General features: G+C 35.5%; 1 protein-coding gene and 1 long non-coding RNA gene across 5 annotated transcripts; one reads left to right on the forward strand and one right to left on the reverse strand.

Moving 5' to 3' along the window:
- Positions 1-8,651: 8,651 nt before the first annotated feature.
- On the reverse strand, positions 8,652-77,732 carry BCHE (butyrylcholinesterase). 4 transcript variants are annotated; one of them, XM_081532299.1, is made up of 6 exons: positions 77,590-77,700; positions 71,787-71,947; positions 70,884-71,363; positions 69,839-70,193; positions 17,986-18,152; positions 8,652-9,257 (listed from the first exon to the last, which is right to left on the reverse strand). In XM_081532299.1, exons 3-6 carry the CDS (start codon positions 71,353-71,355, stop codon positions 9,133-9,135), a joined length of 1,119 nt encoding a protein of 372 aa, XP_081388425.1. In that variant the 5' UTR covers positions 71,356-71,363; positions 71,787-71,947; positions 77,590-77,700; the 3' UTR covers positions 8,652-9,132. The 4 variants fall into 4 exon arrangements, with proteins under 4 accessions (XP_081388425.1, XP_081388403.1, XP_081388393.1 ...); XM_081532277.1 differs by having other exon boundaries at positions 69,839-71,363; XM_081532267.1 differs by lacking the exon at positions 71,787-71,947 and having other exon boundaries at positions 69,839-71,363; positions 77,590-77,732.
- Positions 77,733-120,881: 43,149 nt separating this feature from the next.
- On the forward strand, positions 120,882-126,690 carry LOC145539265 (uncharacterized). Its single transcript, XR_014077679.1, has 3 exons — positions 120,882-121,011; positions 124,206-124,269; positions 124,850-126,690. It is a non-coding gene; the product is annotated as an uncharacterized LOC145539265 (long non-coding RNA).
- The last annotated feature ends 17,489 nt before the right edge of the window (positions 126,691-144,179 follow it).

Below are 144,179 nucleotides of genomic sequence, written 5' to 3' on the forward strand. Positions count from 1 at the left end.
CCTTCCTTCCAAGGAGTAAGTGTCTTTTAATTTCATGGCTGCAATCACCATCTGCAGTGATTTTGGAGCCCAAAAAAATAAAGTCTGACACTGTTTTCACTGTTTCCCCATCTACTTCCCATGAAGTGATGCGACCAGATGCCATGATCTTAGTTTTCTGAACGTTGAGCTTTAAGCCAACTTTTTCACTCTCCTCTTTCACTTTCGTCAAGAGGCTCTTTAGTTCTTCTTCACTTTCTGCCATAAGGGTGATGTCATCTGCATATCTGAGGTTATTGATATTTCTCCCGGCAATCTTGATTCCAGCTTATGTTTCTTCCAGCCCACCGTTTCTCACGATGTACTCTGCATATAAGTTGAATAAGCAGGGTGACAATATACAGCCTTGACATACTCCTTTTCCTATTTGGAACCAGTCTGTTGTTCCATGTCCAGTTCTAACTGTTGCTTCCTGATCTGCATACAGGTTTCTCAAGAGACAGGTCAGATGGTCTGGTATTCCTGTCTCTTTCAGAATTTTGCCATATTATACTAACACAATCTTGATGGTTTAAACTATGGAAATTAACTTTATCACAGTCCTGGAGGTTAGAAATTTTAGATTGGTTTCATTGTGTCAAAACCAAGTAGATGGCAGAGCCACACTTCCCTCCATAGGTGCCATAGAAGAATTTTCCCTTTGTCTCTTCTGCTTCTGGTGGCTGCTGGCATTCATTGGCTTGTGGCTGTGGCACTCAGCACTCTGCCTCTGTGGTCACATTACCTTCTCTTCTGTGTGTCAAGTCTCCCTCTACATCTCTCCTGTAGGAATATGTATACTTGCATTTATTGCTCACCTAGATAATACAATATTATCTGGCTCTCTCAAGGTCTTCAACTTAATCACTTCTACAAAATTATTTTGTGAAATATAAGGCAACCTTTACAAATTCCAGGAATTAGGAAATGGCTGTCATTTGGGGCATCCATTATTTAGCCTATGAATTAGATGTATGTTTGCATGTGCATACAAGTCTTACAAAATAAACAAACAGAAGATACAGATTATAAGCATTAAAATAAGAATCTAGTTGCTCATAGACTTTCATTTTGTAGAGAATTCTATGGGGTTGAGGAAAATATATTTAAATGGTGATATTATACATTCAACCATATATTCATTTATTTTTGAGGACACCAAAAGATTTTCTCATCTATAAAAAGGCTTGGTTTACTTCTCCTGAAGAAAAAAATTTGTTGAACTACAGATGAATGAGAGATGAATCAAGGTTAGAAACTTAAGGGTAGGGAAAGTTCTGGTAATAAGCAGAGAACTTTATAAAATTGACAGGTTTGAACATCAAATTAAGTCTCAGTGCTGGAGTGCTGACCTGACTCAGTTCATATTTGCACTCAATTTCTAGGTAATCTTGAGTTCCATGGCTTTATATACCATCTTTATGCTGGAAACAACTTTATTCATATCTCTAACCTAGACATCTCCCCTCTACTCTCATTCAACCAAGTGTTTTCTCTGTTTTTTTTCTTAGATACCTCATAAGCATCTGAAAGCAGCATGTCCTGAAATGAACTGTTGTTTCTCTATTTAGACCTGCAGGACCTACAGCTTTCCCTGTCTCAAATATGATAAATTCATTCTACCAGTTACTTAAGCAGAAAATCTTATATTTATTGTTTAACTCCTCTCTGTCTTTTGGTGAATCCCGTTGGCTATTGCTTACAAATATTATAAATATAATACCTCTTACTTGTCAGTAGCTACTAACTAACTACAGGCCATTCATTTCTCTTACCTGGATAATTAAACAGCTTCCTTTATGCCTACTCTTGCCTTTTTATAGTTTAACCTGCAAAGAGTTAGAGTGCTCCTTCTAAAAAACAAAGCATAATCATGATTGTGTTACTCAATCTGCTCAGTGCCCTGCGATGACTTGCCATCTGTCTTTCTCATCAGTTCCCACCTCATTTCCTATCACCCCCGCTTATTTCTTCCAGCAGCTTAGACCTCTTACCTGCTCCCTGAACACAGTATAAGTGAGGAGATCTTCATAGGACCTTCTCATTTGCTCCCTCTGCCTGAACTTCAATGGGACGATGCTCCCAAACATTCTATTACTCTATTTCTTTAGATGGGATCCAAGACAGACTTAGTTTACTGAAATTGACATGCTTTGGAGTGATAATGTAATATGATAAATAAAATATTTTTCATTAATATATTAGCATATAATAATTGGAATATTTGTCCTTCCAGGGGATAGTGACATTCAAAAAGAGGTTAAAAAGATGATTGAAAGACATCCTAGAAAAAGTTGTTTCAGGCATTGAAAAATATGCATTAAAGGGTAGAATTCTGTACGGCAGTCTCAACCATTGATCAAGAACCATAGGTGCTCTGGAATTTAAGGCATTTTTTGTGGACTTCAATCTACTCTAAATAAATTATTGCCTCTCAGAACTGACTGTAACTCCAGGTAAGCTGAGAGGAAGGACATGGTATTCATTCTCTGTCTTTGAAAACTTCGATAATCTTATAAGAAAGAACTAGTGTTCTGTTCTTCTTCTCACTTAATATTTTGCACATGACTTCAAAGAGAAAACTCCAAGGGAGATTATTAAAATTTTATCTTTCATGGTTATGTGAAAATGTTAATTCACTTACCAAAGAGAATATTATACACACATTTGGCTTAAAATTGAAATGCCACAGCAGATGTTAGCATTTGAGTTTTTACTCACTTATTACCTTGCACAAAGATAGTAACTTCAAAATTAGCATATTACAATGTTGTAAAACAATGATAGCACATTTCAACTAAAGGAAATTGGTGGAATGTCTTTAAAGGCAGTGGAGGGAGGCAGAGTCCTCTTGGACTAAAAATGTTGTTTTGTGCCTCAGGCTATAGACTAAAGACTCATTTCCATTGATGCACTGAAAAACAGAAACTAAACTAACTTTGCTCTTCCTGAAACTCCTGTCTTTCTGGAAACTGTCTTTAGCAAAAATAAAATTACACATAGTGCCTTCAAAGGGGTCCTTGCAAGTATGATTCTTGAAGTTTGTTATGCTTCATGATAACTTTTTTCTTGGAAAATATTATTTTTCATCCCAAAGGCTTAACAGTATAATAAAAATTTGCATTAAAAATATATACACAGTCCTTTATATCACCTGTTATTCCTAGACCACAACATAAGAACCTGTATCTATTTTCTGCATTCATGACAAAGAAAAAAAAAAAGATGAGAAGAAAGAAGAAAAAAGAAAGCCCACATGCAAAATGAGTGAATCCATTTGTCCTCAGCCATTCTATGAGGAGAAGAATATAACCAAGAAAACTTAAATTTGATGTCAAGGAGAAAAAAAGAATCTATCATGGAACATTAAGAAATGCTAAAAAAAAAAAAAAGCCAAAATATCAAGATCAACATGAGAATGAAAATTATCATATGTGACTAAGGTCTAAAAGATACCAGAAAAAATTTACTAAAAAGTAGATAGTCAAAACCTCATAAATTCAAATTTTACTCCCCTCATCATTAAGGAATCACCCTTTCTGTAGAATACCTGCTGCAAGAAAATACTTGTATTTTCTAATATGGAAGTAGAATATTAATATAGATGTGAATGTGCCCTAGGCACTTTAAGTGTTGAATTTTGGTTTAGGCTGTGAAAGTAAATACTGCACTGAACAAAGTTCAACAGTCAATAAAGACTTCATTTAAGTTTATTGCAGTTGGGGAATTAAGATTGCTGGGAGAAATATCAATAACCTCAGATATGCAGATAACACCACCCATATGGCAGAAAGCAAAGAGGAACTAAAGAGCCTCTTGATGAAGGTGAAAGAGGAGAGTGGCAAAGCTGGCCTAAAACTCAACATTCAAAAAACAAAGATCATGACATCTTGTCCCATCACTTCATGACAAGCAGATGGGTAAAGAATGGATACAGTGACAGATTTTATTTTCTTCGGCTTCAAAATCACTGTAGACGACGATTGCAGCATTAGAATTAAAAGATGATTGTTCCTTGGAAGAAAAGCTATGACTAACCTAGACAGCATATTAAAAAGCAGAGACATCACTTTGTCAACAAACATCTGTATAAGCAAAGTTATGGTTTTTCCAGTATTCATGTATGGATGTGAGAGTTGGACTATACAGAAATCTGAGCACTGAAGAATTGATGCTTTTGAACTGTGGTGTTGGAGAAGACTCTTGAGAGTCCCTTGGACTGCAAGGAGATCCAACCAGTCCATCCTAAAGGAAATCAGTCCTGAATGTTCATTGGAAGGACTGATGCTGAAGCTGAAGCTTCAACACTTTGACTACCTGATGAGAAGAGACGAACCATTGGAAAATACCCTGATGCTGGGAATGATTGAAGGTAGGAAAAGGGGGCAACACACAATGAGATGGTTGGATGGAATCATCAATTCAATGGGCATGAGCTTGAGCAAACTTCGTGAGATGGTGACGGACAGGGAAGTCTGGCATGCTGCAGTCCATGGTGTTGCAAAGACTCAGACATGACTGAGCAACTAAACAGCAATAACAACAGTTGCAAATGGGGAGAGAGACTGAACTCAACTTCTCTGAAATAAAAGATGTGACGGTTTTTACATGTTGAGGTGAGCTAGTAGAAAGTACTAGCAGACTTTGGGTCAGGGTTGACCAATGGGATATGTTGAGCACATAGAGTTATTCTTGAGTTTGCAATGTTTTCTTCTGGGATTAAGTGATCAGTGTTTGGTAATTGGCTCCCAAAGAAGTTAGGCTCCTATCTTCCCATTGAGACTGAGTGATGGAGGCACTATCTCTTTTAATGTTTAAGTTCAAAGTACTAGTTCCCAGGTCCTTGAGAAAGACATTTCATGGGTAGTAAAACTGACAAGAGGCTGAGAGATTTATATACATTTCAAAGGGGCAGAGAAAGAATTTACAATGGCAAGATTTCTGAAGCAAATTCTCTAAGAAACTGGAAGTCAGAGGCCCACAGCCAGGAGGAAATCTGTCTAAAGCTTAGTCAAGCTGAGGGGAACAGTAAGGCTATCTTGGTCAAGACAATGACTTTGAATTTATATTCCAGGTTGTATTGGGTATACTAGTAACATTCCTCTGGCTTTTAACCCTGCCTTTGACTAAAATTGGGAGCAGTTATCCTTAATAGATGATAGATAGATAATAGATAGATTGATAGATCATTCTATCTCTCTTATTTTTAGAGCATTCCACTGATATATTTACTTCAAGGATTTTAGAATGGTGTTTAACACTGTTAACTACATTTTTATAGTTTATTATCCAGAGATTTCTTTGATAAATCCCCCATGCTCCTGCTTTTTCTCCCCTAACCATCGAAGGAAATAAAAAATAATTAGAACAGAATGTCTAACTCAGAAAAACAAGGTAATATAGTAATTGCCTCAAGCAAAAGGCTTCTGAAAATGCTTCTGAGGAGAAAAGCAAGTCTTTGTATTCACCTACCTAGTTTAATAATCATTATGTAATTAATCATAGTTGCATCTCTTTCTGAGCCTGGCAAGAATGAATGCTTGTCCATATTTTTGAGAGTTCACAAAACAGTTGATACTTTTAAAATGAAAAGTGTGATGGGAAACAGAAATTAAAAGTCTGATTAGTCATCTTGAATCTGAATTATTATTATTACTTAATGTCAAGTAAGCAAATTCTGCTTGCCGTGTTAGTCACTCAGTCATGTTCGACTTTGTGATGCTACAGACTGTATCCTGCCAAACTCCTCTGTCTATGGAATTCTCCGGGTAAGAATACTAGAATGGTCACCATTCCCTTCTCCAGGGGATCTTCCCGACCCAGGAATTGAACCTGGGTCTCCTGCATTGCAGGCAGATTCTTTTCCCATTTGAGCCACCAGGGAAACTGAAGCAAATTTTGGGTTAGCTCAAACCAAAAGATGATCTTCAGTAATAACTGCAGTTAATGAATAACTGTAAAATACTGTATGTATTTCATGTACTCTTTCTTATTTTTCAAACATCCTGTCAGAGTATATATTTATGATAAGGCCGACATTCTGAAAGGATACCTTTCTGGTGTGGAGGTCATTGAAAAAACTGTGTGTGCCAAATTTATTTTACGCATTCAGCAATATCTGCTACAGATCCTTGTTCAGAGAAAAACAATTAGGTCCTCAGATATCAATAATAAGTACATTTCTTTCTCATGTTAAATTGCAAGTTTTATAGTTATCTGCTTGTGAGTACTAAAACAGTACCTGTATCCCCTCCCCACTTGCTGAAATCAGAATCACCTGAGAAACTTAAAAATACTGATGCCTAGATTCCACTCCAAAATTCTAACGTGTAGTCAAGGTTGAAAGTTGAGAATCACTGAATTAAATACCCAAATATCAATGTGAAATTACCTACTATATATATCTACAATTCTATCTCATCACCTCTTCTGCCCTGAAACTCTCAAGTACATAGGATAGTCTATTTGGATAAATTCAGTGAAGACTCTCCTCCTCCACACACCTCCCTCAATCTTTTTCTTCTACTTTTCTCGTGTTTCTTCCTGGCTCTCAAAGGACTCACAATGTAATGTTTCTGCTACACAATGGAACTGAGCTCGGCTGTATCTCATCCTCCCATCCATTCACTCAGTCAGCAAGCATCTACCCAATGTAATGGTACTTGGCAAACAGCTCCCAGCTGGGAATCTAGAGATGAATCTGACAATATCAAGGCACTGGCAGTTAATTGCCATGGACGTGTGGATTTTTTCACCTTTCAGAGTAACCTAACCATAAAGAGTTAAACTAAGCTAAGACAATGAGTAACATCTGGAAAATAAACCAGTCTTTTTTTTGGGGGGGGCGAGATAAGTGAGTTTTGTGTGGTGTGTACATGGTTATTTGTGATAACATTCACTACTCAAATCATTCTTTCACTCCTGCTGCTTTATTATCTCATCAGTTGGTGACTCTAATGATGAGATTTTGCATCAGGTATAAGACAGAGCAAGGCAAACTAAATCATGGATAAAAGCTTCAGAATAAGTCAAGTGGTATTCTAAGTAAAATTCAAGAATGAAGCAGTTGGTTGTCCAAGGTAGGTAAAAGTGGACCATGGTATCTTTTCTTATGACTGGGACTAGTCATATAAGGAAAGTTACAGGTATTCTACAAACATCAGTTATGTTTTATTTATTATTACTCTCATCAAGAGAACTTTTAAAGGGTCCTCAATGCTGTTGAACAGGCATCATTTAGTTATTTCATGAATAAGAGGGTTCTACATCAAAATGACACTCAAGTGATTCAGAAAAACATAATAGATTCTAGGAGAATGGCACCTGAAACCCAGATGGTGGTTATATAGTGGAAAACCAGGATATTTGACTATCTTATGTGTGGCTTTTTTATTCATCTCAAGATGAGGGAAGAAATATAAAATAAAATGTCCATTTACAGCACCACCGAAATGAATTAACTTGGCATGTATAACAACTCTCTTTGATCAGCTGAAGTTGATAAAATACCATGATCTTTGAGTGACAAACTGAGTGAGGATTGCAGATCTACATTTATTGGATCTAACCATAGGGATACTTATGACCAATGAATAATGAGATTTGCTTCTGCCTACAGTCTGCAGACTGATAGACTCACTTTAATCTATACTGAGTACCAGTTTTCAGTGTTTAATTAGCATAATCAACAATACTGCCCTGTGCTTCCCTGGTAGTTCAGTGGTAAAGAATCTACCTGCCAATGGAGGAGACACGGTCCTGATCTGGGAATATCTCACATACCTAAGAGCAACTAAGACTGTGCACCACGACTACAGAGCCTGTGCTCCAGAGCCTGGGAACCACAACTACTGAGCCCATGTGCCATAACTATTGAAGTGCATGTGCCCTAGAGCCTGTGTTCCACAGGAGAAGCCGCCACAATGAGAAGCCTGTGCGCTGCAAAGAAGAGTAGCCCCCACTTGCCACAACTAGAGAAAAGCCCGCACAACAACGAAGACCCAGCACAGCCTGAAAAATAAATAAAATTGTAAAAAAAGAAAAAAAAGAAAAAAAGAGATGATGGCCATTTAAGACAAAACAAAACAAAAACAGTGCTGTTCTTTCCTGGGATTTAAAATCCCCTGACTTCTTCCCTTTAATGAAAGACAGTGAATTTATTCATGGGATGTGTTCTCTTGTCATAAAAGTTAGTAAATGTAAATTTGTAATTTTTAAAATTATTAAAACAATATAATTTATCTGAAGAAAATACAATCATTTCTTTTTTGAAATTCAACAATTTCGTTACTAAAATCCTATTATATCTGGGTCCAGTCAAGGGATATTTCAGATAGTACATAATTTTTGAATTACAGAAAGAGTAATTTACATATGGACATGTTTGGGGAGAGCTGAGGAGTGAGGATGTGAGAAAGAAAAAAGTTGAAAGAACAGGAATATGATTTGAGTACTATAAGCATACACATTTTTAAAAACTTCAAAATATAAGTAATTATATTCTGTTACATTTGTCTTTGGGTTGTGACATTTTGTTTCTATCATTAGGTGAGTCCAAGTGACCAAGCTTCTTTTTAAGATTCTCTTAAATAAATTCTCTTGCCTTCATATAAAAGAAAAACCAAAACAGCCAATTACTTTGTTTGTTTTAATATATCATATTAATATTAAATGCATAAATTAGTTAACAGGAAATAATATTGTAAATCACAGTATGTAATGTTTCAGGACATCCCATCTATTTTTAAAAATATCTTTTATCAGTGGTAATAAAATATATATTGGAGACTGGAAACAGAACTCAGAAAGGTTTTAGGGAAAAAGTTTCTTAAAGTTATTCAGGAAAGAGAGAGTTTGAAGCTGCAAATTGTTTTAATATGCATATAATTAATTGTCATACTTTACAATGTGAAATTTAATTAAACTAGTTCTAGCCATTTAGGCTTTGAAATGCTAGGTACAATACTAAGTGAAAGAAGAGAGGAATCAATTTTATCCTTTTGGCATTTTTGTTTGATACATAATAGCTTTCTTACCAGGAGTGTAAGAGAGCCAATGATAGTTTTTCCTTGATCTACAGGAAAATGAACGCTCCATAAAGGGTAAATCTATTAATTAGAGACCTGCACAGCTTTCTTTCTTGCTAGTGTAATCATTAAATTGATTTTTCCAATCCATCATGTAATTGCTCCAGCGATGGAATCCTGCTTTCCATTCTCGTTCTGCTTCATCAATATTTCCTGTAAAACATGGAATGAGTTGTATTAATCTACATTTCAATCTCTATTTATGTTAATTAAAAAATAATTTTGATTGCAGATGCCATTTTCTCCTAGCACACTGCACAGTGATCTAATAATTCATTATTTATTATCAGCTTCCTTCACTACATGAAAAAACTGTAATAAATTTTTAAATATACTATATGAAAATGAAAGTAATATATACACACAAGATGTATTTAACATAAAATGCAACACACATGAGTTTGTATATTATGTCAAATTATATTGCATATTTTTGCTTTAGTTTCTGAGAAGATATATAAATATTATTTTCTAGACTCCCCTAAACATAGCAAAAATCTCATTTAATGCATCTATTTTACATATATAATTATATAGCAGAGTATTATTTCTGATGAAAATGCTCATATAGAAATATTTATTATTAATGCATTAGGAGAACTTTGTAATTGGCATTCTACATAGATTTTACATTCATTCTATATCAATATATTTCATTCCACACAAAGCGATCATTGAAAAGAGTTTATTAAAAATAGTATAAGATAGAAGTTTATTAACTGCTCTGAAAATTAGAAAGATGATGAAGAAAATCCCTGTTTTCTAGCAGTTTGCAAAGTGTATGTATGTGTCAGGGGAGAGGAGTGTTTCTGCCAGAAATAATATGAGACGATGAACCAAAAAGGGTTTATGTACTACAAAAACCTTGAAATCTTGATTTATTTGAAAAGTGTATTATATTAAAGAATAAAGATTGTAAACAATAGAAGCTCTTAAATTAAAAGCTTTTAAAATCATATGTTTAAGCTCCTAATATAAATAGATGTAATAAAGCAAGAAGATGGTTTATTCAAATCTATAGATGTTTAATATATTTGTAGTACTCTCATGTTTTAAGTTTTTAGGAGGTTTTGCCAAGAGATAGCACTGGTCATAGCAAACAACACTTTCTACAACACAAGAGAACACTCTACAAATGGACATCACCAGATGGTCAATACCAAAATCAGATTGATTATTTTCTTTGCAGCCATAAATAGAGAAGCTCCATACAATCAGCAAAAATAAGACTGTGAGCTGACTGGGGCTTAGACCATGAACTCTGTATTACCAAGTTCAGACTTAAATTGAAGAAAGTAGGGGAAACCACTAAACCATTCAGGTATGACCTAAATCAAATAACTTACGATTATACAGTGAAAGTGACAAATAGATTCAAGGGATTAGATCTGATAGACAGAGTGCCTGAAGAACTATGGACGGAGGTTCATGACATTGTACAGGAGGCAGTGATCAAGACCATCCCCAAGAAAAAGAAATGCAAAAGGCAAAATAGTTGTCTGAGGAGGGCTTACAAATAGGTGAGAAAAGAAGAGAAGTGAAAAGTAAAAGAGAAAAGGAAAGGTACACCCATTTGAATGCAGAGTTCCAAAGAATAGCAAGGAGAGACAAGAAAGCCTTCCTCAGTGTTCAATGCAAAGAAATAGACGAAAACAATAGAATGGGAAAGACTAGAGATCTTTTCAAGAAAATTAGAGATATCAAAGGAACATTTCATGCAAAGACAGGCACAAAAAAAGGACAGAAATAGTATGGACCCAACAGAAGCAGAGCATATTAAGAAAGGGTGGCAAGAATACACAGAAGAACTATAGAAAAAAGATCTTCATGACCCAGATAACCACGATGGTATGATCACTCACCTAGAGCCAGACATCCTGGAATGCAAAGTCAAGTGGGCTTTAGGAAGCATCATTACGAGCAAAGCTAGCAGAGGTGATGGAATTCCAGTTGAGCTATTTCAAATCCTAAAAGATGATGCTGTGAAAGGGCTGCGCTAAATATGTCAGCAAATTGGAAAACTCAGCGGTAGTCACAGGACTAGAAAAGGTGAGGTTTCATTCCAATCTCAAAGAAAGGCAATGCAAAAGAATGCTCAAACTTCTGAACAATTGCACTCATCTCACATGCTAGCAAAGTGATGCTCATAATTCTCCAAGCCAGGCTTCAACTGTACCTGAACTGTGATATTCCACATTTTCTAGCCGGATTTAGAAAAGTCAGAGAAACCAATATCAAATTGCCAACATCTGTTGGATCACTGAAAAAGGAAGAGAGTTCCAGAAAAACATCAACTTCTGCTTTATTGACTACAATAAATCCTTTGACTGTGTGGATCACAACAAACTGTGGAAAATTCTTAAAGAGTTGGGAATACCAGACCACCTTACCTGCCTCCTGAGAAATCTGTATGCAAATCAACTGGCACCAGTTAGAACCAGACATGAAACAACAGACTGGTTCCAAATAGGGAAAGGAGTATGTCAAGGCTATATATTGTCACCCTGCTTATTTAGCTTATATGTACATCATGAGAAATGCCGGACTGGATGAAGCACTAGCTGGAATCAAAACTGCCAGGAGAAATATCAATAACCTCAGATATGTGGATGACACTACCCTTATAGCAGAAAGTGAAGAGTGACTAAAGAGCCTCTTGATGAGAGTGAGAGAGGAGAATGAAGAAGTTGGCTTAAAACTCAACATTCAAAAAACTAAGATCATGGCAGCTGGATCTACGGCAAATAGATGGAGAAACAATGCAAACAGTGATTTGGGCTCCAAAATCACTGCAGATGGTGACTGTAGGCATGAAAGTAAAAGATGCTTACTCCTTATAAGAAAAGCTGTGACGAACCTAGACAGCATATTAAAAAAAGGAGACATTACTTTGCTGACAAAGGTCCATCCAGTCAATGCTATGGTTTTTCCAACAGTCATGTATGGGTGTGAGAATTGGACTATACAGAAAGCTGAGTGCTAAAGAATTGAAACTTTTCAACTGTAGTGTTGGAGAAGACCCTTGAGAGTCCCTTAGACTGCAAGGATATCCAACCAGTCCATCCTAAAGGAAATCATTCCTGAATGTTCATTGGAAGGACTGATGCTGAAGCTGAAACTCCAACATGTTGGCTACCTGATACGAAGAACTGACTCTTTGGAAAAGACTCTGATGCTGGGAAAGATTGAAGGCAGGAGAAGGGGACAACAGAGGATGAGATAGTTGGATGGCATCACTGACTCGATGGACATGAGTTTGAGCAAGCTCTAGAAGTTGGTGATGGCCAGAGAAGCCTGGCGCGCTGCAGTCCATGGGGTCACAGAGAGTCGGACATGACTGATCGACTGAACTGAACTGAATAAAGCTAGAAGATGGCTTATTTAAATCAATAGGTATTTTATATATTTGTAGTTCTCTCACTTTTTAAGTCTTTAGGATGATGAGCTACAGTCATTAAGTTAAAAACAAAATTTTAAGTTATTTCAACTATTGTGAATATAAAAACTGACAATTTTTATTATATACTTTTCAGTTAGGAATTTTAATTATAACTTTGTAAGGTGTTAATTAGGAGAAGAATGTTCATGTGATCTCATACTGCATTATAATGTATACATAAATATGTCTTCATATTATTAACAATGGAGCACATTCAGTGATTTGTTTTTTGTTAACTGAAAATCAAAATATTTAATGCCATTAAGAGATCCCCTGTAATTTAAGATATATTTAGGTTTGAAATGTTCACAGTGCTTGGACGTTGGACAAATATTTGTGAGTTTATACAGAATGTTATATTTTTATGTAAAATGCCTTTGAAAAGGTCAATGGCTATAATTTTTTTGTGAATACAAGACGTTTTCTAAAGAATCAAAAAAGTAAATGTGGAAGAAAGGTATTAAATATCCTACCAAATGATACACTCTTCTGTTCTTTTTTATGATAATTAAATGCTGTTTATATTTATTTATACACAAGAAGAACTCTAAAGTTTAGAAACATCAAAACTTTTGGTATAACAAATAAATGACTGGTAATTTAGCACTTAGGTGATGAATTTTAATATTTAGAGAAAAGGTCTTATATCTGATTTTCTTTTCTTCATGGAATTATATAAAATCCAATGATTCATATAAACATAAATTTATTTCTTTTTGTGTCATAATCAAATATCTATACAATTTACTTACTAAAAGTTTACTTTCTAATGTCAAAATGCTCTGTAAATCTGATTAAATTTTCCCTTTAGAATTACTGAATATTGATTGAGACAATACATTACAAAACATTTAACTATTTTCTAACAGAATCTAAAGGAATCGAATACACTCTAATGAAAACAATAAAAAAAAACCTTAGTCCTACGTCATAAATCATAACCAAAATTAGATTTAATTTTTTTCTCCTCCCCTCCTTCTTTTTCCTCCCAAACTGGAATACTGTTATACTTAAGTGGCTATAGATTTATCATCATCAGTGAGATGTAGTTCTATTTGTTTTGTAGTTAACAGGGTGCTGCACCTGTTAAAAGAAAAGAACATCAATATAGGTTTTGGAGTGACATGGGTTGAAATTCCAGCTTGACTAATTATGATATTAGTATAAAAAAATTAACTTTTCTAATTAATTTTCCAACTGTAAATGGAGTTGGTAATCCCTATTTTGCAGTGTTGCCATGAGGGATAATTGAGATGGTGTGTACATTTTGGAATTAAACTATATGCATCTATGGGGAGCTCTGGAAATGAACTTACTGCCTTTATTACAAAAATTCATTCCTAACTTTGCTCTTTATTGAATCAGTGCAGACCTAGATCAATACCAATAATTTAAAAGCACACTGATACAACTTTTTCAGGACTTGCATGATCTTTGTTTTGTCTACATTGTGTTTCATCTGGGGGGAAGTCAGCAGTCTTCCCTACAGAAAGAAGGATAATAATTAAACTATTCTTTTGTCTTGTCAGTTAAAAAAGGGTGAGCAATATTTTACCAGAACCAGTCTAACTAGCCAAGTCTGAGGAGTTAGGACAGAATATAAGAGAAGTTATTGTTATTGTTAATCAAGATGAAGGTAGAAGACATCAATTACATTGATACTGAATGATACTGAACATTACAATAAAAAATAACATATTTCCTGTGCTTTGAGATATCATAAAAATATCTTCTGTCCCCTTTACTTGCTTATTTTCCTGTTTTTCAACCAGTTATTAAAATTGCAAAGGGATTCATAATTCTTTATGGAGTAAATCATAAACTTACTAATTGCCTTCTTATAATTTGAAGTGTGTGGTGAGATAGAGTGTACTATGATAAACTCATCAGTAAGATCTACTGGAGAAGGCATAGGTTACCCATTCCAGTATTCTTGGACGTCCCTGGTGGCTCAGCTGGTAAAGAATCTGTCTGCAATACGTGAGACCTGGGTTCGATCCATGGGTTGGAAAGGCTATTCTGGCCTGGAGAATTCCATGTGTATTGTATAGTCCATGGAGTTGCTAAGAGTTGGACACACTGAGCAATTTTCACTTTCATGATAACTCAGGCTGGGTTTTGTGAAGACTTCGTATGCTTTTACAGTGAAATAAATATATCAGTTACTTTGATCATCAAATAACTCAAAGTCTTTTGTTTATTTGTTTGCTTTATTTTGCTTTTAACAAGGGATGGAAAAGTCAAATATGAAAAAATTGCTTGATATTTTTCCTTCAAACTACCTTTTCACTATACCAGTTTTGTTTGCATTCTTGCTAACTAATTAGCAAATAGCAGAATATGAGATTCCAAAGTGACCAATCAGAATACTATCTCAGCTCTTAAATTTATATTAGTCTTCTTTAGTTGTATCAAGCAGTATTTCATGATTTATTCAAAGGCCAAAGGAGGAACCATTGGATCTGTTTTGTTTTGTTTTTTTAATCTGAGAAGATGCGAAGGTCAATTTTTTTTCCCTTTATATGAATTTACTTCCTCAATTTTAATGAAAAATATTGATATTTCATCAACATTGAATGGGTAATTTCTCTACTTCCATTTCTTATGATTATGAAATATTGTATTTATATTCTTAGCAAAAAATCTGAATTTGTTAACAGTTGAAACAAATAGTGTATTTTATTTCTTGCAGATGCTTGCAATAAGAGCATAGGTGTGTGCTGAAATATAGTCTGAAGTTAAGTGTTAGAATTTGTGTGTTAAACAAATCTTAAGGATCATTTTTTTGAGCATATTTACTACTCAGATGTAAATAACTGCTCAGAAGCTACTTATGCTTATTGTACTTCCATTGTGAGTGAAGTAAACATTTCTCCTTTTAAGAAGTCCTGTTCAGTATTTATTTTTTGAAATTTTCCTTTGCTTGCAAAGTTACCTTGCTTTTAAAAAACCAAAAGGAGTATTTCCATAAAATCTTCAGCCCAGGTCATCTGAACAACCCAATTTTCAGAATATTGAAGAGTAAAATGTTTAAAGTTTTATGACTTGAAAAATATAAGGTATGGTAAGAATATATCTTCTTAATATTTAAATCCCTCTACATTATTTGTTTATAAAACCTAAAGACATGACATTGCAAACTAATTCTGTTTAAGTGTAAATATTATTATTACTAATGAATACATTGTTGATATTATAACAGTTATGTCCTACATTTACTTTAAAATTTATTAAATATATTTCATAAAACTCCTTTTGGGTAATTATCTGAAAAAATAGTGATAAATATAAAATATGTTTTCAAGACACATTGGCAGTATCCCAGAGTGAGATATGTATTTCCTTACAACTCAGTGTTCTTTAGGAAGTTGTTCAGCCCTGTGTAGGATAGAGCAGCATGTAGCCAAAAACTTAGGAGTTAGTTTACTCAACTGCTTTATAGAAGTTGGGTATTTAGAGATAGAGATTTTGAAGTACATCTTCAAAAATTGCTGATATTGAAATTTTATTTTATCCACAAATACACTACAGTAGGGGCTTCCCAGGTAGCACTAGTGGTAAAGAGCCCACCTGCCAATGGATGCTGAAGATTTAAGAGACACAGGTCTGATACCTAGGTTGGGAAGATCCCCTGCAGGAGGACATGGTAAGCCACTCCAGTATTCTTGCCTGGAGAATCCCATGGACAGAGGAGCTTGGCAGGCTACAGTCCACAGGGTTGAAAAGAGTTGGACACAACTGAAACAATTTAGCAAGCACACACGCACACTGTAATAGACCACATGTGCTTGAACCAGAATGACTAAGTTGATTTTATAATAAATTAGTCATTTAAAAATTTCCCCTACTCTCAGCTTATTTTGCTTCAAATTATGATCTTCCCATTTCAAATACTGATATTTTAAGTAAAGATTGAGAATATATAGTCTGTAATATGTTAAATGACACCTCTTCTAGTCTCCTGGCAGATTGTGCGTGTTACCTCATTGCTATTCACACCCAGAGGACACAAGGGCAGTACTGCAGCTCTACCAAGGGATGCAGAAGCCTATCTCTGCTGTATATTGTGTCACAGAACATTTGGGAGTACACAGAGAGAGCACTGGTCTATAAGTAATGTTTCCCAAACAGGTGGAGTCCGTAATTATAATGTTGGTGAGTAATGTCTGAGAAAATCAAAAAGCATATTAAGCAATCAAATACAACTCTGAAATGTCCTTATTTGCCTGAAACTAACCCTTAACCCGGAGAAGGCAATGGCACCCCACTCCAGTACTCTTGCCTGGAAAATCCCATGGGTGGAAGAGCCTGGTAGGCTGCAGACCCATGGGGTCGCTAGGAGTCAGACATGACTGAGCGACTTCACTTTCACTTTTCCCTTTCATGCACTGGAGAAGGAAATGGCAACCCACTCCAGTATTCTTGCCTGGAGAATCCCAGGGACGGGGGAGGCTGGTGGGCTGCCGTCTATGGGGTCGCACAGAGTCGGACACGACTGAAGCGACTTAGCAGCAGAAACCCTTAACCTCTCTAAAGAAACTAAAACAACTACCATATAGTGATATCTAAAATATAGCTTGAAAATTGTGGAATATTATGAGAAACAGAAAGGTAAAATCTAAAGGAACTGGTTAGCAGTATGTCCAGTGGTTGAAAGTAAATTACTTTTATTTGACAAATATAGAAAATAGACTTGAGAAGCCACATCAGTTATAAAGAGCTGAGCGTTAAAAACAAAACAAAACAAACAAACAAAACAGGCAATGAATTGTATATGTATGCCATTTTCCTCAGAGAATATGCAATCACTCAAGTTGATTGTTTGAACTTAGTTAAATATTTTCTTACTAGTGAATTTTGAAATAATATGATGATCGGAACCATTTTCCTAATTATATAAATCTAAGTAATCATTTTCTGAAGCATAGCTAACTAAATTACTACTTGTTTATTATGTTACATAATGTATGTCTCTGGTCTTAAATATTTCCAAGCTCAGAATATTTAGAAATATTTGGATAATGCTTTTAAATATATAAATTTTAGAGATTTTACCCCTTAAAAATCAATCAGTTTATCACTAAATTTTTTTTGCCTCTTTTGGATAATCAATTGTATTCAGTTTTTTATCAGTTCAATTTTTTAGTTCTATAAGTTTTTATTTTATATATTTCCTTTTTCAATTTCTATTAAATAATTCCACAAAAATTTGCTGAATAGCAAGATCACCCTATCTTAGTTCCACTATTAGGGTTCATTTTCTTCTAGAGAAAATGTTTGGTTTTACTTTCTTTAAATAATGTACACAGTGGAATCAATTAATTGTAAAGTCACAGATGAACATTGTCACCCTGCCCTGAATAGTGTAACTTTTTCCTCTTTTACATAGCCCACAATCAATTATTTAACCAAATACTAAAAGAACAAAAAAGTAACACCTACCTGTAATTTCCAAAACTTTGGGAAAAAATAGTGTCCAGAATCGGCATTGTTGAGCACGTAGTTTGGTATTTACTTTTGGTGACTCTGTATTTAAGGTGAAATAATTTTGTTCATTGCTTTTGAAGGCAGGCCATCTTGTACTATTGTTCTGGGTCCCATTTGGATTTCTAAAAAAATAGAGAGGCATTATAGTTCTATTGAAGTCACTGATAGATTAATGTGTGTATATATATATATATATACATATATATATACATATATATATATACACACACATACATATATATATAATGTTCTCAGAAATCAATAAGAACTTCTAAAAAGTCAGAAAAATGTGGATTTGTTTGATAATGTCAAGCATAAAAGAACTAGTTGAATGTTTTCAGTACCTTGAAACACTATATTAGTTAAAATTGTAGGAATTAAAATTTAAAGAAGAAATGTTTACACATATTTCTGCTTAACATATAGGAAGAAAAACATTCTATTTTAAAATACTAATATTTTCTTTACACTTGAACATATATATCTAAGTTTGGGACTGATTGCTCATCTCCTTAGTATGTAATAACTGTATTACTCTAGGTCTAACTTTTAAGTTGTTCTTTCATTCATATAAATTTGTTCACTGCTTAAAAATCTTTCAATAATTCCCCTGTGAGATCAGATAAAGATTAGTGAACATGCCACCCACATTTCCAAGCTTACTTTTAGGTATTCTCTTTGCAGGCCACCCAACAGGAATTAGGGACACTTCCTTAGTGATTTCTTTCTCTATTTCACCTCCTGTCTTTGCCTAGCTATTACTTCTGCCTGGAATTGCTTCATTTCCTAACATCAGGTGTCAAAACCAATTCAGAAACTTCAGATATTGTTTTCATGCTGATGCTTCCCATATCTTCAATTGTGATTTTTAAATCAATAGTGCTTGACTCAATTTTTCAGAAATTTATAATTTTTGGTTCATTTACACCTTGAAGGATTCAGTAATATATTATTGCCTAAGTCACACAAACAGAAACTCAAAGAATAAACATTCTGGAAGTGACTATCTGGATAGTTACTGGTGATTCTTTTTTTTTTTTCTTTTTTACTTTACAACATTGTATTGGTTTTGCCATACATTGACATGAATTCACCATGGGTGTATATGTGTTCCCCTTCCAGAACCCCCCTCCCACCTCCCTCTCCATCCCATCCCTCTGGGTCATCCTCGTGCACCAGCCCCAAGCGCCCTGCAACGTGCATCGAACCTGGACTGGCGATTTGTTTCACATATGATAATTTACATGCTTCAATGCCATTCTCCCATATTATCCCACCCTTGCCCTCTCCTATAGAGTCCAAAAGACTGTTCTATACATCTGTGTCTCTTGCTATCTCACATACAGGGTTATCTTTACCAACTTTCTAAATTCCATATATATGCATTAGTATACTGTATTGGTGTTTTTCTTTCTGGCTTACTTCACTCTGTTTAATAGGCTCCAGTTTCATCCACCTCAAAGTGGGCCAAAGAACTAAACAGACATTTCTCCAAAGAAGACATACAGATGGCTAACAAACACATGAAAAGAGTCTCAACATCACTCATTATCAGAGAAATGCAAATCAAAACCACAATGAGGTACCATCTCATGCCAGTCAGAATAGCTGTTATCCAAAAGTCTACAAGAACTGCCATATGACCCAGCAATCCCACTGCTGGGCATACACACCGAGGAAACCAGAATTGAAAGAGACACGTGTACCCCAATGTTCATTGCATCACTGTTTATAATAGCCAGGACATGGAAGCAACCTAGATGTCCATCAGCAGACGAATGGATATAGAAGGTGTGGTACATATACACAATGGAATATTACTCAGCCATTAAAAAGAATACATTCTAATCAGTTACTGGTGATTCTAAAGATTTCCCTTTAATATATTTGTATGCTACTTTCATGAGTCTGACACTGCTCTAGGCTTTAGAAACACAAATACATATGGGAAACGTAGTTTCCCTCAGAGAATTACAAGAAAGGACATCCATGAAAACAAAGAACCAACAATATATGGTAGCCTAAATCAAGCATAAACACAAACTGTCAGAAGAGGGGATTATCTAAAGAAATGCAATTTTACCTGAAGTAAGGAGAAAAAAATAAGAAACTAAACCAGAAAGAAAATTTTGGAAAACTAAAGAAAGGGAACACAATTAAAATAGTTACAAAATTTTGTTCCTCCTAGTTCAAATAGCAATGTTAAAAAAACAAAAAAAGTAGTTTTCTTGGACTCTAAGAGGAGATTCTATTAGAATTGTAGCTTTAGGATATTAGTGTTATAGCAATAAGATGACAATCTAGGAAAATGTTTTAGACTTTAGTTTGTAGGCATTTACGATTCTTGCGGGATTCTTGGCCTGATGGTTTACTGTAAACATAATAGTTTAGAATTATTAACCTAGAGGTGGTATCTAGAATAATCAAGAAACCTAGAAAGTAGTCACTGAGACTTGTATCAAAAAAAAAAAAATAAAGTGGTAAGCAAATGCAATTTATCCCTTTCTATCTTAAGCAAAACCATATAAGAAAATCTCCAGTTGAACTTTTATAAAAGTATACAACACAAAATTCTTCATCATTAATAACATACCTTCTATATATTATTGACAGAAACTTGGGAGTACTGATAGAACATACACTTTTTTTTCTTGCCAAAAGCCTGTGAACCCCTAGAATTTGGAAAGAGAAGCAGGCATTCATCAGCATAGTTATCTGAGGCAGATTTTGCCATCAAGAACTTGTGTTGACTAAGTACCATAAATTCCTATTTTATCACAGATGCAGTCATATTCAACCATGATTCAAGAGCTATAGAGATAAATAGCTTCGTGATGAACTGGTTGATTTTATGTAGGAACTGGATGATTTAATAAGAATTATTAAAAACCAGCGTTATTCAAGCTAAACCAATATCATAACAGGATTGAACCCTCTTGCTTTAGGGTATTATTTGAAAGAGGTCAGGAAGAAAATTTCTCCAGATCACAGATGGCACACTTGTCTAGGTGAATTATGTAGTCTTTTACTTTTATTTTAAAGCTTTAGAAATTAACAAGTACAGCTGCTGGAGGCTGGATATTAAACCAGGAGAACCATTGGTCTGATTCGGTACAGCAATTCTTATGTTCCTAAATTGCCCACTTTCCTTCTAATTCCATTCTAATTAACTTATGGCACCATTTTAACTGCACATTCATTTCTGGCTTCTGCAAATGGTGACTTAAACAGAGCTGACTTGTACTTGAGTTCAAGAGTGAAGCACTAATGGCACGGCCAGTGTTCATTTAACAAACTTTGTCCTATGAAATAACTCATGACATTCCAAATTTTAGTCCAGAGATAATAAAATTCCTTTGCCTATGGATGCAGATATTGTTTTCAAAAAATGATTGAAATAGCTATTGAAGTGATGAAGCATTTTATTCTATAATTTGAAAAAACCTCCAAAGACTAAAACTTAACCAGAGACATAATTCTCTTCTTATTTGTATCAATTAAAAACTTTGTAAAATGCAATATATTTTCCAGATACAAAATTCTGAAACAGTGTGTTGTGTATGTTCAGTCCCTCAGCTGTGTCTGACTTTGCGACCCCATGACCTGTAGCACACCAGACTCCTCCGTCCAAGGAATTTTCCCAGCAAGAATAATGGAATGGGTTGCCATTTCCTCCTCCATCTTCCCAACCCAGGGACTGAATCCACATCTCTTGCATCTCCTGCACTGGCAGGCAGATGTTTTTACCACTGAGCCACCTCTGAAACACTATATAATTTTAATTACAAACTTATAAGATAAATTTAAGCATCCTGACTTTGTTATTTTTAAAAAATATTTTATATTCCGATTACAAAATAAAGACCTCAAAGTGAAAATATGCAACACTTTCCATGAAATAAATCTCTTCTCTTTCTGTAATCAGGTTTTTTTTTTCCTAATTTGTGTTATACAAAAGTAGTCTAAAGATCATCCATTCCACTTTTCCTCTAATGTAGGATTGAAAAGTTTTAAGACATGGTTTATTTAACCAAAAATGCAGAATATTGTTTGAACAATTGTATTACAGAAAATTGCTTGCTTGTCATTGGCATTTGAACATTTTCTATTCATTTTATGAATAGAATCTTTAAAAAGAAATTAATTGACTCAGGGTGCTTGGTATGAAGAACTAGGATATACTCAAATTCATGCATCAAATTTTCTTAGAAATACAAATTCCAATATTGCTTACCCAATCCTAACACAGGAATTAAGATTCCTTTAAGAATTCAGAGATGGTTATTTCTAACTAAGATATATGGTTACTTTTTAAGCATTTTATTTTATATTGGAGTGTAACCAATTAACAATGTTGTGATAGTTTCAGGTGAACACTGAAAGGACTCAGCCATACATATTCATGTATCCATTCTTCCTCAAACCCATCCAGGCTGCCACATAACACTGAACAGAGTTCCCTGTGATATACAGTTATTTCAAAGTGAATATATTTTAGTGTGCTTTACAATCTAGTAAAATGAAGTCATGATTAGTAGTTGTAAACTGAAAGGCCACCTGATATATTTCACAATCATAAGCAGGCCACGAGGATATAGTATATAGTGGATAATTTCTTATATGCAAATATTCATGGATTTATATTCTGTCATGTCATGCTTAAATAAAACTGTATTTTAATTTAAAGAATAAAAGGGTTATAAAAGAATCTGAATTTAGAGATTAAACCTATTCTTTCATTAAACAAATATCAATTAAGAGCATACTTTGCCAAACATGTTTGAATCACAGAAGATTCAACAACAACAAAAAAAGAAAAAAATTCCTGCCTCATACAGTTTTCATTCTATGAGAAATATAGACAATAATGATAATAATAAAAGAAAAATATATAGTATGTTGGATAGTAATAGTTCCTAGAAATAATAAAATGGGGATGATAGGAAATGATGAGTATGTAAGGATGTGTGTGTGTGTGGAGGGCAGAGGATAGGGAGTGTATAATAAAGAATTTGATTGACTTTTGTCCAAATTTCCTTGTGAGATGACCTCTAAGTCTTGGAATTTTGCACCATACCTGATAGTTTATACTAACAGGATGATTCATGTTGAGCACATGATGGCTTTTGCTAATGCCATGACTCAGGGTGGAGCTGCACACACTGATAATCTTAGGGAAGGAACTGACTTCCCCTGAAAAACTAACCAGTGATTAGAGGGTTGGGACTTTGAACCAACTGATATCAGTCTGAAATCCAGGAAGAGGGGGGTCCTAAAGATTGAGTTGAACCACTTAGCCAATAACTGAGTGTACCATGCCTTTCTAACACACCCCAAATAAAGCTAAACCTCAAGCTCAGGTGAGCTTTCTGGGTTGGCAGTTCTCCATGTGCACATTACCACAATTGATGCCATGAAGATGAAGTGTCTCTGATGATGTTGAAGATTTCTGTTTGGAAGCTTGTTAGCTGTAGATCTTGCTCTCTGTATCTTTTCCTTTGGTTCTGAACTATATGCTCTTGCTATATTGTGTGTATGTTAGTCACTCAGTTGTGTCTAACTCTTTGTGACCCCGTGGATTGTAGCTCACCAGTCTCCTCTGTCCATGGAATTCTCCAGACAAGAATGCTAGAGTTGCCATGCCCTTCTCTAGGGGATCTTCATAACCCAGGTATTCCACATTGCAGGCAGATTTTCTTTACCGTCTGAGCCACCAGGGAAGACCTTTGCTATATTAAAACTGTTAATTGTAATTTATGGCATTTTTCTAAGTCCTGTGAGTCATTCTAGTGAATTATCAAATCTAAGGGAATTCATGTGGACTCGGAACTCGCAAGTTAGATCTGAAATCTTGGGACAAGTTGACAGTCTGAAGGGCTGTGCCTTTACCTTGACTTTGGAAGACTCTGGGTAGGGAAACTCTGAAATATTTGAAAGAAAGAAACTTTTAAGTGAATAGTTGATAGAGGATAAGAGTGAGCCATGCAATTTATTTGAGGGAAAATTATTTAACAAAAGCAGAAAGCAAAGGCCAGTGAGACAGGTGTGTGCCTGGAGTTTTCCAAGAATCCAAGTAGGAGGGTGTGACTCGAGCAAAGCCAGTCAGGGAGGAAGGAGTAGAAGGTGATATTATTTATTTACCTGTAGGACCATATAATCTTTTTACATCTGCTCTGAGCGAGAGAAGAAGCAATTGGAAGGTTTCCACAAATAAAGGACAAGATCTCACTTATTCTTTTTAAAAATATTATCTCTGAGAATTTACTGCAGAGAATCCAAAGGTAAAAGCAGGGAGATCAGTTAGGAGACCACAGGAATAATTTATGTGAGAGCTGATGGCTGTGTGAACCATGGAAGTAGTAGCAGAAATTGAGAGAACTGCTCAGAACTTGCAAATATTCTGAAGGGAGATTCCTTATAACTGGCCAATGAATTAGAAGTGGAGAGAAATTAGAACGGTCAAAAATGACTCCAAGAATTCTGGCCTGAGGAATTAGGAGGATTAACAAAGCTGCCATCATTCAGACAGGGAATGCTGTAAGAAAAGCATGTTGTTGCTATTGCTATTCAGTCGCCCATTTGTGTCCGACTCTTTGTGACCCCTTAGACTGTAACACACCAGACCTCCCTGTCCCTCACCAACTCCTGAAGCTTTCCCAAGTTCATGTTCATTGCATTGGTGAGGCTGTCCAGCCATCTCATCCTCTGACACCCTCTTCTCCTTTTGCTCTCAGTCTTTCCTAGCATCAGGGACTTCTCCAATGAGTCATCTGTTCGCATCAGATGACCAGAATACTTGAGCTTAAGCTTCAGCTTCAGCATCACCATCAGTCCTTCCAGGGAATATTCAGGGTTGATTTCCCTTATGATAGACTGGTTTGATCTCCTTGCTGACCAAGGAACTTTTAAGAGTCTTCTCTAGCACCACAGTCCAAAGGCATCAATTCTTTGGTATTCAGCCTTCTTTACAGTCCAGCTCTCACAACCGTACATGACTACTGGGAAGACCATAGCCTTGACTGTATAGACCTTTGTCAGAAGAGTAATGTCTCTGCTTTTAAACAGGTTTGCCATCGCTTTCCTACAAAGAAGGAATCGTCTTCTGATTTCATGGCTGCAATCACCATCCACAGTGATTTTGGAGCCTGAGAAGAAATCTGTCACTACTTCCACCTTTTCCCCTTCTATTTGCCATGGAGTAATGGGGTTGGGATACCATGATCTTGGTTTTTTAATATTTAGTCTTATGCCAGCTCTTTCACTCTCCTCCTTCGCCCTTATCAAGAGGGTCTTTAGTTCCTCTTCACTTTCTGCCATTAGAGTGGTATCATCTGCATATCTGAGATTGTTGCTGTTTCTCATGCCTATCTTGATTCCAGCTTGTAACTCATCCAGAAGAGCATACTTGGAAGAAAATAGCAGGAGTTCAACTCTTCCCAGGGTCTATAGGAAGAATGTCAGATTTTTCCCTTCCTATGCAGGGGAAAAAATGCAGCTTTTCCTTAGTGTATATTTCTTTCCTGTGTGTCTCCTTTTCTATCACATAGAACATTTCACTACTGACCCTTTTGGACATTAACTGTGTGAACACTTTTCTCACGACAATAATCTAGTCTTTGACACCAGCTGAGTGTCCTACAATTTAATTCAATTCTGACACTACCTGGACAGAGCATCAGATCCAACAGAAAAGGACTCAGTCCCACAAGACTGCTCCATCCTTTCACAACAATAAGCAAGTCTTTGACACCAGCTGAGTGTCCTACATGCTGAGCTAAATAATGTGAAACTCTGCATCAAATAAATTTTCACTATGGCTATAAGACAACATACAACAGTTTTTACATCTCCCTTACATGTACATTATTCTTTTTTTTTACCATAGCAATTCAGCATTTAATAAAAATAATGGATAATATAGCATATAGCCTGTGCCTAAAGGATCCACGTTTTAAAAGTGAGAAAAAAAATCAGGAAGCAACTGAGCAAAATTGAGCTCAAAAAAGGAGACATTCAGTGAGTATCATGATTAGTAGTGGGAGCAGTACTTGAAACATTTCACATGTTGCTTCTATTATACTGACATATTTATATAAAGAACAGAAAAAGCAGTTTTCATATAGTAAACAAATTTACTCTTCATATTTAAGCATATAAAGAGAAACATGTATTCCTAACAAAATCTATTATTTTAAGTAAATATGGAGACACAGGTGAAACAGAAAAGGATAATAAACAGAAAAGGGTAAATACCATCTTGTTTCTTGCAAGGTCATATTCTCCATAACATCTTGCATATAGTAAACTTCTTAGGATAAAAATAAGCATTAAATGTATTTTGAAGTAGTTTTTGATTCCTTCCATAAGAATTTCTGTGACTGTAGTATTTGTAAAATTGATCAGGTTCCACTACTAATTGTGCTTAATTAAGTGTTTGAAAATCTGAACAATTTTAAAACTGACCCAAAGATAGCTTCCTTAAATAATTTATAACATTTATTGTTAATTATATAACCAAATAAAATTAGTTTAATAAACACTAAATTCTATTAAAACTGAGTATTAATTCATAAATGCATTCCAGTAATTCAGTGATACTGATTCCATTTCTATTTATAAGGTTATAGCCTAGGCTAATTAGTTTTATAAAACTTCTTATCCTGAATCTCATGATTTTCTACAAGCTTCCATGATGAAGCTTCAATAATGAATGAAATAATTTAAACAAGTTTTTTTCAAAAATATACATGTAAATGTATACATTCTGGTTAATCTGGCTCCTGATCACTGTATATTACATATATATATATATATGTGTGTGTGTGTGTGTGTATTACACAAGTTAAATATTTAGGATGTTCATGTATGTATGCAAAGTCATTTCAGTCGTGTCCAACTCTTTGCGACCCTATGGACTATAGCCCATCAGGCTCCTCCGTCCATGGGATTCTCCAGGCAAGTTGCCATGTCCTTCTCCAGGGGATCTTCCTGACCCATGGTTGGAACTTAGGTCTCCTGTCCTGCAGGCAGATTCTTTACTGCTGAGACACGTGGAAAGCCCAAATATTAAGGAAACCAAAAACAATTGAGCAAATATCATTTACATAAAGATTAAAATATATCATAGTAGCATATTATTGCAATTCACTATAACAGTGCCAAATTACATAATAACAACTATATATTGAGCTCTGAAATAAATCATATCTTATTTATTTTTGTATGCTCAGTACCTGAAAATAATCCTGAGCAAAATGTATATGCTCAATAAATGCTTGCTGAAATGAGAACTAAGTGAAAAACCTTCATTACTTTGGATATATTTTGAATTAATTCAATATGAGCTATAAAATATTTTTCACAGTACTATATGAAGAGAGAAATTCACTTTATTCTCTTGGGTTAAGGTGAATAAAAATGTCTGGTAAACATTATTCTTTTAAGATTAAAAACCTGAAAATGCACATTGATTCCTCAAGTGTCTAAAGCAATAATACATTTCACTTCAAAGTCCTACATGAGCTAATGGAAGGTCACAATGTGTATGAGTTACTCCTAAGCCTGTTCACAGACTGAATCTCAACTCTTTTCCAAGTCTTATTTCTTCCATCCAGATGCACTGTACATTATCAGAAAGGTTTTTATGACTGTACTGTTTTCTCCCTGGAGGTAATAAGGGCAAAAAAAGAAAAAAAGTTACTAAAGCAATATGGAGTTTATAACAATTTATTTGTACATAGAGGGTTTTTTATAAGTAGATCATTTGCAATTTAGATTATATTTTAATGCAAATGTCTTAATCTAGTTCACTTTTGGTACTTGTTTCCCCCATATCCTGACATTTTCATTGAAAACTGTGGTAATGAGAGAAGTAATTATTGAAGAACGATTTCCTAGCTTCATGAGTTTAAGTTTCTTCCTTAGTTCGACAGGTTTGTTTTTCAAGGCAGGAATATGGGTACCCAGGGTGACAGAATTGTACTAGTACACTGTAAAAGTTTGCAATAATTCAGCAATTCTCTAAAAATTATTTCTCCCATTTATATATACTATGTAAGCAGGATCCATGGTCAAATTGGTTATTAAATTTTTATTATCTCATTATTCTTAACTAGTTGATTGGGATATATTCTCAACTTCACAGAGAAATAGGAATACAGAATTTTTATGAGAGAAAGAGAAGAGAAAAGAGAAGACAAGAGAAAAGAGGGACCTAAAGAGGAGAGTCCCATAAAAATATATAAATCAAATAATCCTGTTACCAAATTTGATCAAAAGGAAAAACACAACAATGATCTAAACTTTCTGGGGAAGGAAAAAAAGAAGATTTATTTTCACTCAGCAGTAATAAAAAGAAGCAAATTACATTTCAGTTAAATAAATGCCATTAGGAAGATGAGATATATTTAGCTGCACATCTTCTAACTTTAAAAATAATTAGTAACTGTAGTAACTGGAGGCATTCAGAATATGGGATGAGGTTTCAGCTCTAGTAATAAGCAGAGTCCAATTATGATATAATATAGATAGATAGGCGCTACGAAAACGGATGCCTGGGAAGTAAGGAAAAACATTCGGTCTAAAAGCTGAACATTTCATAAAAGGTGAGACTTCTTGACTTTCAGAACTTTGTCTGATCTTTTCATTTTTATTTTTTACTAGCACTTAATAAAGAAATTGCCACAGATTTTTAATCAGTGTTGTTGAACTAGATCATATTTAAGGGGAAAACAAAGAGTTCAAAATATCTTAAAAACACACAAACATGCTTCTCCTCTAAATCCAAATCTGTATGTTCCAACACATTGTCACCTTTGCTGAGACACCGTTTCTTTTTTTTTTTCTCTATATAACTAAAAGTCAAGTGCCCATTTTAAAGCACATTTTCTATTATTTTATAGTAACATTTAGATTGTAATTAGTATTTAAGAGAGGTTTTTGTACTTAACCGAGTCTCCTAAATGCTTGACTAAAGTACTTGGATAGAATCATGCAAACAAATTGATTCCCAGAACACAGTTTGCATTTAGCAATTAGGTTGCACAGCACAGCTTCAGTTGTTCATCAGTTGAAAGGGCAAAAGGTTGCCAGACAAAAGATCTCTAAGATCCTCACTAGATGGTGGACATGATGGATGAACAAAGCTTTCATGGTTTGGAAGATTGTTCTTTCTTCTTTCCTCTGCATTGTTTGGACAGAAGTGTTGGCTTAATTAGCTAAAGAGTTACAGAGAAACATCAGGCAATGTTTAGCCTCCTCCAGCTCTCTAGAAAAATGAACTGGACTGAATACTAGATTGATTTAAAGAGAAGCAGAAATGTTTCCTCTCTCCCTTTCTTCCCTCCCTCCTTCCTTCTTTCCTCCCTGTCTCCTTCTCTTCTCCCCTTCCTCTTGCCTTCTTTCTTTTCTTGATTAGCTTTGCAAGTGCATCCAGATAATCTGCCTAATTTCTAATGTGAAAATGCTTTATATTTGTACCTATATCTGTCCTCTAGTGACATCAGAGCAACTGCTATCATTTGGATGCAATCATATCAACCCCAGAAGGGCTACAGGGAAATAGTCTGTATTTAGTTCAAATGCACTTTTACATAGTGGCAACAGAGCATTTACTTTAATGAGTTCAGACTTAGTATTAATTATGGATGAGAAAATAACCCCAAACTTGAAACACATTGGCTTCTCTTTTGAGTCTTCCAAATTTTTACCAGTTTTGTTCTTCATGTCGGTTTGTTCTCATCTGTGCCATAAAGTTGATGGCAGCAAGCCCACAGTTTCAAGAATAAGCCTAGGAAATGCCAAGAAAAAGTCCTGGAAACTTAGTTTTGTAGCAGCATGTGCAATTCTTAAAATAGGTTGATTTTCAGGGAACACTTGAACATTAGAAGGGACTTGGGAAATCAAATGCTCTAAGAAAATTACATAAAAACTTAATTGAATTTTTTTTTAATTTATGGGAGCATTTGAGTACATAAAATGCTTCTTGAATTCAAACATTTTTCATTATATCACCATTCACTTGAGGTTCCTTTGAATAATCAACTCCATTAGGCTGGAAAACTCCATGAGAGTAGATAAACATGCCTGTTTTATTCATTCCTGTAGCCTAGGACAGTCTGTACTTAATAAAAGCTGCTTGCTGAAGATTTTTCCTACCAGAGGGCTTGCTGAGTAAGTAAACCATTAGATTGATTGTACCAAAACCCAATGCAATTTTGAATACAAAGCACAAAAGCACACACACACACACAAAGATTTAGGTAATATGATGAATGATACATTGCAAACTAAAATTATACAAATATCCATGTATATTTGATCTTATTTACAGGACACTGATTCTAAGGAAAGTAAGATGAAGGAAAAAATATGCCAAGTTAAGCTGCAGAGATAGCAGTGACATTATTTTTGGAGAAATAAATATTTTAAGTAAGCTTTATTGCAATACACATATGTACAGAATAGACCCAAATCATGATTAATGAATTTTTCAAAGTGAGCACCAAAGCATACTGAATTTCTAATTATTAACATGGTTATATACATAAAATAATCTTATTTAAGATCAATTTTGTATAATTTAATTAATTGGTAAAGTCCTTTGATCCAACTGATATTAAATCTATATGTTTGCTATCTACCATATAAAAAACAATGCTATTGTTTTCATAATTCTTCTATCATATTAATTGTTTGACTAATAATTAGTAAATTAAAATAATCATATTCATAATTTTCAATTATTTAAAACTTTTATGATGTCCCATGCAAGCATGCATGCTAAGTCACTTCAGTTGTATCTGACTTTTTGTGGTACCATGGACTATATAGCCCGACAGGCTCCTCTGTCTATGGAATTCTCCAGACAAGAATACTGGAGTGGGTAGCCATTCCCTTCTCCAGGGTATCTTCCTGACCCAGGGATCGAACCTGGGTCTCCCACATTGAAGGCAGATTCTTTACTGTCTGAGCCATGAAGAAAGCTCTTTATGATATCCTTATCTCAATTATTTCTCTTGAAAGCCTTGTATTTTATTGGCATGAAGTTGGACATATTTTATAATCAAAGATTTTCTATTCAATTGTTTTGGCTTTTTCCTGGATACTTTTCCGAGCTATTCTATTAATTAAATAATTTTAACTTTTTTTACTCAGAGATAAATATTATGATCTTTAAATGAAGTTGAAATTTCTTTGAGGTGATGCTATCTCATCTCCTATCCAGTGTTTCATTCTGCATAGAATATCTGCTTAAAGGTTTTCTAGCTTGTTTGTTCATTTTACATCATGGGCTGTGTGTCAGATTTTGGACAAGTTCATTCCAAATCCTGACAACTTTATTCATTATTAACTGATAATTATTAGTTGATAAAAACATATTTGTATTAAAGCCCTTCCAAAATTCCAGGCACTGCAGCTATTTTTTACTTTTTCTCAAGAGAAATAGTTCGCTGTTTTTTTTTTAATACTAAGCAAAATTGATATATCTATGAATTTTACCCAAAGGTTCCCTGCTTTATGTCCACAGAGAATATATCCAAACTCTTTATGACACATTTGACACATTTTTGTTTTACTTGAAGCCAGATACATTCATCTCCTCACCCAAACACCTCTTTTTGTCCTCCAGACTAAAGATAACCTCTTCCTTCATGAGACAATGAGGTTTTCTTACCTGGAGATGTGTCACATGATAGCCAGTATTCTGTTGAATTTTCCTTAATCCACAATAAAATATCAAATTTATTTTTTTCAGGAAGTTGTTTGTCATTCACTTACTGAATTTTATTGCCCAGTGTGCAGCAGGAAGTCCATGGGCAGTGGATGTATCAGTGACAGGACTGACTAAGTTCCTGATCACAGAGATTGATCAATTTAATGAGTGAAGATGGACTAGAAGTAAAGCAACGTTATTAAAAATTCAGGCACTAAAATAAAATAAAAACTCAGGTACTTATATTTACTATGAAGAAAAGATAAGCAGTATGGCCAAATGTCTTTAAAGAGCATGCAATAATTCAGAAATGGCTGCTGAGTCATGGAAAGGAGAAGTGAGACAAACTGAGGAAGTGAAACTTCCTTCCAGCACTGGTTCTTGGCTACAGCTTTTTGGCTTTCACCTAGAAAGAGAAACATGAGAAGCAATGGACTGTGCAGTTCTCATGGATGCTAAATACAGCCCAGGAAATACCTTCTGGACTCTTCTTCAGTGACAGTGATGTATATGACTTCCAAATGACTTGAGAATTACAGTTAAGTCAATCACAAGATTCTACTTCTTATGTCTGAGGCAGATGGACAATAACAAAAACTACGAAGATAATTAATTTACTAAGGAAGTATGATGTAATAATTTGTTAATTTAAGACAGGTTTCCTTGGAAACTATTTCATGAATTTTATGCAAAAATATTAAGGTAATGAAAGATTAAAAATACGTTTCCTGTTAAATTGTATTCTGTTTTATGATTAGAGCTACAGATATCTTTATCTTGTTATGATGAGACATAATGTCAACAATTTACATGACTATAGAACTATGAAACCTGAAATATAAATTATGAAATATTTATATTATATAAATATGATTTTTTAAATTAGAGTTATTAAAATATCCTTAATCTGAGAGGTGAGATCAATGTTTGTTTTCTGCATAGACAATGGTAGATTTTTAAAGAAGATAAATATTTCTGCCAACAATATAATCTTCTTATGTTTCAAAGGTTTTTTTTGTTTTTGTTTTGATATTAGTGTTAAAGTGTTACTGCAGGTGTCATAATTTAAAGACAATTTTAATATCATAAAATGAGGTGGAAAAGTATTTGTTTAAAGTGCTACTGGTTGTGTGGTCATAAGCATGCATGAATGATAAGTGGCTTCACTGTGTGACTCTTTGCAACCCTATGGACTGTAGCCCACCAGGCTCCTCTGTCCATGGGATTCTCCAGGCAAGAATGCTGGAATGGGTTACCATTCCCTTCTCTAGGGGGTCTTCAGGACCCAGGGATCTAACCTGGGTCTCTTATGTCCCCTGCTTTGGCAGGCAGATTCTTTACTAGTAGCACCATATGGGAAGCCCATGATCTTGAGCAATTTGCCTAAATTCTCCAATTGTGAGTTGATTTGTAATATAGGGATATTAATGCATTTTACGTAGAGCAGTTGTAAATTAAACATGAAATATTTATACAGAATTTCACAGAAATGCTTGAATCTGAATAAAATATTTAACAAATTGAATCTATGATGATGAAGAGGAAGATGGCGGCAGTGGTGAAGGCAAAACCCGCATTATCCTGTAACCACCGGAGCCGTTCTGGCTGCTGTTTGCAACTTCTCACGGTAGGATCCACAAGTTACTGGACAAGATTTGCCAATAAAGATGTGAGATCCGTTTTATTCAGGAAACAGAGACACAGAATTAATTACCTTGGCAACTCTGTGGTAAACATGGTTTTCAAAATTCAACTACGTGTTTGCTAAAGGGCATGCTATTTCTGATGCATCATTGTTTGTTACAGGACTAAAAAAAAGGCCTTTATAAAAATTTTTTGTGGAGGTAAAATAAGTTCATACTAAAGTATATGTTTGGATTTTCAGCATCCTTTCTTTCAATATGTTCAAGATTAAAAAGTAATTAAAATAAAAGTATTGCATCTTTTAAATGTATTGTACATTTAAATATTATCATCACAACTCTTTTTTGGAAAGTACATTCTTTCAGACACTCACATACCAGTAATTTCATTTACATTATCTGTGCAATGATGACTGTTTTCCATGAGATAGCTTTTAATTTAAATATATATTTATTTTTACTCTGTGTCTCTTTAGCTACTACAATCATTTTCTGTTGTATTTTTAACCTTTCCTTATTGATGTAGTTTGGAAAATAATTTAGGATATTTCTGCTTCTTATACCGTAAACCAGCCAGTCTCAATGGAAAGGGAAATAAGAGTAGAAGGAAATGGTGGTAATTAGGAGACACATCCATCTGGGATCATGCCAGACTTATTTGCAGGACTTTTTAAAATTGCATGTGCCTATCTAGAAACTTTGATGGAGATGGATGTCCTATTCTCTGTCCTTAAAAGCACTATCATTGTGACTCAGTATTCCAAAGGCAAATAAGACCTTGCTACTCAAAGGTTTGTAATAAGTAAAAAATCAAATTGCCATTCAGATTCTCGATTCCCCAGGTACAGCCTTTTATAAGGTTCATAGTCCCAAGCTTAAATTTCCTTTCTGCCTCTATTCACTCCTTTAACAAATTTACCCACTCTCAGTTTTAGTTGTTCCTGTATGTAGTGAACTCACCTGCCTCTCTCCACATTCTTCATCCACAGCACTTTGCTTGATCCTAGTGATGAAATCTCAGCCACTGTGTATAAACCTATATTTAGCATTCTACCTCTCCTTTCAACTCAGTGAGGCCACACTATGTTGAACCTTCACAAAGGTGCACACTTTTTGTTTTATCTAATTTAGTGGATGTTCTCTCAACCTGGTCCCAGTGTCACATTACAATCTAAGGGAATACATAATATTTGATTTGTAACCACAGGTTTTGTGACCAGAATCTACTATTAAAATGGGTTAAACTTACATGGAATTCTTCAACTTCTCAGAGACTAGTTATCCATACATTTTCAATAAATTGTATCAAGGAGACTGCATTGACGAGTATAGTGAGCAGGGAGAGAATTTTAACAAAGGTAGACAAAGAACATGTCATTTAGGCTTTTTTAGACAATGATAAGAAATTTGGATCTCATTCTATATAAAGTAAGAAGTCACTGGAGAGTTATTATCTAGGCAGTGATAAAATCTAGCTTACATCTTGGAAAGATAATTGCAACCACATTGAGGAGAATAAACTACAGAGAGACCGGGGTTGGAACCAGGGAGGCTAGCTATTGTAGGAAACCCAGTCACACTCCTGACATAGATTAGGTTTTTAACTGAGAAGAGTATTATCTGAGTCAGCTTTTGATATATTTTGAAGGTTGAGCTTGTAGAATTTGCTGATATGGAATGGAAAATGTAAGGATTCCTAGTGAGCAAAGGTTTTGGTTTTGAGTAACTTTTGTAAATATAGGAGATATTTACAGAGATATAAACAAAATTCACAAGAGTGTATATATGATGTTTAACATCATAGAAATAAGATAACCTTACTTAGGGAAGCACATAGGAAAAGAGGAGGGAAGAGATTTAAAGCTCTGGAAAGCTATAAATATACAGAAGATAAAAAGAATCCATTTAATTATTCAATTATTCACTTATTGAGTAATTATTTATTGCTTATTATGTGCATAAATATGTTCCAGGTACTGGATTATACAGTTCTGAACAAAATAAATAAAACTTCTTTTTCTTCTGGAGCTTGTATTTTGATGAAAGAAAGAGAGGGTATATAAGACCAACTGGTTAAATAATACAAACTAAGGGGACAAAAGAAACTAAGAAGGAGATATTTAGCATGCAGAAAGTTGAAAATGTGGTCAGGTGACCAGGAAAGTCTCTATGGAGGAGGTGGTTTTGGATTGAACTGAAGAAAACGAAAGCTATATCCACATGCTTCTCTAGAGAAGGATACAAAGAGACCACTGAAGGAAACTCCGTGCAAATGTTCTGACTATAGCTAGCATGGGAGTTTGCCCAGGAAGTTCAAAACAGAAGGGAAACCAGTGTGGCTGGTGTGGAATGGAGGTGGTAAAGGTTAAGGAGATGAAGTCGAAGAGATTGTTCAAGGGGCCTATACATCATTGTAAAAGATTTCATTTTACTCTGAGTAAGATGAAAATAAATGAAGGACTTTGAACAAAAGACTTAACATGTCCTGACAAACTTAATAGCTTCTTTTGTCTGCTACGTTGAGAACAGATAGGAGTTGAACAAACACAGAAAATAGATACTGGACAGGAGGCTAGTGCAAAAATATATGTGGGAGATGATATTGGTTTGAACCTAAGTAGTAGCAGTGGAAGTAGCCAAGACTGGTTAAATTCTGTGTATATTCTAACTCATTCTGTTTATTTGTTTGGTTTATACTATAGTACAGACATCACATTCTTCACCTAATCAATTCAGGATGCATCTTCCTCCCCTCAAAAAAGACACTGTTTCTATTTATCCAAAACAATGTCATACCTAATAAATTTAACAACGATTTTTTAATCACCTAATGGCCAGACTGCTATTCCTCATAGCTCAGACATTAGAGCATCTGCCTGCAAAGAAGTAGACCTGGTTTTGATCCCTGGGCTGGGAAGATCCCCAGGAGAAGGAAATGGCAACCCACTCCAGTATTCTTGCTTGGGAAATCCCATAGACAGGAGAGACTGGTAGGCCATAGTACAGGGGGTCACAAAGGGTTGGACACGACTGAGCAACTAACACACACAATGGCCAGACTATATTTAAGACTATTTTAGATTAAAAGATATATAATGGACATTAGCGATTATAAGCAGTGTGTACTCTTGATGAGAATTCTGATTGGCTACATTTTTAAAAAAAGATTTCTTTATTTTTATTTTTTGACTCTGGTGGGTCCTTGTTGCTGTGCATAGGCTTTCTCTAGTTGGAGTGAGTGAGGGCTACTCTTCCTTGAGGTGCAAGATTTTCCCATTGCTGTGGATTCTCTTGTTGCACAGCGTGGGCTCTAGAGTGAGGGTTCAGTAGTTGTGGCACACAGGTTTAGTTGCTCCACAGCATGTGGAATTTTCCCAGACCAAGGATTGAACTGGTGTCCCTTGCATTGCAAGGTGGATTCTTAAGCCCTGGACAACCAGGGAAATGTATGATTGGTTACTTTTTTAAAGGTCAACAGAATTTTAAAGGTTAACAGAATTTACTGAACTGGATGTGGGGAATGATGAGGGAGACAGCAACATAGTTCTTGAAGTTTGGGGCATAAGCAAGTAGAATAGTGGAGTGGTTTTTAACTGAAATGGGAAAGCCTGGGAGGAAACTATTAAAAGAAAACTATGGCTATAAAAAGTTTGTGATACTAGATATTTAAGTGGATATGTACATTATGTCCAGGGGTTCAGGCAAAGATCTGGGCTGCAGATATAACTTTGGAAGCCATTCACATGTAGATGGTGGGTACAAAACTGGGTGGTATCATCTATGGAATAAATATGTAGAGAAAAGACAACATATCAAAGAACTGAGTTTTGAAGCTTTAACATTTAGAGATGAGAGGAAAGCGAAAGTGTTAGTTGCTTGGCCGTGTTCTACTCTGAGACCCCATGAACTGTAGCCCACAAGGCTCCTCTGTCCATGGTATTTCCCAGGCAAGAATATTGGAGTGGGTTGTCATTCCCTTCTCCAGGGGATCTTCCCGACCCAGGGATTGAACCTGGGTCTCTCTCATTGCAGGCAGCCTCTTTAACTGTCCGAGCCACCAGGGAGCCCCAACAGATGAGAGGAGGGAATACCAAAAGAGACTAAAATAGCAGGTTTGGAAAGGTTAGCCAAAAATCATGTGACTGCTGGATTCCCAAGATCTAACTGAAGAAGGTGTTTCAAGGAAGAGAGAATTCAAAACGAATCGAATGTTGATGACAGGTTAAATAAGGAAATGGAGAAATGACTACATGATTTGGCAGTGTGGAAGTAACTGCAAATTATTATGAGAGTAATTAAAATGAAGTAAATGGGATAGTGAAATGGTATAAATATAGAATAAAAGGAGAAAAGTAAGTAATTGGTAGTGATCGTCCCATTTAGAGGGTTTTGTGGTCAAAGAGAATAGGAAAGTGAGGAAATCATTATTGAACAATACAAGTCCTTTTTTTCCCCATCTTTTGACTGAGCTGCCTGGCATATGGGATCTTAGTTCCCCAACCAGGTATCAAAACCACCTCCCCTACACTGGAAGGGCAGAGTCTTAACCATTGGATCACCAGGAAGGTTCCAATGTGAAGTCTTTTTTAAAGCTTTTACTATTACATACTAGTAAACTGATGGGAATCATTCTGTAGAGGAAAAGATGATGATGAAGGAAAAAGAAAAAATAAATTTAAGAGCTAAGTTCTTTCACAGTCAAGCGTGGACTCTGCAGAATCCCACCCACGCATAGAGAGGAGAGACAGAATATCCACTATGGAAGGAGTAAGGTAAAATACTTTGGTATGGATTTTGATAGGTTGATTGGTGAGCTGATCGAGTCTGGGTTTTTTATACTTCAATGTAAAATGAAAGTTTATAACTGAAAGTGTGTCTGGAGGAGGCATTTTTAAGCTTTGAAGAGAGAGAAGATATAAATATTATCTGGGAACACTTAACAGTGGGCAACATTAAAAACTTTAAGGTTAATTTATTAGCAAGGTGTGTGTGTGTGTACACGTTTCCAGGCACTTTAAGCTGTTTTATTACAATTATATGTGTGTCTTTGTGTGTTCAGTCTCTCAGTCATGTCTGACTCTTTGTGACCACATGGACTATAGCCCTCTAGGTTCATCTGCCCATGAGATTTTCCCTGGCAAGGATATTGGAGTGAGTTGTCATTTCCTCCTCCAGGGGATCTTCCTGACCAAGGGATCAAACCCGTGTCTCCTGCATTGCAGGCAGATTCTTTACCACTGAGCCACCAGGGAAGCCCACAATTATATATTTAGACATAAAGTTTGGATTCTTGATAATGAGAAACATTGAGATAAAGGAGTCAAAACATTGGATAGGTTATTAGTATGAACACTAAAATAATTAAAAGTGCTTATATGATTTACGGTAGACAGAAGGAAAGTAAGCTAGATGCTAAAAATCTCCAATGAGTGAATAGGATTCACCAGAATTTAAGAGGATGACTACAGCAAAAATGGGGAGTGGATAGCATAGTGCAATATAGCCTGATAGAATCTGCTTCAAGTAAATTGAAATATTGTGAAAGAGGAGGGAGGAGTAATGTTTTAAAAATGGTAACCACTAGTCATGTAGATATAAATACAATTCTGTGGTACAAGAATAGTGAAATAAAAACAGCCATCAGTTGAACAGACTGAAGGTGAAATAGAATCTTTAGAATCAGCCAGACATCACTCAAAGCCAGTTAAGGAAATACTCCAGAAGTTGAAACTGTAGTGAATTTTGGAATCCCAGAAAGAACAGTTGATGGGGTTTGGAGGTTTGGGAAAAGTAGTAATACGGTTAGTATATTTGTCAGTATAGATTATTAAAGGAACAAAAATATATTTTCAAAGAGATTATTAAACACAAGGTTACATTCCTTAGTGACATAATATGCCTTGTCATGTATTTTGAATATTTAACTCGATGCTTGCACAGTCATATGTATATAGGCAGATGGGAGATATTTTTCTATTTTCATATGATTCTGGAAGATAGAAGATACAGCACAGATGATCCCAATGACCTAAATTATTAACTATAAAGGTCATATTTTTAGCCCCTGCTCAACAATTGTTCACACTTCTTTCTCTTTGAAAACTAATTTTCATTGCCTTTATAAACACCACAAATTTCTTATTTTTTCCTTCTAATTTTTTAGTCATTCTTTCTTACTCTGAATTGTAGGCATCTTTACATTTTCTTCCTCCCTAACATTGGAGATTGTCAGGCCCTACACCTAATGGGCTTATCATTCTATATAAAATATCTTAGTGATCACACCCAGTTTGATTAATTAAATTACCATTTATATCCAAGTGCCTACTCAACATATCCCCATAGATGTGTCCTGAGCACTAATTCAGCACATGAATGACTTAATGTATCAATCTAACCCTGTCTTCCATATGCACTAAATTCAGTAAAAGATTCTGGCTAGTCAAGTCAGAAAGCTAGGTAACATTCCTTGATTTCCTTTACTTCTCTCTCCATACCTAAGTAATCACCAGACAATTTGACTGATGTCCACTGAAGCCCTCAAAGCCATCTTCTACCTAGTCTTTTCATTTCCAATGAAACTGCTAATTGAGACCATTAATATGCTGCCTCTGCCCTGAGTGATTGTGACATGTTTCCAAATTATTCTCCCTTTCACCTTTCTGGCTCATTAGGTCATCCTCTCCTCTGCAGACAAAATGATCTTATTAAAATTCAGTCGATAAGCATTATTCCCTGACTTAAACAAACAAAATGTTTCCACATGGTAACCTTGGAATATAATCTATAACTGGTGGAATTTGAAAAAGCATAACCTGGTTCCTCCATACCTCTCTAGAGTCATATCTTTCTGCACCTCCTTTTGATAGCTTACTGTGAACGATGTCGGATTCGTGATCTCCAAAGAAGATTTAGCTTCAGGACCAGGGACCAGGCTTGATCACTCAAGAGCTTTTGTGTAGCAGAGTTTTATTTAAGTAAGAAAAGTGACAGAGAAGCTTCTGACAGAGACATCAGAAGGGGGACAGAGAGTACCCCGCTTTTGCTAGTTATAGCAAGCTGTTTTATGTCTGTTAGAAAGCTATTAATCAGATAAGAGACACTTCAAGGCTGAAGGAGTTTCACCAGGCCCCTCTCCCATAACATACATTTTTGAGATAGGATGGCATGAGGTGTGTCATTCCCCAGCCATAAAGCAATTGATATGAATACTGTTTTGTTGAGTTATTATCAGCCCAAGGTTTGAGAAAAGAAAAAAAAAAAAAAAAGTTGGTCTTAGGTGGAACCATTTTGAAGAAAGGCAAATTCCAAAGCAAATACATAGTTTCATGAACATAGCTTAAGAAAAACATTTCCACAGAGAGTTTGTTTCCTCCTGCTGCTTAAGGGAGAGACAAAAAAAATGTCTGACACTTGCAGCCTATTTCCTCCATTTGGAGACGCCTGGCCTTCCTGCCTGTTACCCTCTCACTTTCTTACTTTCTCTCACTCCATCACTTGTTGTTTAGTTGCTCAGTCGCGTCTGACTCTTCGTGAGCCCATGAACTCTGTAGCCCACTAGACTCCTCTGTCCATGGGATTTCCCAGACAAGAATACTGGAGTGGGCTGCCATTTCCTTCTCCAGGGTATCTTCCTCACCCAGAATAAACCTGTGTCTACTGCATTGCTGATGATCCTTTACCACTGAGACACTAGGGAAGCCCTCTATCACCTCTGGGTCTTTGCAAATACAAACTAACATTCCCAGGGACTTCCCTGGAAGCCCAGTGGTTAAGGCTCTGTGCTCCCAATGCAAGGGGCACAAGTTCAATCCCTGGTTGGTGATAGTCCACATATCATACAGCGCGGCCTTAAAGGGAAAACAAACAAACAAACAAAAAACCACTAACCTTCCCAAAGGCTTGTTTTTCTCCTTCAGAAAGGTTTCTAGGATTGGTCTGAGAAGTCTGTAGTTAAGCATGGTATAGTCCTTATGGTGGGTTACTTATTTGCTGCTGTCTTCCAGCAGAAGGTGGTAACCTCCTGCTAGTAGGTCTGCATTTTCTTCTACACTATATTCCTACTGACTCCACAGTATTTAGCATATTGCCTAGTTTGTAACTGTTGCTCAATAAATATTTGTTCAATGAATGAAAGTATAAAATATTAAAAGAGAAGTGAGATAAAATTTAACATAAAGCATTTGATTTTTTTTATAATCATCACTTAAGTTCATAACATTGGATACAACAAAAAGGGACCAGAACCAGATGTTGAAATAATGGTATAATCATATCTTTAGCATAATGATTCTGTAATTTATTTTAATCTGCTTAAATAGTGGTCAAAGTGCATGAAATATTGTTCTGATTATTTTAATAACTAATTTGGGTGTTTTCCATGGTTGTGTTGGTTGATTCTGAAAAATTCAGTTGTTAGAAAAAATAGCTTGATAGAATACTGTAACCTTTGGGGAACAACTATAAATAAAGAATGATTCTATGTCTCTGAATAGATATTATCAAAACTTTAAGCAACTATGATCTATCATATTTTCCTGAAGAAATCATCACTATTTTTTTGGTTGGTGGAATGGATACAGAAACTCAAATAGCATATAATTTTCATTTCTACTTATTTTCTGAGGTAAATACTACAGTGGAACTAAAATGTTTCATTAGGTTCCTCACATTAATTTATTAAAAATTTCCAGCATTTTTTTTTTTACAAATAAATTCAGAACAAAAATCCTGTGGATTAAGGTAAATTATAGTTGAATTACAGTGTTTGTCTACCTTTCTGACATCACATAAGACTTTTAAAAACTTTTTTGCTCTAATTTCTCATGATAAAGTCCACCTTTAAAGCAAAGTAATATTTTTTAGAAGCTTATTTGCTCAATAAGTTTCCTTAAGAAACAGAGTTGAAATTCTCCCTGACTGGAACATTATAATATTTTCATAAAATAGCTACAATTGTTTTCAATAACCAGTTATCACTGCAGAAGACATTGAGATATTCATTTTAAAAATGACTCTGATCAAAAAGAAATTTGATTAGATTTTAAAAATTATGTTACTTACAGAAAAAATTTTTATGATCGAAGGGTTTTTTTGAATTGTATTTCATTAAGAAAAACTGACTACCAAGTAGTATAGTCCTGCCTATTTTAAACAACGTTAAGTATTCTGACACCAACTATTGGAAAAGGAATGATAGATATGTCAGGTGCCCTTTAAGAATTCATAAACACTGACAAAAAATCAATTTCAAGAAAATTTTTGAACTGTCAAATATATACTTAATATTTCTATTCTAGTTGCATACAGTATAAGGAAACAATGAAAGACATTTGTAATTTTTAAAGTAATTTTTGGTATGTTGAATTTCTAATATACCAGTGATATTTTGTGAACAAATGCTATGTAATCATCAATTATGATAAGAATGTCATTAGGAAATATATTCTATTTTAAACAAATACCATTTTTTTCTTATTTTATAAACATAATAAATATTTAATTTTAAAGACTATGACTTTATTGTAGTTTATTTCTGCTACAACTCAAGAAGGCCATTTTGAAGCACTTAGACTGCTATGAATATTCTTCCAAAATGCCGTTTATATCTACAAAACAGACATGTATACTGAAGAAAAATCTTGACTATAATCTTATCTGTGGTTAAGTTAAGAAAGTAAAATGTAGGAAAAGAGAAAACTATCATCATTTATGGAGAGGTGAAATACAGTTATTTATTTCTCTCGACTTTACATGTATTATTTATTATTTCATCACTAAGAAAGCTAAAAACTATTTTTACCTTTAATATTTAAAGAACAGATAATTCACAAGTATTTCTCAAGTTGATATGAAATCATTTGTTATTATGATAAATGGGTGTCCATAATATTACTTAGTATTTAGCTTTTAGAAGACAAAACTGTTATGAACTTTCATTTTTCTGTATTATAAAAATGTTTACCCTTTATCTGTGGACTATTTTGGTGGTTGGATGGATAAAATTGTCAATCAATTAAAATATTGAAGTCCAGGTTAAAAATTCCTTAACCAATTTCCATGTGGTTTCAATTTAAAAATTTTATGAGAATTTTTCAACTTTTATGTCAAGACATCAAACTATCATCAAATTTGAATGTTTATAGATCTCTTGCGTGACATAACAACTTAAATACATGGTACTTTTATTTTATTGTTATATAATAAGAATTTGGGCTTCCCTGGTGGCTCAGGCAGTAAAAAATCTACCTGCAATGGAGGAGACCCGGTTTTGACCCCTGGGTTGGGAATATTCCTTGCAGAAGGGAGTAGTAACCTGCTCCAGTATTCTTGCCTGGAGAATTCCATGGACAAGAGGAGCCTGGTGGGCTACAGCCCACGGGGTTGCAAAGAGTAGGACATGACTGCGTGATTAACACTTTCACCTCTTCAATAAGAAATTAGGATGAATGAGTAGATTTTAAAGATTTTTTTGACATTCAAGGTGTATTAAAATATGTCACTTGCCATTTTGTATGTATCTATGCAATTGCAAATGCATAACTGTTTAAATCCATTGCTCATATTTACCCTAAGTTTATCAGTGATACCTTAAGACAATTATGTGTTAAATAAATTCCCCTCTAACTAATTTCACTTACATAACTGCATTTTTATAATCTTAGAGTAGCATATTTTCATATTTACAGTATCTGCCAATGTAAAGCACATAATATAAAAATATACATAAATTACCTAAGAGAACTGGCATGGCTTTTATGATTAAACTAATTATAGTAAAATCTGACTTTAGCATGTTTAGTAGAGCATGGCCCTTAATTAAATTTCTTCACTGTTAAACTTAAAAAAAAAAAAGTGTTAACTAGATAAGAATTATGATGTTAACATAATTTGTTGGAAATACCCCTATTTGTTTAGCATTTTATAGTGGTCAGTAGTACTGGGCATTCTTAAGAAGATTTTTGATGTTTATGATTTTAGTAATATTAAAAATTTCCATTATTAGTCATGCTTACTCTATGATAGACATTAGGTGATTTAAATTCATTCTGTACTTTCACACTAATTGTAGAAATTGAGATTTATTTTGGAGACAAAAATAATGAGTTTTAGGTAGGCTGTATTCTTGCTAACTAAATTTTTAAAAACATACATCCATTAATGGAAGTATGGATAAAAAAGTATATATACATTGGGAATGCCATTGGGAATAAGGATGCATTATGTTCATCAGCTCTGTTTTGGTGGTCATTTGGAGAATAAGGTTTCTCCACTCGAAATTAATAGCAAGTTATTAGACACTGGCATTCTTAGCAGATTTTGATGTAAGCTGTAATCTCTCAAATTTTTTGTTCTTCAGTATAACATTAAATGAAGAAGTTGTGCGGTGCTTTCATCTCAAAGGGCAACCTGTGGCAAGATCAACACATAGGGAGAAACTTCTGGACAAGCAGAAACATCTGATTCATGATTAATATTAAACCTTTGACTAAAATACCAGTTTAAGTCATTGTATTTTTTGTTTTATATTTTACTCAAGAGTTATAAGTTAAATTGACTGAAATTTATTTCACAGCAATGATAAAAATAAGCTATAGTACTGGAAAAGGTCGGTTTTCACTCCAATCCCAAAGAAAGGCAATGCCAAAGAATGTTCAAACTACTGCACAATTGTACTCATCTCACATGCTGGTAATGTAATGCTCAAAATTCTCCAAGCCAGGCTTCAACAGTACGTGAACCATGAACTTCCAGATGACCAAACTGGATTTAGAAAAGACAGAGGAACCAGAGATCAAACTGCTAACATCTGCTGGATCATTGAAAAAACAAGAGTTCCAGAAAAATATCTACTTCTGCTTTATGGCTATGCCAACGCGTTTGACTGTGTGAATCACAACAAACTGTGGAAAATTCTTAAAGAGATGGGAATATCAGACCACCTCACCTGCCTCTTGAGAAATCTGTATGCAGGTCAGGAAGCAACAGTTAGAACTGGACATGGAACAACAGACTGGTTCCAAATAGAGAAAGGAGTACATCAAGGCTGTACATTGTCACCCTGCTTATTTAACTTATATGCAGAGTACATCATGAGAAACACTGGACTGGATGAAGCACAAGCTGGAATCAAGATTGCCAGGAGAAATATCAATAACCTCAGATATGCAGATGACACCACCCTTATGGCAGAAAGTAAAGAAGAACTAGACAGCCTCTTGATGAAAGTGAAAGAGGAGAGTGAAAAAGTTGGGTTAAACTCAACATTCAGAAAACTAAGATCATGGCATCTGGTCCCATCACTTCATGGCAAACAGATGGGGAAATAATGGAAGCAGTGACAGACTTTTTTTTTGGGGGGGGGCTCTGAAATCAGTGCAGATGGTGACTGCAGCCATGAAATTAAAAGACACTTTCTTTTTGGAAGAAAAGTTATGAGCAACCTAGACAGCATATTAAAAAGCAGAGTCATTACTTTGCCAACAAAGGTCCATCTAATCAAAGCTATGGTTTTTCCAATAGTCATGCATGGATGTGAGAGTTGGACTATAAAGAAAGCTGAGTGCCAAAGAATTGATGCTTTTGAACTGTGGTGTTGGAGAAGACTCTTGAGAGTCCCTTGGACTGCAACGAGATCCAACCAGTCAACCGTAAAGGAAATTAGTCCTGAATATTCTTTGGAAGAACTGATGCTGAAGCTGAAATTCCAATACTTTGGCCATCTGATGCAAAGAACTGACCCATTTGAAAAGACCCTGATACTGGGAAAGATTGAAGGCGGGAGGAGAAGGGGATGACAGAGGATGAGATGGTTGGATGTCATCACCGACTCAATGGACATGAGTTTGAGTAAACTCTGGGAGTTGGTGATGGACAGGGAGGCCTGGTGTATTGCAGTCCATGGGGCCACAAAGAGTCAGACACAGTTGAGTGATTGAACTGAACTGAACACAATTGATAGCTAAAGTAGATACAATAAATATTTAATTTTTAAAATCAGCCATGAATGATGTTAGTGGTAAAGAATCTGCCTGCCATTGAAGGAAACACAGGTTTGACCCCTGGGTTGGGAAGATGCCCTGGAGGAGGGCATGGCAACCCACTCCAGTATTGTTGCCTAGAGAATTCCATGGACAGAGGAGCCTAGTGGGCTACAGTTCATGAGGTCACAAAGAGTTAGACACGAATTAGTGACTGAACAACCACAAAATCCTGGCTGTGGGAAACTGGAGAGATGGTATTCTAAAAAAGACTCAACCCAATGTTGCTGGCTTTGAAGATAGAGTGAGGCCCACAAGCCAAGAAATCGGTGTGGCTTCTGGAATCTGGAAAAGGCAAGAAACTGATTCTTCCTTAGGGCCTCCAGAAGGGACGTAGACTTGAAAACACTTTGAATTTAAGCCCAATATGGGCCAAGACAGCTTCCCAAGTGGCATTAGTGGTAAAGAACTTGGCTCCCAATGCAGGAGACATAAGAGACACAGGTTCAATCCCTGGGTCAGGAAGATCCCCTGGAGGAAGAAAATGGCAACTCACTCCAGTATTCATGCCTGGAGAAATCCACAGACAGAGGAGCCTGGTGGGCTACCGACCATGGGGTTGCAAAGAGTAGGACAGGACTGAAGCGACTTAGCACACACATGAAAACAGCAGCAATGTTGAATTTAATTAGTGTAATATAACCATTGAGAAACAAAACAATCTGGCTCAAAGACTCAAACTGCTAAAGAATCTAAAGAGGAGGGATTTAGATCTCTCCCTTTAAGAGGCAGTTACAAACCTCACAGAAGAGTTGACATCAGAAATTATTCTGCTCATGCCAGTGGAGGTTCAGTTCTTCTTCTAACTAAATTTCCATTTAGTATCAAAGGACATGAGTCTGAAATAAAAGTGAATACACACTGTTGCATTGATAGGGGAAAAAAAGGGGGGGGGCTGTTTTTTTTGTTTTTCTTTCCTGAGAACAGTGAGCAGCCTGAACATTCCTAGCTTTTTTTGTTTGTTTGTTTAATTTTAACTGCTCCTAACTCTGAATGTCTGTAACTAAGTTTGCTTTCTCTGCCCCCTAACTCTACAGGAACTATACTTTGCACCTATTTTCCTTTGACTCTATGCAAAATATATCCTTTATCTGGTGTTTACCCTTACAACACTCTTTCCCTTATAGTTCTTCTTTTCACATATCAGAAAGAAGGCCTCAGAGCCATTGGACTGCCAGATTCAATTACTGGGCTACTGATGCCAGCCTATGACTGTCTTTGAAACAATCAGGAGGAAGAAATCAAGATCCCTAACACCTTTTTTCTTCATAGACTCCTGACTCTGAGCCCTTTTCCTATACAAGTCCCTAGACTCCTCATGGGGGATGGGGAGCAGGCACAATTATTGAGGCATGAGCCTACTATATTTCCCTCTCCACAGACTGAGAATTAAAGCCACTTTTCTATTTCCTCCATATTCTGTCTCCATAATTTTTATTCGACTTCAGTCGGCAGAGAAACCAAGCTTTTGGCCAGCAACAACAAGTACCTGTATATTCATGAACAAATGCCCCACGTGTATGTAAATAGAGGAGTGTAAATGTGGAGAGGGAATTCATGAATAAAGGATAAGTTGAAAAGTAATAACATTATTTTAAAAACAAGAGCGGTTTAAAATAAAATGAAAAGACAACGGTAATGTTCAGGGGATAAATAAATTACCTGCATCTACCAAGAAACACAAAACTCAACTGACAAAAATCATTTTGATTTGCTCTTCAAAATTTCTGTTTGGATTACTCTTTTCAGTATTAAAAATTTAATTTCTAAATTTGAAATAAAGACAATTTAATCTGATAATTTATATTTCTTATTCCCTCACAATATAGTAGGATACATGAATAACCATTGTTATCTTCCTAGTGCGTGGAATTTCAGCCTAAACACAGAATTGTTAGTACTGGACACTACAGGCAGTAGGGATTAAAAAATAATAGTAAACACAGTAAAATATAGAGTGGCAAGTTGGCCATGTGACCAGGTGGGAAAAAACAGCTTTGGTTTCAGAAATAATTTTGTCAGAAGCCCACTTTATACCATATCTAGCATTTGATTTTGGCCAGTTTAATTCACCCTCTCTCTTCGTCTAACTAGGAGAGATAATACCTTCTAAATGAATTTGTTATGAAAATTAAATTAAGTGTGTTAATATATGTGAACACATTAGTCCAAAGATAGAAACTGGATAAATTTAAGTTTCCTATTTTTTTCTTTCTTTCTTTTCTCTTATTCTCACCTGTCATTCTCTAGAGATTTTTTTCTTACTGAGGCTCAGTTCAAGAGTTCAAAATATCTGCAAGGTGGATCCTAAAGATTCTATGAATAGAGACTTTCAAGAACAGATAAAGGACCACATCATTCTATCAGGAACAAACAGAAATTTATATGAGTAAATATTTTTAGTCTTTATACACTTTTAACATTTTGGTACTAAATACACAATTTTATCAATAAACAGTTTGAAGAGACAAAAATATACTGTAATATCCTTGTTCAAAGATTTCTTAGACCTTTAAACAACATGGGTTTGAAATGCACAGCTCCACTTATAGGAATAATTTTTCCTAATAATAAATACTATAGTACTACAAGATCCTCCATTATTTGAAGTCAAGGCTGTAGAACCATGTATACAGAGGATACCTATAAATAATACTAGATTTTCAGTTTCACAGGAAGTTGAGTCCCAGTAAGCCCAGCATTGTTCAAGTGTCAATTGTACATCCAGGTAGCCAATCCCCAAACATCAAGTCAGTTCTGGGCTCCACACTTATTTCCTTGATCCTTGATTTTTCTAAGTAAGTTCATATATGTAACCCTAGTCAGTCATGTTCTGTCCCCTCCTTACTGCTTCTAGAGTCTATAAAACTTGCTCCTGCCCAAGCACCCCTTGAAAAGAAGGCTCCACTGCTTGTAAGGCACTGTACTCCCCCAGTCTATAGATTATTTCCCCTTGAATCTATATATACTCTATATATTATTTCACCTTGAACATAAAACTCATTACTAAATTGTTTTATTTTTGTCATTTGAGAAAAATGAATATAAACAGGTTCTAAGCAAAGTTTCTGTAAAAGTTTCCACATAAGAAAGGGCAACTGCAAAGATGAGGTTCAATTTCATATTTAGAAGTTAACTTTTCTCATTTTAAAATTGTTTATTCATTGCACACAAATAGGGCTTCCCAGGTGGCTCAGTGCTAAAGAATTTGCCTGCCAATGCAGGAGACATAGGCTCGATCTCTGGGTTTGGAGGAACCCCTGGAAGAGGAAATGCCAACCCACTCCAGTATTCTTGCCTGGAAAATCCCACGGCCCAAGTAACCTGGTGGGCTACCGTCCATGGTGTCACAAAGAGTCAGACATAATTGAGTGACTGAGCATGCAGGCACATATAAATAATAATCTCCATTGTATTAATGGTAGAAAAACAATGTAATTAGAGAAAGGTATCAACCATCCAGTGTGGCTCTATAATTTAGGTACAGATCAAAAAATCTACTTACATTATACATAGTAGAAGCCTGGATAACTAATAGAATAGCTCTACTCCTAAATTGATGGAGGAGATAAGATTTGGACTTCTACATCCTTGAATTTTAATTATTTTTATAATTATTAGGTTTCTTTAACTTCCACAATGATTACTTTGTAAGGAAACCTCTTATATTACAAGGTCTGAGTAGTTTATTTTCTAATAACACAAATTTATGAGTAGATAGAGCACTGTAAATAATTTCTGGAGGTAATAAAAATGAAATCTGAGATTGCAGTCTAGTGTTATAAATAGAATTAGTTTGAAGTATCTACAAATAACGTATTTTCTAGTTTATACCATTTCCCCCTCATTCTTTATTTCAGGGTTCATTAATATTATTCATAAGTCTTTATGAATATATTTTATAAAACATTCATTTCCCAGACGTTATCTTTTCTTAAAGTAGAAAAGAAAAGAAAACAAAAATACAAAAATAAACAATGACATAAATGCAAGTAAATATGTATTCAGAGCTTTAGATATTTAGGTTAAAGGAAAAGAAAATCTTACTTCTATTATAAAGTTAATATTTAGACCAACTTTTTCCTTTATGATGTTGATCTCTACTTTCCTCAGCTCACTTTTAATGGAAACCCTAAACATGCAGACTGAGCCCTCCCTAACCACAGAGCCAACCTTGAGAAATACAGCCAGGACAGAAATACAGTCCCTTCAGAGCCCAGGTTCCCTGATCCTGCTGGCCTGATCCAGTTATGAGAATGAATTCTCACAAGAGAATTCAGTGTCTGGTTTTTTTATTTTGTTTACCTTCTTACCAATCTGTGGGCCTGATACCAAGTAAAACGCCCTGTGGGGCTGCTGAGCACAAAAGCCTTTCTGTTTCCCCCCATTTCTTGGTTATAGGAAATAGGCTTCATTCAGCCTCCTTGGCCTTCCCTGAGTTCCAAAGAGCAGGTTGAAACAGTTGCTAACTACTGCAGGGAGGGGATGCGGAAACAGAGGAGGAACAGTCAAAAGAAACAAATAGCAGCCTTGGGGCAGGGTCGGGATTCCCCTTCAAGGGACACATACAGCAATATCTTTGAGCTGTTTTGCAGATGCTGAAATCCCCCCAGGTGGGAGAAGTTAAAGTATGTTGCCCACCAGGATGTAGACCCCAGACCTGTCAGAACCAGGAAGTTGATGATGCTTACTCCCACTTGCCTCACCACCAACCAACCAGAAGAATGTCCACAAACTGATAATGCCCTCTTTGAACCATTACTATAAAACTTCTCACTACCCCTCCAGGTTAGAATACACAGTTTTGAGGGCTAGAGCTTATTGTGTCCTCCTTTGCCTGGCAAAGCAATAAAGCTATACTTTTCCACTTGACCCAAAACGCTGTCTCTGAGAATCAGTTTGGTGTGGGGATATAGAGGCTAGATTTGGCTTCATCACTTTCACTGAATTTCTGACACCTTTCTCAGCTTTACCAAACTTTGCTCCTTGGGGTTATTTCACATTCTCTGTAAGCTATCTGACTTCTTGTTAGTATTACCAGATTCAGCACAAACAAAACTAAACAAAACAGAAAACCAAAGTAATTGTGAATTTTAGCTAAACAAATAATCACTTTATTTTAATATTAGTATGCCCCATGCAGATTTATGAGAAATCTTATATTAAAAAAAAATATTTCTTGTTTAGCTGACCTAAACAATATGTATGAATTTAACTGGGTATCCTGTTTCTTATCCATTAATCCTACTTGCACTATCTGTCTAGAAATATGTTAGATATTTTACATATAGTTTCTCAGACTTCCATGACAGCCAGGAGATAGTTATCAGCACTCCCATATCAAAGATAAGGAAACTAAGGGCAGAAAAGATTCAGTTATTTGCTCTTTCCCTTTCCCACTGATCCATAAAAATTCTAATACAAAAGAAGCAAAGTGTGGAAAAGATGGACCTGGGTTCTTCCATCAGACCACAGGGCTCAAACTAGAGCTCTGGTTTTTACTAATACCTATGGAATTTTGAGCAGCTTAAGTTCTGTAAATACTTTCAGTATCCTTGTCATCACCTGTGAATGATGGTCATACTTTCTTAGCAAGCTGTCCTAGTGAAAGTGAAGTCCCATGCAGAGAACAGACACATGTCAGTGAAACAATTTGGTGCCATTTTGGAGGTTCTGGACAGCTCCAGCACCATAGTCCTTTATGTCTCAGTGCAGAAAAGAATTCAGTAAGAGCAAAGTGATAGGTAAGAAGTGATTTATTAGAATAGGATGCTTGTGAGGCTTATAAGTAAGTTGGAAAGAAATGCCATACCACAGAACTTAGAGGGCAAAAGTTTTAAAATCAAAGGAAAAGAAAGGTGGGGGGAGAAGAACTTATTTATCTTTCTTAAGTAGATGTCATGTTTCCATCATGAGTTACTCCTCCAGGATGAGCAGGGGAGTTTTCCTGTTTCTGCATGATCAAGCTAAGTTTATAAATTATGGGTTTTGTTACGTGTTTTTTTAGGGATTATTAACATACTGAGTTCACTGAGGTCATTTTAGGAATCAGCAAACTAAAATGGACTGGAATGGGTGAATTTAACTCAGATGACCATTTTATCTACTACTGTGGGCAAGAATCCCCTAGAAGAAATGGAGTAGCCATCATAGTAAATAAAAGAGTCCAAAATGCAATACTTGGATGCAATCTCAAAAACAACAGAATGATCTCTGTTAATTTCCAAGGCAAACCATTCAATAACACAGTAATCCAAGTCCATACCCAGACAAGTAATGCTGAAGAAGCTGAAGTTGAACGGTTCTATGAAGATCATAAGACCTTCTAGAACTAACACCCCAAAAAAGATGTCCTTTTCATTATAGCGGACTGGAATGAAAAAGTAGGAAGCCAAGGATACTCGGAGTAACAGGCAAATTTGGCCTTGGAGTACAGAACGAAGCAGGGCAAAGGCTAATAGAGTTTTGCCAAGACAACGCGCTGGTCATAGCAAACACCCTCTTCCAACAACACAATAGAAGACACTACTCATGGACATCACCAGATGCTTAACACTGAAAGATTGATTGATTGATATCATATAATCAGATTGATTATATTCTTGGCAGCCAAAGATGGAGAAGCTCTATAAAGTCAGCAAAAACAAGACCGGGAGCTGACTGTGGCTCAGATCATGAACTCCTTACTGCCAAATTCAGAGTAAAATTGAAGAAAGTAGGGAAAACCACTAGACCATTCAGGTATGACCTAAATCAAATCCCTTATGATTATACAGTGGAAGTGAGAAATAGACTCAAGGGATTGGATCTGATAAACAGAGTGTCTGAAGAACTATGGAGAGAGGTTCATGACATTGTACAGGAGGCAGGGATCAAGACCATCCCCAAGAAAAAGAAATGCAAAAAGGCAAAATGGTTTCTGACAAGGTCTTACAAATAGCTAAGAAAAGAAGAGAAGCAAAAGGCAAAGAAGAAAAGGAAAGATATACCCATCTGAATGCAGAGTTCCAAAGAATATCAAGGAGAGATAAGAAAGCCTTCCTCAGTGATCAATGCAGAGAAATAGAGGAAAACAATAAAATGGGAAAGACTAGAGATCTCTTCAAATTAGAGATACAAGGGAACATTTCATGCAAATATGGGCACAATAAAGGACAGAAATGGTATGGATGTAACAGAAACAGAAGATATTAAGAAGAGGTGGCAAGAATACACAGAAGAAGTATACAAAAGAGATCTTCATGACCCAGATAACCACGATGGTATAATCACTCACCTAGAGCCAGACATCCTGGAGTGCGAAGTATAGTGAGACTTAGGAAGCATCACTACGAACAAAGCTAGTGGAGGTGATGGAATTGCAGTTGATCTATTTCAAATCCTAAAACATCATTCTGTGAAAGTGCTGCAATCAATATGCCAGCAAATTTGGAAAACTCATCAGTGGCCACAGGACTGGAAAAGGTCAGTTTTCATTCCAATCCCAAAGAAATGTAATTTCAAAGAATGCTAAAACTACTGCATAATTGCACTCATCTCACATGCTAGTAAAGTAATGCTCAAAATTCTCCAAGCCAGGCTTCAACAGTACATGAACCATGAACTGCCAGATGTTCAAGCTGGGTTAGATAAGGACGAGGAACCAGAGATCAAATTGCCAACATCTGTTGGATCAACAAAAAAACAAGAAAGTTCCAGAAAAACATCTACTGCTGCTCTATGACTATGCCAAAGTCTTTGACTGTGTGAATCACAACAAACTGTGGATAATTCTTCAAGAGATGGGAATACCAGACCACCTCACCTGCCTCTTGAGAAATCTGTATGCAAGTCAGGAAGCAACAGTTAGAACTGGACATGGAACAACAGACTGGTTCCAAATAGGGAAAGGAGTACGTCAAGGCTGTATATTGTCACCCTGCTTATTTAACTTATATGCAGAGTACATCACGAGAAATGCTGGACTGGATGAAGCACAATCTGGAATCAAGATTGCTGGGACAAAGATCAATACCTCAGATATGCAGATGACGCCACCCTTATGGCAGAAAGCAAAGAAGAACTAGAGAGCCTCTTGATGAAAGTAAAAGAGGAGAATGAAAAAGTTGGCTTAAAACTCAACATTCAGAAAACTAAGATCATGGCATCTGGTCCCATCACTTCATGGCAAATAGGTGGGGAAACAATCCAAAATCACTGCAGATGGTGACTGCAGCCATGAAATTAAAAGACATTTTCCCCTTGGAAGAAAAGTTATGAGCAACCTAGACAGCATATTAAATAGCAGAGACATTACTTTGCCAACAAAGGTCCATCTAATCAAAGCATGGTTTTTCCAGTGGTCATGTATGGATGTGAGTTGGACTATAAAGAAAGCTGAGTGCAGAAGAATTGATGCTTTTGAACTGTGGTGTTGGAGAAGACTCTTGAGAGTCCCTTGGGCTGCAAGGAGATCCAACCAGTCCATCCTAAAGGAAATCAGTCCTGAATATTCATTGGAAGGACTGATGCTGAAGCTGAAACTCCAATACTTTGGCCACCTGATGCGAAAAGCTGACGCATTGGAAAAGACCCTGATGGGGGAAAAGATTGAAGGTGGGAGGAGAAGAAGATGACAGAGATGGTTGGATGTCATCACCGACTCAATGGACATGAGTACTGGGTAAACTCCGGGAGTTGGTGATGGACAGGGAGGCCTGGCGTGCTGCAGTCCACAGGGTCTCAAAGCGTCAGACATGACTGAGCAACTGAACTGAACTGGACTGAGTTCACAGGGCAGAACATGGGTCTCATGCCACCTTGTTTTATTGTTTGGGGGGCACGTCTCATGCTTCTGTTGAATGGTTTTGTTGCTAAGCATGCTTGCTTGGTTTTGTGGTTAAGCGAACCTACTTTCTTGAGTAATCATTAACTTTCAGGAGTCTCCCATATATTTTCTATTTACAATACCCTAGTGGTATTAACTATTTAATCACTTATTTTGTCCCTTCTCTCTGTCTTTGTCATTAGCAGTTAATAAATTTTTAACTAATGTTATTATTGACATGAATATTACAATAGACTAAATTTGTTAATCTAAATACTACTTGGTCAGTGTCTTCTTAAGAATATCCAGACTACAACAGTAGGCTAAATTATTATTATGTAGAGGTCATGTGTGAGGCATATTCCTTAAGGGCTCAGTTACTTTTATTATAACCACATTAATTTTAACAAAGAAATTTTCCTAATAGATACTGTATAATTCGTCCCTGAATGTTAAAGGACACATTAATGAAAACATTACACATTTTTTTTTTTTTGGTCTAAAGGCTAATATTTTGTCACTACTTACAGGCGCTTACATACCAGAGGTTATAGGCTCCCCACCCCGACAGCTGTTGGTCTGACTTAGTCTATGACCTCTTAGTTTTGTTGTAAAGTTGTTTGCTTCCTGCCTTAGCTCTCCAAAATCTGCTGCTTTTGATTTGTCTCACATCTTAAAAGATGAAATAATTCTTCCAGAATTTAGGGCACATTATAAGTGTATAGGTTCGAAAGAATGAAATACAATCTTTTCTGTGGAATAAATATCAAAGAAGTATTTCATGACAGCCTTTTTCTGGATGTTCAGAATATTTGGGTTGTGGTTTTATTTTCCCTTTGCTTCCCATCTCTTGAGTCCCTTAATTTGTGTTCTGCAAAATCCAAGTTACTGACAGCCCGATTTCTAACCAAAGGGTGCGTGTTGTATTTACCTGCATTGTTTTCTCAAAAGAAAATAAATAAAAGAGTAAAATTAGGTAGATGATTATGATGCTGACATAAAACAAAATTGGTCACATTAATCACTATAACATTGCCATCAGCACACAAACATATTGCAATATCTACCACAAAAAAGCAAAAACAATCAAAACCCCTCCTGTTCTTATTCCCATATCCCCAGATTCAATTCTTCTTAAGAGTAAAGTTCTTAAAAAAGATGATTTGAGTTGCAATTTCTAATCGTTTTCCTCCCATTGTATTTTGGCTTTCCATTAAGATTTTAGTTTCTATGTTTTCATCAAAACATCAGGTATCTTTGTCACTCACCAATAACCTCCATAATTCCAAACCCACAAACCTATATATACAGTTGCATATAGTTTCCCTTACACTTATCCTATATTTGATGTAGATATCTACACCCTCTTGAAATTCTTTCTTTATTGGTCTTGGGAGATATCTTGTTCTCCTAGTTGTCCATCTGACTCACTGGCTACTCATTCCCTCTGCTGATTACTCTTTTTCTCCAAATCTCTGAAGAGCTAAGATATCTGCCTCCATAAATGATATAATTCTGTGGCTATAAATACCATTTTCATTTTATTATATACCAAGTTTAGATCTCTAACTTCTATGGCTCCCTTGAATTTCAGACTTCAGTGTCAGAATAGCTTTCTTTTTTTTTTTTTTTTGCTCCAGGTGTCTACAGAATAGGCACCTTAAATTTAAAATGTTTAAATCAGCACTATTGATCACACAATCTCCACCACTATCCTACACAGTCATCCCTATCTCACAAAACATCATCTCTGTTCTTCTGGTGACTCAAGTCAAAAACCTTGGTTCATCCTCTTCTCCACTTGTTCTCTCATATACACATCCAGTCAGCAAATCCTATCAGATCTTCTTTCAAAATATGTCCTGACAGTCCTTTCCAGTTATACTTAATTCAAGACATCACCTGGATTGTTATAACAGGAATCTCCTAGCTCCTCTCCCCACTTCACCCTTATTTACCTACCAGTCAGAAAGATGCTTATAAAGTTTGAGTCAAATTATGCCACTCAGTTGCCCCAAATGTCCCATGGCTTATCATTTCATCCAGACTAGATTCCAGAAAATCAATCTAAGCTCCAAATCTCATATATTTTGACCCTCTGCACTTCTCAGACTTTGCCTTTCACCACTTACCTTCACATACACTTGCTTTCTGGCTTTTCCTATGTTAGCATGTGTGTGTGTTCAGTCACTCAGTCCTGTCTGACTCTTTGTGACCCCATGGACTGTAGCTCTCCAAGCTCCTTTGTCTGTAGAATTTTCTAGGCAAGAATATGGAGTGGGTCACCATTTCCTGCTCCAGCGGATCTTCCCAACCCAGAGATTGAACCTGTGCCTCTGGTATCTCCTGCACTGGGCTGGTGGCTTCATTACTGTGCCACCTGGGAACTGCAACATCCTAAATATTTCAGTCTTAGGGCATGTCCTTGCTGTTTTTTCTCTGGAGAAAACTTATTCCCAAGATACTGACATCACATTTTCCTCCTGGAAATCCACATGATTAACTCTGTCATTTCACTCTAATATAACTTTGTGAGAGAGTTTTCATGGCAATCCTACAAATATCATCACATTCCACTCACTTCAGGCTCTAGGTCCCTAATTATGCTTAATATTTTTTCAGAACTCTGGGCACTATAAAATTTTATTATATATTTGTTAGTTGTCTTTTTCCTTTTATTAAATTGTATGGCCCCTAAAGGTATAAAATTTCTCTGGGATTTTTTTTTTCCCTCCAATGTTTTGCTTTTCCTTTCTTGATGACTACTGTATTCATATCACCTAAGTAATATTTAGTTCATATAAGCTTTCAGATATGTTAATATTTGTTGAATGACTAAGTGGAAGAATGAATAAACCAATCAACATAATGACCCACCTAAACAAACAATATTAACTTGTGATTAGTAGGTCTATAAAAGATGCAAACTTTTATTATAAGGAGTTTCATAAAATGTGTAATTTTTCCTATTTCCATAAATATCAAATCAACAAAAGCATGTTTGCATTATGGCTTTTAAGAAAAATATGAAATTCTAACACTTTTGATATAATTGGGTTATTGTTTTATAATGGTTTATCAGATAAAATATAATTTATAACTAATATTTTTAAATCCAGTCATAAGACAGATATTATTATGTATCAATCCATAATGATACATCAAAAGTAATTAAATTTAATTTGCATAAGATAAAGATTCAATTGCTTTTACATAACAGAGGTCTGTGGAAAAGTTAATATTAACATTTCATGTATAAAGAAATCTACAGACTATCTCATCAGGTTAATAGTATTTATCATGCTAATGTGAAGGTGTCCAGGAGAGATATTAACACACAGAAAATTTAAGAGAGTGGAGTTATGCTTGTTAACTCTGATCTTGACTGTTACTGACTTGGGAGAAAAATTGCAGCAAGAATAATTTCTTGAAACTTATCAATCTAACCAAACACATTTTAATAATTTCTGATTTTGGAACAGTCAGAAAAATAAAGTATTTTAAACAGCAAAATATTTAAAGCCACATTTTGGTTTTTTTGAAGTTGTTATTTTGTATCTGATACATCCTTTGAAGTACTACATTCATAGGTACATTCCTGAAAATATGACTTTGATTTTTAAAAAATGATTAATTCTAATTTCAGATAGAATTTAAGATTTACAGGCAGATTGAATGTTATAATTTTTCTAAATACACAAAAACTTTGGGCACACTCAGAGAACAAATCACATTAATCTAAGTAAATTGATCCTATAATATATGATTTTCCATGTTTTAATGAGCTCCCTTAACACCACAGTACTTCAAAACACTTAGTCAAACATTTTTGTAGATGTAGTAGCTCTTTGGGGAATCTGATTTCTCCTTTTCATCCCACTGTCACTGATGGTAAAATATGACTGCACTCTGAAATGGTTTGCAAGTCATCTTACGTACATTTTAAGTTGTCAAGTAACATAATTCTTCCTTTTCAAATAGTTTACACTAACTCAAAAATGGGCTTCCCTTGTGGCTCAGCTTGTAAAGAATCCGTCTGCAATGTGGGAGACCTGGGTTCGATCCCTGTGTTGGGAAGATCACCTGGAGAAGGGAAAGGCTACCCACTCCAGTATTCCGGCCTGGAGAATTACATAGAATGCATAGTTCATGGGGTCACAAAGAGTCAGATACGGCTGAGCGACCTTCACCTAATGCATATATATATATGTATATATATTTCACCTACATATATAATATATTTGTTAAACTAAGGTATTTTTAGGAATATTGCAGACAACATTTATTGTTTTGTTCCCAACTAATTCCTCAGCTAATTCCTAAGGGGGAGAAAAATATTTGAAGTGATACAACATTGATGCATTCATGATAACAATAAAATAAATCCCAGAGGATCTGAATCCTGACCTCTTTGCAAAGTCATCAAAATGTTTCAGTTAAGTTAATTACGATAAGGCACCACAAATAATTATAGAATCGGAGAGCAAGGACTTTTTCTCTCACTCTGGAAACCACATGAACTATTATCTGTCAAAAAATCTAATTACAAGCCTGATAATAATTGGACTAGATGGCCAGATGACGGTCTTTCACAAACTTAAACTTGTCTCTGTATGTCATGATGTCTAATTTTAGTTTATTCTCTGTCCTTACCTCTGTAACATTATCCAGACAAGTATCAGAAGGCTAACATGGTAAAATTATAAGTTTGTAACCAAATGCATTTCATAAGCATGTTTAATGACTGCTGTCAATAATTCATGGTGAAGGAAGCCTGGTGAATGGATAATAGAAGGAAATGAAAGTTAATAGTCTTGAGTCATAGTTAATCTTTGTTCTGTCACCTATTAACTCCAATTCACTATTCTTCTATGGACCACACTCTTCTCATCAGAAAATGTTAGATAGTGTCATCATTTCAGCAAATTTTCATTCTAATAATAGCATACATATATTTAACATCTTGTCAGTTTAATCCGTACTGTCCACTTTAAAACTATCTTCAACTGCTACCCTTTTAGTATATTTAAGAAATCTCTTCTTAAGAGGAATATTGTTATCAAGTCCTAGAATATTTATTTCAAGTTGAAAAATATAATAAAAGTAAACTCAAGTGTAATTTTAAAATTAATTTCTTGGTGACAGTATATGAACTCTATCAAATGAGAACAGATACATGCTAAATCGCTATACAGAGAGTTAGAATAAAGGGGTACCAGTTCTCCACTAATATTTTCTTTTTAACTTTTCTTCAGTTTTTCTATTACCTTTTAAAAATGTAAAATGATTCCAGGAGATGAAAAAGAGAACATACAAAGAAAACAGATTTTTTTGAAAAATAACTGGAATTGAAATGTTATTTCAATCACTTTATTTCTTGTGTCATATATACATAAACACAAGAGAAATACACCTATTAAACACTAAATATTATTAAATCAACTTTACGTAAATATTAGAAAATAAGCATAGTCCTACTAGTATAATGAAGTTATGGAAATACATGTGTAATACCCATCTTATATATATACCTGGAATATAGCTATAAAGTTCATTATTTTAGAAATCTGGCAAATCTGTAAATTTCTAATGGTTGTAATTATAATTTAGTACACAGAAGCAAGCCTATTTTAAATTCCAACATTTATTCAAAATAATCTTGTGCACTAAGAAATTATGACTCAGCACTCATTTAATCTCACCTACTTTCCAGGACAAATGTCATGAACTGTTCATATTTATTTTATACAGATCAGTAAACCGGGGAACTGAAAGTTTAGTAATATATTTTTGTTCCTATGTAAAAAGTTGTTCCTCACACTCCAAGGGAATAAATAGTGAATAAATAAGATACATGAGGATAACAGCAGGTATACTGCTGTGAGATTACTAAAAATACTTTGCTAAGTAACTTTTTGGTTTCATGACATCAAAATAGGACAAAAAGTAATTGTGTCATACCATTTATTTCTGGCAAAAAAAAAAAAAACAGTATTAGGAAACATTAACCAATTTAGAGGATCCTGAATAAACGAATTCTCACCAAAGAGACAGAAGAAAGTTAATTGCCTCAATTTTGTAGTTTACCTTTATTTGTTTGAAAACTTGATTAATGATTAGCCAGGAAATTAAACAATTGTACATTTTGGGGAGGCAGCCAAGTTTAAACTTAGATAAGAATAGACTGAAGTAGTTTGTGCTTGGGAGGGGAAAAATAGAATTTTTTTAATGAAATAGAGGAGTGCAGTTTCCTGTCAATGATAAGGTTTATTTTGACATGTCAATAAGGGAGGTATATTTATAGGCTCATTTTTTTCAGATAGGAAAACACAGTAAGGGATGTTAAGTAACTTGACCGAGATTATATACAAAGGATCCCTAGTAAGATTAACACTGGACACATCAGGGCTATCACTTATGATGGGGAAGACTATGTAACTGCACTGTGAATAGCTCTCCTTGAGCTGTGCCCTGGAGGAATTCTGAATATAGCACCCAGAGAGAACACGGTAAACAAATGATGCTCTGCAGCAGCCGGAGGCAATTGGAGGGGCCCAGGAATAATGATCTTCTATCTGACGTTATACTACTAATTGTATTTTGGCTTATTTTCCTCCTTTAGCTGTTCTGGTCTGTTTGACAAATCAAGTTTGATTTCACCAATTTCCTGTATCACTGAGGTAGTGCTGAAGATACATCATTAAGTGCTGGTTAATCTAATCTATTGGTCATCAAGGTATTGACTAGATGAATAACTGATGGATATATATATGTTATATTGATGTTTTAATATCTCCTATTATAGGATACTGGGTGTGATACACATGTGGACATGCCTGCTATTTGGATCTAGATTTAAATTCATTTTTAAAGATGGGATTGAGGGAAAAGCAAAAGCAAGCAAAATGCATATAGATAGTAATTCCAATTAGCTAAGGCTTAAGTTATATTGTATATATTTTACAAGGAATTTCACACCATGCAACTAAAGATATTAAATTCAAATACTATTTAGTGCTTTCATAGGATAACGTTTTCTTTATTTTTGCAAAGAAATCAAATTTTAAAAGTTTTTTTTAACCTATATCTTGGTAATTGACAAGTCTTTTTAAAGTAACTATAAAAATGAATTTCATGGAACTGAATGAAATATATAAAGGTTAAGATTCTCTTAAAATACAAATGGGGTTGGGCTTTCATTGTCATCCATGATGGAATAATTGAAACTGGATTAACTGTCCCACTATAAACAAGTATATAGTGGACCAAAAGCAAAAAACAAAACAATAAAATGACGAGTTTCAGGAACTGGATAACAGGCAACACAAGTCGATGCTGTTTGAGAGGACAGGAACTTCAAGGTGAGGCCATGTTTACTATGGTTACTCACATGAAAATAATTGGCTGTCCAAGATGCAGGGAGCTTGAACCTAAGCAGAGTACCGTAGCTTCATTGAGGCTAAAAAACAGAAATAAGAATTCTGGGGTATTGAAGTAGCTAGAATCTGTGGGACAGGTCTCCCTGCACATCTTTGGCTGAGGCCTGATCTGAATATATTCAGAGCGAGAACATGAGAGGCTGGGAATAGAGAGAAGATACTGCATGGCTGAGAGCAGAAGAAATGGGACAGCTGGAGAGTGAATAACTAGTATAATGTTGTCAACACTTTGCTTTCATGTCATTAATATTGAACTCGCGTCTCTCGCATCTCCTGCATTGGCAGGTGTGTTCTTTACCACTACACCACATGGGAAGCACTTTCTCCACTCTAATAGACACAAACAAGTAACTGTAACATCCTCAGTGAAAACAGACATTAATTTAAGTTCTGCCAACTTAAAGAGTCTATAAAATATTTTGGACCTTTCATGGATTCACTCAAACAAAATATAAAACCAAGTCTACACATACTTCAGACAAATTGAAGTATATACACATCCCTTAATTGAACTGTCTGGTAAAATTAAAATTAAACAACCATCATTCAGTGGAAGCATATATTTTTCAGAGGAGGCTAAAATAACATAGAATTTCTGCTGTATCATCCACAAAGTCTAGTACAAATGTGAAAATTTCTATACACGCAAAGAAATAGGAAAACAGTACATGAACCCATCAACCAGATATTGAATGAGCAACTTAAAGCAGCTATTTTAAATATGTTCAGGAACTTAAAGAATAATATCTTTAAATAGAAAACAGGGAGGAACTCAGCAAAATAATGAAACTACTGAAAAAATTAAATTTGAAAACTAAAATAAGTGAAATAAATTCATTGGGTAACTTCAATCACAGATTAGCAATAATAGAAAAAGAGTCATTGAGTTTGTAGAGAAAATTTTAATATGTATCTAATTTGCAAATTTGAAGAAAAGGCAACAGAAGCTTAGTGACCTGCTGAACAAAATTTAATAATCTAGTGCATGTATAATTGGAATTCTAAAAGGAGATGAGAGTGAGAATGGGGCAGAAATAATATTTGATGGAATACTGACACAAATTTTCTCAAATGTGATATTAAACATCACTGAGAAAAAGCTTAGCAAACATCAGACAAAAACAAAACAAGACAAAATCCCTAGACAAAGAAATCATACTTGGAAATACCACGGATAAACAATTGAAACCAAAGATAAAGAGAAAAATTTGAAATCAACCAGAGGAAAAATTTTTTTACATTGTATAGAGAGGACAATCATACAAATAAAGGTTTACTTTGCATCAGAACTGAAGAGGTAAGAAGATAATGGAACATATCTTTAAACTGATGAAAGAAAAAGAAAAAAAAGATTAAACCAGAAATCTATCTTTAAAAAAAAAAATCATTCAATTGAAAGAAAATAAAGGTATCTTCAGATTAAAAAAAAAAAATTCCGAGAGAATTTGTAACTACTCAAACTGCCAATGAGAAATTCTAAAGGATGTCTTTTAGCACAAAGGAAAACAATTCCAGATGACAATTAGAATCCATAGGAAGGGTCAAGAACACTGGAAATGGTATATGACCATGGAAATTTCCAGGCAAGAATCCTGCAGTGGATTGCCATTTCATTCTCCAGATCTTCCCAACCGAGTGATAGAATCCAGGTCTCCTAAATTGCAGGTAGATTCTTTACCATCTGAGCCACCAGGGAAACCTTACTAAATACACAAGTAAACATAAAAGACTATATTTTTTATTTTATGAATTTACATTAACACAACTTGATTGTAAAAAACAAATACAATTTGAAGAGATATTTTATATTATGCATTGCATAAACATAGGACAATATAAAATATGAGGAGAATACATGAAACTTTATTGTTAATTTCTTCTAGTTGTGAAGTAGCTAAGAGTGAAACGGAAAATAGGAAGCATGAATTGTTTAGAAAGTGGGAAATGTCAGCAAAGTAGGTCAGTATTAACTCTAAGCAGATAGTTATAAGTGAAACAATTTTAGTGTTAAAACAAATAACTGGGGAAAAAATTAAAGACAAACTAAACATCCAAAGAAAATATAATAACATAAACATTAGATTAAAGAAGAAAGAGTTGCAAAGGAGTAATAAGAAGGATGAATTAAAAATAGCAAGATAGTAGATTTAAACAAAACACATTGATAATTATACTAAATGTCAAATGGGCTAATCATGCTAAATCTAAGAAAGGTTTCTTTTCTTTTCTTTTTTTTTAATTAGATGAATTAGAGTAAAAGGATGGAACAAAATATATTGTGCAAACAGCATGAGAAAATTGATGTATCTATCTTAATATTAGGCAAAGTCAATGTCAGGACAGAGACATTTCAAAATGATAAAAGTCAACTAATCAGGAATACATAATCCTAAATGTGCACAGAATTAATAGTATACATTTAAAATAGTAAAAGGAAAATTAGTAGAATTAAGTGGAGAAATAAACAGAATCACAATTATAGTCAAAGATGTTAATACCCTTCTGTCAGTATTTAAAATAAGTAGAAAAAATATTAGAAGACCTGAGAAACCATGGACTAATTAATTTACAGAACATATCATACCAAGTAAGAACACACATTCTTTTCAAGAGCACATAAAATAATCACCCATATGAATCACATTCTGGGTCATAAAATAATTCTCAATATATTTCAAATGGGAAAATCTTGATTAGAGTCTCTAACTAGAACTGAATTAAATTAGAAAGCCACAACAAACTATCTAGAAATTATCCCAATAGCTGGAAGTTAAATAAAAGACTACTAAACAATGCACTGAGAAAATAAAATATCACAAAGAAAAGTTCAAAATTATTTTGAACTTAGTCCTAATAAGAAATATAACATATGCTAAACATTATTTAAGGAAAAAAATGCATTAAAACATTTTATGAACCATGTACTTGAAAATTCACTTTCCTGAATGATAATTATAACTCTTATTTCTACTTTTTACTTTCTTTATATGTGATTTTGAGGTGATATGGGAGTAAAAATCTGCAGTTTCTCAATCTAGGCATTACTGACATTTGGAATGAATAATTTGTTGCTGGAGGACTATCCTGAGCATTGTAAGAAGTTGAGCAGCATCCCTGGCCTCTATATAGCTAGCAGCCCCCCAATTCCAGCAGTGATACTCAAAAATAACTCCAGATATTGTTAAATGTCCCTGGCATGGGGAGTGGAGGCAAACCAAGGGGGAGCATCTCCTTGGGAAGAGAACATCAAACATTATGTTTGTGGGCAAATGAATGTGGGTGGATTTCCAAACCTGACACTCAAACCAACTTTGTTACCATGGAATTTATTTAATCATTCTAAGCTTCTATATTTATTACATAGGTATACTTTGAAAAAATATAGTGCACACCAGGAGATTAACATTATGTTTGCCATCAAGTCAAATCTCAACACATATGACATGTTATTATTATCTCTGTCCAACTGTGCAATCATGGACTATAAAGAAACTCACTGGTTAAAATGGTATCTTGCTGAATGGTATCTATGGCTGAACTACATTAAAAAGTTTAATCTTTATGGTTTATAATCTTGTTCACGTGAATTTACTATTATAATAAAAATTTATCAACATTCATTTATTCCCTATTAAAATACGTTAATCATAGAAGTAGATTAGGATTAAACAATCTATTATTCCATTAAGTATAAAATATTATCTTCTTTGACCTGTTGTGCTCGTTTGCCATAAATATGACCATTACTTCATCTGGTTCTCAGTGTTCTCCATTGTGAAATAAGAAAATATATATTTCTTGATGATTTAAACATGCAAGATATAAAGTCTTTTAAAAATTATAGGCATCAATAATTTGAAGAAATATTGATGTTTCCCTTAAATTCCCTTAATAGTCTCCTTAAATTATTTATAATCTCTAGAATTGTCAGACAGAATTAAAAACATTCAAGTGATTTCATGTGGATTAAAGCCTTGAGGGAGAGAACAGAATGAAATATACATAGCTCTAAAGCAGCTCTAGAAATAAGATGTTCCTTGTTAAGCAGAAATTTAGGCTAATGTTGAGAAGGTGTAATATATTGTACAGCTACGAACAAAGCTAGTGGAGGTGATGGAATTCCAGTTGAGCTATTTCAAATCCTGAAAGATGATGCTGTGAAAGTGCTGTGCTCAATATGCCAGCAAATCTGGAAAACTCAGCAGTGGACACAGGACTGAAAGAGGTCAGTTTTCATTCCAATCCCAAAGAAAGGCAATGCCAAAGAATGCTCGAACTACTGCACAATTGCACTCATCTCACATGCTAGTAAAGTAATGCTCAAAATTCTCCAAGCCAGGCTTCAACAATACGTGAACCGTGAACTTCCAGATGTTCAAGCTGGTTTTAGAAAAGGCAGAGAAACCAGAGACCAAATTGCCAATATCCGCTGGATCATCGAAAAAGCAAGAGAGTTCCAGAAAAACATCTATTTCTGCTTTATTGACTATGCCAAAGCCTTTGACTGTGTGGATCACAATAAACTATGGAAAATTCTTAAAGAGATGGGAATACCAGACCATCTGACCTGTCTCTTGAGACACCTGTATGCAGGTCAGGAAGCAACAGTTAGAACTGGACATGGAACAACAGACTGGTTCCAAATAGGAAAAGGAGTACGTCAAGGCTGTATATTGTCACCCTGCTTATTTAACTTATATGCAGAGTACATTATGAGAAACACTGGGCTGGAAGAAACACAAGCTAGAATCAAGATTGCCGGGAAAAATATCAATAACCTCAGACATGCAGATGACATCACCCTTATGGCAGAAAGCGAAAAAGAACTAAAGTACCTCTTGATGAAAGTGAAAGAGGAGAGTGAAAAAGTTGGCTTAAAACTCAACATTCAGAAAACTAAGATCATGGCATCTGGTCCCATCACTTCATGGGAAATAGATGGGGAAACAGTGGAAACACTGACAGACTTTATTTTGGGGGGCTCCAAAATCACTGCAGATGATGACTGCAGCCATGAAATTAAAAGACGCTTACTCCTTGGAAGGAAGGTTATGACTAACCTAGATAGCATATTTAAAAGCAGAGACATTACTTTGCCAACAAAGGTCCATCTAGTCAAGGCTATGGTTTTTCCCGTAATCATGTTTGGATGTGAAAGTTGGATGGTGAAGAAAGCTGAGTGCTGAAGAATTGATGCATTTGAACTGTGGTGTTGGAGGAGACTCTTGAGAGTCCCTTGGACTGCAAGAAGATCCAACCAGTCCATCCTAAAGGAGATCAGTCCTGGGTGTTCATTGGAAGGACTGATGTTGAAGCTGAAACTCTAATCCTTTGGCCACCTCATGCGAAGAGTTGACTCATTGGAAAAGACCTTAATGCTAGGAAGGATTGGGGGCAGGAGGAGAAGGGGACGACAGAGGATGAGATGGCTGGATGGCATCACTGACTCGATGGACATGGGTTTTGGTAGACTCTGGGAGTTGGTGATGGACAGGGAGGCCTGGCGTGCTGTGATTCATGGGGTCGCAAAGAGTCGGACACGACTGAGTGACTGAACTGAACTGAACAGATAATAGCCTACATATCTTAAAAAAAAAAGCTTAACTTGTTCTTACTGAATCCAAATATTTGTTAAGTGGGACATATACCAATGTCAGTACTTCAATGAGTATCCAATAAAACCATCAAGTCTCTTTCAAGAAGTTAGTTCTTAGTCTAGTTTAGGAGGCTCAGAATACAATGAAAGATAGCATTTAGATACATGACTGCCAATGGTTTCTCTGAGAGTGTAAAATAGGTCTGAAGCAATTATAACTCTTAGAATTAAAGATACTCTGTATGAAACATGTCATTGGTCAAAACTTAACAAAATAGTAGGACTTGTGTCATTAAAAAGGAGAGAGGTAAATTTTCTAAATAGGGCACACAGCAAGAACAGGCTCTAAGGTGTAGTTTAACTTGAAATCTTTGATATTCATGAGATAACTCCTTTACCAAGGAAACAGGGTTGTAGTAAACCTACAGAAGCGTCTTAATGCCGGATGGAAGAGTTTTAGCCTTATATACAGTGAATAAGTATCAAAACATTTTGAGAGGAATTATATCATACAGATACTTTGTAGAATGATACCTACAATTGCATGAAGTATCAACACAATAAATTCCAAATGGAGGATGGAAAAGAAAACCAGAAAGAAAATCATTCCCAAAATTCTTTTTGATTATAAAGATAGGATGACAGATTGGATTAATGCATCAATCTGTTTGTGAGCTTCTGTAAGCATTTTTCAAAGAAAGAGATGCTACAATTTTAATTTTTTTGGTTATTCTCACTGATACAAACTTTTTCAGTGTATAAAATCCAATTTGAGGTTACACACTATTACAAAATCCTTATTTGTTATACACATGAAGTATTAAAGAATAGAAAATATATTGATATTAAAAAAGCTTTTTTTCTCTGACTATTGAAGAGATAATATCACAATATTTATAACATATGAGGGAAAATATGTTCTTTTGTAGCATCTCTTATTATGTAATGTCACCCTTGTGACTACTCAAGTGGAAAACAGCTTAGCTAAACAAGATGAGTCTTGCAGCTCTTGTTCAACAAAGGTTACCTAAAACATCTGAACAAATATATTAGGGAATAAAAAATGTTGATAAAATGTCAGATTCTGTATTTTGAGTAATGTGAGGGCCAACCCTAACACCATCCTGCCCTCTGATTTTCCTGTGATGGTATGTCTTTCTTTGTGTATTAGGTAACAGTGTGCCCCTGCTTAAGAGCATGAGCAAAAGAGAGATATTCCTGCTCCTTTTTAAACCTGTGAACCCTGTGAATTTTAGGCTGAAAAATGCTTAACAAGGTGGACATCTTGTTCGCAAGGTGGACATCTCGTTCCATACAAACTGTGGCGAACATTGTTAAAGTACTTTGGAAATGAACTCAGAAAATATTTTTCATAAAAGTTCTTTGATTATTTCTTTTAAGCACTCTGATGCAAGAAACTGAAATATACTACATAATGAAAACCAAAACCAGCTTAAGGTGCGAAGAGAATAATAATCAAAATGTTTCTGTACCTTGAATGAAGTCTACACTGGGGACCATGCAAAGCTAAGCAAAACAAACAAGAACAATTACAAAAATTGGCACTTACCCATATTTTGCAAAATTTGCCCATCGTTTCATAATGGATCTACTAAAAATTTCCTCAGCTTTTGTGTAATTAACTCTTCTTTCCAGTGGTAAACCAAAGACAAATTCGATCTCATAACCATGCATCACTCCCATCCATTCTGGCCAAGGGAGTTTGGAGGATCGGTGCTCAAAATAGTAGAAAAAGGCATTGTTTCCCATATCTGAGAACTTTTTAGTGAACTCCAAAGCAGGACATATGATATTATAATCCCCAACAACATCATCCAAGGCCTCACGGTAGTTTTCAGCTCTTTGATCATCTAACCAGTCCATGTAGTGGAAAAGGATGGATTCCTTTCCAAACTCACTCACTCCTGGAAAAAATATTTTTAAACCTTCTTGAAATTCTTTTCTAGTTATAATACTGTTGTTATCTTTGCTGAAACCAGGAGCACCATATACTAAAAATGCTGTCCCTTCATCTTTATTAACACCCACCAAGATCTGGGTTTTTTTGAACTGTCCAAGTTGGAGTAGTGTGTCTGGCATGTCAGTGAGAAAATCACCATCCACAGTGGGACCAAAGTTTACTGATAAGAGCGTACCATAGGGGACAACAAACACTTCATGAAGAAGTATCTCCTGGGGATCTTTATTTCGAAGACATTTGATTATCTCAGTGTCATTTTCTCTAGAGCAACCAATAAATTTAGCTAAAGTCAATGTTCTGTTCCTAGCTTCATAAAGAGATGTCACTGCCCAAGGAGCATTAGAAGATCCACTTTGCAGAATAGCTCTGGTAAACAATGGGTGGCTTTTAGGAGAAAGTAAATGAAGGCTAACTGAAGCTGCTCCTGCACTTTCTCCAAAGAGAGTTACACTTTTAGGATTTCCACCAAAGGCTGCTATATTTTTTTGGACCCACTGAAGAGCCAACTGTTGATCAAATAGACCCATATTCCCTGGTGCCTCAGGATTTCCTGGTAAAGCTAAGAATCCGAGGGCACCCACTCTATAGTTCATTGAAACCACAATAACTCTTTCAACCCGTGCCAGAAACTTGCCATCATAAACGTGCAAAGATGATGTTCCAGTCTGAAAACTACCACCATAGATCCATATCATTACAGTAGCATTTTTTGGTTTAGGTGTTGGAATCCACACATTCAGATACAAACAGTCTTCACTGAGGTCAGTGTTTGGGTTCCACATCTCTGATCCAAGGAAGCCTGGGAAACTTTGATCTGTGTTCTGATAACAAGAATTTGCATATTTTGTGGCATTCCAAATATCAGGCCACTTGGTCAAGGATTGTGGCTTTTTGAATCGTAGTCTACCAAGAGGTGGCTGTGCATACGGGATCCCAAGAAAGGCTGTTACTGTGCCACCAAGTACTGGCAAGCGCATCCCCCTGACTTTTCCATTCTTGGTGGTAATTATGATGTCTTCTTCAGTGTGTGACTTCTCAAAAAGTACCCAGAGCAGAAGGAACTGCAAGACAAATCTGATGTATATGACTGTACTCTGGCTCTGCATATTGGTTTCTGCAAGAGAGGTAAGCAAGAAGTTTTAACAACTTCATGCATCTAATGCCATATTTTATTGATGATAATTAACTAAAATTTAGCAGTTCTTATTAATCCTGTAAATTATGAAAACCAATTAATCTGTTACTTCTACAAACAATAGAAAATGGTTGGACATATTTCAGCTTTCAATTTAGGAAAGAAATGAGTGAAATGGAAATGGAAAAAGAAATGATTTCAATTTGAAGAGATTCATTTACAAACCTCTGTAAGGAAGAGAGATTTAGTATTTTAAGGAGAAAATTTGTCCAAGGCACAAATGTGTGTGTATGTATGCATGTATATATATATGACTTTACCAGGCATTAAGTGGCAGTCTATTTATGACAGATATAGTAGATTAAATTTCTACCATGGTTAGAGGAAGAAATACAAACTCACATATTCTCTGGAATATATACAGTTCTAATCATGGCTGACTGGCTCTTGACAGAGCTGTGAAGTAGGTTACGAAACTCTAAGGATCTTCAGACTTTTATTACTGTCTTTTTCTGTTTCCACAGTCCCATCTGTGGTCCTTTTTGCCTTAGTGGTTTTTTACTCTGTACAAGCATAAGCATAGTTTAAAGTCACAAGAGAATTTGGACAAGCAATTCATAACATGTTAAGTAACAAAAAAAGACAGCAGCTGCCATTTATCCTACAAATTGTGAAAACAAACAAATCTGCTACCACTATAAAGGTCTACCAGAAAAATTAGATAGAGAAGACTCGATATATACCAGTCCTTTGGAACCGAATAACCATGAAGGATTTTTCTACCTAAATTATATTGTCAATGAAGAGACTGATAATGTAATGTGTGGATGAAGAAATCAATTTAGAAGAAATTTTACACTCAGAGATGACTCAATACACGTCTTAATCTGTTAATTTATTAAAGCATATGCAACTAGGGAAGTTAAATGTGTTAGCATTGTCAGATTTCTCATATTTTGGTAGTGGGCAGTGAAATCAGATGATCAAAATTGAGGAATTACTGGGAAAAGCGGGGTAAGCAAAAGTATCTTTGATACCTACCAAATCATCACTATTTGACATTTTATGAAATAATATTTACCTAATAATATGAAAAGAACATTTGGGGAAATCAAAGTTTTATTAAAAATTCATAATGCACAGTTGAGTTTCTTTTCAATTAAAAATTGTAAATCACATTCTGAAACTCTAAGTAACAAAGGATAGAAAAATGTAATGTAGATATCATCTGAAAGAACTAATATCTTTATACAACTGAGGAAAAAAAAAGAAAATCTGATTAAAATTGTCAAATACAAACACTGATTCTCATTCATAAAATAGCAAAGTTTCATACATGTACAAAATATTTTCTTCATTATGTTTTGAGAGTGTAATAATAAATCCAAACTATGTGTCCAAGAAACTAACCCTGTGAGTACTGAGAATTTGTATTAGATTTTTTATTATTTTTCTTAAATCTTAGATTGTCTTAGAAGGCAGTGATTTAGGCACTACCTATTAAGATAACTGTCTTAGATCTATGATCCTCACAGTTAATGAGCCTCTTCACCACTGCTCACAGGACAGCTAGTAACCAACAGGTATTTTTTGATCCCCCAAAATATCTGAATAAACTAATCCATTGTGTACACTATTTTGTTCAGTGTACAGTACTTATACATGTGTATCCATTTCTACCTCTATCTCTGTCTCTTTGTCTGTGATTATGGCTATGTCTTTATTTATATATATTTATCTCTAATTCTACTAGAGATATATTCTAATTCCATTCTATTTCTAATTCTATTAGAGATATATTTATCTCTAATTCTATCTTCTCTAAATATTACATATATTTATTTCTAACTCTATATTTATCTCTAATTCTGCATGTTTATGCATATATACACATATATATTTCTACATAACGATTGCTATAATAGTAAGGCTTTAAAAAATCAAGCCATGAGATTTTTTATGCTCTCAATTTTGAAATAAATGACTCTGTGTTATTACCAATAAAATATACTATTGAAGTATATAATATTTTAACACTATATATACACTATTATGAAATTTAGATATTATAGTCAAATTGAATATAATTTTTTTCTAAAAATAATAAATACAATGTCATGGTAATATAAAGATTCCTGTAAACTTGACACTTGAGGATCCCTGATGACTCAGTGGTAAAGAATTTGTCAGCCAATTCAGGAGCCATGGTTCGATACCTTGGTCAGAAAGATCCCCCATAGAAGGAAATGGCAACCTACTCCAGTATTCTCACTTGTGAAATCCCATGGACAGAGGAATCTGGGAGGCTACAGTCCATTGGGTCACAAAGAGTTGGACACAACTTAGTGACTAAATAGCAGCAGCAGCAGCAAAGTTGACACTAATAAAATTTTATATTTCAGAGAGTTAGGAGTTTTAGAGACACTGCTACCATATACTGCAGTTTTATTTTTCCCCCTTCTGATAAATCCTAAGACATTTCTTCTAAATAATTGGAGGTAGGCATTTGGCCTAGCTCAATCAATCTCTACTGAGTCCAAAAGATTGTCTTTTTTTTGTTTGGTTTTATATAAACCATATAATGGATTCTGATAATTTTTGGTTTCTGACAGTTTTCAAACTTTCATTCTATTGTTTATTAACTTTATTCCATAGTGAATATAAAATTACTACTAACATATTTTGTTTTTGTATGTAATTAATAAATATAATAATTTTCATTGTATGTATTATGAAAGGCTGCTATAACATCTAAAAGGTTATAATAACATTCCATGTCACTTAATTGATTTATATAAGTACTTGTATGCTTTTATTTACATTTTGTGCTAAGTAGAACTTAATGTTATATAATATGATTTATATGAATAATATTCTTTCTTTTTCACAGTGATATATATGAGTCATCACCTTGGTATTAGCAATATAAGTACTTACACCTTGTAATTGTAAATAATGTAATTAGTAACATTCAATCATATAAGCCTGTGTTTGTAGCAAGAATGGCAATATAATTCTAATTCACCTTGGTGTTAACCTGTTAGAGTACATTTTAAACACTATATTATTAAATCAAGGTTTTAACATGAAAATATGCTTCTATTTGCATACTCATTATTACTGTAGGCTAATATGTTTATATTTATTTGTGTGCATGCTAAGTCACTTCAGTCATGTCCAACTCTTGGTGATACTCTATGGACTGTAGCCTGCCAGGCTTCTCAGTCCATGGGGTTCTCCAGGCAAGAATACTAGAGTGGGTTGCCACGCCCTCCTCCAGGGCATCTTTCCAACCCAGGGATTGAACTCTGGGTCTGCTGTGGCTCCTGCATTGCAGGCGGATTCTTTACTGCTGAGCCACTGCAGTACTTTATTTAAGTAAGAATAATTTTTTTTTTTCATAATCTAGTATTCTCTAGTCTAACATGTTGCACTGTAGTTTTACCATTAAGGGATGTTTATGTTTTTAATATACATTATCACATGATTAAGCAATCAAAAGGTAGACAAAGGAGATTAAAAAATGTTATTGCTCTATATCTCTAAATGTTTATTAATAATTAAGGTATTCAATAAAATTTCATTTATTTGATCCTATAAATTCTGTTGCAAATTGAGTACTGGCAAATTGACTACTATTAAACAATTTAAACTCTGAGAACACATAACATGTTTATCACAAAGAATGGGGTAAATTTTCATACCAAGGACAACTGAGTATATGAATTTAGAAATAGTTTAGATCAACTAATCTATTGTAATAATCTTTAATACTTGATTAAAGACAGAAGTTTTGTTTGGAATTGCAAAAGAAAATTGATGGGAGTAGTGAGGGAGAAAAACCTGGGAAATAATGAATACTATATAGTGTTCCAAGTTTATCAAATGCTCCAGGATATCAAAATCTACTGGCAATTTGGGGAAATTATTCTAAACTTAAAAAAAAAAAAACTTTCAAAATTAAAAATGTAAAAATTTATTTTTTTCTTTTTGCATGTTTAATTCAATTTTGAAAGTAGTGTCAAAATTCCTTGACTAGTTTTAAAAATATGCTATGCTATAAGATATGAGTATAATAAAATTATTGATATAAAAAGCTGTTTATTTGCCATATATTTGTCATAATTGGATATCAACCAAATTTTCAAAATAATTGGCCAGTCAAGGACTTATTAAAGGATGGTCAAGCAAAACCTGCTGATAGTTTTTGCTGAATGTAGTTTTTTGTCTTTTTAAAAAAGTTTTAGTATAATGTATACTTCTATATAAAAATAAAGACTGTTAAAATGGTAGGAAAAGAGCCATCTAGATAATATGATCTAGAACAAGGGCCACTAAAATTAAAACAACTGAGCCTTTATATTAAACCTAAAAAGCTTGTTTTGTTGTAGGCTAAGTGAAGCCAGGAATTGAGGAAGTCTGTTTATAAACTATACCACTGTCTTTCAGGGATCCTTCAGACACCAATAGACACTAAAAGGATGTATAGATAGAAGACACTATGTTAGGTATGAAACACAGATCTATAACTTTTCTCAATTAGGAAGAACATTCACAAACTTTTTATTGTGTGAATAATTTGAACATTTAATATTACATATTTTGGGTCTTTGTGCAAAGTTCAATCTGTTCTTAGGTTGACATCCATTCATTTCTAATTCTCCATTTGGAACAGTTCAATTTTGATAAGAATGAGCAGATTTTGGCATGAAAGCATTAAAATGAAGACAACATACAATTTAAGCATACATTATTCATTGTTACCAAGAAATAAATCAAAGCAGAAATTAAATTTGTAAATAAGATATCATTTGCTTATATTTTAAAAGCTGAAATATGGAGTAGATCCCTATATTTTCTTTTATTAGCTTTCTTTTTTATTTTTTAAAAATCCTGAAATATGCTAACACATTTACAGGAGACTTGGAAATTACAGAACAAAGCTATGTATAGTTCCACTATATATTACAAATTTTTGTTTCAAATAAATATATTAAGATTTTTAGTTGGAGTTTCACCAAATATTTTCTTATAATTAAAAAACTAAGGACAATAATATGTCTAAGAGAACAAAACAGAACTTTGCAAATTCAATTAGAAATTTAATTTGCATCCAAAAGACCACTCTATTTCAAACACACAGAGAATTCTAAAGGTTGTCATTTAAAGTAAAAATCATTCTTTAAAACCTCATGCTTATCCTAATAACTACATAAGTGACATATAATTATATTTATCATAGCTATAAGATAGCTCATATTATGGAAGGTGTCACACAGACTAGTAACAGTAACTCCTAACTGAGTTTATTATTATGCAACATATTCATAAAAAGTTGGAAGGGATAACTTTATTTTTTTAATTACAAATAGAAATCATAAATAGTGAAATAATTTTGTTCATATTTCAGTTCACTTTTAATCATTCATATGGTTTTATAAAAACTCAATGCTTAATCCTCTGGTTAAGCAAGAACTGACATCAAAATAAAGGTAGATTAACAAAATTATAGGATGAAGAGAAAGTTTGTATTTGCTATTATTTCTGTAATAATAAAAATAACAGCAAATGTAAAATACTTTTCTATAAATACACATATTAAAAAAAGAATAAACAGGGCAAACTAGACAAAAGTTTGTAAATCAAATCAAAAAATAGATTTTTCCTTTTATACAAAACAAAGTTAGACCTTTCCTTTGCAAATTAACTTCGTTAAAGTTTCAGATGGCAAAATGTTAAGTACTCTGTAAATCCAGACAATAAGAGAACTATTCATTTCAAACCACTTTAAAAAAAGAAAAAAATAGAGAGTAAGATTGGTCAAGAAACACTTTTGTTACTCTTTTAAGGAGACATTCACCAAACAGAGCATTTAAGGGTAAAATACAGCACAAAATGTTTTCCTTTAGAGGGTGCGTTAGGAACATACATTACAGTGATCCCACAAGTGCTACGGTCCTTTATACAAAGTTGAACAAATTCATTATTTCCTTAGCAGTTAAATGGACTCAGTCTGTGTTCCCTGAATAATCAGAAGATTTGATGTATGTGGCTGCTCCCTTCATCTGTCCCATTTCCAATGACTGCCTCTCACAGAGCACCAAAGGGGCTCAACAAACACGTGAAGGGATCACATTCCTCCAACAGAATGAGCTTCAGGGTAACTTCCATCTCTACAGGAAGACGTAAATTCAGAGCAACTTACCCGACTCACTGCAACAAAGATGATAAAGTTTTGCAAGGAGTGGAAATCATATAATACTTCAGGGAAATGCAGTGTGCAGCTGCTGCTCCAGCCTGTAAATTGGACTGCAGTGACATTACAATCAACAGTTACTGACAAAGCTCGCGAGAGTTGGCAGCGGCAACTTGATCTAGAGGCAGCCAATCTTTACTTTCTGACATCTGTTCAGAGGCTAATTGTATGAATGCAATAGTGATTCATTTACAAACGTATTACCGGAGTCATGTTTTACGATTGCAGGCACTCATCTAGAGTGAAGAAAAAGAAAGCTACAGAGCAGATGCTGAAATTGAACAGAAAATACACAGGGTTTTTTTTTTTAATCGTTTGTTTGTTTTCATTTTCTTTTTAAACACCACCAGAACTTTTAAGGTTTTATTCTCCTTTATGGAATCTACATTTTTTCTCATGCTGATTTTGATTTAAATATATATATATGTTGCTTCAAATAAATGTTATTGAAATTGTTGTACCTTCAATCTGTGTCAAGCATGTGGCTATGTTATTTGTTGTTTAGTCCCTCAGTTGTGTCCTACTCACTTTTGCCACCCCATGGACTGTAGGCTTTCAGGCCCCTCTGTCTATGGGATTCTCCAGGCAAGAGTTCTGGAGTTGGTTGTCATTTCCTTCTTCACATATAGTTATAAAGGAGTGTAAAAAACTAAATAGGAAACTATTCTGTAGATAAAACTATGAAAATCAAAAGACTATTTTTATCAATGAATGAATGTGATATATATGTCTTTCCAACTCCTACACCTCAACATCCATGTAAATCATACAGATCTCAGCTTTAATAATTTCCTAATAGGGGACCCTGCAGGCAGTCAAGTGTTATAAGAAGCCACAAATTTTCTGCTTGAGATAGGGAAAATAAAATACAACAAACATTCATCACTATGCTTTATAGAAAAACACAGTTGTCAGCTGAAACTGTGTGAAGTCTCAAGGATGTATATGGGTCTTTCAACCTTATCTTCCCTGACTTGGCTTTTCGGGCAAATGAAAAAACAAATTAAAAAAAAAAAATTATGAACCATTTAATACCTGACTTCTCAATGCAGTTATATTCTTTATCTCCCACAAAAGATGACTTTCACTTTTAAATCTCTTGCTATGGGGCTTATCATGGACTAACCAGTAGGCATGTAATTGTGGTTAAGCCTATTTTTTGTTTTTAAAACATAATGTTCAAGATTTCAAATATGCAAATGTAAGAACTGTCATTTGTTATTAATACGTCTTGTTTCAGTCATTATAATTGACAGCTAACATAACTTGTTTTATTTTATTTCAACAAATATATGAGTTAAATATTACTAATTGCATTTTCAGATGAGGACACTAAGGCTCTTAAAGATCAGAAACTTGGCTACACTTATATTTTACCACTAGTAGGAACTGGCATCAGAAGTTTAACCTAGATTTTTCTGATGTCATTCCATGTCAGCTGTTTCCAAGATACTAACTGCTTTGGTCTTTTAAAATAATATTTTCTGGGAAATTTACCCCTTAGGAGGTATTTATTAGACAATGAATTTCACAGTCACAATGATTTATATTGCATTTAGAATATAATTTATGTAATGACAATCTAGTAACACAAAAGTTACCAAGTAAATCGTTTATCTAAGGAATCAGATTTTTTTCAAAAACAGTACACTGACAATAACGCAGTGAATAGTAATGTGATGGCATTTCTATCTTAAAAAAAGTCATTCTAGTAATCCATGTGGAACAGAGTTCATTACTTTAATACATGTGCTTTTTTTTTCATCGAAATGCCAAATTTCTTCTCTCCAACACAGCAGCACTTCATTGTTCTGGGTTAGCATGTGGTTGATATTCAGTTCAGTTCAGTTCAGTTCAGTCGCACAGTCGTGTCCGACTCTTTGCGACCCCATGAATTGCAGCACGGCAGGCCTCCCTGTCCATCACCACCTCCCAGGGACTGCCCAAACCAATGTCCATAGAGTTGGTGATGCCATCCAGCCATCTCATCCTCTGTCGTCCCCTTCTCCTCCTGCCCCCAATCCTTCCCAGCATGAGGGTCTTTTCCAATGACAACTCTTCGCATGAGGTGGCCAAAGTATCGGAGTTTCAGCTTCAACATCTGTCCTTCCAATGAACACCCGGAACTCCTTTAGGATGGACTGGTTGGATCTCCTTGCAGTCTAAGGGACTCTCAAGAGTCTTCTCCAACACCACAGTTCAAAAGCATCAATTCTTCAGCGTTCAGCTTTCTTCAACGTCCAACTCTCACATCCATACATGATCACTGGAAAAACCATAGCCTTGACTAGACGGACCTATCTTGACAGAGTAATGTCTCTGCTTTTCAATATGCTATCTAGGTTGGTCATAACCTTCCTTCCAAGGAGTAATTGTATTTAATTTCATGGCTGCAATCACCATCAGCAGTGATTTTGGAGCCCCAAAAAATAAAGTCTGACACTGTTTCCACTGTTTCCCCATCTATTTCCCATGAGGTGAAGGGACCAGATGCCATGATCTTAGTTTTCTGAATGTTGAGCTTTAAGCCAACTTTTTCACTCTCCTCTTTCACTTTCATCAAGAGGCTCTTTAGTTCTTCTTCGCTTTCTGCCATAAGGGTGGTGTCATCTGCATATCTGAGGTTATTGATATTTCTCCTGGCAATCTTGATTCCAGCTTGTGTTTCTTCCAGCCCAGCGTTTCTCATGATGTACTCTGCATATAAGTTAAATAAGCAGGGTGACAATATACAGCCTTGACGTACTCCTTTTCCTATTTGGAACCAGTCTGTTGTTCCATGTCCAGTTTGAACTGGTGCTTCCTGACCTGCATACAGGTTTCTCAAGAGACAGGTCAGATGGTCTGGCATTCCCGTCTCTTTCAGAATTTTCCATAGTTTTTTGGGATCCACACAGTCAAAGGCTTTGGCGTAGTCAATAAAGCAGAAATAGATGTTCTTCTGGAACTCTCTTGCTTTTTCAATGATCCAGCGGGTGTTGGCAATTTGATCTCTGGTTTCTCTGCCTTTTCTAAAACCAGCTTGAACATCTGGAAGCTCACGGTTCACGTATTGCTGAAGCCTGGCTTGGAGAATTTTGAACATTACTCTACTAGCGTGTGAGATGAGTGCAATTGTGCGGTAGTTTGAGCATTCTTTGGCATTGCCTTTCTCTGGAATTGGAATGAAAACTGACCTCTTTCAGTCCTGTGTCCACTGCTGAGTTTTCCAGATTTGCTGGCATATTGAGCACAGCACTTTCACAGCATCATCTTTCAGGATTTGAAACAGCTCAATTGGAATTCCATCACCTCCACTAGCTTTGTTTGTAGTGATGCTTTCTAAGGCCCACTTGACTTCACATTCCAGGATGTCTGGCTTTAGGTGAGTGATCACACCATCATGATTATCTGGGTCATGAAGATCTTTTTTGTACAGTTCTTCTGTGTATTCTTGCCACCTCTTCTTAATATCTTCTGCTTCTGTTAGGTCCATATCATTTCTGTCATTTATCGAGCCCATCTTTGCATGAAATATTCCCTTGGTATCTCTAATTTTCTTGAAGAGATCTCTAGTCTTTCCCATTGTATTGTTTTCCTCTATTTCTTTGCATTGATTGCTGAGGAAGGCTTTCTTATCTCTCCTTGCTATTCCTTGGAACTCTGCATTCAGATGGGAATATCTTTCCTTTTCTCCTTTGCTTTTTGCTTCTCTTTTTCCTCAGCTATTTGTAAGGCCTCCTCAGACAGACATTTTGCTTTTTTGCATTTCTTTTCCATGGGGATGTTCTTGATCTCTGTCTCCTGTACAATGTCATGAACCTCTGTCCATAGTTCATCAGGCACTCTGTCTATCAAATCTAGTCCCTTAAATCTTTTTGTCACTCCACTGTATAATCATAAGGGATTTGATTTAGGTCATACATGAATGGTCTAGTGGTTTTCCCTATTTTTTTCAGTTCAAGTCTGAATTTGGCAATAAGGAGTTCATGATCTGATCCACAGTCTGCTCCCGGTCTTGTTTTTGCTGACTGTATAGAGCTTCTCCATCTTTGGCTGCAAAGAATATAATCAATCTGATTTCGGTGTTGACCATCTGGTGGGGTCCATGTGTAGAGTCTTCTCTTGAAGCTCGGCGGCTGTGACGGACCACGCAGAAGCGTGGTTGATCTTATTCTCCTGCAATTATTGAGTGATGTTTTTGATGTTAGCAAATATAGGAGAACATTCTGCTTGTAATATCTACACATCACAATGAAAATATATCAGATATTAATATTTCATTTTCATCTTTAAACAGGAAAGTAAACAATTAAATCTTTTATCCTTATATCTTTAACACATGTTTAAACTGTCTGACTAGCACTGTCAACTGATAACAAAATCTGGCAATTTTTTCTTTTTATTTCATTTACCCTCACAGTTCCTCAGACATGCCATCCTATTTAATGCATTATTTCAGTGCACTTCTTTTTCCTGTCTTATTAGACATTTTCTTCATTTGTGGCTCAACATATAGCAGCTACTTTACTTCTGTGATGCCAATATTTTTTTCACACTTATCCAGCAAGAGAACTTGGTCACACAAAGTGAATTTTGTTTCAAGGTTATTTGGCAAGGGTTGTTCTGTTACCTGACAGAATCCTTGAGGGTTCATGATCATACTGTTAAATGCTGAGACTGCCTCCTAAGTAATGCTACTGAAATACCACAAGAGTGTTGAAATGGTGTTAATACCGCTCAGGTTTTGCAACCATGTATGCTGAAGGTCTGGCAAGGCAACCATTATGGTCTTGACTGAACATTTTCAGTTAGTCTGTCACACAGACTTCTTACTGTTAAGGTTTTATTGTTACTTAATTACCACTGATCTGGTTGTTTTCTAGATAGCAGCTCTGAAGGAGATTTGAGACAGTGTGGGAAATAGTAATACCATATTATACATTAGTCTTCATTAGGCATAGTCATGCTATGAAAATGCCCTAATCTTTCATTAATACTTTCTTTTTTACAAGAACAATGCCTTCTCTAAAAAAATATGGGTTATCAAAAAATACCCAACGTTTTATGTATCACAGAGATGGAAAAGGTCATTTGATGTATTCCATTCTACTTTTTAAATAATATATGTGCATAGTTATAATCAGACATATATAAAACAATACTCAATCAGGTTATTAAAAATTTTCTTATTTTAAAAATTTATTTCACAATATTAATTTTTATTAAAATGTTTTAATGACCTAGTCATACATTATCAATGATTATACTACAATTTCTTGCACCATTTGTTTCTTATATGATGATAAAATAATTTGCAAGCACTACTACTTGCAGACATTGTTCTAAGGACTTTGAATATTAACTCATTCAAAACTCAAAACTACCTTTTAAGTAAGTACTATTATTGTCCCTATTTTTTGGTTGAAGAAATTTAGTCAGAAAGAGTTTTAGTAACTTCCCAAATGTCATACAGGTAATGAAAGTATTTTCTAATTTTTTAAATGTAAACATTTACAACTGGCATTTTTGCAACTCTTGCTTATTTTCTTAATCTATTTTCCCAGAGGTGGAATAAGTGAACATAACTAGTAGAATGTAGTTAGTTTTTTTTTGTTTTTTGTTTGATTTTGTTTTTGGAATTTTCTGAAGTCCTCAATAGACTGTTGAATAAGAATAGGCTTCCAACAATTTTGGCAAAAGGAGAAATATTCTTGTTAGGAATAAATCCGAACAAGTCTCTGGAGTTCGGATACTAGATATTCATCTCTGGATGTGGCAAGATGAGTTATTTCGAGGTAAATTTCTTGACAGATTTTAAAAGTGTCCAGTCCTACAAGCAAAAAGAATTCTTTAAGAGTTTGGTGACACCTAATATTGGAAGTGCCTGCAGGCAGTTCCTGTTTTATCCTGCATAATAAAGCAAAGATCTCTTGGAATTAAGGGAGGGTGAATAATGGAAGTCTGAACTAGCTCTATGCTATTTAGACCAGGATACAGGTAGTTTGTGTAAAATGTTATAGAAAGAGGCTTATAAGCCCCAACAATTTGGTTACAGTCTAGAAGGCTAGACTCTTAGAAGATAATTAAGATCAATAATAAGCCACAGCTTCTGAGGAAATACCAAGCCCAATTTCATGGAATTTGCAAACAAAAAGGATCAAAGTAAAGAAATAAGCTCTAAAACTAAATTACACAGGGCTTGAGCAAAGAAAGGAGAAATTAATTTTTTAAACATGAAAAGAGAGAGAAAAGCAGTACCTTTCTTGGCTTATAATCTTATTTATTGAATAGGCCTAAATTTAGTCTTATCAAGCCCTTGGTTAATCTTGGTTCTACGCTCAGACAGAAAAAAAAATCGTACATTAGCATGCCACAGAATCAATCTTGGTGCTCTTTAAAAATCCTGGGTTCAGATATTTAAACTAGCCTCCTATATGAGACAGTGTCAGGAAGTTCAAAGACCATACCAAGTGGCAGAGGCCTGGGTCCTGACTCCTCAAGAAATTGTTATCTTCTCATATTTATGGTTTATCTTTTTCTATCTACTCATGTGTAATTACACCTTTTACTTTAGCTAATTTGGAAAAGTATCAAATATAATATTGTACAGTCTACTTTCAAATGACTAATTCTATCAAATAAACACTCTTCACCTCAATTTCATTCCCTGTGTATTGTTTTTACAATGTAGTATATTTTACCTAACTCATTTTTTTTGTTCTTGTAAAGGTAGATTTCTTTAAATTTATCATGAGAATAGTAACATAAAACTAGGCGTAACAATTATAGATGTTTTTATACATTTCTTATTTTTCATAGAATAATTAAATCAGAATTATCAAAAGGTACATGGACTTTTATGGCTAAGACACGTCTCACCAACTATGTCTACAAAATATTATCAATTTATATTTCCACTGGCAATCTAACGTGTCTGTGTGTCTGCTTTATTCTTAAAAGACAACTGATTATTATGTATTTTCCTGTTTTTCCATTTTACTTGATAAACTACGACTTTATATTTAGCCATTTTGCTGTTACTGTGATCAACCATGTGTTTATCAGTTTCCTGAAATATAGTATTTTAATTTAGACATAATTTCAGAACACTGTAAAGAACTCTCATATACATTTACCCAGATTCATATGCATGCATACTAGGTCGCTTCAGTCACGTCCGACACCCTGCGACCTTATGAAACGTAGCCTGCCAGGCTCCTCCGTCCATGGGATTCTACAGGCAAGAATACTGGAGTAAATTTCCATGCCCTCCTCCAGGGAATCTTCCTGACTCCGGGATCTAATCCTGGTCTCTTAACATCTGCTGAATTGGCAGGCAGGTTCTTTACCAGTAAAGCCACCTGGGAAGCCCCCAGATTCACTGCATGCTACTATTTTGACGTATTTTCAATATCATGCTCTGTTTCTTCATGTGAAATATATATGTGTGTGCATATATTGACTATTATTTTTCCTAAGTTATTTCAGTGTTATTTGCAGGCATAGTGCTCCTTCATCTTTGAATACTCCTTTAAGATATATGGAAATTCACCTGCTACAGATACAAGTGAATTCAATCAGCAGTATGATAAATATAATACAAAATTAAATAGCCCTGCTATTGAGGGACAAATCCAATGTATAGAAGGACAACTAATATATGTAGAAGGAATAATATGTTAGAAACAAAGATTTAACAGACTTTGGTGAAATTGGGTCAGGCAGAAATTAACAACTGGTATTAAAATTATTAAGTATATGATTGATGGAGAACTACACATTTGATATTCCTTAGAAATCACATATATTACATTTAGAATGTCATGATCTAAACAGAGGGGCAAATTTAAGGAATATTGGGAACACAACAGGACCTAGTCCATCTAAAATTTTTTAAACTGAATTGCATTTTTTTTTATCATTAAGCTTGAAGATCTGACAAACTTTGTATGAAATAAAAAAAATAAATGAGCAAAATTAATTATATCATAATAAATAATCCAGGAACTCCTGAAAGTGGGACATTCTATCCTGGTCATTTCAACAAAATAATAATGAAAGTTTCTATGCAAGACTGGACCACACATAAGGGACATTATCAGATGCAGAGAGCATAGTTCAGGCGAGGAATGGATTTGAATATCAGAAAGGATATTAGGGGGGTCAATTTTGGAAATATAAATAATTCTGGCAGTTAGATTAGATGAGAATAACTGTGGTAAAAGGTCTTGATTAAAAGAAGTAGGTAGTAGGATACTATGAAAAACTCAGTTCCATTGTGGTGTGTGTACACACAAATACACACAGAGAGAAAGATTTGGAAGGGTAAGCATTAGAATATTAATGGTGGTTATTACTGCCTAGTGAATGTATAGAATATCTCTAAATCTTTCATTGCTCTATTTTCCAGTTTTCAATAATGCAAGTGTACCTTTCCTATCATCATTATGTATATATATATATATACATATATAAATAAAAAGTCAAATTTAAATAAATAGCAGTCAAAATTTTCACTCTGCAACTCATTTTCAGGTGATCTAACAAGAGACTTTATTTTGTGCTAATTGTTTCAGAGTATTAGAAAGAGGCAAAGCCAGTCATGTGATACTGAAATATTGAAAAGATATAAACTTTATGAAAAACAAGTTAAAGACAATAAAAAAAAAAGGCAAGTTGTAGTTGTTGAAGAGGTTGAAGAAGCTGGAGCAAAGAGATTTATGTTGGGGTGGGTTAAATAAGACGAGAGGCAGATGAAAGATGAAGAAAAGGGAGTGATTTGGGGAGTCACCTTAAAAAGTAGAAAGGTGGGGGAGTTATGCACATAGGAAAGACTTTTAGGAAGATAGATATTTGTGAAGTGTAAATCCCTCCTGAGAATCCTCAAATTGTTAGTAGGAGCTAACAATGATTTTTTTAACTATTCTGGAGCAAATGTATGTGTGTGTAGAATAAGAGAAACACTGGTTACAAGATTATGCAGAGCTAGACTTTAGACAGGAAGAAAGAGAGAGATTTATATAGTATATAAAATAGTTATGCTGTGGTATTTGTGAAGTCGGAAATTGTGACACTTTGTTCTCTTTCTCTATTTCTATAGCTTGAAAAGCTTCCTAATTTGCATGTAACGTGCTTAAATAAAAATAAGCTTTTTATTAAACAATTTTGATCATTCTAGTAGCACATTTTGGAGCCATCCGAGACCTCTGCAACAAGAGTTAAAATAAGAGAAATGAGTAGAATCTTCCCCAGAATGGTTTTGCCTTCATGTCCAAGGTAATCTCTCCTCAGTCTTGTATTTTTTCTGAAAATCTTCTGTCTTCTATGACATCTCCTTTTCTGCTTTTTCTTTGAAACTTATTTCTCTAAGATGACTTTGCAAACGACAAAATTCATCTTGTATTTACAGAGAAATAGAATCAAAAGCCACAAGGCAGAATGTCTGGACTGCTAAGATTCACCTCTGTTTTTCAACTGCTGACATTCACCTCGGTTTTTCAACGAATGTAGTGCCAAATTGTCTGACTAGCAAAGCACTGGATTGCCAGTGCATTACTACAGTTACTAAATATAATCAGGCAACTAGGAATAAATCTTGCTACATCAGTACTATCTGTATCTTAATATTGCTTTTCAGTCTGTTCATGTTTGGAGATCACATTCACAGAATGATGTTATCATACAAAGGAATTTTATTCAGAGTATATGCCTAAGTATAGAGAATGTTGTTTTGCTGGCCAGTTAGAAAGATTATCTTAAAATAATTTGTTGCCTCCAAGCAATGGTTCTACCTTTGACATCCTCCTTAAATCCATCAGACAGCACTTTAGTCCTCTGTATAATTATTCTGTCAAATTTCTGACTCTGTTTAAACAATCAACATGACACAAGTCGAAACATGACTTGAAAGGACAACCTGTTTGTAGCCCTTACAGAGTATTCTTTTACAAATATATATACACATCTAAATTATTTTTATCCAGTAATTATTAAAATTATGGATGTATATAATCTTTTATACCAGAGGATGAGATGGTTGAATCACCAACTCAATGGACATGAGTCTGGGCAGGCTCCAGGAGTTGGTGATAGAGAGGGAAGCCTGGTGTGATGCAGCCCATGGGGTTGCAAAGAATTGGACACGACTGAGCGACTGAATTGAACTGATAAGCTTTTATAAGCCATATAGGTGAATACAGTAAAGACAGTAAGAACCTTCAAGAAAGACTATATATTCCTGTCTTGTGTATTTCATTAAATTTGGGGAAAAATCACAAAGAAATGTATGGAAAATAACATAATAAATTATATCATTGCATAGCTCTATTTTATAGTTTATAAATAACCAGAAAACATTTTGATTTCTGTTTTACTCATTTTTTGTTCCCCAAAGCACAATAGCATTGTATCACCAACAGTGATCAGAGTCTAGATCTTTTTACTTGGTCTTAGAGAAATAAGAAATGCCCCAACATCTGTTATCATAGCCTATTGGCAGAGGATTTTCAAAAACAATATCAAACTATAAAAGCAAACATAAGTACATTTATGGGCAGTCACAACAGTCATGAGGAAGGTTGGCCATATCCCAAGAATCTGTTACTTTTGAAGTGACAATGTGTATGGAAGGATGGATGATTAGTCCTATTTCTATTCCTCTTTCTTTTGATCTATATCACTCAAATAGTCATTTTAAAGTGACTATTATACTCACTGATTGCTTCAATTAAATTCATCTGAATAGGCCAAGGTAAGTGATCAGAGAAGGAGAGGGAGTGCTTTTAGAGTAAATACCTTATTCTTGTTCTTTCAGTGTTAATTTTCTTGTGTCACTCTCCTCCTACATTTGTTTCTAAAATGGATAGTCATTTGTATATGTTTGTATTGGCAGTACTTTGTAAATTCTTTGGCACATAGTATTATTGTATACTTTATAAAAATTTGGTAGTTGTTTGAATATATAACTAAATGCATAAATGTACAAAATATGTAGACTGTTTTTTCTCAAAAAACATTTTAAATGTACAGTGTGCCTATTACTCTAAAAGTTTCATAAGGAATGCAATAGAAAATCTGGAATGTAATATTCAGGGAGATGTAACTTGAACTAATCACACACATTCCCACATCGGATTATACTGATTGTGGTAACCATGAAACACAATGATAGAGACTTCCTGGGCTGTACATCATGAGTATAGTTCATATGTTTTAGTGATTATAATTGAAATCAACACCCTACTATTCTTGCATCAAGGAAAATTGTGTACAATTTCACTGCATCCAAGCTTAACAACAGCCAATTATCTGTGATATTTTGAAAGTAAACTGTTCATAGTATTTTGAGAACAGTTTGGTTAGAACCTTTTTTTTCTTGAATCTTACAATATTTAATGGGACAGCTTTCTCAAATTGCAGACTTGTACTTTGCCTGGGAAACTCTTGGTTATCAGCTTGTTTTCTTTGCATAATTATTAATAGTGCTGCCTTTTATGCTCAGAAATTTGAAGACAAGTTATAGAGGGCTCCACTGAGCCCATAAGAAACGTTGCACATATATCTAAGTGAGAAAGAACAAATACGAACTCAGAATTTTCAGTAATGTTGTTTTATGTAATGACATAGCTGGTAATGACATATATATTCCATCCAAGTAAAGAACAGTATCCTCTTTTTACGAGGTCACTCTGTCAACAAAGCAAGATCTTCAAAGTCTCATTGGAGTGATTACTTTTCATCCTATTTTCTCCCATGCATTGCCAAGGCATTTCTTCACCATTAGGATAAGACTGGTATGTGAAGGATTTATTGACTGTGTAGTCTGGACGGTGACATTGTGATGAGCACAAACCCTGCTTCTTGCCACTCACACTTCACTTTACAGTGTTGCTACTGTGCTTAGCAACAGAATGCCAGATGGCATGGAGACATCAATTGATTAGTGCTCAAGAACAATGTCACCTACCAGAACAGGCTACCGACAAATTGACAAAGACAATGCTATGTTTGCAGGCCTGAATGAAGAAGCACTTTAAATAGATTTATGGCTCCATTTTAAAAATGTGTGCAGTTTGGAAGTTTGTCTTTGTAGGATAAGGCTGCAATCAATTATATAACCATGCATGTTTTGCCGGGATCTTTTCTTTGGTGTTTTATCCTTTTTACTGGTCTACACATTTAGAAAGATAATATATAACAAATTAAGGCTCTCTGTTGTCTGCCATTGCAAATCCAAAATTATCCAAACTCCTCTTTGTAAAATGCATCCTTAGCCACCTTTTTGTGATAATCAGTGAATATTTTAAACTAGGGCCAGAGAGAATGGCCAATAGAACTGCCCGAAGAATTCTGGAATTCACAAGCTGTCAGCATGAGTTATCTGTTCACAAAGAATGTCTTTTATGAGTAAGTTTGTTTTTATGGAAGGCATTTATTATCTCATTTGGCATAATTTTATGTAGCATATCTTGAACTGTTTGCACTCAAACTTTGGCTACATTCTGCATTGGCCTTGGAAGTGGATGCCACTATTTGAAAAACAGACAACCAGGTTACTCAGCTTAGTTTTGGTAAATAAGTTATACTGATTTTTTGAAAATTTTCCTGGGAAACTTCTTGACTGCTGTAGCCTTCCTCTCAAATTTATCTGAAGAGATGCTAGTTGGATAGTGAAAATCCTGCTTCAACAAATGCAGTTTATTGCTGCTTTTATATACCCGTGGATTGCCTGTAACTATTGTTTTAGATAGTCTGCATTTACTGAAGTGCCAGTATAACATCTCTTTGGACACAAAATTGACCTGCTTGTCTAAGATGTTGCAAAAGTGCCTCACTTGCTGTGAGAGGCAGCTTTACTTGGAAGATTTGAGATTTCTGGAAAAGAGAAGCCCATGGATTCTGACTCCTTCTGTGTTTGGTTATGTATTTTGTGTTTAGTCACTCAGTCCTGTCTGATTCCTTGCGACCCTATGGACTATCGTCCCCAGGCTCTTCTGACCATGGGGATTCTCCAGGCAAGAATACTGGAGTGGGTTGTCATGCCTTCTTCCAGGGGATCTTCCCAACCCAGGGATCAAATCCAGGTCTTCCTAATTGCAGGAGGATTCTTTACCATCTGAGCCATCAGAGAAGCCCAAGAATACTGGAGTGGAGAGCTGATCCCTTCTCCAGGGGAACTTCCTAACCCAGAAATCGAACCTGGGTCTCCTGTAATGAAGGCGGATTTGTATTTTAACTCTGACAATATGACTTGATTATCTATAGCGGACCTCACTGCCTCTTGGAACACACATACCTGCTGATAGTAGAGATAGAGGAGTGGCTTCTGCATTTGTTTATTAAATTTGATCTCTTCTGGTTGACAATAGTTCTTTTTACTTAAATTTCCTATCAATATAAAGTTGGAGCACATTATCAGGGCTACTTTGTGCTTCAAATAGTCTTACCACGACTTTCCAGTTTGATCTCTTGGTTCAAAGTGAAGTTTTCTAATCTCTGCAGAAGGCATCTTCCATAAGCATCTTCTTGTCCTCACTAAACACTGCCCTGGCAGTCATTCCTGAACTGATCCTCTCAAGAGCACCAGGTCCATCCTGATTTTAGACTATCATCATGGTCCTCATTCATGATAACTGACTCAGATCACAAGATTCCTGGATTCTTCTGCTCCCTTATTCCAACTTGGAGTCCCTTGCAGATCTCAGATCCTCAGCCTGGCCACACGCTCTAGTAGTGATGAAGACCTCTGCAGCTCATGCCTGCTTCAGGCAAGCTCTCAGTTAGATCCCTGTGCACCGTCTCCAGCTCTTCTTCTGACTAGAAACGTCTATGAATGTCCAACTGCTACTTCTTCTCTTCCATGACGATAATGTGCTGCAGAGAGCAAGTCTTTTCCTTCAGTTTGCTCTTTGCCCTGTCTTGCAATTATTTTCTCTTCCCCTATCCTAAGTGGTGGTGGAGTGGCTTTTGTCCCTTATCAGAGCCATGTGTGTGTGCTCAGTCACTTCAGTCATGTCTGACTCTTTGCGACCCAGTGGACTATAACCTGCCAGGCTCCTCAGTCCGTGGAATTCTCCCAGGCAAGAAAACTGAAGTGGGTTGCCACGCCCTCCTCTAGGGGTTCTTTCCAACCCAGGGATTGAACCGCATCTCCTGTGTCTCCTGCATTGCAGATGAATTCTTTACCACTGAGCCAATGGAGAAGCCCTATTGAGACCTTATTCAATATCTTAACAAGTCTTCTATTCTTTATATTTATGTTCCGGTCACTACTCACTTTTTTGTATCTTTCCTAAGTCACAGTTAAACTGTCCTTATGTCATTTATATACTATATTCACCCTACACTTGGCTTTGGCAAAAAGCTGTGCTTAGACTTCTCATTTTATCTTGATACTTGAAAAGAATCTTCTAAAATGTGGGGAGAAAGTAATACCAAAGTATATTATGTTCATTAGATTAAAAGATTATCTAATTTGAAACTCAAAATTGATCAATAAATATTTAGGCTATATTTGAACTTCCTCTGATACAATGTATGCCATTATTTTAATGGGTGTGGAAGGCAACATACAGCTGAGATTATCAGAAATAGAATTCCATTGCTTTCATCTGGAAAATATTACCTTAATTTCATTCTATCCAAGTATACCACTGTTTCCTGAAAAGGACACTTACTCTTAGGCAAGGATGTTATTTTGTCCTAGAATTGAAAGCCAAATATCCTCAAACTTGATTTTTCTATGACTTGCCATCTCTCCAGAAATTGAGTACTAGAGGATAATATGTCTTAATGTTTGTATGCTAGAATGCTTGTGTGCTACTTCATTTCAGTCTTGTCTGACTCTTCGTGATCCTGTGGCCAGGATCTTCTGTCTGTGGGGGTTCTCCAAGCAAGAATACTGGAGTGGATTGCTATGCCCTCTTCCCAGGGATCTTCCCGACCTAAGTCTAGAACCTGAGTCTCATGTCTTCTGCATTAGCAGGTGGGATGAGACTGAGAGACTAACACTTCACTTCTTCAGCGCCACCTAGGAAGCCCCTTAACCCAGAAAGTGCTCAGTTGATCAGTTGTGTCCAACTCTTTGCAACCCCATGAACTGTAGCCCTCCAGGCTCCTCTCTCCATAGGGTTTTCCAGGCAAGAATACTAGAATGGGTTGCCATTTCCTTCTCCAACCTAGAATAGTGATTCTCAAAATAACTGTGCCTCAGAATCACCAGAAGAGCTTGTTAAATCTCTGCACCCGGAGTTTTCAATTCAGAAGATCTGCAGTGGGTCCAAAAATGTTTGTGTCCTCCATTGGTAGCTTTGCCACTAGCATAGGCAAGGCTTTCTTTGAGCAGTTGTGCATCATTCTCCAGTGGAATCACAGCTGCATCTAATTCAAGAGGGATGCAGGCATCCTCACCCCCTAAATAATGACAAGACTGTTTTCTCCCTGCTCACAGCATCTTCAAAGTGACTTAATGTTCACATTACCAGCTACACATTTTCTTTCTGTCCTAGATATACAGATGAGTCTTTTTCCACAAATTCTAACCTCTTCAAATATTCTCTTGGCTACAACATTTAGGATTTTGCTGTGGAGATTTGTATTCTGTACTTGAAAAGAGTTTCCATATTTTGAAAGTTTAAAATCCAAGAAGGAAGCCTTAAAGGTTATTTTTTGCATCCTTCATTTTTTTTTTTTTAATTTTCTGTATCCTTCTTTTTTTTTTTTTTTTTTTTTTTTAATTTTCTTGAAAAAGCTTCTTTCTTGGCATATTTTTTTTTCCTAAAGGGTCAGTCATGATCTTGGGTTCAAATGACTAGAATTTTTTTTTTCCCCAAAGATTGGTAATGACTCTGTGGTATGGATATAAATCCTCACGAGTAACAGGTCTGTCTGGTTTATACCTCTATAGCCCAGTAGCTAAGGTCTATGTCTTGTGTACAATTCTAATTTTGTAAATTCTTTGATGTTATTCAAAAGGTTTACAAGAGGTCTGGATATAAATATTGGAGCACCTACATTGGCTCTATTGATTGGAGATCTGCAAAATATTGTAGCATTGAGGAGAATCACTTCTGTGTGACTATTCATGAGCAACCTGTAGGAAATTGCTGATGAAGACCCTTACCAGAAATGTTGAGATGCATAAACTACAAGACTCCTTAGCCCAGCATACATGAGGCACATGCTTACTTGGAAACTGATGTGACTCATGTATTGGTCTGGATCCCACATAGCTCTGTGATAGCATGACCCAGACTGGCCAGACTTGTGATGCTGTATTTGCTTCTCCTTGAATGGCCTCCATAAGTCTCATCTCTGACTGCAGATTTCAATATCTTTTTCTAAACCCCATTCCTTGTCAGATGAACTACATCTTCCTTGGGCCAAATGACTCTATCATCTAATTCTTGTTGTGACATAAGCTTGTATTTTTTATATTCTTATCATATAAACTGAACAAATTTTGAGGCAATGTGCACAGCCCAGGTAAATTCTGAACCTTGTGTAAACAAGGGCACCACCACATTAGGTATAGGAAGCAGGTAACTTAATTCATTGCTATAATTGCAGATAAAGAATAACTAAGGCATAATAATTAGCATAAAATGCAAAAGCAGTATTTGGTAAACAGTGCTCCATATCAGATATAGGGTGCAATATATCACCCTCACAGTTCTAAGAACATGATAGTCTAGAACACTGCATCTTTCTGTGATAGGTTGGTAATTCCAACCCTAACAATTAGCACAGTGATTTGAATATGAAAAAAATCTTTATTTTAATTGAATAGGTTAACAGAAGAGGGAGATGTACATATTAGTGCATTCTGGTCAGTTTAGGTTTTTATATTTATATGGAAAATGGCAATAATCCCAGCTATTGGTTACCATCTGAACCACCAGGGAAGCCCTAATTTATGGCAGAACATCTTAAAGTTTAGAAACTTTGAATTCTTTATACACTTAAAAAATATTGAAGGTTCAAATAGCTTTTTAATGAGCTATATATATTAATATTTATGGTGTTAGAACTTAAAGCAGAATTTTTTAATTTTTTTTTTTTAATTTACTTAAAATAGTAATCTGTGGTTGTGATTTAGTCACTAAGTCATGTCTGACTCTTGTGACCCCATGGACTGTAGCCCACCAGGCTTCTCTGCCCATAGGATTGTCTAAGCAAGAATACTGGAATGGGTTGCCATTTCCTTCTCCAGGGGACCTTCCTGACCCAAGGATGGAAACTGGGTCTCCTGCACTGGAGGAAGATTCTTTACCAAATGAGCTACCAGGGAAGCCCAAAATAGTAATCTACTACATGTTAAGTTAAATACATTTTTAAGCAAAATAACTTGATTTTTGAAATCACAAAACAATTTTAGTCAGAAGAGGAACATTAACATCAAAGAAATTTTTAATGTCTGTCAATAGCAGACAGTTGGATTCTCATAACTGCTCGCACATTCAGTCCACTGTGATATCACATGTCATGTAGCCTCTGGAAAACTCCACTGTATGCTCGTGAGATAACAGGTGTGAAAAATATAAACGAGCTATCTGTGTTATGAAGATAGTGTTCACTTTACTGATCCCCTAAAGGATTTTATAGAAATTCAGTGATCCCTAATCCATATTTTGAAAACTGTTGATTTGGGTGTTTCTTGATAGTTTCCTTGTTTTGTTATAGCTGTTACAGCACCTCAACATTAAAAAAAAAAGAGTAAAAGTAAAGAGTGCACAGAGAAAAATTAAGAAAATACAGGGCAAAACTGATCTTTCTCTTTTTTGTTGTGGTTTAGTCACCTCAGTCATGGCTCACTCTTTTGCGATCCCATGCATGGACTGCAGCTCACCAGGCTTCTCTCTCCATGGGATTTTCCAGTTAAGTCAAGTGATTTATCTGCTTTCCTTGAGAATCATTGTTCAACATTTCAAATCACTAGTTCCATATTAATATCATCTTAAAGTCCTTTGCAACTCAAGTTGATTAGCTTTGTGCCTTTGGAAGAAAAGACTTTTCCTGAATGGTCCATTTTACCTGCTGCTCTGTAGCCTGCATTTCAAGGAGAATTAACATAGCAGTACAATTCCTATATCTAGATATCAGCTTTTTTTTTTTTTTTTTTTACTTTAAGCAATATTATCTTCATATAATAAGGTGGAGATTTTCTCCTGACAGCTTGGAGAGATTTGTGGTTGAAATTTACAATCTTATTTAGATCTGGAAACTTAGTTTTGCAAACACCTTTAAGCTCAGATTATTTTCAACTCTTTTTTATTAAAGTGTATTAACTCAATCTTTCCCATCCAAATTTTTCTTAGAAATATTTTACCATAAGTAAATATAAATACATTTACTTTTTAGGGAATACATCACCCTTAAAGCAAAGCAACATCCCTAAATATTACTAAAGGAAACCTCACTATGTAAATGTCTTTACAACAGAAGGCTTTGTCATTCTCTGAATGTGCAAGTGGTATGTGATCATGAATGTCTCATTATAAGCATCTGTGCAAAGTTTTCAGATTCATACCATAATTTCTACATATTGGATAATTTATCATAGTGCCATCTGTTTAAAAAACATAGTTGCCAACATGGATGGATTATCAAGAAAATAAATTATTTTATGTCTTTATGTAAATGCTTTTGATGATATATGTATGTAATTTTTGCATAGATCATTAACTTTTAAAGGCAAAATAACATTGCAAAGATGGACTAACTATTGAAAATAAATATAATTTCAAGCAAAGCAATAGCTCAACTAAAATGTTAACAAAGTATTAGGTGTTTCAGTCAGTTCATGAAAAAAATAACAAAGTGGTCATTTGGGAGGAAAAATCTGTGCTTCTAGATATTTGTCTCTCCACCAATTTTGCTAGTCAAATATGGGCTTAAAACCTATTTCCTTGTAAATAGATTGTGTTTACATGATTATTATTTAGTATATAATTACAACTATTTCCTCTTCAGTTCAGTTCAGTTCAGTCGCTCAGTCGTGTCCGACTATTTGCGACCGCATGAATTGCAGCACGCCAGGCCTCTCTGTCCATCACCAACTCCCGGAGTCTACCCAAACCCATGTCCATCGAGTCAGTGATGCCATCCAACCATCCCATCCTCTGTCGTCCCCTTCTCCTCCCGCCCCCAATCCTACCCAGCATTAAGGTCTTTTCCAATGAGTCAACCCTTCGCATGAGGTGGCCAAAGTATTGGAGCTTCAGCTTCAACATCAGACCTTCCAATGAACACCCAGGATTGATCTCTTTTAGGATGGATTGATTGGATCTCCTTGCAGTCCAAGGGACTCTCAAGAGTCTTCTCCAACACCACAGTTCAAAAGCATCAATTCTTTGGTGCTCAACTTTCTTCACCGTCCAACTCTCACAGCCATACATGACCACTGGAAAAACCATAGCCTTGACTAGAAGGACTTTTGTTGGCAAAGTAATGTCTCTGCTTTTAAATACACTATCTAGGTTGGCCATAACCTTCCTTCCAAGGACTAAGCGTCTTTTAATTTCATGGCTGCAGTCACCATCAGCAGTGATTCTGGAGCCCCAAAAAATAAAGTCTGACACTGTTTCCACTGTTTCCCCATCTACTTCCCATGAAGTGATGGAACCAGATGCCATGATCTTAGTTTTCTGAATGTTGAGCTTTAAGCCAACTTTTTCACTTTTCTCTTTCACCTTCATCAAGAGGCTCTTTAGTTCTTCTTCACTTTCTACCAGAAGGGTGGTGTCATCCGCATATCTGAAGTTATTGATATTTCTCCCGGCAATCTTGATTCCAGCTCGTGCTTCCTCCAGCCCAGAGTTTCTCATGATGTACTCTGCATATAAGTTAAATAAGCAGGGTGACAATATACAGCCTTGACATACTCCTTTTCCTATTTAGAACCAGTCTGTTGTTCCATGTCCAATTCTAACTGTTGCTTCCTGATCTGCATACAGGTTTCTCAAGAGACATGTCAGATGGTCTGGTATTCCCATCTCTTTCAGAATTTTCCACATTTTATTGTGATCCACACAGTCAAAAGCTTTGGCATAGTCAATAATGCAGAAATATATGTTTTTCTGGAACTCTCTTGCTTTTTCGATGATCCAGCGGATATTGGCAGTTTGATCTCTGGTTCCTCTGCCTTTTCTAAAACCAGCTTGAACATCTGGAAGCTCACGGTTCACGCATTGCTGAAGCCTGGCTTGGAGAAGTTTGAGCATCACTTTACTAGCATGTGAGATGAGTGAAATTGTGCAGTAGTTTGAGCATTCTTTGGCATTGCCTTTTTTTGGGGTTGGAACGAAAACTGACCTTTTCCAGTCCTGTGGCCACTGCTGAGTTTTCCAAATTTGCTGGCATATTGAGTGCAGCACTTTCACAGCATCACCTTTGAGGATTTGAAATAGCTCAACTGGAATTCCATCACCTCCACTAGCTTTGTTCGTAGTGATGCTTTCTAAGGCCCACTTGACTTCACATTCCAGGATGTCTGGCTGTAGGTGAGCGATCACACCATCGTGATTATTTGGGGCATTAACATCTTTTTTGTAAAGTTCTTCTGTGTATTCTTGCCACCTCTTCTTAATATCTTCTGCTTCTGTTAGGTCCATACAATTTCTGTCCTTTATCGAACCCATCTTTGCATGAAATGTTCCCTTGGTATCTCTAATTTTTTTGAAGAGATCTCTAGTCTTTCCCATTCTGTTGTTTTCCTCTATTTCTTTGCACTGATCTCTGAGGAAGGCTTTCTTATCTCTCCTTGCTATTCTTTGTAATTCTGCATTTGAATGGGAATCTCTTTCCTTATCTCCTTTGGTTTTCACTTCTCTTCTTTTCACAGCTATTTGTAAGGCCTCCTCAGACAGCCATTTTGCTTTTTTGCATTTCTTTTCCATGGGGATTTTCTTGATCCCTGTCTCCTGTACAATGTCACAAACCTCTGTCCATAGTTCATCAGGCACTCTGTCTATCAGGTCTAGTCCCTTAAATCTATTTGTCACTTCCACTGTGTACTCATAAAGGGATTTGAACTGTGGGGTTGGAGAAAACTCTTGAGAGTCCTTTGGACTGCCAGGAGATCCAATCAATCCATCCTAAAAGAGATCAATCCTGGGTGTTCATTGGAAGTTCTGATGTTGAAGCTGAAACTCCAATACTTTGGCCACCTCATGCGAAGTGTTGACTCATTGGAAAAGACCCTAATGCTGGGTAGGATTGGGGGCGGGAGGAGAAGGGGACGACAGAAGATGAGATTGGTGGATGGCATCACCGACTCGATGGACATGGGTTTGGGTAGACTCCGGGAGTTGGTGATGGACAGATAGGCCTGGAGTGCTGCAATTCATGCGGTCGCAAAGAGACGGACACGACTGAGTGACTGAACAGAACTGAAATGAAAAGCCAGATACAGAAAGGTCATAAAGATTATATCATAAGTGATCAACAATGGAAATAGAATGCAGTTCATTCAAGCTCTCATAGCTCTGAGAAAATGACCTTAAATTGTAACTCATAGAAATTCTGGCTACAAAGGAATTTAAAGTCAGTTGATCCAGTTCCTTTATTTTGTGCCTGCAAAAATTGTTATTCAAAATGGATACGTATTCGTGGGTAAGAGAGAGTTGTTACATCAAAGTTTTCCAGAGAAATAGGATCATTAGAAGAATACATATATGTAGAGAAAAAAATGGGGGGAAGTTATTACAAGGACTGAGCTTGTGTGATTGTGGAGATGCAAATCTCCTCCTCTTTTGTATTCAGGTGGCTTTATTTCTTCCATCCCTTTTCTGATTTTCTCCAAAACAAAACTTAACCATCTCTGGCTCTTCTAATTATTTTCTGCTGATTCCTCCCTTCATTCTCAGAGCAGAAAAAAATGTGTATTTCAATCTTGTCAATCTCCTGTGACATAGTTTGCAAGTTTAAGTGAATCACTATTTATTTTCTACAACAAATATTCTAACCAAAATTCTAACTGAAGCTATGAAAGAAAACCTTTCAACTCTTTAGGACAATCCTTGAAAATTTTACTAATTGAAAGAAATGGAATTCAATTTTCTGATGAGAATAAGTATAGATTTCACTATGACAATTATATTTATCAATATTTGTTTCTTTATTAAAAAAAATTATGTCTGCTCAATGTTACTTTTTAAGATGTAATATAAAAAAGTCTTTTAAAGTTTTCTCACGTTAATAGTTGAAAGATGTAGTTATTGATTTTAACATTAATTTTTATCAAGAATGAATAAAATACATTTGAGCTATATAACATTTTTCCTCCAGTTATGAAATATTTGATAAAAGATATTAATGTGTCTTATTTACCTCTATATCAGCAGTGCATGCTATCTAACAGAGGTATCACCCAATACTTGTTATTTTAAAAACATGACTATGTGACTCATATTATGGAAACTTGATTTTGTATCTCACCCTAGAATTATAATAAAAAAAATTTGCACATTATTTTTCTATGCCTTTAACACAATTTGCAAACATTTATTTGCTATTAACACATTTTTTATACTTCAACAAATTCAGGAACCTTATGCTGTCTTTATTTCTTCCCATTAGAAACAGTTCTGATTAAAATATCTTACACTATAGAATGTTGTAAATTGGAAGTGGCCAGAAAAGAAATGGCAAGAGTGAACATCAACATTTTAGGAACCAGCAAACTAAAATGGACTGGAATGGGTGAATTTAACTCAGATGACCATTATATCTACTATTGTGGGCAAGAATCCCTTAGATTCTAAGAATCCTTTAGAATAAATGGAGTAGTCAACAAGAGTCTGAAATACAGTACTTGGATGCTATCTCAAAAATGACAGAATGATCTCTGTTCGTTTCCAAAGCAAATCATGCAATATCACAATAACCCAAGTCTATGACCTGACCGGTGATACTAAAGAGGCTGAAGTTGAATGGTTCTATGAAGACCCACAAGACCTTCTAGACTTTCTAGAACTAACACCCAAAAAAGATATCCTTTTCATTAGAGGGGACTGGAATGCAAAGGTGGGAAGTAAAGAGCTACCTGGAGTAACAGGTAAATTTAGCCTTAGAGTAAAAAAACAGAGAAGGTCAAAGGTTAACAGAGTTTTGCCAAGAGAACACGCTGGTTAGAGCAAACAACTTCCAACAACACAAGAGCAGATGCTACACATGGACATCACCAGATGGTCAACAACAAAATCAGATTGATTATATTCTTTGAAGCCAAAGATGAAGAAACTCTATACAGTGAGCAAAAACAAGACCGGGAGCTGACTGTGGCTCAGATCATAAACTCCTTATTGAAAAATTCAGACTTAAATTGAAAAAAAAAAATAGGGAAAACTACGTATGACTGAAATCAAATCCATTATGATTATACAGTGGAAGTGACAAGTAGATTCAAGAGATTAGACGTGATAAACAGAATTCCTAAAGAACTGTGGACAGAGGTGCATGACATTGTACAGGAGGCAGTGATCAAGACCATCCCTAAGAAAAAGAAATGCAAAAAGGCAAAATGGGTGTCTGACAAAACCTTAAAAATAGCTGAGAAAAGAAAGACATTAAAGGTAAAGGAATAAGGAAAGGTATTCCCATTTGAATGCATAATTCTAAAGAATAGCAAGGAGAGATAAGAAAGCCTTCCTCAGCGATCAATGCAAAGAAATAGAGGAAATCAATAGAATGGGAAAGACTAGAAATCTCTTCAAGAAAATTAGAGATATGCAGGGAATATTTCATGAAAAGATGGGTACAATAAAGGACACAAATGGTATGGACCTAACAGAAGCAGAAGATATTAAGAAGAGGTGGCAAGAATACACAGAAGAACTACACAAAAAAGATCTTCATGACCCAGATAATCACAACAGTGTGATCACTCACCTAGATCCAGACATCCTGGAATGCAAAGTCAAGTGGGCCTTAGGAACTATCACTAAGAACAAAGCTAGTGGAGGTGATGGAATTCCAGTTAAGCTATTTCAGGTTCTAAAAGAAAATGCTGTGAAAGGGCTGCACTCAATATGCCAGCAAATTTGGAAAACTCAGCAGTGGCCACAGGACTGGAAAAGGTCAGTTTTCATTCCAATCCCAAAGAAAGGCAATCCCAAATAATGTGCAAATTACCGCACAATTGCACTCATCTCACACGCTAGCAAAGGAATGCTCAAAATTCTCTAAGCCAGGCTTCAACATTACATGAACTGTGAACTTCCAGATGTTCAAGCTGGATTTAGAAAAGGCAGAGGAACCACAGGTCAAATTGCCAACATCCATGGATCATCGAAAAAAACAAGAGTTTCAGAAAAACATCTACTTTGGCTTTATTGACTACTCCAAAGACTTTGACTGTGTGAATCACAACAAACTGTGGAAAATTCTTAAACAGATGGGAATACCAGATCACTTGACCTGCCTCCTGAAAAATCTCTATGCAACTCAATAAGCTACAGTTAGGACTTGACATGGAAAAACAGACTGGTTCCAAATAGGGAAAGGAGTAAATCAAGGCTGTATCTTGTCTCCTTGCTTATTTAACTTATATGCAGAGTACATCATGAGAAATGCTGGGCTGGGGGAAGCATAAGCTTGAATCAAGATTACTGGGAGAAATATAAATAACCTCAGATATGCAAATGACACCATCCTTATGGCAGAAAGTGCAGAACTAAAGAGCCTCTTGATGAAAGTGAAAGAGGAGAGTGAAAAGATTGGCTTAAAACTCAATATTCAGAAAACTAAGACCATGGCACCTGGTCCCATCACTTCATGACAAATAGATGGGGAAACAATGGAAACAGTTACAGAATTTGCTTTGGGGGGCTATGAAATCAGTGCAGATGGTGACTGCAGCCATGAAAGTAAAACACTCTTGCTCCTTGGAAGAGAGTTATGACCAACCTAGACACCATATTAAAAAGCAGAGACATTACTTTACCAAAAAAGGTCCATCTAGTCAAAGCTATGGTTTTCCCCATAGTCATGTATGGAAGTGAGAGTTGGGCTATAAAGAAAGTTGAGTGCAGACGAATTGATGGTTTTGAGCTGTGGTGTTGGAGAAGACCCCTGAGAGTCCCTTGGACTGCAAGGAGATCCAACCAGTCCATCCTAAAGGAAATTAGTCCTGAATATTCATTGAAAGGGCTAATGCTGAAGCTGAAACTCCAATACTTTAGCCACCTGATGTGAAGAGCTGACTCACTGGAAAAGACATTGTGGCTGGGAAAGACTGAAGAGGGAAGAAGAAGGGGATAACAGAGGATGAGATGGTTGGATGGCATCACTGACTTGATGGGCATGAGTTTGAGTTAGCTCTGTTGGTGATGGACAGGGAATCCTGGCATGCTGCAGTCCATGGGGCTGCAAAGAGTCGGACATGACTGACTAAACTGAACTGAACTAAGAGAATGTTGTATTACATAAATAAGTTCATCACCAATATTTTTTTTAAAAAATATACATAGCATAGAAATAACAACACAACTTGGTAGGAGTGAATGTAATAAGTTTATATTGATTGTAAACTGCTATGCTGCTGCTGCTGCTAAGTTGCTTCAGTTGTGTCTGACTCTGTGCGACACCATAGATGGCAGCCCACCAGGCTCCGCCGTCCCTGGGATTCTCCAGGCAAGAACACTGGAGTGGGTTGCCATTTCCTCCTCCAATGCATTAAAGTGAAGAGCGAAAGTGAAGTTGTTCAGTCATGTCCGACTCTTTGTGACCCCATGGACTGCAGCCCACCAGGCTCCTCCATCCATGGGATTTTCCAGGCAAGAGTACCAGAGTAGGGTGCCATCACCTTCTCCAGTAAACTGCTATATCTGACATTTTGTTATTGTTTAGTCGTTTAGTGGTGTCTAACTCTTTTGCCACTCCACGGACTACAGCAAGCCGGGCTCCTCTGTTCCACGGGTTTATCCCAGCAACAATGCTGAAGTTGTTTGTTATTTTCTCTTCCAGGGAATCTTCCCCACCCAGGGGTTAAAACTGCGTCTCCTGTGGCTCCTACATTAGCAAGTATATTCTTTACCACTTGAGTCACTTTGGAAGCTCTAAAAAAGAGTGGATAAGTGTGTGTGTGTGTGTGTGTGTGTGTGTGTATAACTGGTTCAGTTTTCTGTACAGCAGAGAGTAACACAATGTTGTAAATCAACCATACTCCAATAAAAATTAAAAATATAGGGTCTTTCAGTCCATCCTAAAGGAAATCAGTCCTGAATATTCGTTGGAAGGACTGACGCTGAAGCTGAAATTCCAATACTTTGGCCACCTGATGCGAAGAACTGACTCATTTGAAAAGACCCTGATGCTGGGAAAGATTGAAGGCGGGAGGAGAAGGGGATGACAGAGGATGAGATGGTTGGATGGTATCCCTGACTCAGTGGACAAGAATTTGAGTAAGCTCTGGGAGTTGGTGATGGATAGGGAAGCCTGGCGTGCTGCAGTCCATGGGGTCACAAAGAGTCGAACTTGACTAAGCAACTGAATTGAACTGAAAGCTACAGTAAAGATGAGTTGGGGCTGTCTTCTTATTTGGTGGCTTGATTGAGAAACAATCTGCTTTCAAGTCCGCTTGGGTTTTTGGCAGAATTTATTTCTTTGTAGCTGGAGGATCAAGTGCCCCAGATTCTGACTGACTTGAAATCCAGGGCCGTTCTCAGCTCTTAGAGGCTGCCTAAGTTCTTGGAGGCTGTGTTGTACCTCCTAGTAGGGGTTAGCTTTCCCAACATGTCACTGTACTTCATTGTGACAAAGCCTGCAAAGCATCTCTAGAGCAAGTCTGCCAGCAAGATGGAGATTTATTCAATGTAACAGAACCACAGGAGTGACATTCATCACCTTTGCCAAATTCTACTGATTAGAAGCTCGTCACTGGTCCTATCCACACACACGGGAGAGTCATACACAAAAGTGTTAACCTCCATTTGCTGGGATCACCACACAGCAGCAGAGGAACCTTAGAGTCTGTCAGCCCTATGCAGTATAGACAGGTTTTATCTTCCCCAGATGAAAACTGCAGAAATAAAACTTTCTCTCAGGTCACCACTAGCAAAATAATGATCCTAAGACTTAAAAATAAATCTTTCTTATTCTCAAAATTAAAACCTCAATATGATGAAATGTTTATATCATTTTTTTTTTGCTCTGTGCCTCCCCTCCGTATTCACCATGGCCCTTGTTGGAAGATGATGTGTTTTAGATGCCTGCACTTCACACTCTCTTCTGAAATTTAACATGCATAGAGGCCAGGCATGAAAAATAGGACCCTAAGATGTAGTCTAGAATGAGACACCCCAAAGCAAGCAGAAACTAAAATAACTCAATAAAGACTAGAGGAAAATGGACTGAAGAACAGAGGAAATAATATGATTGACATGAAGAAAAATGAAAAAAAAAAAATAAACCTCTTTCTTACACTTTGCATGTTATATCTGGAATTTTTTAAATTGCAGCCATAGCTATATATACAAATTGTAGGTGGCAAATTGCTATCTTGAGCGCTGCATATTTTAATAATGTAAAAGTGAAACAGGCAGCTATTTCCTCTTCTTTGGGCAGGATGACTGAAGTGATCCTGAATGGAGAGTGAGCAAGAATGTAATACAGAGACTTGGATGGAAAGGCAAAAAGTTCAACAAAGCCCAAAGCACTCATCAACATGAAGGGACCAGAATCTGAGGTAGAGGCTTGAGGTATAAAGCCAGGGACCAGAGAGACAGGATCAGACAGAGAGCTAAGCAGGAAGACCTTCAGAATATTATCCTGGGAAAACACCTAACAACTAGGTTGCACTTAAGGATAATTCCTTGCTGCTCATCTAGCTGGATACCTGTGTCAGAAGGATAGCAGACTGTGACAAAAAGAGGTATATATCTTGCAACATCAGGAAATCTTGAATGCTCTTTGCTTTAGTCGTCTTCTGTAAGGCTACTCATTCATTCATCATCTATAGCAGGGACTAAAAGAGACAAAAATACCCTCTCTCATAGACTTTATATTCCAGTTAGGGGAATCAAACTCTAACATAATAAACATTCGTATTATACAGTGGTAGTGAAAAGGCCCATGGAAAACAAAAAGCAAGCAAGGGGTCCAGAAGAGTTAATTATTGAATAGTCATAACTGAGACAAGGTAACATTTTAAAAGCTCTTGAAGGAAGTAAAAGTATAAGCTAAACAGTCTGATTCTGCCTTATTGACTACACAAAAGCCTTTGACTGTGTGGATCACAATAAACTGTAGAATATTCTGAAGGAGATGGGAATACCAGACCACCTCACCTGCCTCTTGAGAAATCTCTATGCAGGTCAGGATGCAACAGTTAGAACTGGACATGGAACAACAGCCTGGTTCCAAATTGGGAAAGGAGTACGTCAAGGCTGTGTATTGTCAACCTGCTTATTTAACTTATATGCAGAGTACATCATGAGAAACGCTGGGCTGGAGGAAGCACAAGCTGGAATCAAGATTGCTGGGAGAAATATCAATAACCTCAGATACGCAGATGACACCACCCTTATGGCAGAAAGTGAAGAACTAAAGAACCTCTTGATGAAAGTGAAAGAGGAGAGTGAAAAAGTTGGCTTAAAGCTCAACATTCAGAAAACTAAGATCATGGCATCTGGTCCCATCACTTCATGGCAAATAGATGGGGAAACAGTGGCTGACTTTATTTTTAGGGGGCCCCAAAATCACTGCAGATGGTGATTGCAGCCAGGAAATTAAAAGATGCTTACTCCTTAGAAGGAAAGTTATGATCAACCTAAACAGCATATTAAAAAGCAGAGACATTACTTTGTCAACCAAGGTCCATCTAGTCAAGACTATGGTTTTTCCAGTAGTCACGTATGGATGTGAGAGCTGGACTATAAAGAAAGCTGAGTGCCGAATAATTGATGCTTTTGAACTGTGGTGTTGGAGAAGACTCTTGAGAGTCCCTTGGACTGCAAGGAGATCCAACCAGTCCATCCTAAAGGAGATCAGTCCTGGGGTTCATTGGAAGGACTAATGTTGAAGCTGAAACTCCAATATTTTGGCCACCTGATGTGAAGAGCTGACTCATTTGAAAAGACCTTGATGCTGGGAAAGATTGAGGGCAGGAGGAGAAGGGGATGACAGAGGATGAGGTGGTTGGATGACATCACCGACTCAATGGACATGAGTTTGGGTAGACTCCAGCAGTTGGTGATGGACAGGGAAGCCTAAAATGCTGCTGTTCATGGGGTCGCAAAGAGTCGAGCATGACTGAGCGACTGAACTGAACTGAACTGAAACAGTCTGAGATGGGATCCTATGCATTGTGCTTGTGGAATAGCAAAGAAGAAAATGCATCTGAAGTGGACTAAGCAAAAGTGTAGGTAGTTGTAGATGCGGACAGAAAGGTTCTGTGGGAGTTTTATCACATAGAACCGTGTAGGACTTTAACAGGGTCTGGGTTTTACCCTGAGTGAAATGAGAAGCCTTTGGTAAGTATAGACAGACACCAGAAAACCCTGAGGTTTCATTAACCCCAAGTTATACCTGCAAAGAGGCTTTCCTGTCCTCACCTGTGGCTGATTTTTTATCTCTACTCTTCCCTATCTCCAAGTACTAACAATCCTATGAGACTTGCCAAAGTCTCCTGATCTTGTATTTGCCTTTATTTTCAGCCAGAGGTAGCCACTTGTGTTATTTTAACGTGGTTTGGGAAATAATATATAGGGGTTGAGAAACATCCTTTTAACAAAACAGTACCTGATGGATGAGCTTTATAATTTTATTTTTCATATTGATGTTTTGGTATTGTAATAACATTACAAAAATCTGTCTACATCTGCAAAGAATTATTTTGATGAATTTATGAACCACCAAATTCCGATAAGAGTGATCTGTGTTACATCAGATCCAGGACTGAGGCCTATGATGCCTACAGTTCATGTTCTGATTTCTCATATTTTCTATATATGTCTTCAGACTCTGTTAAATAGGTAATGACCCTCCTTCACACTTATGATTTTAATATTCCCTAAACACTGCTTTCTTCTTCCTTCACCCCTTGCTTTTACTCTCACAAAGGTAGCCAATTATTTGGTCGCTGAGTAAAAGCCATTTTTATGCATTTTTTCCTATCTAACTGAGCTGATCTACCAAAAGATATAAACAATGGGATTTTGTCTCTTCTTCCATTTCCATTTCAATCTAGTGTAAGACTGAAAACAAATGAGTTTTTGCTCTACAGACTTAAACCCTTCCCCAATTGTGCTCTTGCAGGCTTGGCCTGGGAGTCACTCCATTGGACTCCTATTTAAGCTGTGTCCACCAAGGTAGTAACGGAAGGCTGACATTTTGGCCTATTTTATCTTTTTCTCAATTTGTTAAGGATGTTGAGAGTGAAGAGAGATATTTCAAATCCTAGATATTCTTCATAGATAAAATCCTACATTGTCTCAAACTCAGCACATTTGTTTTCAACTTTGTATTGCAATTTTACTTGTAAATTTCATTCTTCCAATGGTAATGGGTTGCTACTTGGTGACAAAATTGCCACACATTCCAGTCTTAAAGGCTTAGTTTCATTTGACTGAGCTAGAAGAATAGGTATGTAATTTATGTCTCTCTGTTAAAAACAACAAAATATGATCAGTGTAAAATTATCCATCTCATACTGCAAGCAAAATACACCAACATAGATCATTCTATTTTTTACTGAGGAAAAGTTATGTGTAGGGAGCTTATGCATAGATTTCACATATGTAATTAATTATGTCCAATGCATACATCCACATAAGGCAACACCTTAATTGAGACAGAGGACACTTTCATCACTTTAGGAAGTTTCAGATCACTTTCACAGAATATGATTCTTAAGAGAATGGAGTGAGTGGGGGCAAAAGTGGGGAAAGATTCAATTTAGAAATAACAGAATATCCAGGGGTAAACATGGTTCAAAAAGCATCATTTTCCACAAATCCCAAGAAAGGGGGTGGAAGTGTGTGTTTTATCTCTGCCCAAAAAGTGTCACTTACAAGAGTGTTGTACAAGTGAAAGCTCTCAGGGAGAAAAAAAAAAATGGGTGAAAAGATTGGAACACTTAAGGAAATAAGCCCCCAGAAAACTTCACTGTTTCTCAATCAATATCCCTTTGTTGAAGCATTAATCTTAAACACAGCTTCACCTATTGTTGACCAGAAGGTAGACAGCTTCCTCAGGACTTTTAGCCTTACTCTTAACCAAACTGACGGCAGATACAGTTTAGCCTGGTGATCAAGGTGTCTCATATTACCAACTGTCTCTTATCTGTGGCATCATGAGTGAGTAAAGAGCTGTCTATATGGGTCCTCTCTGTGGAAGAGCCTCCACCACCCTTGTAATGCATGGGATGTTTGCTTTTTTTCTAATAACTGAGATATGTTATGTAAGTTTAAGATATACAACTTGATTATTTGATACAAGTATATACTGTGAAATGATTACTACAAAATTAGTTAACACATTCCATCATCTCACATAATTACCATGTTTATGTATGTGTTATTGTTTAGTCGCTAAGTTGTATATGACTCTTTCACGACTCTGTGGACTGTAGCCTCCAAGTGTCCCTATCCGTGGGATTTCCCAGGCAAGAATAATGGAGTGGGTTGCCATTTCATTCTCCAGGCTATCTTCCTGACCCAGAGATTGAACTGGAGTCTCCTGCATTTCTTGCATTGGTAGTGGGATTCCTTACCACTGGGAAGCCCTATGTATGTATGGTGAGAACAGTTAGGTTCTATATTCTTAGCAACTTTCAAGTATATCATACAGTGTTGTTAATTATAGTCAACATATTGTACTTTAAATCCTGGAATTTATACATCTTAGAACTAGAAATTTGTAGTTTTTGACCAGCATCATCTCATTTTCTTCATCCCTAACTCCTGGCAACTATTATTTTACTCTCATAGAAAGAGAGTTTGTTTCCGTCAGTTTAGTTCACTTCAGTCACTCAGTCGTATCTGACTGTTTGCGACCCCATGAACCTCAGCACGCCAGGATTCCCTGTCCATCATCAACTCCCAGAGCTTGCTCAAACTCATGTCCATTGAGTCAGTGATGCCATCCAACCATCTCATCCTCTGTCATCCCCTTCTGCTCCCACCTTCAGTCTTTCCTGCATCAGAGTCTTTTCCAGTGAGTCAGTTCTTCGTAACAGGTAACCAAAGTACTGGAGCTTCAGCTTCAGCATCAGAACTTCCAATGAATATTCAAGACTGATTTCCTTCAGGATGGATTGTTTGAATCTCTTTGCTGTCCAAGGAACTCTCAAGAGTCTTCTCCAACACCATAGTTCAAAAGCATCAATTCTTCGATGCTCAACTTTATTTATACTCTAACTGTCACATCCATACATGATTACTAGAAAAACTACAACTTTGACTAGATGGACATTTGTTGGCAAAGTAATGTCTCTGCTTTTTAATATGCTGTATAGGTTGATCATAACTTTTCTTCCAAGGAGCAAGCGTCCTTTAATTTCATGTTGCAGTCACCATCTGCAGTGATCTTGGAGCCCCCCAAATTAAAGTCTGTCACTGTTTCCATTGTTTCCCCATCTATTTGCCATGAAGTGATAGGACCAGATGCCATGATCTTAGTTTTCTGAATGTTGGGTTTTAAGCCAACTTTTTCACTCTCCTCTTTCACTTTCATCAAGAGACTCTCTAGTTCTTCACTTTCTACCAGAAGGTTGGTGTCATCTGCATATCTGAGGTTATTGATATTTCTCCCGGCAACCTTGATTCCAGCTTGTGTTTTATCCATTCTGGCATTTCTCATGATGTACTCTGCATATAAGTCAAAAAAACAGGGTGACAATATACAGCCTTGACATACTCCTTTCCCAATTTGGAACCAGTCTGTTGTTCCATGTCGAGTTCTAACTGTAACTTATTGAGTTGCATAGAGATTTCTCAGGGGGCAGGTCAAGTGGTCTGGCATTCCCATCTCTAAAAATTTTCCACAGTTTGTTGTGATTCACACAGTCAAAGACTTTGGCATAGTCAATAAAGCAGAAGTAGATATTTTTCTGGAACTCTCTTGTTTTTTTGATGATTCAATGGAGCTTGCCAATTTGATCTCTGGTTCCCCTGCCTTTTCTAAATCTAGCTTGATCATCTGAAGTTCACGGATCATGTACTGCTGAAGCCTGGCTTGGAGAATTTTGAGTGTTACTTTGCTAGTGTGTGAGATGAGTGCAATTTTGTTGTAGTTTTAGCTTTCTTTGGCATTGCCTTTCTTTGGGATTGGAATGAAAACTGACCTTTTCCAGTCCTGCGGCCACTGCTGAGTTTTCCATATTTGCTGGCATATTGAGTGCAGCACTTTCACAGCGTCATCTTTTAGGATTTGAAATAGCTCAACTGGAATTCCCTCACCTCCACTAGCTTTGTTCATAGTGATGCTTCCTAAGCCCCACTTGACTTCACATTCCAGGATGTCTGGCTTTAGGTGAGTGATCACACCGTCGTGATTATCTGGGTCATGAAGATCTTTTTTGTGTAGTTCTTCTGTGTATTCTTGCCACCTCTTCTTAATATCTTCTGCTTCTGTTAGGTCCATCCCATTTCTGTCCTTTATTGTGCCCATCTTTTCATGAAATATTCCCTGCATATCTCTAATTTTTTTGAAGAGATCTCTAGTCTTTCTCATTCTATTGTTTTCCTCTATTTCTTTGCATTGATCACTGAGGAAGGTTTTCTTATCTCCCTTGCTGTTCTTTGGGACTCAGCTTTCAAATGGGTATATCTTTACTTTTCTCCTTTGCCTTTCTCTCTCTTCTTTTCACAGATATTTGTAAGGTCTCATCAGACAACCATTTTGCCTTTTTGCTTTTTTTTTCCTTGGTGATGGTCTTGATCACTGCTTTCAGTACAATGCCACACACCTCCATCCACAATTCTTTAGGCACTCTGTCTATCGGATCTAATCCTCAGTGTTTCCTTATACTCCATATATAAGTGATATCACATAGTGTTTGTCTTTTCCTGGCTTGTCACTTAGTCTAATGTTGAAATGTTTGCTTTTATCATAAGAAAGGAAATAAAAATTTACTCCTTAAAATTAACAAATTATTCTTTCTAGACATCAGCTGGATTTTTCCAGATAGGTATAATTTGGTATCTTAATTTTTGCCCACCTAAAATGGCTTAGCAATTTCATTTTTGGAAAAAAAAATAAGAAAGATTTTAAAAGATGCAAATCACTTTAGTAAAATATCTCTAAATATTTTATGGCTTTGCAAACCAATCAACCAAACCAAAAGTTAAATAACAAGAAAGTAAATAAAATGGCATTTAAATTATATATTATCAAAAGAAATAGTAAAGGAAACTTCCTCTAAGTTTTTAATATAGAGTGCCACACTATGTCTGTGAGATGACGATGATGAAAGTGATTACAGGGCTTAATTGCTCTTTCCTAGTGTCAGCCCCTGAGCGAATGTGTCACCTCACAACATCTTCACCACAGTTCCAAGAAACAGACATCACTATTATCCCTCATTTGCAGACAAGTAAATGGAGACTTAGCTACATTAAATGAGCAATGTCTGAGGTGGCCTAATGGAAAACTGGCAAATCCAAGGGTCAAAATTAAATGGTATGACTCTGAAAACCTTGAACTCAAATCCCGTGGCAATGTTTCTCCAAGTATGAGCCATGAAATACATCACTGTCAGTGGAAAATTCCAGGTCTTTGGCTTTACACAAACCCTCCTATGTTTATGTCCAACAGTAATAATTAAAATTGACCACACTCACAGTAATTCTTAAGACAATTTCAGTGCACGTCTTCTAACAGTCAATGTATCTGCAAAGGCAAAGGATGAATACAAGAAACCACTCTATCTATAAAATCAAGTCTTGGAATGAGGTAGAAACAGTTTTTGTCTACTTTCATTGTCTATGAAAATTGCCTAAATATCATAATATCAAAAAGGATAATTTTTTTCTTTTTTGCTAAATAGGAAATATTTTTTAATGTATTATATGCAAATGGTTCTCAAATATTTGGCTGTCCCTTCACATACCTAAATAGGCAAATGTGCTCCTGTCACTAAGAGCGGTGAATAAAGTCTTTGAAAAGGAGGAATGAATACAGTGTGTGTGAAAAAACAAAGCAAAACACTGTTGGTAGGGGAGTATGATCTCTCCAGATTATTCTGTTATAACTCCTATTATTTTATTTTTTTTACTTACTGTTGAATATAGTTGACATACAATATTGGTTTTAGGTGGACAACATAGTGGCTCAACATTGATATACATTAGGAAATAATCACCATAATAAGTCTGGCAACTGTTGCATACAAAACTCTTACAATACTGTTGATTATATTCTTATGCTGTATGTTACATCCTTGCAACTTAATTTTATGACTGGAAGCTATAAACTCGAGTTTATTTGAGAACTCTTGATGTCATTTTTGTAAACCACTTCTACTGCAAATCTCAATAATGTGCTATTTGAATCTTGGTAAAAAAAAAAATCATGGAATAAATTACTGGCAATATTCACAAAATATCTGTAGATCAAACATCACATATTATAGTAATGGAACCACAAAACTTTCAGAAACTAGCCAAAGGAGGGTTCTTTTAATCTTGTTTTATTAAAGGGAGAATCACAAATTACTTGCTATTCAATGAGGGGGAGACATATATTCTTTCAACACAATATTCTGGTTAATACATTTTATTTAATAGTTGATATTTATAAGGAAAAGGGATTTATAGTATATTGCCCATGTTGACATAGAATATTCTTTTTGATATGGATATATAGTTTTCAGAAATTAATTCAATTATTTTTGAGACTACTTTACATTCCATTGCTATAAGTTCTAAATATTTTGATGCTGAAAAATCAATGATCAGATCTAGTTTAGACTGACAGATGTCCCCAAATTATAATGTCAGATATTTGAGCTATTCATTCTGAATAAAATCACAATGCCAAATGTTGCTACAAAGTGTATAGGAAATTGTCATATCAATTAAGATGAAATCAGTAATGATCCATATGTTAAAAAACCATAATTGTGAAGGAAGACTGAGCCATTACTTAGGAACTTGAGTTTTATATGTTCATAAATACATCATTGACATAATGACTGATCTTTTTTATCTAAAGAAAATAGTGATATAGAAGAAAAAAATCTATTTTTTCTTACCAATTTTCAAGCATGTTTTGAATTTACAAAAGAGAATTTATTGCAAATGGATACACTCTACACATGTCTCTATAATCATAGCTCTACATATCCACGGGAGTGCAAGATTGTCACAATAGAGTGTCAGAAACCATCATTTTCTTTGTAATTTTTATACAGTTTATTGCCTCTTGAAATTTTGTCTGTATTGCAGCTCTCTGCAAGCATCTTTTATCAATCCTACTGAACTATAAGGTCTTTGAAGGTAGACTCATGGTGTTCTTCTTTGCGTCTCCATTTGTAGCATGGAGACTTGAAAGTGGTAGATTTTGAGTAAAAAAATTGTGCTTTCCTGTGTCTGGTTTTCCCAAGAAGACCTAAGTAGAGAAGTTATGAAAACAGGTATTCCATTTCCTTGATATAAACCATGGGAGAGCCAGGCCCTGTGGTTTCTACAAGCCTTTGTCACAGAACTAGGCTATTATAGTTGTCATAAACATTCATCTCAATGACAGAAAGATATTTTAAAGCATTTTTCCATGTGGATATAACTGCAATAAGATTTTCCAAGTTTCTTCTCTCCAATACATTGTCAGAATAATTTAACATAATTATTAATTGAGAGAAGGAGAAGAAACTTGAGGAGGACATATGAGTCCCCATTAGCTCTCCACACACCTTGCTGAGTAAACATCCCAGAACTAGAGCAAACAGGATTCAGTCTTAGGTTACCAAGTAGGAAGGAAGCATTGCAATTTAGGATAGAAGAAGGAAGAGGTGGAGTCCAGGAATATTAGACCTCATTCTGTGTACGCTATCAGTGCAGTTCTAGACTTCTGCTATAACACAGAGTTCTAAGTGCATTGTGTGAAAGTGTATTGTTAACATAAGATTGTGGGTCATGCATTTTGCTGTAAAGTCAGCTCTCCTTCTAGAACATTTTCAAAGAAAGCCTGGATGGGATTTTTTTTAAATTAAGAATCTCATAGAGGAGGTTTTATGATGAAGTACTAATGTTGATGTTGAGGTTATGTGGAGTGGGAAGTGGAAGGAAGTTCATGTAGTAAAGTTTCTGATATTGCGCCTGACCCTGCTTCTCTGTGTCCGGAATCAGGTTACAAAGCCAAAGTCAGGAAATCTGGGGAGGATTCAAATCCCTAAATCTAGGTCAGAAACAAAAAATATAGACTACAAAGATGGACTCAGTAAATCACCAAAATTAACTAAAAACCTTCAAATAGTATTCAACTTTACTAGTTCACTTACCAAACCCAAATAAAACTAAGACTTTATATATTAGTGATTGCAAATTATACTTCTATGGAAATAATTGATAACACAAATAATATCTTCTTATATTAATTGAAAATTGTGAATTAAATTATATCTTACATTTGTGTTAACATTAATATTTTGATTTATTAAACCCCAACAGCTAGACCATTTAGTCATATGGAATTTTTTTTTCTTTTTTTCACTCAAAAGAAGCTGTCAAGGAAACTAATGAATTTTTAATTCCAATCTACAGAATATTTTTGCATTTAACCACTCAACCCTGGTGACTCAGATGACAAAGAATTTGACTTAAATACAAGATACCTGGATTTGATCCCTGGATCAGGAAGATCCCCTGGAGAAGGGAATGGTTACACAATGCAGTATTTTTGCCTGGAGAATTCCATGGACTCCAGCCTGGCAGCTACAATTCATGGGGTGGTAAAGAGCTGAGCACGACTGAGGGACTATCATTTTCACTGTCAAACATTACAGAGTGTGACACTTAACAGTTGTTCAAAAATGTGAACCTAAGACACTTATATAACATAAATTATAATATTCAAATAAATTTTATTAACTTTTAGGTACAAAGATGTAAATAGAGTTTGATATAATTTAGAAATATGTTCAATGAAACAACAAAGAAAAATTCTATTTTAAGATAACGTTTCCAGAGAGACAAGCATGGATTATTTCTTTTATTAAGAGAAACAATTTAGAGGATTTTCTAATGGTGATTCTTAAGTGGGCATTCACCTCATTTGTACTGTAGTTTTCTGTATCAGTTATCATATATATACGTTCTTTCTGAATACAAGAGAGTCATACTATGGAATTGCTAAATAAAATAATCATTGTTAAAGTTTTCCATATATCTTAACTATGATTTATCTTATTTTTTCCCTCCCATTTAGTGCAGTCAACACTTTAATACTTTCTGCCTTTTACTGAGATACTGTGATCCTCATGTGCCCCCCTTTCCTGTCAATATTAGTACCTAAATATAATCATCGATATAGCATATAAAAGTCAGACTTGAAAATCTGTCTTATTCCCTCATATTTCCTACATAACTTATTTTGGGCTCACAGAGACTATATAATTGTTAATGCTAATCTAATGAATTACCAATAGTTGGCAAGTGTGAGGACAAGTGTGAGAGATAAAATATTCTTGTGCCTTGAATATTGTCATTATCTGAAATGATCCTCAATTTTCGAAGAATTCAGAAATAAAATAGCCACCTATAAAAAGAAATTGAATGTAACTTTCTCTTTATCCAGATATAGAGCCTTAGAATGAACTAAACAGAACCTCCTAATTCTTTTAATCTTGGATTAATCAGCGGAGTTACATTAGGGAAAAGTCACTGTGACTCAAGTGGTGAATTAGGCAATTTTCCCAATAAAGATTTAGTCATGCTTTGGACTATTTTAAAGTATTTGTATTGTAGATGTATTTATTCACCATGAGTTACAGCAATATATCCCAAAAAGGCTAGAGTGAAAAAAATGTATTCAAGCTTTTAGTCACATTGAAAAACATCTCTTTAAAATTTAAATGATAGAATCATTCTGCATTAGGTATCTACTTTCCAAATGACTGGTGTGGCTGTTAACATAAATCTGGATGTTGAATACAAAATTATCTTCTAGAGTCATTTGTGCGTGTGTGCTCAGTCACTCAGTGGTGTCCAACTATTTGTGACCCCGCGGACTATAGACCACCAGGCTTCTCTGTCCTTGGGATTCTCCAGGCAAGAATACTGGAATGGGTTGCCACTTCCTCCTCCAAGGGGTCTTCCCTATCCAGGGATCAAACCCTCATCTCCTGCATCTCTTGCATCGCTGGTGGATTCCTTATCCACGGAGCCACCTAGGAAGCCCCAGAATCAAGTGGCAGACTCTCAGTATATGAGATCAAAGCAGAAGTATAATGAATCATCTTAAAGGGGACGGTTGTGTCAAAGTCTGGTTGACCAGATTAAGCTCTTTAAATAAAGAATAAAGTGGAAGGTGGTTACTAAAGGAAGAACAGAATATGCCAAAGAAAATTAATTGGTTAATATACATATTCTACATGTTGATTAATACACACATTAATATACAAAGGCTGTGCTAATTTTTGAGACTATAGCAATAAATCCCAATTTTAACCTTCCAAGGTCATAAAATTGAATGAATAAACAAGTATATAGCAAACAAATGTATTCATAAAATAAGCATATACATATAAATATATATATAATATATAATATCATTTTCCTGTATGTAAGTATGTATGTATGTATGAAGATACCAGAAGGCAAAGTAAGTGAGAATAACAGTGTCCTACTTTAGTCTGAGATGTTAGGAAACAGCTCTTTGGAGTTAATATCCATGCTAATGTGTGAAGGATGAGCAAAAGTTGGCCAAAGGAAGTGGGGGAGCCAGATACATGTAAATATTTACTATTATGATTCTTAATAAATTCTAATTAAATACTAGCAGATATTCATATTATTATTAAAATTGATTAATCAGTCATTTGAACAGTCAATGCTATTCACAAAAACTTTTACTTTTGTTGTTCTATTTCTAGTTGTACCCATAGGTTATTATAATACTATTAGAATTTAAGCAATGCATTTTTTGTAAGGTATATAGTTTAAAGAAGTGATTAATTTTGTTTTGATTTGGATTAATCTTGACAAAGTAAACAAGCAATTTTATTGAAACTCAAAATTTAGACTTTTGGTGGTTGAAAATTTTGATAATTTACTAAAATAATCACTCCTTAAGGAAAAGCACACAATAAGCTGTAAGCACAGAGACTTGATGCCTATATGTATATGAAATGAGTGACCAGTGAGCATGGGAGTCAACAAACACTGAAGCTGAAGGGAGTAATCCAGAGGATGTTACAACAAGTCCATGGTCCTTCTTTATTACTTATTATCAATTTTTCAATTTCAGTCCCTTATCCGTGTATCTGTTATCTGAAAAAAAGGAACAAAGGGACTTGGAGAAAAATTTGCTCCAAAATGACTATTTTCAGAATGCCTTTTGCTCTCTAGCTTTCCTTTTTTATGGCCTATTTATTCTTATTGCTTAAATGATAGCTAGAAGGAAGCTCATGATAGGGACCAATCACATTAAAAAAAAAAAAATAGTGTTTCATGTGTAGTAGTGAGCGCACTATTGATTTCACTTCCTGCCCTGCTTACCCACTACCTGAAGATATATTATGGAAATTAGTGCCTCATCCAGTTCACTTTAAAGCTGATGAAATATTTCCAGTCTCTATGCATTAAAAAAAAAGAGTCATCTAATATATTCTAATTAATTATTTATGAAATGACAGCATAATGACTGAAAAAAAATGAAATATTCATAACAAAGTAACTAAATCCCTTTTAGGAAGAATCTCCTGCCAAGAAAGAAGTGAATGGTTTGGATAATATTATAAAATGCATTTTTCAATATTGGTATTTGAGTTCTACCAGAGGAAAATCACATTCTTGATAAACAATAATAGAAAAACATAATTACTGAAGATTTCCATAATAAGACAGTCATAGTTTGAGTGCTTTATGTGAAATAATGCTCCTTTTCTGGAAAAAAAATGTAATTTGGTAGACAAAAATCTACATTTTGTTATACATAAATATAAAATATGTTTATTGTAAAGCAGGCTATTTTTCTCCAGTGTGTTCCATAAAATTTTCCACGGCAAAGAATAAATCTTAATTTATCATGGAGTCTGCTTCTCTTTTATTAATAAAACATATTTAAACATACAAATTAAACTAGAATTGAATGCCATATTCTTTGTCTAGGCAAATCTTCTCAGTTAGTTGCTATTTGAAATTGAAAGTAATGAATAATGGACTTCATAGAAAATGAATTAAAAATATAGGATAAAAATGTCATATTTATATCAATGTTACCAACTAGCTTTCTACAGTGTTTCAACATGTTGCATTAATTTAAAAGAAATATGACAATAAGACAAAATGTAAGCTTTAATTAGGGATAGATTCTTATCTTCAACAGGAAAAGCTCATAAAATGCATATCTTTAAATAACATGAGCACTTTAAAACTAAAAGTGAAGTTTAATGCTTCTTAGTGAAGCATTAACTAGTTAGATATTTTAACAAAAAAGCCAATGAGAATATACATATTTGTTCAACTTGAAACATTAAAATTATAGAATATCCTGTCATTTATATACATATATAAATGTGTATCTTTGCATATGTAACAATAAATTTGTTTATTAAATTTTATTTTAATAAGAACCATATTAAAAGTGAGAAAATAATGCTTCTCCCTGCCTGGTCACAATATTTATTGCTGGTACAGTAAATTATTAAGTTAAGAATGAATTCTTCATTGGACAGTAGCCATGTTATGCATTTTAGAACATGAGAACTTCTTACTTCATCCAAAAGAAAGCTCTGGAGTCATACAATAACAACATAAGCATGAATACTTTTTGTGGAGGCCATAGACAGCACTGTCATTTAAATAACATGTGGTTTCATTCCACAAATATCTATTTTTAAAGTTTGCTTTGTTCTTAGTGTCAGTAGATTTGCAGTCTTTCCAGATCACAACTTTCCAAATGGGCAACACTGATTACATTGTATCTGGCTAGCCATTTGTTAATAGGTGAGAGGCCTGAGGTAAATAGGTCTTTGTTATCATGATTTATAATTACGGAAGTGTCATATTTGGATTGTATTCTCTAAAATGGCTTTATAATTTTATGTGCTTCTTCTAGGCTTCTCAAAATGTTATTACTTATCTTGTTAAATAAATAGACAAAAGGAAAGCCCAAATGGACATGAGTGTTCTTGGACAGGTTCCTTCTAAAGAGTGTTCACTTAAGTTTTTGAATTATAATTTAAATGTTAACATCATACTGCTAACAGACCTTTGTAAAAACCTATAAATACTTAACACATTGCAGCGTGTATATGGTTCCTTCCATAGGCCATTGTTTCCAAATCTGTGATTTGTATTTGAAATTCACTAGCTTTTTTAGATAACACAATTAAATGGGTAATATATGATCAAACAAATTGTTGTTCCAAGTTTAGGACTACCATCTATTGCATCAGGAAATAAAGCAAGATAATGTTTTGTTTTGTTTTGTTTTGTTTTGTTTCAAATAAATGAATCTGGAAAGCAAATGTTTTTGCTAGTTATACTGGGTAAATAAGAGTACATTTCGTAAGTTATATGTGATGTTCATACGGATCCATCTATACTTGTTTGGTTTTTATGCCACATAAAATAGGAATTAGAAAGCTAGTGTTTTTTAAATTTGTTTTTCTGCATAATGAAAACAGTACTTTAAAGCATACCTGAGATGAAATATCTTAAGAATTTCATCTTCTGGGGCAGGGAACCTTAGAAATAAAAATTGTCAAATCGGTAAGTGAGTGCTCTCATTTCCTTGGCCTTTCCTCACACCATCATGGAAAAATAGCAGTTTTTAGGTGGGATTCAACCAACCTCCTGATTCACAACTGTGCCCTGTTTTATAGCTCCTGTCTCAGAAGAGAGCAGACTAGCACGCATTGATATTCTCAGTGCTTTTTGTAAAGTTTACATTTGATGTCTCATTGTAAGCTCACATGCTCAACCTTTATAAGTAGTTCAATGTTTCCCCATTATTCTTTATTTGTGAGTTTTTAAAATGTTTTATTATTATTTTTACACAATTAGAAGGTTGTGAGTGAAAGTTGCTCAGTCGTGTCCGACTCTTTGTGACCGCATGGTCCCAAAGAATTCCATGGAATTCTCCATGTAATTGTCCAGGCCAGAATACTGGAGTGGGTAGCCATTCCCTTCTCTGTGGGATCTTCCCAATCCAGGGATCGAACCTAGGTTTCCTGCATTGCAGGTGGATTCTTTACCAGCTGAGCCTCCAGGGAAGCTCAAGAGTACTGGAGTGAGTAGCCTTTCCCTTCTCCAGTGGATCTTCCCAATTCAGGTTTTTAACTGGGGTCTCCTGCATTGCAGCCAGATTCTTTACCAGCTGAGCTACCAGGGAAGCCCGTTTTTAAAGGTCAATTTCCGTTTATAGTCATTACAAAATATTGTCTATATTCTTCATGATGTACAATATATTCTTGAGCATATCATATGCCCAATAATTTATACCTCACACTCCCCCAACCCTATATCACCCCCCAACTACTGGTAATCACTAGCTTGTTCTCTTTATTTGTGAGTCTGTTTTTTTAATATATATTCACTAGTTTGTTTTAATTTTTAGATTTCATAAATCAGTGATATCATGCAGTATTTGTCTTTCTCTGACTTATTTCACTTAGCTTAATGCCCTCCAAGTCCATCATGTTGCTGCAAGTGACAAAAAATTTTGTTCTTTTTTAGTATTGATTAGTATTCCACTGAATATATTTAACGACATCTTTATTCATTCCTCTGTTGATGGACAGTTTTCCATATCTTGGTAATTGTAAATAATGCTGCTGTGAACACTGGTGTGCATATATCTTTTCTAATTTGTGTTTTTATTTTGTTTTTGGATATATATTCAAGCGTGGAATTTTGTTGGGTCATATGGTAGTTCTATTTTTAGCTTTTTGAGAAACTCAGAATTATTCTTAAACTGGCAGTAACTGCATCTTACCCATCCATTTCAGCAATGGACCGTGCTATGAGATTGACTTCCTTGTACTCACCTATCTTTTTTTTTTTATAGTTTCCACCTGTTATAGTGGAAAGGTGTGGTTCACCTGTTCTTACTTCTGAATACAAACTCCCATCTTCCCTATCATCACATAAAAGACCTTGTGTGAAAAATGCTGATGTACATGTTGACTGGCCCAAGGATCTCTTTGACAGAAGACATGTGGTTCTTTGTTGTTGTTTAGTTGCTAAGTAGTGTCTGGCATGGTTCTTTACATTTAATATAAGAAATAAACTTTCATTATGTAAGAAGTGATTATTTTATTGTGGAATTTTTGGGAATCGCGGAATAGTTTTATGTCAAATTTTCGGTAGAATTTCACTCAAAGACCCAATTTAAAGTGTTTATTTTCTGTTCCTTGGTCTCTTTAGGTTGTTGCCAGCATTGTGTTCTTTTTCTTTAATTTTTACATATAGAGCTCAGTAGTACTGGTCCTACATTTCACACTTCCATGTACTTCCTATTGGGTGTCAATTTATATCTCCTCCTTTTTATTTCATGTGGGTAAATTGAGCTGTCAGATTTCTCTTAAATGCATACTTGCTTCATCTTTTAAAACTCTTCTCATCTATCTGAAAAGCCATTCTATTGACCATAACAACTTGTACTCAAAAGATAAAAGACCCTCCACTTACCAAAACCCCCTCCTTAGAAGGAATAGATAATCAAAACATACAAAAGATTGTTCAACTACAAAATAATTCCTTTTCAGTCCTGTACTAAAGTTTTCCCCCACATTGGTTCTATCCTAGTAACATTTAAGCATGCTTAAACTGCTTTAACTTTAAAGTATAAAATAAGCAATCAAACATTGAATCCAAGCATGAATCCAATCCAAAGTCTCAATTACCATCTGTAAACAGGTAATTTCCTAATCCTATAGTCTATATGCCTAATGGACAGCTCATAAACCTCAAGTTCAGAATGAGGATATATCAATTTTATCTCACAATATTTTCCCTTCTCCAAGTTTACCTATCTTATTAAGTGACTTACAATTACTCAACCTTGACAATGTCTTTGGTTTTTCATTTTGGTCCCCACTACATTTGTCAATCAATAAATCCAATTGATTGATTCTACTTCTTCAAGATAGAATTAAAGCATATACTGATATCTCAGAATCCTGCCACTAGCATGTGTCACTGAATCTGTGTCCTTACTACTGCAAAATTCTGTTGGTTTTCTCTTGTCCTGCTAAATCTTTATTTTCAAATAAAAATCCAACTGTGTCAGTTCTGCTTAAAAAATTTTAATGAATTACTATTGCTCTTGTTATAGAACCTGAAACATTTAACAGAATTTATAAGCATCGCCACATGTAGTCTTAACTTCCCAGACACATTTTATCATACTCTGCGTCCAGGTATCATGGACTTTTTTTTTACAGGGCCTCAAATATGCCACATTCTAAGTCCAGGGTTTTTCATATGCCGTATTCTCTGTTTAGATTGAGCTGGCCCTTTCAATTCTGTAGTTTAACTTCAGTAATCTACTTTTTCTTATAACCTGAGCATAATGTCACTTTATCAGAAAATCTTCCCTAAATCCATAAACTAGATTAAATTCTCCCCAGTATATGCTCTTATATCACAATGTTCCTCTATGTACATCATGCATATACTTATTCTGTCTAGATAATCTACTCCATGAAGACAGTCACCCTCTCTAACCTATTCTAGCTGCATTTCAGTGCTTAGGATAAGTTTTAATCAATTCAAGTTTTATAGAATTAATTATACAGCTAGTCATAAAGCCTAAGGGCTTCCCTGGTGGTTCAATGGTTAAGAATCTTCCTGCTAATGGAGGAGACAAAGGTTCAATCCCTGGTCTGGGAAGATCCCCTGGAGAAGGGAATGGCAACACACTCCAGGATTCTTGCTTGTTCTTGCCTGGAAAATCGCATGGACAGATGAGCCTGGCAAGCTATATTCCATGGGGTCAGACATGACTGAGCAACTAAACACACACACACACACACACACACACACACACACACACACACACACACACACACACAGACAAAGCCTGAATATATACTTATCATTTGCATTTTGTTATTTACAGATCAAATTCCTACAGTGGTGTACTAAAGATATACAATTATTAAAAATGAAAATCAGAGACACAAATCATCTGAGGGAACCCAGGGACTGAGGGGAATTAGTGTTAATGCACTGTGTTTGCAGCAATTTTACACGGTGTGTTGTTACGCATTGATAGTAAGAGATAACACATTGAATATGTCATGCAGTGTCATTGGCCACATCTTGTAGTAGTGATCAATGATTTGTTCTCTATATTATGTTTTCACCCTGCAACCATTCTGTAGAATAGACATTCTGAGCTTAAAATCATAGGCTTGCTTCTGGTTGCACCTTAACAAACACTGGTTCAACTGCTTTTTTTCCACCCTAATAAACTTTCAGGACTCAGCCCTAGAAAGAGTGGTCTCCTTGGACGAATAGATCAGTGAGCCATAAAGACAGAAAGGTAAGGATTTGACAAGTTGCTTCTTGGATAAAAAAGGAGCACTAGAGGGAGTTCTGGCTTCTAGGTGTCATCTAGGAAAAAAGTGTTAACAAGTATACAGAGAGGAATGCCTTCCTAGAGATCATACTTATGTTTCCTCGTGTTTTTTTTTGTTTTTTTTTTTCTTGAGCCATACTGAGGAATGTATTTTCCTTTTAGCAACAGGTTCATTTGAAGTGTTTATTTTAAATATAGTCTTTTTTTTTTTCAAGTTTGTACCTCATTCTGAAGTTTGTACCAAAGAAAGTAGAGGAAAAAGTAGCAGTCACTTTTGAGACTGTATGAGCCACAATACCTGCTCTTTCCAAGATATCAGCAGTCATCATAGAAAAGGCAATTATAATTACAGTTGAAAGCTTAGTTTAAGCAATCAGGAAGGAAGTAGTGGCACTATTCTAAAACCCCTTGGGAGTGTTTTATTTTGACATTTGGCTACATTATAAATAATGCTTTCATCATTTAATGGCAATGCTAGTCATTATTTACAGGCATAAATGCAGATAACTAAATATCTATTTCTGCTTTATTTACTATGCCAAAGCCTTTGACTGTGTGGATCACAATAAACTGTGGAAAATTCTTCAAGAGATGGCAATACCAGACCACCTCACCTGCCTCTTGAGAAATCTCTATGCAGGTCAGGAAGCACAGTTAGAAACGGACATGGAACAACAGACTGGTTCCAAATAGGAAAAGGAGTATGTCAAGGCTGTATATTTTTTTCTTGCTTAACTTATATGCAGAGTACATCATGAGAAACGCTGGGCTGGAGGAAGCACAAGCTGGAATCAAGATTGCTGGGAGAAATATCAATAACCACAGATATGCAAATGACATCACCCTTATGGCAGAAAGTGAAGAAGAACTAAAGAGCCTCTTGATGACAGTGAAAGAGGAGAGTGAAAAGGTTGGCTTAAAGCTCAACATTCAGAAAACTAAGGTCATGGCATCCGGTCCCATCACTTCATGGCAGATAGATGGGGAAACAGTGGAAACAGTGGCTGACTTTATTTTTCTGGGCTCCAAAATCACTGCAGATGGTGATTGCAGCCATGAAATTAAAGGACACTTACTCCTTGGAAGGAAAGTTATGACCAACCTAGACAGCATATTAAAAAGCCGAGATATTACTTTGCCAACAAAGGTCCATCTAGTCAAAGTCGTGGTTTTTCCAGTAGTCATGTATGGATGCGAGAGTTGGACTATAAAGAAAGCTGAGTGCTGAAGAATTGATGCTTTTGAACTGTGGTGCTGGAGAAGACTCTTGAGAGTCCCTTGGACTGCAAGGAGGTCCAACCAGTCCATCCTAAAGGAGATCAGTCCTGGGTGTTCATTGGAAGGACTGATGTTGAAGCTGAAACTCCAATACTTTGGCCACCTCATGTGAAGAGCTGACTCATTGGAAAAGACCCTGATGCTGGGAGGGATTGGGGGCAGGAGGAGAAGGGGACGACAGAGGATGAGATGGCTGGATGGCATCACCAACTCCATGGACATGGGTTTTGGTGGACTCTGGGAGTTGGTGATGGACAGGGAGGCCTGGCGTGCTGCTGTTCATGGGGTTGCAAAGAGTCGGACACGACTGAGCAATTGAACTGAACTTACTGAAAGATATTTGGGTGTTGAAGCCTGTCTTAAAGGAGAGTTACAAATGACTCAGAGAGGTCCTGAGAGGTCCGAAGAGGTCCTGACTCATTCTTTGCCCCTGGGTCTCACCTGGGTAAGCATCTGCTAAATTAACACCAGAGATCCTAATATCCTAGAGTTGAGGAGGTCAAAATGATAGAATGATACACATAAAGGCAGCAGGGAACATGGTGATAATGAGGAGTGGGTGGCAGGTGGCCATATGTTCAAATTATTTTATGACTAACATTCTCCATGTTAACAATTGATTGGATCGTTCTTATGATGCTCAAACTGTGAAGTGTATCCTCACCTCAGGTCCATGGTGGATCTGAGAAGTGTTGGTTCCTGCTGTTATTATATCCAGAAAAGGAGCTCATGCAGAGAATGCTACACATGATAACATGCTCCACCTTTTAAGACCTAGTGTCCAAGGACTTCAGGCAGTTCACGGATACTGAATCACTGAGGTCATTTTCATCTACATTCTATGGATAGAACATGCCAGAAAGTTAAAATGCAACAAGAAAAACGACAGTATCTCCACTCTTCACCCAGGTTTCTACCAAATGAACAATCCCCAAAGTCCCCAATTCAGAGAAATTTTATTTCCAATAAACCCTGAAGAGAGAGGTTGCAGAAGGCTTTATCATTTCTCAGGTTGTGCTCGGAGCATAAAATAAGGCTGCCAGGTGTTTAACCCTCTAGGGGAATACTGTGCATTTTGAAATCAATAATTTGTGAGAACACAGAAAACATGATGGTATACTGCGTATTTCCTAAATTCAATGACTCTGTGCCTTCTAATCATGGGAATGCATTTTAAAATGCAAAAAAAAAAAAAAAAAATACATGGTTGTAGATAGAACATGGTAGTCTGAATAGACTCATTAATAAATTTTCAGAATGTTTCTTGAATTTAGAATTCCCTGGGGTGTTTATGAGGAAAATTCTGGTTTTCAGCACAGAATTTAGAGAAGATATAAGTAAGTAAGTATGGCTAACAAAATTTTTAAAATGCCTTTTTTTTTTTATCAAAGGATTTTATCACTTTGGCAGGATGCTCAAAGGCAGTGTATCTCAATCTTCTTCATGGCATAGTATACATAGAAAATAATAGCATTGATATGGGAACACGATCTCTAACTCAAAGTTACTCACAGTATCAGAATCAGTGTAAGAATTCCTACCATTCGTTTTTCCAGATATCCATAGCCTTCTGGTGTTAAGAGTCACTAGATTCTAAAAGGATTTTTGTGTTTGAATGTATATTGATCTCTTTTTTTTTTTTTTTTTCCAAGCTAATGAAATAACATCTGGCTTAGGCTGAATTATGGATTATGTTTTGGTAAAAATGAACCTGATTTCAATTTCAAGGCCAGTGTAACAAAAATATGGTTCAAAAAAGTACCTAAGTATGTAAGTTTTGGTTTCCATTAAAGAAAGCAAGGTTTGTGATTTTTTTTACTCCAACCTGGAAAGTCTGTTCATTCAGTACCAAAAATATTTTCATAGCTGCTTACCTGTAATCTATGGTTCTGGTATCATTTCAATATTCTGGCCTAAAGAAAAATGAAATTTTTAAGTGACCTCTATTCCCTGGTGACTCGGATGGTAAAGAATCTGCCTGCAATGTGGGAGACCCAGGTTTGATCCCTGGGTTAAGAATATCCCCTGAAGAAGGGAATGGCAACCCACTCCAGTATTCTTGCCTCGAGAATTCCATGGACGGAGAAGCCTGGCAGGCTACAGTCCATGGGGTTGCAAACAGTCATACTTACCTGAGAGACTTTCACTTTTACTTTCATTTTGGTGACTGGAAGATGCTGAAGTTCATTTTTCTGTAATGCAAAAAGTAGTTTCCAAGTTTTATTGAGCTCTTTCTTGTTCAACAGTTCTGAGAGTGGCTTTTTTCTGATAACAACGAAACTTCCATCAATATTCGAATCAAACACTTGAGTTGTCACCATAGAAAAGCCTTCAGTATTTTTGGTGCATTAAACTTCACATTCTCTTCCTATTTCTTCATCAAAGTGCTAATCTAAAGCTCTTGCTCCAATGAAATTGATACTATTCATAGCATTAGGCAACTACATTTGTTTGTCTCCAAATAACCAAAATAAAATGAAAACCAGCAGAATGGAATTTGGAGGTTAGAGAATCCAAAGATAATTTAAATAATCAAATTACAAGGACAGAAATGTAGCTGGACAGAAATCTCAGTCACTACTGAAAATAAGAGTTCAAAAACCCACAAGGACTCTTCAGTCCTTTTTTAAAATTTTTATTTGTTTATTTGGCTGTGCTGGGTCCTAGTTGCAGCGTGCAGCATCTTTAGTTTCGACATGTGGGATAGAGCTCCCTGATCAGGAATTGAACCTGGGCCCCCTGCATTGGGATCATGGCATCTTAGCCACAGGACCACCAGTGAAATTCGACTCTCCAGTTCTAGTCTCTGCTTTCTCAGTATATTAGTCATGTTTTTCCCCTTAATTTTATTTTTATATGTTCCAGGAAACATAAATGTTGATATCTCTAAGATTTTAAATATTACAACTTGTACAGAGAAATGATTTACCTAGAATCTCAATTTCCAGAGACTCATTAATGCAACCTTCTTCAGATTAATTCTATACTACTCAGTGTGGCAAATGTTTAAGGTCAACAACTTAGAAGCTTCCAGAATAGTAATATGAATAGGATATTGCACCAACATAATTACAGGGACAGCTGGGACAATGTTTTCATTGATTTAACCCACAGTGTGTTGAAATAAGTTTTAATACTAATGGATGCTATAGAGAAAAGAATACTATTAGGACACAGTGTTTTAAAATCAGACAAAATAAACCTTTCAAGAGTTTCATCAGTGTTTAGAACCATCTATTTTTATTCTGTTCAGTGCTTCATATGACAATCTTTCCACTATGTGGCAATTGTAGACAGCCTTCAAAGTTTTCAAAGAGTCTTAGCTTAAAAAATAACAATTTTTTCTGATGTCAGTAGGAATGTAACTCTAAATTTGGAACTAGAGACTCAAGTAAACATTACTAGTTTAACCCTATAAAGGGAAAATGTCATATCTCTCAGTATTACCAAGACGTGTATAAAATATTTAAAGAATCTTTGATAATTCTTTGGTAGATGGCATCATGAGAAAGGAGATGTTTTCATTTTGTAGGGTAGAAATTATCAAGTAAATTTAAGAGTCTGGATAAACTGCAAATTACCATGCATCCATCAAACAGATTTAAAAATTATTGGTATATGTCTAATCTTATTCCATTCACATCTCTTTGACTTGTCTCCATAATAGATTGTGTGTGTGTGTGTGTGTGTGTGTGTGTGTGTGTGTGTGTGTGTGTGTTCAGTTGCTCAGTTGTGTCTGATTCTTAGCAGCCCCATGAACCTCAGCCAGCCAGGCTTCTCTGCCCATGGGGTTATCCCAGCACAACACTGAAATAGGCTACCATTTCCTCCTCCAGGGGATCTTCTCAACCCAGAGATCAAACCCAACTCTCCTGCATCTCTGCATTGCAGGTGAGTTCTTTACAGCTGAGCCACAGGGGAAGCCCCCCCCCCCCACTCCCATAATAGATTATTCTAAAGTAAATACTAGACATAAAATAACTTTTCCTGTAATACTGAAATGGGTGTATCTTCAAAGAGATTGAAAATTTAACTTAGTTTTCCTTTTTTGTGTGGTTGCTTGAATCAGATTCCTAAGAGTTTTATAAATTGCATTAGGCTGATGCCTCTGTGTGTGTGTTAGTTGCTCAGTCATGTCTGACACTTTGTGACCCCACCGACTGTAACCTGCCAGGCTTCCCTGTCCATGGAGTTCTCCAGGCAAGAACACTGGAGTGGATTGCCAATCCCTTCTCCAGAAGAACTTCCCAACCCAGGGATTGAACCCTGGTCTCTTGCATTGCAGGCAAATTCTTTACCGTTTGAGCTACAGGGGTGGTTATGATGCCTCTAGTAAGTCTCTTTTAATTTAATTGTTCCAGAAGTGGGATATATTTCTCATATTTTGAATATTTTATCTCTGTAAGAAAAAGGAGTGGTAACTGATAATAAATAAAGAATTTCTCTGGAATGATGAAAACATTCTGGATTAAATAGTTGTAATGAGTGTATAACTTGTAAGCATACTAATATCCACTAAACTGCACACTTTAATATAGTGAGTTTTATGCTAGGTGGATTATATTTTTTGAAAAAAGAATTAAAATCAGAACATTTAAATTGAAATAGAATTAAGATATCTTTTGGCACAGTGGTTTCCCAGTGGGCAAATTATTGTAATGAAGAGCTTCCTGAATAAATAGATTTTCTAGACATTCTTATTTTACAGATCTGAAGTGAGGCACAGAAGTAATCATATTTTAAAGGATATTGTGTGATATGATTATTATTTAGGTTTCAAAACCAGAAAGAAGAAAATAAAGCCCAAAGAATTGTGACACACTCAAGGATCAAAGAGCTAGTGACAGCTGGAATCAGAAGTCAAGCCTTTCAGTTACTTTTTCTTGATCTTTTCATAATGTGGTACAGCTTCCCATTACAGGCAGCTTCAAACCAATTAAATTTGATACACACGGTCCTTTGAGTCTCCTATATATAACATAGTGATCCAACAAAAACCGTTTAAACCAGGTTCCTTCTCATTTACCATACATAGGCCAATAGTCCTCTTCCCCATTTCTGCCCCCTTCCCTTCAAATCCTTTGCTTCTCCTTTTGCTCTAGAACAAGAGAACAGTGGGGTTTATGTTGCAAATTTGTGTGATCATGCTGAGGAAAAGGACACAGATCAAAATAAATCCACAATTCCGTTTGAAAATGATGGATTTAGGTATATTGTTATTGTTGCATTATTTCTGACTCTAATTTTGTCTGCCAGCCTTTTCTCTCTCTCTTTCTCTATTTTTTTTTTAATTTTCTCTACTCTGAGATCATGTTCCTAGTTCCTAAGAAGAAGTTCAGCCAAAGCAGAGTTGATATTGCTATATTCTACAACATACATTATTAAGGCTCATGTGAATATTCTGTAACTAAAATGACCATGTGATTATATTTCTACAGTGGAGACACATATAAAGTAATAAAGGAAAAACTTTGAGGGAATTTTTAATGTTATTTTCACTTTGATTTTTTTGGTTGCAAGATCTTTATCCTAGTTGGCCTGAAGAACACATCAACCAGGGTGTAGCCTAGCATTCCTTACAGAATGAATGAAAGGAAGATGAGATGATTGAATAGGGTGATTAACGTAATTACACGAGTTAAGAATTGTAAAGTGGTTATAACTATGTCTGACACGTAGTGCTTTATGAATGTTATTATTAGTATTACTAAAGGAGTCACAACATAGGTTTCTCTCTGTGGTATAATAGTGAAGATACTTCTTATGTCCCAGTTCTTGAGACAAGGTTTGCTTTACTGTGGGGGAAGCATGGGTGATATTAGGGGATGATAAAAAGGACTGGGGATAGAAACAAGCCTTGGAGGTGAGCTTGTAAGCTGATAGATACCAGAGCACCTAATAGACAAAGCACCTAACATTTCCAGCTCTTCCTGCCAGCTTCTGTAAGGAAATGGCAACCCACTCCAGTATGTTGTCTGGAGAATCCCATGGACAGAGGAGACTGGTGCACTATAGCCCATTGGTTTGCAAAGAGTCGGACATGATAAAGCAACTTAGCACAACATAACACAGCACCCTCAGATATCATCTTGGGAGGAAAACAATAAAGACTACTTGAGAGATGTAGCATTTTTTTCTAGAGAGATTGACATTAACTGAAAAGACTGTTTCAGTGATAAACAGCAATAAAGGGAATTTTATAGCTATTCTCTTGGCATTATGTTGTATTTGTTGCTTTGTTCTGAGCATCCGCTATCCATCATTCCTTCAGTTGCTTCATTTGGCAATTTATTTCTCTTAAGCTGAACATATGGTTTCATTTGCAATATGTGGTTGCACCTCTTAACTGCATATACGTCCTTTAGTTAAAGCTATGATACTATTTTGTATCATTAACACTAGCAGATGATATTTTCCTCATATACAGTTTGACATAAAAGATTGAATAATTGAACTTGATAAGTATCCCTTCTAATTAACACAACACTATCAAAGATAATTCTGAAGAAGTATATTTGAACTTATAAAGTCTTCTCATAGAATTTTTCTACTTTTTTCAGTTGTTACATATGACTGAGAGTAATATAGCCTTCTGGATCAGAAGCATCTGTGGATAAATTGGGTACTGCATTTTGTACCCTACATATTATGGGGTAAAGTGAACTTTCCCTACTTGATACATTTAATGGGCTATGATATTTCTTCCCCACTGGTGCCACCCTCAGTCTTCCCTGGTGGCTCACGGGTAAAGAATCTGCCTGCAACAGGAGCAACAGAAAACATGGGTTCAATCCCTCAGTCAGGAAGTTCTCTTGGAGATCTTCCCAATGGGTTGCATGGCAACCCACTCCAACATTTTTGCCTGGGAAATTCCATGAACAGAGGAGCCTGGCAGGCTACCGTCCATGGGATTGCAGAGTCGGACACAACTGAAGCAACTTAGCACACCTGCCACCCTCACCCCCTGCATTGGAAATATCAGTTGCCTTTTATATAAACGTCAAATGAACAGTGTTAGGAAAATTCAAATGGCTGTTGAAATAAACTTTTAGGCCCAAGATGGAGCAGCTCCTCTCTGGGGTGCCACCTCAGCAAATTGAAACTAAGATAACTTTCTTGTTCCTATAAATGTTCTGCTTGACTGGAAACATTGAATATCCAGTCTGGAAATGCCAAGAATCTGTAATGATTTACTTATTCTAAATAGGGTTGGATATGCAACCCCAGTCAATCAACTTAAATTAAACACACTTTTTGTATCCCCCAGTTGTCTTCTTCTATAAAAGCTCACAGCCTGGTTACTTGTTTTGCAGTTTTCTGGACTTTTGAAGATGGAGACTGTCTGCTTCAGGAAATGTAAAATAAAACTTGCCTCTATCAATTAAATGGTTCTCTTTGGTTATTTTAACATAACCCTTATAAAATTTTGCTTTGACATAGCTTATACTAGCAAAATATGCCCAAAGGTTTCATACCACTTATAATTTTATATTGCAAAATATACCTGAGAAGGAGGTTTTCTTATAAAACAAAGAGAAGAAAAAGAATTAATAGGAAGAGAATCTCAGGAATTCTAATTTGATATTTGATGCATTAGGGACTATAGCCTCCACCTCCTCCCCAACATTTCTGACATTTAAAGAAAAATATAGTTACCAAGGGAAATGGTATGGGAGAAATAAATTAAGAGATTGAGACTAACTTATACACACTACTATACATAAGGCCCTACTGCATGGCCTGAAGCCTAGGTGGGGGGAAACAGAGAGTGACTGCTAATTTGTATTGGATTTTCTTTTGGGGTGATAAAAATGTTGCAAAATTATATTGTGGTACTTGTTGAACAACTCTGTGAAAATTCTAAAAACCATTCAATTATGCTTTAAATGGAAGAACTATAGGCTATATCAATTATATCTCAGTCAACTTATTAAAGGATTAAAATTCAAATGCATGAAAAGGAAATAAAAGAACTCAGGTATAATTTTATACAATATTATAAAATAAATTTGTATGTTTAGATGAAATGCTAGTTTTCTAGGAAAATGTGAACTTCCAAAACGAACTTTAGAAGGTTTAGGAAACCTGAAGAACCCAAAAACGTCTAGGTAAAATGAGCTTATTTCAGATGGAAAGAATAATAAACATATGTGCGATTCAAAATGTTCTACTACATAGGGAAAGGAAAGAGCAAAGTGAAAAAAACAAGCAAAACCATGACAAAAAAGATGATGAATATAGAATAAACAAACTCATTTATGATTAGTGCACAAATTATAAAGTATAATTAAATTTGATTTGCAACATACCATTACCAAGTAAGCATTACACTGGAAATTCAAGGATACCTCACAGTACATTTAAGAAATTACTATATGTCATAGCTCCATGGGAGAGCAAGCTTACAATCTATATAATAAAAGATTAAATGACAGATAAATAAAAATGCTGAATTTTTATAAGTCTTCTCTAAATATCTAAAAAAACAATATTTGTTTCTATGATAATATCTATATGCGTGAGTGCATGCTGTCTCAGTCACTTCCATCGTGTTCGACTTTTTGCGTCCCTATGAATTGTAGCCCGCCAGGCTCCTCTGTCCATGGGATCCTCCAGGCAAGAATAACGAAGAGGGTTGCCATTGCCCTCTCTAGGCGATCTTCCTGACCCAAGGATCAAACCTGGGTCTCCTGCATTGCAGGCAGATTCTTTACCATCGAGCTGGGAAAGCCCAATATCAATATACCAATCATTGTATATTTATATCAATTCAAGTTAGCAGCCAACATCATCCTCAATGAGGAAACGCTGAAGACATTCACAACAAGAACAGGGGTGTAACACTTTGACTCCATATTATTTAACATGACTCTTGACATTTCAGCATCAAATTTTGGCAAAAGAGTGAAATATAAGTGCTAGAAACAAAGAAGAGAAAATAGTGTAATTGTTAAAACACTGGCTCTGGAGTCATAGTTTCTATATTAGAATTTCCTGCTTTCTCTCATCAAATGCTATTTTAAAACATGTGACATCTGTGTTATGAAAGACATAAATATTTGTACATGCAGAGGAAAGGGGATGAGGAGGATAACAGAAAAATATCAAGTTGGTGTTTCAGTTTGTCTGGTGAATGCCTGATCCAATTTTCCTCAGTCTGTCTTGGTTCCAGAAAGTTTATCCTGTGAATGGACTGTTCTCACTGCTTTAGCATTACTTTTTTTGGCTGAATAATACTCTACTGTAGGGCTATATCAAGTTTTGTTCATTCATTTATCTATTAATGGACATGAATTATTTTCATTTTTTCGATATATGAATAATACTGTGAATACTTACGTACAAATTTTTCTGTGGATGTATATTTTCATTCCTTTTGTATAAATACATATTCTTAGTAGAGGAATTGTTGGATTGAATGCAATTTTTTATAAGATGATAGCAATGATATCTGTTTAGAAATTCAATGAAAATTAATCTTAAAACATTTATTGGGTTCTTTATTCCTTGATACTTAAAAAATTAAATAAATTCCTTCTGTTTTTCATGGACAGTGTTGAAATTTGAAGAAAAAATAAGCATTAATATATATTTCAGGGAGACATTTTAAATTTTACTTACCTGTGAGAGACCTATATGGACTTGTTACAGAGGAATGCACTATTGATTTTTTTTTCCTTATTTGTCTCCAAAAGATGCCATGCAAGATATAAATTGCAACGAAACACGGAATTAAGAGTTGAATGGGGAATTGTTAAGATCTCCATTTGGAAAGTATACAGTATCAAATAAAAGTTATTCAATTATCTGTATGCTAAGTTGTAATTGATTTTATAGTTTTCATCAAGGTAAGTGATATATGCTAGAATATTGTGATTTTACTGTTGAATTCTTTTTCAAATAAATATTTTTAGATTCTGTTATTCATTAGGATGTATGCATATACATGTGTCTTTATATCTGTGCATCTATACAAACTGTGCACACACTGGTACCCACATAAAATATATATCAATATCTGTATCCATATTGATACTGATATGTATATCTCTCTATATATTAAGATATTAATTCCTAAAAGCTAAACAGGTTCAAAGCAAAACAAATTATTTTTGTCTCTCTCACAATGTCTTCACTTTTCTTAGCAATTTTATTAAAAGCCACCAAAATTTCTTTAAAGGTTAACATATAGTATAATATGTGCCTAAAATATTTGCCTTTCTAGGTAGTAATTGTGAAGGGTGTACTATAAGATTTATTCTTAAAATAATCAGACACACCTAGTAGAGAGAATAGAGAATAGTGAAAATGCAAGACCGTACATTTTTCCTAAATATGCTGACCTTGTTCATACTATTTTGGGATCTTCTCTTGGGATAGTTCTTAGAGGCTACAGCACATTCCGTCATACATTCTCTGTCAAGGGAACTGTGTATCATTTAAAGGTGGTTTCTTTTTTTGGAAATCACACAACCAATTTGGAGCCAGGTTTGTTGAATAAGAGAGTGATTAAGTTGGAAGATACTGTTTAAAATCAAAGAAAAACACTCTAACTGAATAAATAAGACTAAATTTCATGGTCAGCTCACAAAACAGACCTTGAACTAAATCCCAAGAAAATTACAGTGGTTTTCAGAAAAATAGCAAAATATTGAAATAACTTTATTGTCTCATAAATGTAACTTATAAAGTTCTAATAAGTGTGTCTAAAACGAACTTTCCCTATTGGCAATATTCTGTTGATATTTTGGTGGTGTTGTTGAAGTATAGTTGATTTACAAAATTGTGTTAAATTCAGGTGTACAGCACAGTGATTTGCATATGAATATATGGGCTTCTTTGGTGGCTCAGATGGTAAAGAATCTGCCTGCAATGCAGAAGGCCTGGGTTCGATCCCTGGGTCGGGAACATTCCCTGGAGAAGGAAATGGCAACCCACTCCAGTACTCTTGCGTGGAGAACTCTATGGACAGATGACCAGGTAGGCTACAGTCCATGGGGTCACAAAGAGCTGGAGATGACTGGGAAACTAATACACACACACATATGTATATACATTCATATATGCATATACATAATTTTCAAAAATTCTTTCCATTATAAATTATAAGTATTGAATGTAGTTCTTGTGCTATATAGTAAATCTTTGCTGTTTATTTTATATATAGTGTGTATCTCTTAATTCCACATTCCTAATTTGTCTCTCCTCCTGCTTCCTCTTTGGTAACCATAACTTGTTTTTCCATGTCTTGGAGTCTTCCTGATTTGATATTTAAACTACCTTGCTAATTCACTTAAAACTCCTAAAGCCATTACTTGTATGCTTCCATAAAATTTGAGTGTATTTACTGGGAGGTTACAATATATTTTTGCAAACTACTCATGGAAAGAGAATAAAATTGAAAATTGTTGACAGAGTATTTGATGGCAATATAAATGTGAGTACAGTCACATTTAAGTGTTGTGTCATTTAATCGTTCCTTAAAATTTTAAATTAATAAATAACAATAAATGTATAATACAATAAGAAAAGTAAAAATAGTATTTATGTTTTGGGATTTCCCTGGTGATCCAGTGCTTAAGAATCTGCCTTGTAATGCAGAGGACACAGATTTGAATCCTGGGCAGGAAACTAAGATCCCATGTGCTGCAGGGCAATTGAACACACACAGTTAACTACTGAGCTTGCACTCTGCAACTACAGAGCCTGTGCATTGCAAAGAAGTAATGCATATGGTGAATGAAGATCCTGAAGATCTCATGTGCCTTAACTAAGACCTGTTGCAACCCAATAAATAAATAAATATGTTTCTAATTGTATCAAAATTTAATGCATTTAATTATCTAAATGCTAAAGTGAGTCATCATTTTTCTTCTATTGAAATTAATAATCATCAGAATTGTTCTAATTGAATACCTTAAATCACGCTTAATGAAGGAATTAATACACAGAGATTGCACGATAATATTTATTTCCTATGATAGACTGAACAATCATGATTTTAGAAATAAAATATTTGAAGAATAATATACTAGTCAAGGAATTTAGTTGCTGGAATAAGAAACCAATTCTCTTTGATATAACAGAAATTGGACTTATCAAAAGATATGTAAACAGTAAATCAGCCCATCTCACAAGAAATCTAGTTTGAATGTTTTGCTGATCCTGACTGTAATGAACATTGAATTCATGAGATGCACAGAAGTTGACCTCAACTGCTCTCTTTCCTTGTGTTACATCTTCTTCCAAGCTTAAATTCTTAAGGCCTTCCTGAATGATTGAAGTTGGCCCATTTGCTTCCAGGGTTCTGGAAGAATGAACACCTAGTGCCAGAGTCCTGCTACAGCTAGTCCAGGAGTACCCAAGGGATGAACAGCGTCGGCGAGAGGAAAGAAAGAAACAGAGATTTTTTTGATGGCCCAAGGACCATAATCTTTATTGCTTTCAGTTTCTACTTATATAGCACATGTTCTTCTACGTAATGACTCTTATAATATTTTTCCATTCAGATCAACATCCCCTGATTCTAAGATGTGTTAAAAGTTTTTTCCTAGTCCTTTGTCACATTTTGGTTACATGTTTACCCCAAAACCTATTTTTATTCTACTGAAACTTAGTCTATGAATCATATTGTTCCATCTACTTATTCTGTACAGCCTGCTACTACAGCGAATACAGTATCTTGCTTCAGTGAATAAGTACTACAGCAGCATCTAAGGTCAAGAGTTCCTCATAGTACAGCCATTGTCAGTGGTGGTTTGTTTACCATCTACCCACACACCGCAAGACTATTTCTGTCAGGGACAAGTCTTTTTCAGTTTACCCTGAAGCCATTTACAATACAATTCATGTATTTCTTTCTGTTTACACTTGGATTCTAAGGGGCACAAATATCTCTAGAGTCCCAATCTTTATGAGAAAAGGCAATTGGTTTAATTTTGGTAATTTTCCCTAATACATGACCCAAGTTTTCCAGTCATCAATAATAATCTCCTCATGAGACCATGTCACAATAGGCTTAGGGCTTGTTTTCCAAATGATCATGGCCTTATTCCCTGGCTGAGTGTTAGGGATCCACCAGCCAGGGGCCCCAGTAGGTTTAATCATTTTTGGAATGTTTCTCTGGGGCAAAGGATCATTTTTCTTTTCCCTGGACTCTCGTGACCTCATCATGGAAGCCCCTACAACTCCAGCCATCAAAGAATGAAACAGAGTTAGCCACAACAAGAGCATAGAGACAGGAAGGAGGGAAGGTTCCGATCCTGGAGAGAAACCGCTTTTCAGTTTCTTCTTGAGTGGTGCTGTGACTTTGTCATCCGGCAGTAGATCCAGAATGGCTCCCAACAATTTAGTATAACCTCTCTCTCTCTCTCTCTCTCTCTATATATATATATATATATATATATGCTATGCTATGCTAAGTCGCTTCAGTCGTGTCCGACTCTGTGCGACCCCATAGACGGCAGCTCACCAGGCTCCGCCGTCCCTAGGATTCTCCAGGCAAGAATACTGGAGTGGGTTGCCATTTCTTTCTCCAGTGCATGAAAGGGAAAAGTGAAAGTGAAGTCGCTCAGTCGTGTCCGACACTTAGCGACCCCATGGACTGTAGCCTACCAGGCTCCTCCGTCCATGGGATTTTCCAGGCAAGAGTACTGGAGTGGGGTGTCATTGCCTTCTCCGCTCTCTCTCTCTCTATATATATAGTCCTAATCAGACCTTAGGCTTCCATCAAGATCCACACAGAAGTGGATTTCCAAATTTAGCAATACATTTATATGATGGGGAATTAAAAAAAAAGGGGGGGAATTCAAATTTTCACCACTGCTCTTTTTAAAGGAAGTATTTTAAGATGAACAATTATTAGTTAATTATTAGTATTGATACTAATATTCTACACACTATTAATATATGTATTAATAATACAATTGTATTTAGAGTGACCCAAACATCCTAGCATTGCATGGATACAAAGGAAATGCAACTTTACTATTAAGAAATACTACGTGGCATTTCTTACTGTTATTGTTTTCTGTTATTGTTTAATTTTATTTTTATTTACATTCTTATTTGTTTTGTTTTTAGCTTTATAAAACTTACTTGGCAAAAATATAGCAAACCTGGGAATGATTAAAATAGGAAAAAAGACAAATCTTCAACGCAGAGAGAAAAATGGAAAACAGCAATACTATTACTATATTCATCTTGCAAAGTATAAAATCAATATTATTGAAGTGATATGAAGTGAAAGTCACTCAGTCATGTCCAATTCTTTGTGACCCCATGGCCTTTACAAACTTTTTCAAACTTCAGTGACTTAAAGCAACCATATATTTTTCCCTCATGTGTTTGCAGGTCATCTGATCTACCCTAAGATGTTCTGGACAGCTGTTTCAAGCTGCTCATCTGCTTGGTCTTGACTCTTGCTGTGGGTTTGACGATGTCTGCTTCTAATGTCTCTCATCATCCTTGGACCAGCACATTCACTGGCACAAATTCTTTTTGTGGTGAAGGTAGAAACAGAGGACATGGGGAAAACACACAAAAGCTCTTAGGTCCAGATTTGAAAATAGCACAAAAACACTAATACACATCTCACTGGCCAGAGCAAGTCTAATGGTCAAGCCAACATGGTAAGAAATGGAAACATATCTGTTAAAGATGAAGATATAGTTTTGGAGTCAGTAATTCAGTCTATTGTAGTGTAATCATCAGAAGAACTAAAATTGGGAACAAAAAAGGAATAATTCCTTTGGTGGTATTAGAAGAGAGCAATAATGAAATGGGCGATTTTTCCATTTTGTACCATTTTGAGTCATGGAAGGTTTGCATTGTATTACTTTGTTGAACAAGAAAAAACAGCATAGAAGAACAAAATGCATGTGTGATTACAAAAAAATAAAAGAAAAATAAATAATTATTGTTTTAAGGTGGCCCTTGTGATTATTTATTATTAGAAAATGTAAAGAATTTATGAAACCAAATTTTAGGTATTCCACATTTTCATGCATGCATCATATTAAATTGCTAGAACCATAATTAATCTGTTTTATGCTAAAAGATTTTACTAAAATGCAGTTTTATAAAAACAATATGGACAAGGATTCTGATAATACTATTGGTTGAAAATACAAAATTATATATTATGATTATATTTACACAAACTATATATTTTAGGATTATTTTTATGAAAGATATATTTCTTTTATTTTATTTTTACTGATCTTATACTAGTATATTACTTTCAGAATGCAGTTGTGCCAATTATATACTAAATAATGTATGATGAGAACACAGGAAGAAAAATATTTCATTGGTAGAGAAAAATTTATTTAAAATATCTTGAAATACATATTTACTTTTATGAAACCTAATTTCTAAAAGAAAATACTATAAAAAAAAATAGGGAAAGTAGTTTGACAAAAAAAGACAGATATGGTTTAATACCCTAATTTTAAAATAAGCTGAAATTCATCTGCTGCTTTAAATAGTGAGTTTTTTCAGTTATAATAGCTAATCATTTACTATGTGCATTTAGTATGATTTAGACTCTGAAACAAATAGTTTGAATTATCAACTATAATCTTCACAATGGCTCCATAGGAAAAGGTTCTAGAGTTTTTACCATTTTAGCAGATAAGGAAACTGAGTTTGTTAGGGAGATCAATGAATTTACAAAGGTGACACAAAGAGTAAGTTTTGAAGTGGCAGCTACTTGCTTTTTCCTCTTCAGTTTTTTGTTCTTAACCATAATACAAGAATACCTTTCTAAATATATCTTCTGATATATCCATATTACAAAGAACATTGTACAGATTGCAAAGCTGTAATATTATATAGGGTGAGTATACAAATTTGCTCAAGAGAGGAAGGGAAAATCAATGGAAAAATTATTTGAAAACTTCCTTTAAAAAGATCATTCAATTTTAGATGATATCAAAGATAAATAAAAATATTTCAAATACAGACTGGAAAATTTGGAGGGTATTAAAAAGGAAGTAGACAGAAATGAAAATATAAGTAATTTTGTGTTTTAACAATTATTCTGAGAAATCAAAGCCCAGTACGTTGAAAGCAGACTGAATCTCTTACTTATTGACAACTCTTTACAAAATTTAGATTGTTTTAAATATAGGTATTTTAAAATATTTTTTCTTTCTGGATTTATTGTTATATACCTCTGCTCACTTTTTCACTCAAGTCTCTGTCTTTTAGCACTTTTATCAGCAAGAGATAAAAAAGGAGAACTCAATTAATTAAAGAAATTTTGTTTACAGATATAGTAAAAGGTTTAGTAGGGATTAAAGTACCGACTTGTCCCTTGCCCTCCCCTGGGTTCAATAGATAATAGACCTAATTAACCATTAAAAAGAAACATTTTATTCAGAATTATAAGTGCACAGAACAGAGCAGTCGAGGTTCTGGAGAACTCACTGGCATTAAGAATTGTCTTTTTTAAGCCAAAAAAAAAAAAAAAAATCCAAAAGGAAAGCCAAAGACATTATGAGTTGGCATTAAATGTACTTTCAACTACATAAAATGGCTTTAAAATTTCTGTATTATAATTCATCAGCTCACTGACCAACAAAAATGAGGTTTTACTGCACTTAAAGGATTCAAAACTTTCTGAGTATCTGTACCATTGTTACAGCAGTTAAGTTTCCAATGGACTTGTATTCCAAATACAGATGGTCCTTAATTAAAATCAAGCCTGGTTATAGCTGCAAACTCTTTAAGTCGGTGAAGTCCCCTGCTTATAATTTTGACATTTCAGGGCAAACAGGGCACAGGCACACAGATATTTACTTTATGAAAGAAAACAAGAGATAATTTAGTTTTTCTGTTACAAAGATTATAAAATCAGTATATCACTGTCAGAGTGGGCTTACTAGTCGCCTCAGTTTGACTAAACTTTAGATAGATTTATTCTTGTCTGTAGTACCACCACCTTCCTTTTCTTAATGCATGTATTTTTAGAAAACTTGTAACTACAAATTCTCTCCCTGCACCTTTTGAAATGTACATAAATCCTCTTACAAGTCTCTTGACAGTTTTATGACCCAGGGAATGTCTTTCTCAAGGACCTGAGAGCCATCTTTTTTGAAATAAAATCATCAAAGAAGGTAGTACTCCTGCCTCTGGATCTCTGTGGAAGATAGAAACCTAATTTTGCTGGGTACATCTTGTACTTCCTGTCTTGGGGATATGAGAAAGTTTAATTTTCAGTTTTGTAAGGCCAATCAGCAAACACAGGTGGCCTAAAATCTCCTTCCCTCCATCTCAGTTGCTAAGACTCCCCAGACATTTGTTTCACTGGAGTTGAAGAGTAATCTTCTGTACTGCAATGGGTGGTGTTGTGCTTAGTCACCCAGTCATGTCCAACTCTTTGCGACCCCATGGACTGTAGCCCTCCAGGCTCCTCTATCAATGGGGATTCCCCAGGAAGGAATACTGGAGTGGGTTTCCATGCCCTCCTCCAGGGGATCTTCCCAACCCAGGGATCAAACTCAGGTCTCCTGCACTGCAGGTGGATTTCTTACTGTCTGAACCACCAGGGAAGCCCAAGAATAGTGGGTAGCCTATCCCTTCTCCAGGCGATCTTCCTGACCCAGGGTTGAACCAGAGTCTCCTGCATTGTAGATGGATTCTTCACCAGCTGAGCTACCAGGGAAGCCCTCTCTACTGCAGTAGTCCTAGACAGAGTCCTCCTTGACTATTTAACTTCACCCAGTGCAATTTTTCTTTGACAATATTCAAAACACTTTTCTATGGAGACCCATAATTGTTCATATGTTTTAGAGGGGTTTTTCACTCATCTATGAAATGCGTGGGTGCTCAGTTGTGACTGACTTTTCTGTGACCCCCATGGACAGTAGCATGCCAGGCTCCTCTCTCCATGAAATTTTCCAGGCAAGAAGACTGGAATGGGTTGCCATTTCTTACTCCAGGGGATCTTCCCAACCCAGAGATTAAACCCACATCTCTTGCATCTCTTGCATTGTCAGGCAGATTCTTTACCACTGAACCACCTGGGAATCCCATATATGAAATAAGCAAATATTTATGATAGACACAAAATTAAATCTCATGAGTTTGGCTTAAATAAAGCCAAAGGGCAAAAGGACTCGGAAGACTTCTATATCTCCAAACCTTCCTCTTGGAATATATTTTATTATTTTACTTTATTCCACAAAGAAAACAAAAAGGAAAACAATTAAAGGCAGTGGAAAAATAAGTCATCAAAATTTAAATACTATTATTCAGTAATTGAATAACTAGGCTTTATAGGAAAGCCTATAAACTATTATACCAATACCTTTTTGCTAGTTATCTTTAAACATGCTTTTATAGATTACACTCTATCTAAAGTTATTACAATTCCATGGCTATATTTCCCTGTGCTGTACAAGATATCCTGGTTGCTTATTTACTTTATACATAGCAGTTTGTGTCTCTTAATCCCATACCCCTTTCTTGCTCCCCACCCATTTCTCTCTCCTCACTGGTCACCACTAGTTTGTTTTCTGTACCTGTGAGCTTGTTTCTGTTTTATTCTATGCATTAGGTTTTTTTGTTTGTTTGTTTGTTTTTAGATTCCA

This window comes from Giraffa tippelskirchi, chromosome 2, assembly GCF_054371585.1.
Source record: "Giraffa tippelskirchi isolate mGirTip1 chromosome 2, T2T-mGirTip1v1.2.pri, whole genome shotgun sequence".
NCBI classification, from domain to species: domain Eukaryota; kingdom Metazoa; phylum Chordata; class Mammalia; order Artiodactyla; family Giraffidae; genus Giraffa; species Giraffa tippelskirchi.

Bases quoted from the DNA above. Each gene is read 5' to 3' on its own strand.
- BCHE (XM_081532267.1), bottom strand. From the start codon at position 71,355: ATGCAGAGCCAGAGTACAGTCATATACATCAGATTTGTCTTGCAGTTC. The intron at 18,153-69,838 runs GTAAGTGCCAAT...CTATTTTTTTAG, and splicing joins GCAAATTTTGCAAAATATGG to AAATCCAAATGGGACCCAGA. The intron at 9,258-17,985 runs GTAGGTGTTACT...CATGTTTTACAG, and splicing joins CAAAGTTTTGGAAATTACAG to GAAATATTGATGAAGCAGAA.